The sequence below is a fragment of the Trachypithecus francoisi genome, unplaced genomic scaffold (assembly GCF_009764315.1).
Source record: "Trachypithecus francoisi isolate TF-2019V2 unplaced genomic scaffold, Tfra_2.0 Lachesis_group21, whole genome shotgun sequence".
NCBI lineage: Eukaryota > Metazoa > Chordata > Mammalia > Primates > Cercopithecidae > Trachypithecus > Trachypithecus francoisi.
This window is the reverse complement of record NW_022681467.1, coordinates 58052389-58189047: the sequence shown is the minus strand read 5'-3', so window position 1 is coordinate 58189047 and position 136659 is coordinate 58052389. Positions and strand designations below refer to the sequence as shown.

General features: G+C 56.5%; 4 protein-coding genes and 1 long non-coding RNA gene across 15 annotated transcripts in view; 2 read left to right on the top strand and 3 right to left on the bottom strand.

The window, feature by feature from the left end:
• The window catches only part of LAMA5 (laminin subunit alpha 5), a 59072-nt gene extending 5916 nt beyond the window's left edge, over nucleotides 1–53156 (top strand). Inside the window, exons 3-80 of one of the 3 annotated variants that reach the window (XM_033186989.1) lie at nucleotides 7993–8110; nucleotides 8867–8985; nucleotides 9108–9278; nucleotides 9386–9483; nucleotides 14063–14178; nucleotides 14291–14409; nucleotides 14495–14585; nucleotides 14875–15009; nucleotides 15209–15268; nucleotides 22719–22859; nucleotides 22958–23095; nucleotides 23177–23311; nucleotides 23389–23523; nucleotides 23599–23736; nucleotides 24785–24837; nucleotides 25118–25223; nucleotides 25716–25768; nucleotides 25859–25964; nucleotides 26356–26455; nucleotides 26635–26791; nucleotides 27263–27401; nucleotides 27626–27768; nucleotides 27863–27969; nucleotides 28089–28242; nucleotides 28610–28770; nucleotides 28847–28955; nucleotides 30207–30304; nucleotides 30380–30581; nucleotides 30710–30836; nucleotides 31405–31544; nucleotides 32048–32163; nucleotides 32246–32457; nucleotides 32858–33062; nucleotides 33293–33437; nucleotides 33633–33773; nucleotides 33896–34069; nucleotides 34330–34431; nucleotides 34542–34625; nucleotides 36052–36282; nucleotides 37061–37174; nucleotides 37412–37536; nucleotides 37760–37840; nucleotides 37952–38166; nucleotides 38857–38957; nucleotides 39168–39348; nucleotides 39449–39598; nucleotides 40675–40826; nucleotides 40896–41006; nucleotides 42028–42139; nucleotides 42777–42947; nucleotides 43140–43336; nucleotides 44720–44836; nucleotides 45002–45156; nucleotides 45496–45637; nucleotides 45755–45857; nucleotides 46453–46563; nucleotides 47298–47477; nucleotides 47565–47713; nucleotides 47787–47957; nucleotides 48058–48194; nucleotides 48472–48625; nucleotides 48814–48947; nucleotides 49019–49181; nucleotides 49259–49381; nucleotides 49489–49637; nucleotides 49747–49879; nucleotides 49961–50104; nucleotides 50227–50357; nucleotides 50493–50660; nucleotides 50738–50888; nucleotides 50967–51112; nucleotides 51180–51372; nucleotides 51442–51606; nucleotides 51703–51856; nucleotides 51958–52091; nucleotides 52188–52281; nucleotides 52445–52564; nucleotides 52755–53156. In XM_033186989.1, coding sequence (XP_033042880.1) covers nucleotides 7993–8110; nucleotides 8867–8985; nucleotides 9108–9278; nucleotides 9386–9483; nucleotides 14063–14178; nucleotides 14291–14409; nucleotides 14495–14585; nucleotides 14875–15009; nucleotides 15209–15268; nucleotides 22719–22859; nucleotides 22958–23095; nucleotides 23177–23311; nucleotides 23389–23523; nucleotides 23599–23736; nucleotides 24785–24837; nucleotides 25118–25223; nucleotides 25716–25768; nucleotides 25859–25964; nucleotides 26356–26455; nucleotides 26635–26791; nucleotides 27263–27401; nucleotides 27626–27768; nucleotides 27863–27969; nucleotides 28089–28242; nucleotides 28610–28770; nucleotides 28847–28955; nucleotides 30207–30304; nucleotides 30380–30581; nucleotides 30710–30836; nucleotides 31405–31544; nucleotides 32048–32163; nucleotides 32246–32457; nucleotides 32858–33062; nucleotides 33293–33437; nucleotides 33633–33773; nucleotides 33896–34069; nucleotides 34330–34431; nucleotides 34542–34625; nucleotides 36052–36282; nucleotides 37061–37174; nucleotides 37412–37536; nucleotides 37760–37840; nucleotides 37952–38166; nucleotides 38857–38957; nucleotides 39168–39348; nucleotides 39449–39598; nucleotides 40675–40826; nucleotides 40896–41006; nucleotides 42028–42139; nucleotides 42777–42947; nucleotides 43140–43336; nucleotides 44720–44836; nucleotides 45002–45156; nucleotides 45496–45637; nucleotides 45755–45857; nucleotides 46453–46563; nucleotides 47298–47477; nucleotides 47565–47713; nucleotides 47787–47957; nucleotides 48058–48194; nucleotides 48472–48625; nucleotides 48814–48947; nucleotides 49019–49181; nucleotides 49259–49381; nucleotides 49489–49637; nucleotides 49747–49879; nucleotides 49961–50104; nucleotides 50227–50357; nucleotides 50493–50660; nucleotides 50738–50888; nucleotides 50967–51112; nucleotides 51180–51372; nucleotides 51442–51606; nucleotides 51703–51856; nucleotides 51958–52091; nucleotides 52188–52281; nucleotides 52445–52564; nucleotides 52755–52894 — 10650 coding nt within the window. In that variant the 3' untranslated portion in view covers nucleotides 52895–53156. The remainder of the gene's footprint in view (nucleotides 1–7992; nucleotides 8111–8866; nucleotides 8986–9107; nucleotides 9279–9385; nucleotides 9484–14062; nucleotides 14179–14290; nucleotides 14410–14494; nucleotides 14586–14874; nucleotides 15010–15208; nucleotides 15269–22718; nucleotides 22860–22957; nucleotides 23096–23176; nucleotides 23312–23388; nucleotides 23524–23598; nucleotides 23737–24784; nucleotides 24838–25117; nucleotides 25224–25715; nucleotides 25769–25858; nucleotides 25965–26355; nucleotides 26456–26634; nucleotides 26792–27262; nucleotides 27402–27625; nucleotides 27769–27862; nucleotides 27970–28088; nucleotides 28243–28609; nucleotides 28771–28846; nucleotides 28956–30206; nucleotides 30305–30379; nucleotides 30582–30709; nucleotides 30837–31404; nucleotides 31545–32047; nucleotides 32164–32245; nucleotides 32458–32857; nucleotides 33063–33292; nucleotides 33438–33632; nucleotides 33774–33895; nucleotides 34070–34329; nucleotides 34432–34541; nucleotides 34626–36051; nucleotides 36283–37060; nucleotides 37175–37411; nucleotides 37537–37759; nucleotides 37841–37951; nucleotides 38167–38856; nucleotides 38958–39167; nucleotides 39349–39448; nucleotides 39599–40674; nucleotides 40827–40895; nucleotides 41007–42027; nucleotides 42140–42776; nucleotides 42948–43139; nucleotides 43337–44719; nucleotides 44837–45001; nucleotides 45157–45495; nucleotides 45638–45754; nucleotides 45858–46452; nucleotides 46564–47297; nucleotides 47478–47564; nucleotides 47714–47786; nucleotides 47958–48057; nucleotides 48195–48471; nucleotides 48626–48813; nucleotides 48948–49018; nucleotides 49182–49258; nucleotides 49382–49488; nucleotides 49638–49746; nucleotides 49880–49960; nucleotides 50105–50226; nucleotides 50358–50492; nucleotides 50661–50737; nucleotides 50889–50966; nucleotides 51113–51179; nucleotides 51373–51441; nucleotides 51607–51702; nucleotides 51857–51957; nucleotides 52092–52187; nucleotides 52282–52444; nucleotides 52565–52754) is intronic. The other 2 variants (XM_033186991.1, XM_033186992.1) reach the window with 2 other exon arrangements.
• A 186-nt stretch (nucleotides 53157–53342) lies between these two features.
• ADRM1 (adhesion regulating molecule 1) lies at nucleotides 53343–60046 on the bottom strand. Of its 8 annotated transcripts, none has more exons than XM_033186993.1 (11): nucleotides 59148–60046; nucleotides 58417–58630; nucleotides 57690–57806; nucleotides 57132–57245; nucleotides 55897–56020; nucleotides 55470–55556; nucleotides 54750–54831; nucleotides 54370–54602; nucleotides 54024–54181; nucleotides 53734–53836; nucleotides 53343–53549 (listed from the first exon to the last, which is right to left on the bottom strand). In XM_033186993.1, the coding sequence occupies exons 2-11, from the start codon at nucleotides 58627–58629 to the stop codon at nucleotides 53443–53445; spliced, it is 1338 nt and encodes a 445-aa protein (XP_033042884.1). In that variant the 5' UTR covers nucleotide 58630; nucleotides 59148–60046; the 3' UTR covers nucleotides 53343–53442. The 8 variants fall into 8 exon arrangements, with proteins under 8 accessions (XP_033042884.1, XP_033042885.1, XP_033042886.1 ...); XM_033186994.1 differs by having other exon boundaries at nucleotides 59152–59327; XM_033186995.1 differs by lacking the exon at nucleotides 59148–60046 and adding an exon at nucleotides 58825–58977.
• Nucleotides 60047–66308: 6262 nt separating this feature from the next.
• OSBPL2 (oxysterol binding protein like 2) lies at nucleotides 66309–127207 on the bottom strand. 2 transcript variants are annotated; one of them, XM_033186988.1, is made up of 14 exons: nucleotides 127063–127207; nucleotides 107067–107231; nucleotides 102960–103068; nucleotides 99085–99160; nucleotides 90387–90521; nucleotides 89241–89338; nucleotides 83804–83986; nucleotides 82052–82159; nucleotides 81298–81387; nucleotides 78642–78765; nucleotides 75684–75812; nucleotides 73279–73402; nucleotides 70846–70936; nucleotides 66309–68727 (listed from the first exon to the last, which is right to left on the bottom strand). In XM_033186988.1, exons 2-14 carry the CDS (start codon nucleotides 107101–107103, stop codon nucleotides 68625–68627), a joined length of 1407 nt encoding a protein of 468 aa, XP_033042879.1. In that variant the 5' UTR covers nucleotides 107104–107231; nucleotides 127063–127207; the 3' UTR covers nucleotides 66309–68624. The 2 variants fall into 2 exon arrangements, with proteins under 2 accessions (XP_033042879.1, XP_033042878.1); XM_033186987.1 differs by having other exon boundaries at nucleotides 102960–103104; nucleotides 127063–127206.
• A 915-nt stretch (nucleotides 127208–128122) lies between these two features.
• LOC117069036 lies at nucleotides 128123–130735 on the top strand. Its single transcript, XR_004431357.1, has 3 exons — nucleotides 128123–128256; nucleotides 129382–129554; nucleotides 130417–130735. It is a non-coding gene; the product is annotated as an uncharacterized LOC117069036 (long non-coding RNA).
• Nucleotides 130736–132027: 1292 nt separating this feature from the next.
• On the bottom strand, nucleotides 132028–132782 carry LOC117068326 (putative uncharacterized protein FLJ44790). The gene is given in 2 exon segments (XM_033185384.1): nucleotides 132028–132272; nucleotides 132275–132782. Coding segments are annotated over 2 exon segments (753 nt in total).
• Nucleotides 132783–136659: the final 3877 nt, after the last annotated feature.

Here is a 136659-nt window from a genome sequence, read left to right as displayed (position 1 = left end):
CCTATGGAGAAGGGTGGGGAGCTGGGGAGGGGTTGCCTGTCCTGGGCTCCCTGCCTGCCTGCCAGGCCCCTGGCCCTGACCTGACCTGGGTCTGGGTGTGGCTTTGCCTGTTTACCTTCATCTCACTGGGTTTCCCCGCATCTGGTTCCCCTGTCCCCTGGAGCCTAGGGGTCCCTCATCTCTCTGGCACAGCAGCAGAGGCCCCCGCCTTGGCTGCAGCGGGTGTGAATTCTCAGCTGCTCCGGTGGGAAGCTGGGAACTGGGTACTGGGTTCTTCCCGCCCCTCCTCCTTCGAGGAACTGGCGTGGCTGGGCTGGGGGAGGGGGGGGTGGCCCGGTCTCCACGGCAACCTCAAGGTGGCTGCAGAGCCAGTGGGCACAGTGCCTGATATGCCTGGGTGGGGTCAGGGAAGATGGGACTGACACTCAGACCCACAAGTGTGAGCTCCACCACCCCTTGGCTCTGGGGCTCTCTCTCAGCCTCGGTGCACATCTGTGAACTGGGCTGGGGACTTCAGGCCTGAAGCCAGTTTGCTTTTAGATTGTTTTGGGCCAGAAATCAGGTTCCACCATGTGAGCATCTTGCCTCTCCCAGCCTCAGTTTCACCAACTGTAAAATGATATGGAGGGAAAAGGAACCCTTTCCATTCCACCTGGAAAGCAGTCCCTCCACCCACCCACCCACCTGTCCTATCCCATCCCTCTGCCTGCTCACCCACCCACCCACTGCCTACCCACTCACCCACCCACCTATCCCTCTACCCACCCCCTACCTACCCACCCACCTACCTATCCACCCACCCATCCACCTACCCCCACCTATCTACCCACTCACCCACCTACCCCCCTACCTATTAACCCACCCACCCCCTATCCACCCACCCACCCCCTACACATCCACCCACCCACCCACCCACCCACCCCCTATCCACCCACCCACCCCCTATCCACCCACCCACCCCCTATCCACCCACCCACCCCCTATCCACCCACCCACCCCCTACCTATCCAGCACCCACCCTTTCTTCCTTGCTTCCATCTGTCCATCCCTCTGTCTGCTCTTTCCTCCTCCACACCTGCACCGTCTTCCTTCCTTCTCACCCGCTTTCCTGACCATGTGGATGTGTCTACCAAGGCCCCTGTCTGGGCCAGGGGGCTGCCAGCCTTGGTTGGGGTGGGGGCAGGGACTCCCTGGAGTTGGGTGGAGAAATGTCCTTCCTGGGCTTCAGGGCTGATCCTGGGGCGGGGCTGGGGCTTCCATCAGGAAGCCAGGCTGAGCAGCGGGTGGGTCCGGGCACTCCCCCTGCAGCGGGCTGCCAGCAGCCTTTGTTCTGGGATCTGGAGCGGATGCCCTGGGAGGGGGGTGGGGGTGGCTGGCACTGGGCATCGGGAAGGCTTCCTGCTCCTGGAAGGCTGAGGAGGGCGGGGTGGGCTGCATCACGGTTCGGGTCTCACGCCCCTGCTGTGTGGTGGGGCAGGGGCTGGCACAGGGGAGAGGAGACTAGTCCCTGTGGTGTCCACCCAGGAGTGGCTGAGCCTTGGCCCCAGGAGTGCCAGCTGGGCTCCTGGCCTGGGTCCTGCTGTGCCCAGCCGTGGAGGGGTTCTCTCTCCAAGGGTGGGACTCAGGAAGAGGCTCCAGCACTGGTCACTGGTGACTCAGGGGGCAGTTTCCGAGTTCCAGACGTGACCTTCCCCGGGGGGTCCTTCTAGGGGGTTCTTGCGTATCTCCTTGTGTCCTCCGGAAGCTTCTAGAACTGAGTAGTCACATCACTGGCCTCAGGCTCCCTCTTCCGAGAACCACACCCAGGCCCCAGGCCCAGGGAAGGGTGAGCACGTTCATGACTGCCCAGGCACATGGCCAGCAGGTCCTGGCTTGAGCGCCCCCACCCCCTGGCTCTGCTGCAGGATCCAGGCCCTTGGCCCACTACACCAGCATGCTAGCCCAGCAGGCCCAGGTTGTAAGGAGCTGGGCAGAGTGAGTGGGGCTGGCTCTGGCCTGTGTCCCCTCCCTTTCCATTCGGCCCTTGGGTGGTCTAACCGTGGGGGCAGGGCTCTCCCCAGCAGAAGAGGGCATACCTCCTGTCTCCCTCAGATGAGGAGTGAGGACGCGGGGGCCCCCTTCCTGCAGGGAGACCCCTGCTTTGTCCTCTGCACAGCAGGCCACAGTGCAGGTGCCACGGGTGGGGCAGCGGCTTTGTCCCAGCCCCCGAGGCCCAGAGCTGCAGGGCAAATGGGGAGGCCTAGGTGAGGACCAGGTGGGGGTCAAGGTGTAGGGGAACTGGGGCCGGCAGGGTATGGGGGGGACAGTTGGGCATGAGTCTAGTATTGGTTGGGGGTGAGCAGTGCCAGGTGAGGGCCTGTGCCCCTGGGGATGGCGGAGAGCCGTGGGAGGGCAGAGTGGACTGGGGTAGGGCTGGAGAGGGGAGGCAGTCAGCTGTCCCCTCCAAGTGGGGGTACGAGGAGGCAAAGCTCTGCTGAAGTCATTGGCCACTGGAGTGTGAGTTTACCTAGGCACTTGGGGAAACTGAGGTGGAGTTATGAGAGGGTCAGGGCCAGTGTGGAGTGCCCAAGGTCCCAGTGCTGGGGTCTTGAGGACTGTGGGGTTGGCCATGCTGTATGGAGTCTGGGTTCCCAGGCTGGTTCCTCTTCTGTAAATGGGGTGAGTATGCCTACCGGAGGCCCAGCACGCCCAGACTGCCTTACCCTTCAGGACTGCCTGCCCTCTGGCTGGCTGGCTGGGGCCCTGGGCAGGCCTGCTGGTCCAGGGTGCCGCTGGCTTGGCTCCCTGGGCCTGGTTGGTCATTCAGCCATGTGGCCAGTGCCCCAGGACGGTCAGTGGGTTGTCCAGGGAAGGACAGGAAGTGCAGCGCGGCCAGGCTCTAGGCTCTAGTTACCCAGTTCGGCAGCCGGGACAGGTGCACTGGCTGGGCCGGACGCAGCCACTTGAGTGGGGCTCCCTGGGGGTATGGCGGGAGTCCTGGGAGGCACCACTCCCCTCCCCTGGCACAGGGTAGACAGCAAGACCCTCCCTCTACTTGTCCTGGAAGGAGGACGCGGCCCAAGGGGCTGCCATGCCAAGGTGGGTCTGGGGCTGCTCCTCTCCCCGCACCCCCGCTGCCATGCTTGCCCTTGGTGGCTGCACGGCCAGACCTGGCACTCAGGGCACAGAGATGCCCCCGCATCCACCTAGACCCCAGGCGGCCCCCAAAGGTTTCCTGTTTTCTGTTTCTAAACAAGAGCCACCACATTAGCCTCTGATGATACAGCTCAGTGGAGACTAAACTGTTTGGGTTTTAGGCCGAGGGGTCCCCTTGGGATAATCTCCACTTCCTGTGTCTCCGGCTGACCATCTGACCTGACCTGGACCGGGCTGCAGGGAGGGAGCCCTGAGCTTGGACTGCAGTGGTTGGGGTCACTGAATCCACCCCATGCCCAGCTCTGCTGAGGTGCAGGCAGCCCCCTGGCTGGGACCCCATGCCCTCCCTCCAGCTGGGGAGCTCCTGTCCCCCCACCCACTCCTGGAAGTTTCCCTGTCCTGCTTAGGACATCTGTAGTTGGGCATGGCGACATCCAACCCTGGAGTCCGGGGTTCTGACCTCGGAGTTTTTATTTTTCTTCCCAGTGGTGGGCTTGCTGTGGAAACCCCCGGCTTTTCCACTCCACGTCCCTCTGGGAGAAGTGTCTGTGTGGGACGTGTTTCCGGACCCCTGACGGGTTGTGTGGCCGCTGTGCTTATTCACCCCGCTGGGTGTCGGTGGAGCCGCCCCGCCCCTGCTTTGGGGCTTATCTGTGCATCCAGATGGGGTCTCTTCGACGGCAGGCACACGGCAGGAGCGGGCAAGGGCTGGGCTGGCCCTGGACTCCGGGCATCGAGGGGGCTGGGTGCCCCGGTGCCCTGTCCGAGCGGCGTGGTCAGGGTGCTCACCCGGATGCCTGGGGCTAGGAGGGACTTTTCCTGCCCCGGGAATTGGCACGACGCCCTTCTTCCTGCAGGGCCTGGGCTGAGTCACAGACCTCTGTGATTCAGGCTGCCGGGGAAGGCTGCGCTGGCCCTCACCCGGCACAGTGGGTACCTGGGCCTGGCCCTGGTCTCCCCAACCCAAGATGGGCCAGGGCAGAGCTGGGTTTGGGCACAGGACAGCACCCCCTCCCCTCCTCGGGAGGTTCCAGCCACAGCCCACCCCATGGTGAGGTGGGTGCCTCAGCCGAGGAGGCTGCTGGCCAACAGCCCCACGCCATCCCCAGGGCCCCCAAAAGCCCCCCAGCATTTCTCTGTAGTCCTCACCGTGCTGCCCAGACCCCAGCACCTACCCAGTCCCCTCCGCAGCTCTGCCTTCGGAGCGCCAGCGTGTGGTGCAGCTCTGGTGGGGGCCTCTCGGCATTTCTGCGGAGTGGCTGCTGCCTGCCCTCCAGGAACAGCTGGCATCCTCCCTCCCAGGGCGCTCGAGCCTTCATGCCCTCATGAAAGGCATTTTATCCTGATGCCCCTCTCTGCAGCTCTTCCCACTGCTCTGTGCCCAGGGAGGGGAAGTGTCCCCCCCAGGGCCACACAACCCCTGAAACCTGGAGCCTGCCTGGGCCCCGGGCCCTGTGCTCCTGGGGCTCTCGCCAGCCCCCTGTGAGACAGTGGTCACTGGGCAGAGGCCTCCTCTGGGAGCCACGGCCCTCCCAGGTCAGGTCGGGTATGGGGGGACTGGGGGGTGCAGTGGCTGAGAGGCGGGTCCGGCTGCTGTCCTGGAGACGTGCCTGCCCCAAAATAGCCAGATTTTTAAAAATAACTCAGGCGGCTTTTGTTTGGCTTTTGCTTTAAAAGAATTTTTTTTTCCTTTTGCACAGAACTATGTAGCAGCGGAAAGGTCAGCACTGGCAGCTGAGCTGAGCAGGGCGTGGAGGGGGAAGGGCGGTCCTGCAGCCTGGGGTCTGCGCTCGCTCCGGGTCATGGCGAGGGCGGCCAGTGTGGCCCTGGGAGCTACAACCAGGTCAGAGACAGATGGGAGCCCTGCAGTGGGGGCTGCCCTTCCTGTGAGCATCTGTGCAGCCACCAGGCCCTCGAGGACAGCTGTCCAGGGCCCCCGTCTGACAGACAGATGGTTGGAATGAGGGACAGACAGGAGGCCAGGATCTTCCTGTGCGTCCCACGGGTGGAGAAGGCGAAATTTCTGTGTCCCCCTCGTCCTGCCGATCAGTGTCTTCGAGTCAATATTTGTGCAAGTGCTCTCAGCTGGGAAAAATGCGGCTGGCCTGCTGAAGGGGAGGGGGAGGGACGGATGGGCCCGAGGAGAGCGCAGCCTCCAGGCGCTCAGGGAACAGCGGGGGCGGCTCCCAGGGGGCTCAGTTGGGACCTTTAGTCTCTTGGTGGGAGGGGCTGTGCTGCCAGCTCCCCGAGAACTGCCTGTGTCCGTGCCCCGTCCACCTCGAGCGGACCCTTCCCTGTGCAGGCACAGGGGCCACTGGCCCCCGCCTGGGGCTCTCTGGAATGCTTGTGGTCAGGCCCATAGGGGCTGCGGAGGCCTAGGTGTGGGGCTGGGTATAGGGTCTGACCCTGAGGAGGCTCAGACACCTCCCTGCTGGACAGGGCATGTCTCCCTGCCCCCCACCCACAGGGAGGTAGACGATGACCTCAGAGCCTGGCAGCCGGTGAATAGGCCTGTGCCCCGCCCCCACCCTGGAAGGCTGCGCTTGGCTCCCACAGTCCCCCTCGGAGGACACTCGGAAGCAATGCCAAGCCCTCTGAGAAGGGTGGGATTTGGACCTGGTGTGCCTGGAGTCCTGGAACCTTGCCCCCTACCTGGAGTCTGGGCAGCCAGTGCCCCCAAGGGCTGAAGCGATGAGGACTCTGTGGTCTTTCCAGGGGGGCCTCACAGCCCTCTCAGTCCAGCTCAGTCCGGTGGGGTGACTGTAGGTCTCGTGCAGCTCTGGGGGACCCTACTCTCCCCCTTGGGGCCCTAGGCTCCCAGGCCAACCTGGCCAGCAGCACCCAGCTGTTCCCGGGCGCACCTGCTGTGGCGAGAAACCCTCCAGAGGAGTGGGCACCGGCGGGTCAGGGTCCTGAAGAGGTGCAGTGGGTGGCCCTGGGGTGTGGCGTGACCCTCGGAGGCCTGCTGGCCTTTTCAGGGCCCACCTGGGGGCCCACCTGTGAGCAGAGGAGGGACTGGTTCCCACTGCCGCCCGCAAACAGTTGGGCTGAGTACTGAGGTCTCCCAAGGTCTCCATCGCGGACCCTGTGGGGCTGTCAGGGGAGGTGTGGGCTGAGACAGGCCACCCCTGTGCTGTGGGTCCGTGAGTGGCCTCTCTCCCCAGCACCTGGACCTCTTTGTACAGGCGGGGAAGAGGTTCGTATTTCCTCCGCCTTCCTGCCAGGTCCTTGTGGAGCCTCTGCCTGGGATCCGTGGGAGAACCCTTTCCTCATTGTGTGAGGGGCTGGGGAGGGGCTCACCCTCCCTCGGAGCCTCCAGGCTTGTGACAGGGCCTGGAAACACTTTCCCTCCTTTGCCCCCACGTAGGGGGAGCCTAGGGCTCCCCTCAGAGGCGATGGCGGCGGGGAGCCCTTGGCCACAGCAGGGGCTGAGCCCTGGCTTGCATGAGTGTGAAGGCGGGGTGCTGCCTGGGCACCGCCCCCTCCTGGGTGCCTCTGGAACCCCCGCTCCTGGGTGCAGCCTCTCGCCAATGAGGTCATGGGCTGTTTTAGGGACCAGAGACCTTTTCAGAGGGGGCCTGTGGCCTGGGTCCGTGGAACGGCCACCCCACGGTGTTTCACTGTTGGGCCAGCGGGTGTGTGCACCCCCAGGTGCAGGCATGGAGGCCCGGGGTTATGTTGGGTGGGAGCAGAGATGAGGCTGGGTAGCACTGTCTGCTGGGGGCAGGGGAGGCTCAGGCCTGGAGTCCTGAGGGCAGGGTGGCGGGGGATTGGTAGGGGAGGGAGGGAGGCCCAGGCTGGTCAGAGGCCTGAGGGGAGCCAGCAGGCCTGGCTTGTACGGAGAGACGGGCCTGGGCCTGGGGAGGTGTCCGCAGCTGAGGACTAGGGGGAGGGGCTGCAATCAGGGAAGCCTTCTCTGGGGAGGTGTACAAAGCGCCCTGTGAAGACTGAGCCAGGCTCTTCTCCAACCCTGGGGCGCAGACACATGGGCTGTCCCTGGTGGAGGTCGAGCTGACACACGGGGAGAAAGTGGGCAGAGCCAGGGCGGGGCTGGGGCAGGGTCTTGGGGTTTCGGGGGCCTGGGAAGGAGCAGCTTTCCTCTGCCCTGGTCAGGGCTGCCCTGACAGTCACAGGGCCACAGCAGAGCTACCACCCTAGTGCCTGGGCTGGTGGAGTCTCCGAGGCAGCTCAGCTTCCAGAGGGCCCCCTGCCTGCAAGGCTGAGCCCCACTTGCTCCCTGCAGCCCAGTCCCCGGGGGCTCAGTGGGCCCCTGGCTATGGTCAGCAGGGGAGTGAGTGGAGCCCGGGGGAGGGGTGCCCGGCGTGAGGTGGGGGCAGGGGCCCCATCCTAGGAGCAGCTGACCTGTCAGAGGGACTAGGGGGTTAGACCTTTGGACCTGTCTAGTGGCAGGGACCACTGTCTGGCCACTGGGCCTGGCTGGACATGAGGGCTGTGGGGACACTGAGGTATGTTCCTGCCTCCACCCTGGCCAGTCCCTGCCTGGGCCGTAGGTAGGCCACTCCCTAGCTTGTTCCATCTGCAGCCACAGAGCTTGCAGGACCATGGAGAACCCCAGGCTCCTGTAGCAGGGAAAGGGAGGAGGCAATGCATTGGTCCTGAGCACAGGTGGGGTGCCCTTCCAGGAGGGCTGGTTCCCGGGGGCTCATCTCCCTCCCTGGGGAGCCTCTCCCCTGGGTTCGTCTGCCCCACGCAGGCAAACCCAGAGTTGCCCCCTGTGTGGCGAGGGTGCCACATCCCCTGCTGTGGCCTCACCTGAGGGGCAGAAAATGAGCCAGGCCCCTGACAACATGGGAATCCAGGTGCTCCTGGCTCCCCTGACGCCCTCTCGGCCCGCAGGTCTTCCACGTGGCCTACGTCCTCATCAAGTTTGCCAACTCACCCCGGCCGGACCTCTGGGTGCTGGAGCGGTCCATGGACTTCGGCCGCACCTACCAGCCCTGGCAGTTCTTTGCCTGTGAGTCTCTGCCGCCACAGGGCCTGGGGGGTGAGGCGGGGGGGCGGTCCCGGGGCAGGCCCTCCATGACTAGGCTTCTGAAGGTCTCCGAACGCCCAGCCCTGCCCTCACACCCAGCTGCTGTGGTCATAACTGTCAGACAAGGACTTGAAGGCTCATGGGGATTTATTGGCTTCTGTCCTTGGCATCGGGCACAGCTGGGTCCAAGGGCTATGGCGCCAGGAATCTCTGGTGCCATCTCTTGGCTGCCTCTGGATGACTTCATGGGCTGGCTGCTCCTGGTGGTGACAGAAGGGCCCTGACAGCTCCCACCTCACTTCCTGCCAGCTCAGCCACCTGTGTCGGGAGTACTGGTGTCCGAGCACCCGTACGCTGGCCGTCCTTGGCCCCGTGCCACCCTGACCAGTCATGCTGGTGGGAATGAGTGCTGGCAGGCCTGGTCACGTGTCACCCAAAATTTCCTGGCCTGAGGATCGGGGAGGGGCAGGTCAGTGATGGGCAGTAGGCGTCTGTCCCCAAGGAAGGGAGTGAGGATAGTCACTGGGGGGGGGAGTCACTCGCTCTCAAAGCATGCCAGGGCAGTGCAGTCCAATGGGTCAGGCCCCTCAGCCAGCGAGCTGTGGTCTCTGTCACACGGCCTCTTGGCCCGTGGGAGCCTCGGTGGCGAGGCCCAGAGATGTCAAGGGGCCCGGGTCACTGCGGGGGCCCAGGCTTTCCTGGTGATCCAGCGCCCTCCCCTCCCACCATTCCCCGCAGCCTCCAAGAGGGACTGTCTGGAGCGGTTTGGGCCACAGACTCTGGAACGCATCACACGAGACGACGCGGCCATCTGCACCACCGAGTACTCGCGCATCGTGCCCCTGGAGAACGGAGAGGTAGGCCCGGGAAGGGCAGCGCGGTGTGGGGCTGGAGAAGGGAGAGGTGGGCCCAGCAGGGGTAGCGCGGTGCTGGGGCTGGGGGCTGGGGCCACACCGGCCTCACCGCGTACCACCCACAGATCGTGGTGTCCCTGGTGAATGGGCGCCCAGGCGCCATGAATTTCTCCTACTCGCCGCTGCTGCGTGAGTTCACCAAGGCCACTAACGTCCGCCTGCGCTTCCTGCGCACCAACACGCTGCTGGGCCACCTCATGGGGAAGGCGCTGCGAGACCCCACAGTCACCCGCCGGGTGAGCTGCCCATGGCCCAGGCAGAGGAGGGGGAGTGGCCGGGTGGACCCGGGACTTGGGGTGGGTGAGGCCTGGCTGCCTGGCGCTCACGGGGCCTGCGGGTGCAGTATTATTACAGCATCAAGGACATCAGCATCGGAGGCCGCTGTGTCTGCCATGGCCACGCGGACGCCTGTGATGCCAAAGACCCCACAGACCCGTTCAGGTGAGGCCCCGTTCAGGGGAGGCCCCATTCAGGGGAGGCCCCGTTCAGGTGCAGTTCTCAGCTCCCTGCCTGTCCTTGTCACCCCTGCCGACCCTGAGGGTGGGTGACCTGATTCCATGGTCCATCATGACCCTGTTCTCTGTGTGACCTGAACTGACCACCATTGCGTGGGCCTCAGTTTCCTCATCTGTGTGGTGATGTGGAGGCCAGGGCATGTGCAGCCTCCCCAGGGTGCCCCATCTTGGTTTGGGGGAGCCTTGCCCTCCTGCTGGCAGAGGCAGGGCTCTCTGGACCCCCAGGCCAGCTGGCCTTCCCACAATGGCGGACCCCCAGGGCCCGGTGAGGAGAGTCAGTGATGAGGATGATTGATTCCCGAGTCCACGTCTGAGTGCCGTGGAATGGACAGGTGCCCACTCCCTGCCAAGGCAGCCCTCATTCACTTATAGGGGTGCCCACTCAGCTCCCCCAACCTTTCAGGACACAACAGACAACTTCCCTGCTGCCGCCAGCCCTCACTCACTCCAACCAAGCAGGGACCAAGGCCCAGGATGGGGATGGCGGGGTGGGGGCAGCCAAAACCCTACATCTGCTATGCCCTGTGTGCCTGCTTTCGGGGGCGGCCAAGGGCACTGCAGAGCATCCACCTCCCGGGAGCCCCGCACAGAATGGGCAGCGGCCCTGGTGCTGGCACCTGCACATTCCTGGGCCCCACCCAGAATCCTCAGTAAGGTAGGGCTGGGCTCATTCTCCGGAGAAGCAGCCCCGGGGCACGTCCGTCCTTTCCTCCCTCCCGCCAGCAGCTGTGTGTTGAGCGCCTAACACATGCTGGGCCCTTTTCCTGGAAATGGGAACAGAGGGTGGGACCCAAGTCCAGCCACCGGAGCACCTGTTCTGAGGGAGGCAGCTGGAAACACGCAAACCAGTACTCAGCCTGGAGGGTGTAACACCCGAGGGTGGCAGTGCAGGCATGGGGCTGGACAGAAGCCACTCAGAGTGGTGCAGCTGAGGCTGAGCGTGTGATAAGGCTCCTGGACCCCCGGCAGAGCGCCGGCAGGGCTCATCTGGTTCCTGAAACCATGCAGCCCAACTTCATGTGCTTGGATTTAGGACCTGTCCCCTGCCTTCTGCTGGGGTCTTACTGCTCTGTCCACACTCCAGTTTACAGGGGAGGTGGGTGGAGCTCAGATAGGACAGAGGTTCACTCCCATTCTCATGGCCAGTGCCAAGCAGAGGCGGGAGCCCCAGCTCCTTCGGATGTGGCTGAGGGGAGGAGTGGCAGTGTCCTGACCTGGAGGACTTGGGCTGTTTTCCAGGAGCTGTGGGCCCTGGGGACCCACCCTGGGCACCGGTTGCTGCCAGCACGGCTTCAGGCTGCTGAGCTCCAGCAGAGCTAAGTTGTCCTGGGAAATTAAGTGCCAAGTGGGGACACAGATCGTGACAGCTGGGAGTGGAACCCACCAGGCAGCCAGATGGGCCTCTGAGGAGAGGAAGGTTGCAGGAGCTGGGGCTTGCCTTGGCCTGCAGGGAAGACATTGCCATCCCTTGACTCACCACACCTGGGTGTGGACTGAGCTCAGCTCTCCCTGCAGGTGCAAACAGGGGTGACTGGGCATCTTTCCTGGAACCACAGACTCTGTTACCAGCACCTGGTCACACACCAGTGTCCCAAAACATCAGCCTGCCCGTGTTCTCCCTGCACCCTTTACCCACCACCCCACCTCTCCTCCAGGGAAGGGGACTCCGTGTCTTCAGCCAGCTCCTCTCTGCCTCTTCACCTCCACCATCACCTTACTCCCACCCCAACCACCAGCCCACCCCCAACATCATCACCCCCACCATCATTACCCCAACATCACCATCATCAACATTATCACCGTCACCATCATCACCCCACCATCATCACCCCCACCATCACCATCATCACCCCACCATCACCATCATCACCCCACCATCACCATCATCGCCCCCCCATCACCATCACCCCCACCATCACATCATCGCCCCCACCATCACCGTCATCACCCCCACCATCACCCCATCACTGTCATCGCCCCCACCATCACCATCATCGCTCCCACCATCACTATCACCACCATCACCGTCATCACCGCCACCATCACCATCATCGCCCCCACATCACCGTCATCGCCACCACATCACCGTCATCGCCCCCACCATCACCGTCATCCCCCCACCATCACCGTCATCGCCCCCACCATCACCATCACACCATCACCATCATCACCCCACATCACCATCACCCCATCACTGTCATCGCCCCCACCATCACCGTCATCGCCCCCACCATCACCATCATCACCCCCACCATCACCCCCACCATCACCCCATCACTGTCATCGCCCCCACCATCACCGTCATCGCCCCCCCATCACCGTCATCGCCCCACCATCACCGTCATCGCCCCACCATCACCGTCATCACCCCACCATCACCGTCATCGCCCCATCACCGTCATCACCCCACCATCACCGTCATCGCCCCCACCATCACCGTCATCACCCCACCATCACCGTCATCACCCCACCATCACCGTCATCGCCCCCACCATCACCATCAACACCATCAACACCATCACCATCATCACCCGCACCATCACCATCATCACCCCACCATCACATCATCGCTCTCACCATCACCGTCATCGCCCCCACCATCACCATCATCATCCCCTGGGTTGCTGCTTCCTCCTTCCTGAAATACACCCTGTAATTTTTTTATTCCATGACAGCCTATCCGGAATTGTCTGAAAACGGCTGTTTTGTCCTCCTTCTTGAATGATAGTTGAGCTGACTGTAGAATTCGTGGTTGACAACTGTGTCTCTCAGCACTTTGGAGAAATGATTTGACTGTCTCTTCACCTCTCCAGGTGCTTGGGCGAGTCCGTTGTCCCTGCCGTGGCTAATCCTCTGCGGGTCGTCTTCCTCTCCAGGATGTTTTTATGGTCTTTTTGCCATTGGTGTTCTGCAGATTTGTTGTGATGTGTCAAGGATTCGGATTTTTTTCTTGCTCAGGACTCTTTTTTTTTTTGAGTTGGAGTCTTGCTCTGTCGCCCAGGCTGGACTGCAGTGGCCCCATCTTGGCTCACTGCAAGCTCTGCCTCCTGGGTTCATGCCATTCTCCTGCCTCAGCCTCCCGAGTAGCTGGGATTACAAGTGTCTGCCTCCACGCCTGGCTAGTTTTTTGTATTTTTTTTAGTAGAGACGGGGTTTCACCGTGTTAGCCAGGATGGTCTCCATCTCCTGACCTTGTGATCCGCTCGCCTCAGCCTCCCAAAGTGCTGGGATTACAGGTATAAGCCACCATGCCTGGCCATTTTTTTTGTATTTTTAGTAGAGGCAGGGGTTACACCATGTTAGCCAAGATGGTCTCGATCTCCTGACCTCGTGATCCACCTGCCTCGACCTCCCAAAGTGCTGGGATTACAGGCGTGAGCCACTGCCTGGCCATGTGTTCATTATTAATTCAAGACCATCCTTGGCCATTCTTTCTTTCTGACTGTTGGCTCCCTTTCCTACCTCTTCTTCCCTGGAGTCCCAATTAGATACAGGTTTCCTTCTCATAATTTCTTCTGGTTTCCTTCTGATACTTTCTATTTCCTCTCTCTTTATTTTCGAGTTGTCTTCTAGATGGCTTCTTTAGCTCCTTTTCCACTTCACTAAATTTCTCTTCCACTGTGTCTGGTCTGCTGTTCAGCCCATCCATTGAGTCTTTAATTTTATAGTTTCATTTTTCATATCTAGAAGTTCTGATTGGTTCTTTTTCACATCTGCCTGTTTTCCATAGTGTTATTTTTTATTATGTTTTATATGTCTTTTTATTTTATTTTTTGAGACACAGTATCATGCTGTCGCCCAGAATGGAGTGCAGTGGCACGATCTCGGTCACTGCTCCGTCTCCTGGGTTCACGCCATTCTCCTGCCTCAGCCTCCCGAGTAGCTGGGACTACAGGCGCCTGCCACCATGACCGGCTAATTTTTTGTTTTTTTTTTAAGTAGAGATGGGGTTTCACTTTGTTAGCCAGATGGTCTTGATCTCCTGACCTTGTGATCTGCCCGCCTTGGCCTCCCAAAGTGCTGGGATTACAGGCGTGAGCCACCGCGCCCGGCCTATGTTTTAGATTTCTTTATGACCATTTTTAACGTTTTTCTCTGGATTCTACTAGATTACTCTGTTTTGTGAGGTTCTCAGGGCTCTTTTTGCTGACCTGCCACATTGTTTCTCTGCCAGATCTTTAGCAGGGTTTATCTCTGTGTTTCTGGTGTGCCCTGGGATTGGGCCCTGCACAGCTCCTGCCACCGTGAGACCCAGTCCTCCACCGCCTCTTTCCCTGTGTGCATTATCCGAGCCTGGGAGAGTTGCGCCGGAGCCACTGGCTGGGGGATGCTGAGTCTGGGCGAGCGCTTGCTGCCTGACAGCTGGAGAAACAGAGCAGCGGGGAGCTGTGTCCCTTTGGCAAGCCAAGCCGTCGAGGGGATCCCAGGCCCCTTTGGGGAAGGGATTAAGCACCTGCCACCTGCCTCCAGGATGGGCCTGAGCCCCCCTCCTGTGTACCCCACAGGCTGCAGTGCACCTGCCAGCACAACACCTGCGGGGGCACCTGCGACCGCTGCTGCCCCGGCTTCAACCAGCAGCCGTGGAAGCCTGCGACTGCCAACAGTGCCAATGAGTGCCAGTGTGAGTACCTCCTCCCACACCTGCATGTCCTGCCCACACCCTGACCCATGAGAGCGCCCCGGTGCCTGGGCCCGTGGAGGGCATGCTGACAGCCGCTCTCCCCTCTCTCTAGCCTGTAACTGCCACGGCCACGCCACCGACTGTTACTACGACCCTGAGGTGGACCGGCGCCATGCCAGCCAGAGCCTGGATGGCACCTATCAGGGCGGGGGTGTCTGTATCGACTGCCAGGTGAGCTGGGCTAGAGGGCTGGGGATGGGCTGGCCCTGAGGCGAGGCAGGGACCTCCCTGGACTCAATGGCCCTTGCACCCCCAGCACCACACCACCGGCGTCAACTGTGAGCGCTGCCTGCCAGGCTTCTACCGCTCTCCCGACCACCCGCTTGACTCACCCCACGTCTGCCGCCGTGAGTGGGCTCAGCTGGGCGAGTGTCCTGGGTCTCAGGGTCTGCCCGGAAAGAGGCGTTCTTGGGCCTTTGGGGCTGCTTTGGAGGGGATGTCCTGAGCTTCCAGGCCAGCCCAGGAAGGAGCCTCCCAGGCCACGGGGCGGGTCCCCAGCCCTCATGTCCCCCCAGGGGGCCTGGCTGTAGCCCTCGTCCCCACGGCCCTGGCGGGGAGGTAGAGACTGCCCTACCTTGGAGCCCATTCCTTGGGTCCTGGTAGCTCCAGGCTTACCCGGCTCCTGCCCCTGCCCAGGCTGCAACTGCGAGTCCAACTTCACGGATGGCACCTGCGAGGACCTGACGGGTCGCTGCTACTGCCGGCCCAACTTCTCCGGGGAGCGGTGCGACGTGTGTGCCGAGGGCTTCACGGGCTTCCCAAGTTGCTACCGTGAGCACCTGCCAGGGGCGTCCGAACAGACGCCACTGCCTGCTGGACTCCAGGAGCCCTGCGGAGGGGGCGTTTCCCTGAGATGGACGCTGCTGTCCTGCCTGCATCTCCGATTGTGCTGAGAGGCCAAGGGTGGCAGGGGTGTGGGGTACTGGGGTTCTAAGCGGACGTGGCCAACACGCGTGTCTCTTCCCCTCAGCGACGCCCTCGTCCTCCAATGACACCAGGGAGCAGGTGCTGCCAGCCGGCCAGATTGTGAGTAAGTGTCCTTGAGGCCCCCAGGTCCCTGACCTGCCCTGGAGCCATGGGGCAGCCTCACAGGAAGTTCCTGGAGAAAAGGAAGATTTTCATTTGGTCACTTTAGTTTTGGTTTATTTCTTCTTATGCAAATTATGCATATTCACACTGGAAAACTTTCAGAAATATAGGTAGGCATAAAGCCAAAGAAAAAAGTTAGCCTGGGCAACATGGTGAAACCCTGTCTCTACAGAAAATACAAAAATTAGCTGGGCTTGGTGGTGTCTGTCTGTAGTTTGAGCTACTCTGGAGACTGAGGTGAGAGGATTGCTTGAGCCTGGAAGGCTGAGGCTGCAGTGAGCCACGATCACACCACAGCACTCCAGCCTGGGCAACAGAGTGAGACCTTGTCTCAAAAAAGAAAATTGGGCCGGGCGCGGTGGCTCAAGCCTGTAATCCCAGCACTTTGGGAGGCCGAGACGGGCGGATCACGAGGTCAGGAGATCGAGACCATCCTGGCTAACATGGTGAAACCCCGTCTCTACTAAAAATACAAAAAAAAAAACTAGCCGGGCGACGTGGCGGGCGCCTGTAGTCCCAGCTACTCGGGAGGCTGAGGCAGGAGAATGGCGTGAACCCGGGAGGCGGAGCTTGCAGTGAGCCGAGATCTGGCCACTGCACTCCAGCCTGGGCGGCAGAGTGAGACTCCGTCTCAAAAAAAAAAAAAAAAAAAAAGAAAATTGGTGGCCGGGCGCAGTGGCTCACACCTGTAATCCCAGCACTTTGGGAGGCCAAGGCAGGTAGATCACCTGAGGTCAGGAGTTCAAGGCCAGCCTGGCCAACATGGTGAAACCCTGTCTCTACTAGCTGGGCATGGTGGTGAGCACCTGTAATCCCAGATACTTGGGAGGCTGAGGCAGGAAAATTGCTTGAACCTGGGAGGCGGAGGTTGCAGTGAGCCGAGATCGCACCACTGCACCCCAGCTTGGGCAACAGAGCAAAACTCCATCTCAAAAAAAAAAAAAAAGAGTTATCCACAATTCCACCACCTTTGCATAGCGCCTGAATGCTCTCTGTACACAAGCACTTCTCTTTCACAAGCGTCGTCATGCGCTCTGCACCCTGTCCTATGATTACGTCCCAGCCACAATCCTGTAAACACATTGTTTTATGGTCCGTTTCATAGGGACTAATTAAGTATTTAAACAACCTCTAGTGGCTGGAAATCTAGGTTCTTTTTTAAAAAAATAATGCTGTGATAAAGCATTATTAAGATGAGGTAGAAAACTGACCAGGCACAGTGGCTCACACCTGTAATCCCAGCCCTATGGGACGCCGAGGCGGATGGATCACCTGAGGTCAGGAGTTCAACACCAACCTGACCAACATGGTGAAACCCTGTCTCTACTAAAAATACAAAAATTAGCCAGGCGTGGTGGTGCCTGCCTGTAATCCCAGCTACTTGGGGGGCTGAGGCAGGAGAATCGCTTGAACCTGGTTGCAGTGAGCTGAGATCCACCGTTGCACTACAGCCTGGGTGACAGAGCAAGACTCCATCTCAAAAAATAAATTTTAAAAAAAGGCCGGGCACGGTGGCTCACGCCTGTAATCCCAGCACTTTGGGAGGCCGAGGCGGGCAGATCACGAGGTCAAGAGATCGAGACCATCCTGGCTAACACAGTGAAACCCCGTCTCTACTAAAAATATGAAAAAAAATTAGCTGGGCATGGTGGCGGGCGCCTGTAGTCCCAGCTACTCGTAAGGCTGAGGCAGGAGAATGACGTGAACCCGGGAGACAGAGCTTGCGGTGAGCTGAGATCTCATCACTGCACTCCAGCCTGGGCGACTCTGACTCAAAAACAAACAAAAACAAATCAAAAAAAGTCAGCTGGGTGCAGTGGCTCGTGTAATCCCAGTACTTTTGGAGGCCGAGGCGGGCAGATCATGAAGTCAGGAGTCCGAGACCAGCCTGGCCAACATGGCAAACCATGTCTCTACTAAAAATACAAAAATTAGCCGGGCGTGGTGGCGCATGCCTGCAATCCCAGCTACTCGGGGACTGAGACAGAAGAATCGCTTGAACCTGGAAAGCAGAGGTTGCAGTGAGCTGAGATCGTGCCATTACACTCCAGTTTGGGCAACAAGAGCAAAACTCTGTCTCAAAAAATAAATTTAAAAAAAAGAAGTTTCCCAGCATATAGTCACAGTCACAGAGCAGCACAGCACCTGCTGACCAAACCACTGCCATTACCACAAAGCAGAGTCTATCACTGTCAGCTTGATAGACAAAAAATATTCTCAAGTTAGGGCCACATTCCCTCGCTTTTTAGTGTTTCTGGAATTGGGACCCGTCTTTTGCTTGATGGCATATCACAGTCTAGTTGGTACGGTTTTCCCCTTTCATGACAGGACGTAAAAGCATGGCATCTTTCCCATTGAGTGGGGTCTTAGATTGTATTTGCTATTATGTCTTTTTTTTTTTTTTTTTTTTTTTTTTTTTTTTTGAGACGGAGTTTCGCTCTTTTTGCCTAGGCTGGAATGCAATGGCGTGATCTTGGCTCACTACAACCTCTGCTTCCCAGGTTCAAGCGATTCTTCTGCCTCAGCCTCCCGAGTAGCTGGGGTTACAGGCATGCACCACTACGCCTGGCTAATTTTGTATTTTTAGTAGAGACAGACAGGGTTTCTCCATGTTGGTCAGGCTGGTCTCGAACTCCCGACTTCAGGTTGTCCGCCTGCCTTGGCATCCCAAAGTGCTGGGATTACAGGCATGAGCCACCGTGCCTGGCACGATATTGCGTCGTTTTTAGCTGCACTTTGACTACTCTGTAAGCTTGAATCTTCTTGACTTTTCTATGCTTTTTTTTTTTTTTTTTTTTGATGGAGTTTCGCTCTTGTTGCCCAGGCTGGAGTGCAATGCTGCAATCTCAGCTCACCACAACCTCTGCCCCCCCGAGTTCAAGTGATTCTCCTGCCTCAGCTTCCCAAGTAGCTGGGATTACAGGCATGTGCCACCACGCCTGGCTAATTTTTGTATTTTTAGTGGATACCGGGTTTCTCCATGTTGGTCAGGCTGGTTTGGAACTCCTGATCTCAAGAGATCTGCCCGCCTCGGCCTCCCAAAGTGTTGGGATTACAGGTGTGAGCCTCTGCGCCCGGCCTGTATCACCTATTTCTTATAAGATTTGTGTTTTTCTCCTAATGGGTCGTTTGCTCCTTATTTTTTGGGGAGCTTTTTTCTGTGTTCTGATTTTGTGAATTTTTAGGTGAACCTGTCCATGTAGTTCTACCGACTCTCCAGCTGGGTCGGATTTAGATTTGCTCCCTTACCCAGGAATTCTCTTGTCTGCTGGTTCTGTGATGGTTTTCTTTTTTACGTGAAAATGTTTCGTTTTTCATCATTTGTGTAAATCAGGGGTCAACAAACTGTCTGAAAAGGTCCAGACGGTAAATGTCATAGACTCAGGGCTGTGTGATCCCTGTGGGGAAACTCCTCAGCTCTACCATTGCCAGCTGTAGCTTGCAAGCAGCCATAGGACATGTATTCTCCAGTGGGCTTGGTGGCGTTCCAATAAAACTTTATTTACAAAAGCAAGCGAGGAGTCCACAGACTAGTTTGCTAATCCCTGGTGTAAACTACGGACAATGTATCTTTTCGCTCCTGGGCCATGGTAAGCACGCAGTAATCACCTGTGACTGTACAGTATTCACTTTCATTGTGTTCATTACAATGAACTGTATTGTCTTTCTTAACGGAGACACAGTGTTGAACATAAATATTTTATTTGTCTAAATTCACAAGTGAGATTGTTTTGGTTTGGAAAAATACTTGGGAAATGATCCACACTTTTTTATGTTCCCGATCGGTTTAAAAATCACAGAAATTATCTACTTGTTAAAAGTCTGGTCAAACTTACAAAACCCTCTGGCCCTGATTCCTGTTTTTCAACAGAGATCTTAGACTAAGGTTTTAATGTATTCTGTGGCTATTGTATTCAGTTTTCTACCTCATCTTTTTTTTTTTTTTTTGAGACAGAGTCTCACTCTGTCACCAGGCTGGAGTGCAGTTGCGCAATCTCGGCTCACTGCAACCTCTGCCTCCTGGGTTCAAGTGATTCTCCCACCTCAGCCCCCCGAGTAGCTGGGATTACAGGTGCCCGCCACCACGCCTGGCCAATTTTTTGTATTTTTAGTAGAGACGGGATTTCACCATGTTGGCCAGGCTGGTCTTGAACTCTGACCACAAGTGATCCACCTGCCTCGGCCTCCCAAAGTACTGGCGATACAAGCGTGAGCCACCATGCCCAGCCATTTTTCTACCTCATCTTAAGTCAGGTTTGATTATTTGTATTAGCAAATTGTGTATTTTGTTTTGATTTTTTTTTTTTTTTTTTTTTTTTTTTTTTTGAGACGGAGTCTCGCGCTGTCACCCAGGCTGGAGTGCTGTGGCCGGATCTCAGCTCACTGCAAGCTCCGCCTCCCGGGTTCACGCCATTCTCCTGCCTCAGCCTCCCGAGTAGCTGGGACTACAGGCGCCGCCACCTCGCCCGGCTAGTTTTTTGTAGTTTTTAGTAGAGACGGGGTTTCACCGTGTTAGTCAGGATGGTCTCGATCTCCTGACCTCGTGATCCGCCCGTCTCGGCCTCCCAAAGTGCTAGGATTACAGGCTTGAGCCACTGCGCCCGGCTTGTTTTGATTTTTAAATGTATCGACATAAAGTTACGCACAGTGGCCTGTTGTAAAGTTAAAATTTCTGTTCATTTCTGTTCTCGTCTGTTTTTATTTTTATTTTCTTTGTTTTCTTTTCTCTTTTTTTTTTTTTTTTTTTGATCAAACAGACCTAACAGAGGTTCATTGAGTTCATTGGTCTGTTCGAAGTACAGCTGCAGTTCTCTTGCTAAGACCTGCTGAGGTTTTTCTTTCTTTAGTTGGGAGGAGAGATTTTCCTTTCTAATATTCAGTCTCTTTAATCCACTTTCTTTGATTTATTACTTTTTTTTTTTTTTATAGCTTCTTGAGTTGTTATTTTTAGTCTGTCTTCATTCCCAACAAAAGACTTAAAGCGGTGGTTCTCCGCCAGTGGTGACTTTGATCTACAGGAAGCATTTGATGATGTCTGGAGACATTTTTGGTTGTGATGATTGATGGATGTCACTGATCCAGTGGGTAGAGGCTAGGGATGCTGCGAGCATCCTACAACCCAGGACCACTCCTGCACACAGAACAAAGAGTTATCCAGCCCAGAATGTCCATAGTCCTGAGGCTGGGAAACTTAAGTTTAGAGCTACAAATTTTCCTCAGAGTGTAGCTTTGGCTAGGTTTCTTGTAGTTTGAGATGTGGGGTGTCCTCATAGCTGGTTTTTTTTTTTTTTTTTTTTTTAATAGTCTGTCATTCCCAAATGACTTTTTATTTTCTTTTGCCCTGTCACTGTTGAAGGTGCTGAGGTTTCCCTCCTGTCCTTTGTGTGGCGTTCAGTTCTGGTTTTGCTGCCTCAGGGTTAGACTTGGCACACTGACAGTTTCTGCCTTGTGTCTTTGGAATTTGAGATTTTCTTTGTTTCTAATCCAGAATGTGATGACTTTTTAAAATTTTATTTATTTATTCATTTATTTTGACACAGAGTCTCACTCTGTCGCCTAGGCTGGCGTCCAGTTGCGTGATCTTGGCTCACTGCAACCTCTGCCTCCTAGGTTCAAGCGATTCTCCTGCCTCAGCCTCCTGAGTAGCTGGGATTGATTACAGGCGCCCACCACCACGCCTGGGTAGATTTTGTATTTTTAGTAGAGATGAGGTTTTACCGTGTTGGCCAGGCTGGTCTCGAACTCCTGACCTCAGGTGATCCACCCACCACAGCCTCCCAAAGTGCTGGGATTACAGGCGTGAGTCACTGTGCCTGGCAGTTTCTGCCTTTTGTCTTTGGAATTTGAGATTTTCTTTGTTTCTAATCTAGAGCGTGACCACTTTTCGATTGTTCCAGGAACACTGGACAGGAACGTGTGCTCTCTATGGAGTACCGATTTGGCATGTTAAAGCAGGCTTGTGGCAGGCGCAGTGGCTCACGCCTGTAATCCCAGCACTTTGGGAGGCTGAGGTGGGAAGATCACCTGAGGTCAGGAGTTCCAGACAAGCCTGACCAACATGGAGAAACCCCATCTCTATTAAAAATACAAAATTAGCCATGCATGGTGGCGCATGCCTATAATTCCAGCTACTCAGGAGGCTGAGGCAGGAGAATGGCTTGAACCCGGGAGGTAGAGTTTGAGGTGAGCCAAGATGGCACCATTACACTCTAGCCTGGGCAACAAGAGGAAAACTCCATCTCAAAAAACAAACAAACAAACAAACTAGGCTTGTTCATTATGCTCTTCAAACCCACAGTACCCATGCTTAATTTCTGTCCCTCTGAGCGGTCCCGTTCTAACTGTGTATCTCCATCCAGTCTTTGTCTCTCTCTGACTCGGTTTTGCCAAATTCTCCTTGCCGTTTTATAGTTTTAGCTTCCCTCACCCCCAGGACACGGACACGTTACCTGCTCCTAGAGGTTCGTTTCTGCTGCCCCATTGGGTGGCGTGCCCGAGCTTCCCTCCCTCTCATTACCACCGTGCCTTCCATCCTCACTCACCTCCGTGTCTGCGTCCACCCCAGCTCCCTGCACATAGCTCTCGGTTTACCACCTGAGGCGCTGGTTTAAGGTGCTCTCTTTCAAGAGGCTGTGACTGGAGTTGGCTCTTGGTCACGCTGACGTCTTCGGATTTTATCTTCTGAAGGAGACAGCCCAGCCCCACCGTCCTCCTTGTGGCTGTCAGTTCGGGCTTGCTCTCCTTGCCACTGTCAGTTCGGGCTTGCTCCTCCCCTTTTCTCGTTTCTCCTTTTCTGCTGAAATGTTTCTTTTCCTGACTGTCACAAGTTACAGCAAGAAAATGTGCTTTGATTTTGGTGTGTGTGTTTGTTTTTGCTACTGTTTCCTCTCTGGGGAGAGTTTGCAAGCTCTCTTTCTGTGTTCTGCTCTGACCAATGGTTACTCTTACACTTCTGACAAGTATTGAACCTTTCTTTTTGTATCAGTACAAACACTGAAGCATGTTCACAACTCTCCTTTCATGCCCAAGACATTTGGTACATTCTTTCTACCTTCTTCTCAATGCCCGACATTGTTTCTAAAGAAACTAGAATTTGCTTTGCAGCTTGTTTTGATTTGTTTGTATTTTCTCTTTGTGTTAATGTTTGCAGCTAACTTGGAATCTACATAACAAATAACTAATTAAGCGTTTTGATAGTTGGCCTGACTTGTTGATGCCACTGTTTTCCCAAACACGCCTCTCCCTTGTTGGGATTTTTATTCTTTTATTTTCTAGTTAATGTCGTGTAAAAGTATAAGAAAATGAGTTTGTGGAGAGGGAAGGTTTGCCAGGAGGGGCGTACTGGGGTCTGCAGGACATCTGAGACTCCGTTGCCTGTCCCCACCCTCCAGATTGTGACTGCAGCGCGGCAGGGACCCAGGGCAACGCCTGCCGGAAGGACCCGAGAGTGGGACGCTGCGTGTGCAAACCCAACTTCCAAGGCACCCATTGTGAGCTCTGCGTGCCAGGGTTCTATGGCCCCGGCTGCCAGCGTGAGTCCCCTGTCCCCCGCTCAACCTCCACCTGCTCTCGAGGCGTCACCAGGGGCCTGGTGACTCTGACCAAGCGTGTGGGCCGCCCTTCCCTGCAGCCTGCCAGTGTTCCAGCCCTGGAGTGGCCGATGACCGCTGTGACCCTGACACAGGCCAGTGCAGGTGCCGAGAGGGCTTCGAGGGGGCCACATGTGATCGCTGTGCCCCTGGCTACTTCCACTTCCCTCTTTGCCAGTGTGAGTGGCACCTCTCCATGTGGGCATGGGTAGGGGAGGCCCGTGGGCCTGGCCTACCATGACACCCGCTCCACTCTGCAGTGTGCGGCTGCAGCCCTGCAGGAACCCTGCCCGAGGGCTGCGACGAGGCCGGCCGCTGCCCATGCCAGCCTGGGTTTGCTGGACCTCATTGTGACCAGTGCCACCCTGGCTACCACGGTTTCCCCAACTGCCAACGTGAGCAGAGGGCCAGGGCAGGAAGGGGCTCTGCCACCCACATGGCGCCAGGGCCTGACCTCATTGTTCCCCCACAGCGTGCACCTGCGATCCCCGGGGAGCCCTGGACCAGCTCTGTGGGGCAGGAGGTTTGTGCCGCTGCCGCCCCGGCTACACAGGCACCGCCTGCCAGGAATGTAGCCCCGGCTTCCATGGCTTCCCCAGCTGTGTCCGTGAGTGCCTAGGGAGGAAGCAGGGGGAGGCGGGTGCGGTCTCCACTGCATACCCACAACTATCCTTGTCCGCAGCCTGCCACTGCTCTGCCGAAGGCTCCCTGCATGCAGCCTGCGACCCCCGGAGTGGGCAATGCAGCTGCCGGCCCCGCGTGATGGGGCTGCGGTGTGACACATGTGTGCCAGGTGCCTACAACTTCCCTTACTGCGAAGGTGAGTGGGCAGGTGGCTGTGTGCACCAGGTGCCGGGCCTGTTTGTGGGTCTATGTGCTGTTCACATGCTGCCTGCCTTCCTGTGATGCTGTTCACATGCATCTATGTGCTGTGTGTACTGCGACTACATCCCCATGCTCTGTGTTCGTACCTTGTTCAGATGCTGTGCGGGAGTGTCCGTGTACTGCCCGTGTCTGCGTGCTGTGCATCTCCTCTCGTGTCTTGTGAGTGTGGGTGCGTATGTTGTGCTTTGTAAGTGTGAGTACGTGTGTCATGTGTCACGTAAGGGTGTGCGTGTCACGTGTCTCATAAGTGGGTGTGTGTCGCGTAAGTGGGTGCATGTGTTGTGTGTCGCATAAGTGGGTGCATGTGTCGTGAGGCGCGTAAGTCTGGAAGTGTGTGTCGCTTAAGTGGGTGTACGTGTTGTGTGTCATGTGTGGGTGTGTGTCACATAAGTGGGTGTGTGTCATGTAAGTGTGGGTGCACATGTTGCATGTCGCATAAGTGTGGGTGCATGTGTTGCATAAGTGTGGGTGCGCGTGTCACGTGTTGCCTAAGTGGGCTTGTGTGTCGCATAAGTGGGTGTGCGTGTTGCATGTCACGTAAGTGTGGGTCCGCGTGTCACACGTTGCCTAAGTGGGTTTGTGTGTTGCGTAAGTGGGTATGCGTGTCACGTTTCTCATAAGTGTGGGTGCGCATGTTCATGTCCTTTCACAGGTGTGTGCATGTGTTGGTGCACGTGTAGTAGGCACGTCTTCAGCTGCGTTTGTGTGCTTGTTCAGATGTGTGTCATACACTGCATGTGGACTGTCCACGGGTATCCATGTTTGTGTGCGTGTCCAAGAGCAGGTGCTGTGTGGTGGGGTGGCACGTCTGTTGCTGCAGAGGCAGCAGGGAGGTGTGTGTTTTCAGGCTGTCCATGTGGATGAGGGGCACCTGTGCTGGTCCTCAGCTCCTGTGGGACTGTGGGTTCTGGCTGGGCCTGGGACACCCTTGGCCTTCAGGGTCGGTCACCGGGAATGACCAAGGCATGGTCTTCTCTTCACAGCTGGCTCTTGCCACCCTGCCGGTCTGGCTCTGGTGGATCCTGCCCTTCCTGAGGTGAGCCCAGATCTGCTCATGTGTGGGAGGTGGGTGGGGACACAGGTCAAGCTAAAAGTCCCGAGCCCAGTGAGACCAGGGCTTCCTGCCTGCTGCTCAGTTGCCATGGCAACCCCAGGGCCTGTCTGCTTCTTAGGCTGGTCCTCTGCCCCCACTGCAGGTGACTCCTGTGAGTGGGGCAGGGACAGGTGAGGGCCCTCAGCCCTCCGGGCTCTATGGCTGAAGTTTGTGGGTGGGAGAGCAGGGAGCCACTCTGACCTGCAGTCTTGTCCTCTCCCAGGCACAGACTCCCTGTGTGTGCCGAGCTAACGTGGAGGGGCCGAGCTGTGACCGCTGCAAACCTGGATTCTGGGGACTAAGCCCCAGCAACCCCGAGGGCTGCACCCGTGAGTATGCCCTGGAGGGAGTATTGGGGTGTAGGAGTTCCTTGGGGGACTGTACCCGTGAGTGTATCCTGGAGGGAGTGTTGGGGTGCAGGGGTTCCTGGGGAGGCTAGAGTCCCTGAGTATGCTCTAGAGGCAGTGGTGGGGTATGGGGTTCCTCGGGGGATTGTACCCATGAGTGTGCCCTGAAGGGAATGTGTGTGGGGTTCCTCGGGGGGGGTGCAAGTGTGCCCTGAGGGAGTATTGGGGTTCGGGGGTTCCTTGGGCTAGAGCCTGTGAGTGTGCCCTAAAAGGGAGTATTGGGGTATGGGGGTTCCTCAGGGGATTGCACCCATGAGTGTGCCCTGGAGGGAGTGTTGGGGTATGGGGTTTCTTTGGGGGGCTGGAGCCTGTGAGTGTTCTCTGGAGGGGTGTTAGTGCATGGGGGTTTCTCGGGGGCTGGAGCAAGGCTCTCCTACCCCACCAAGCATCTGAGTCCCGCTCTGCTCTCCCCAGGCTGCAGCTGTGACCCCAGGGGCACACTGGGTGGAGTTGCTGAGTGCCAGCCAGTGAGTCTGAGGACCAAGGTGTGGGGGATTTGGGGGCACGCGGATCAGGACCCTCCCGTGCCCCACTTCACCACCTCCTTTGGCCCCCAGGGCACCGGCCAGTGCTTCTGCAAGCCCCACGTGTGTGGCCAGGCCTGTGCAGCCTGCAGGGATGGCTTCTTTGGACTGGATCAGGCTGACTATTTCGGCTGCCGCAGTGAGTGCCTACTCGCTCGTCCCGGACCACGGCCCTGCCTCCCTCAGTTTATGCTGGGGAACCCGAGGCCCGGAGGGGCAAGTGCAGCCTGGGCAGCATGAGACCCGGGTGATGAATGGCTACCCCTTGGTGCCAGCCTGTGCCAAGGTGCGGGAGAGGGGGCGCAGCTCCCATCCAGATGCGTGGCTTCCTCTCCCCTGTCCTGCACCCGGGCAGACAACACTAACAAATCCCAGCACCCCTGCCCTTGCCCTCGCCCTCGCCCTCGCCCTCGCCCTCTGGACCCTCCATCGTCCGTAGAGCCCCAGGCAGGCTTCTCAGTATGGCTGTGAGGGCCCCTGAGGCTGGGTGGGGGCTGGGCAGCCTCTCACCTCCCACCTTCTCCCCGCAGGCTGCCGGTGTGACGCTGGTGGTGCCCTGGGCCAGAGCTGTGAACCGAGGACAGGCGCCTGCCGGTGCCGCCCCAACACCCAGGGCCCCACCTGCAGCCGGTGGGTACCCCTTCCCCACTGGATGGCGGGGAGCGGGGCAGGCAGCTTGTCCTCCAGGCCCCTCCATGTCCTTCACCATGGGCCCACGCGAGGCCTTGCCCTTCCTGGAGATTCGGGGCCGCTGTGCAGGGCCAGGTGGGATAGCCAGGCTGCACCTGACCAGCCCCTGCTGTGGCCAGGCCTGCGAGGGACCACTACCTCCCGGACCTGCACCACCTGCGCCTGGAGCTGGAGGAGGCCACCACACCCGAGGGTCACGCCGTGCGCTTTGGCTTCAACCCCCTCGAGTTCGAGAACTTCAGCTGGAGGGGCTATGCGCAAATGGCCCCTGTCCAGGTGGGCGCTGTGCTCCCCTCCCAGGCTCAGCATAGATGTGGAGCCAGGAATGGCTGGCTGTGCGCAAATGGCCCCTGTCCAGGTGGGCGCTGTGCTCCGCTCCCAGGCTCAGCATAGATGTGGAGCCAGGAATGGCTGGCTATGCGCAAATGGCCCCTGTCCAGGTGGGCGCTGTGCTCCCCTCCCGGGCTCAGCATAGATGTGGAGCCAGGAATGGCTGACTATGCGCAAATGGCCCCTGTCCAGGTGGGCGCTGTGCTCCCCTCCCGGGCTCAGCATAGATGTGGAGCCAGGAATGGCTGGCTTTGCGCAAATGGCACCTGTCCAAGTGGGCGCTGTGCTCCCCTCCCAGGCTCAGCATAGATGTGGAACCAGGAATGGCTGGCAGGGAGGGTGGGCAGGCCCCTTAAGGCCGGGACCTCAGGCTGGTGGTGGTCAGGGAGAGTGACCTGACACTCCATGCCTACCCAGCCCAGGATCGTGGCCAGGCTGAACCTGACTTCCCCCGACCTTTTCTGGCTTGTCTTCCGATACGTCAACCGGGGGGCCATGAGTGTGAGCGGGCGGGTCTCTGTGAGAGAGGAGGGCAGGTCGGCCGCCTGCGCCAACTGTGAGTGGGGTCCCTGGGCCGCAGCCCCTGCCCCGCCCTTCCCCACCCTGCCCTACCCAGCCCTACCCAGCCCCTGCCTCACCAGCCCAGCCCACTCCCAAGCCCCGCCACCTTCCTCTGGCTCATGTGGGTGGTAGGACCAGCCTATCCCCCACCCTGTAGGGGTGTAGCCTGGGGTGGCCCCAAGGGCTGGGCTCAGGAGTCTCACCCCCTACCTCCCCCAGGCACAGCGCAGAGCCAGCCCGTGGCCTTCCTGCCCAGCACAGAACCTGCCTTCGTCACTGTGCCCCAGAGGGGCTTCGGAGAGCCCTTCGTGCTGAACCCTGGCACCTGGGCCCTGCTTGTGGAGGCTGAAGGGGTGCTCCTGGTGAGGCAGGGGCCGGAGTGAGGGCTGGGGGCAGGGGCAGGGGCAGGGGCAGGGATTGGGTCCCACCACTCTTAGCGCCACCTCTACCCTGCAGGACTACGTGGTTCTGCTGCCTAGCGCGTACTACGAGGCGGCACTCCTGCAGCTGCGGGTGACTGAGGCCTGCACGTACCGCCCCTCTACCCAGCAGTCTGGTGACAAGTGAGGGCCATGCGTACGGTGGGACCGGGGTCGGGGCTGCCTGGACCCCCACTGTGCCTGGCTTCCCCCACTCAGGCTCTCTGGGGACCTGGGGCTGACCACAGCCTGTGTCCCCCCAGCTGCCTCCTCTACACACACCTCCCCCTGGATGGCTTCCCCTCGGCCGCTGGGTTGGAGGCCCTGTGTCGCCAGGACAACAGCCTGCCCCGGCCCTGCCCCACAGAGCAGCTCAGCCCATCGCACCCACCACTGGTCACCTGCATAGGCAATGATGTGAGTGTCCTGGGCCCCCACAGAGCAATGGGTGTTGTAGGACCTTGGCCTGGGGGCTGGGGGTCCTGTGGCGGTGGCAGGTTATAGGAGCAGGGCACTGCCTCAGGCAATGGAGCCCAGCACCCAGGCAGGGCGCCCCTTCCTCCTGCCTCCTGCGTGTGGGGCCTCGGTGCCTGTCTGTACATGGGGTCGGCTGTGGCCTCCACATACAGCCCAGCCCGCACCACTTGCCTGGAGCTGTCCCATCGCCAGGACGGGACTCAGCTGAGGGGCAGGCCCTGAGGTCAGGGAGGTGCTGGAGTAGACGGGGAGGGAGGTGGGAAGGCCGAAGGGTCGTGGGCCTCCCGTCACCCTGCCCTCCCTGCAGGTGGATGTCCAGCTTCAGGTGGCAGTGCCACAGCCGGGCCACTACGCCCTGGTGGTGGAGTATGCCAATGAGGACGCCCGCCAGGAGGTGGGCGTGGCCGTGCACACCCCACAGCGGGCCCCCCAGCAGGGGCTGCTCTCACTGCACCCCTGCCTGTACAGGTGAGTGGGAGCCGGTGGGGCTGGAGTAAGGGCACGTCCGGGGCTGCCCCACCTGCTGACCACCCTCCCCCCACAGCACCCTGTGCCGGGGCACTGCCCGGGATACCCAGGACCGCCTGGCCGTCTTCCACCTGGACTCGGAGGCCAGCGTGAGGCTCACAGCTGAACAGGCACGCTTCTACCTGGTAAGGACCTCTCAGACCCCCGCCCCGAGGGATCAGCTTCTTTCAGAAGATTTGAAACATGCATGAGAGGGGAGAGGACGGTTGGGGTCCCAGGTCCCCATGGCAGCCGCACCCACTCGTGCCCAGCATGTTTCTTCTGGAACCCTCCTGCAAGTGCTTGAAACATGCATGAGAGGGGAGAGGACAGTTGGGGTCCCAGGTCCCCATGGCGGCCGCACCCACTCGTGCCCAGCATGTTTCTTCTGGAAACCCTCCTGCAAGTGCTTGGTGGATTCGGTTCCTTTTGATGTCCTCCCGAGCTGTTCCATGTGCTCAGGAAAGAACCTGCAGTCACAGCTCCCAGGCCCAGAAACAACGTGGCCCCACTCTAGATGCCCCTGGGTCCCAGGGCAGCCACCTCCTGGCACAGACAGTGTTTGTTGGTTGCCTGTTTTGGAACTTTCTTTTTTGTTTTTTGTTTTTTGAAATGGAGTCTTGCTGTGTCGCCCAGGCTGGAGTGCAATGCAAGATCTTGGCTCACTGCAACCTCCGCCTCCTGGGTTGGAGTGATTCTCGTGCCTCAGTCTCCCAAATACCTGGGACTATAGGTGCTCACCACCACACCCGGCTAATTTTTGTGTTTTTAGGAGAGATGGGGTTTCACCATATTGGCCAGGCTGGTCTCGAACTCCCGACCTCAGGTGATCCGCTCACTTGGGCTTCCCAGAATGCTGGGATTACAGTCAGGAGCCACCGCACCTGGCCTGGAACTCTCTATAAATGCCACCTGTGCAGCCGCGTTTCCCACTGTTGTGTCTGTTGTGTCTGCGGATAAGTTGCTGTGTTCCGAGACACCAATCTCGAGTGGTCGCACGGGGAGGGAGCACCCATTCGTGGCTTGTGCCTACTGAGCGCCGGCCTGGGCTGGGTCCTGGGAGAGCTAGGCCTGTCCTGGCCTGGTGGCACCAAGCAGCACTTGAGATAAGGGTGGGGGAACAGTGGTGGATGGGAGGACGAGGGGGAGGAAGAGGGCTATGGGAGGAGCCGCATAGGCCTGTGGGCCCAGGAACTGGCCCACACGCTGGTTCAGGGCTGGGGTTTGCGTAGCCAGAACAGGGGCAAGGGCTTCCTGCAAAGGGCAGGGCTCGGTCGGTCGCCTGGGTTTGCAGTTTCCTGGGTCTGAGTTGTGTGACTGGCCCCTGCGTTGTGCCGCCTGCAGCCCCCATCCTCCCCGCCCCACGGGCATTGCAGCATTCATTCCTCTGCCTGCAGCACGGGGTCACTCTGGTTCCCATGGAGGAGTTCAGCCCGGAGTTCGTGGAGCCCCGGGTCCGCTGCATCAGCAGCCACGGAGCCTTTGGTCCCAGCAGGTAGTGGGGCTGGGAGGGGCACGGCCAAGGGCCCGGTGGCAGGGCTGGCTCTGACTCACCCACTGCTCTCACCAGTGCCGCCTGTCTGCTCTCGCGCTTCCCAAAGCCGCCCCAGCCCATCATCCTCAGGGACTGCCAGGTGCTCCCGCTGCCGCCCGGCCTCCCGCTGACCCACGCACAGGACCTCATGCCAGCCACGTCCCCAACCGGACCCCAACCTCGGCCCCCCACCGCCGTGGACCCTGATGTGGAGCCCACTTTGCTGCGTGATCCCCAGGTGAGGGCCACGGTCTCTAGAGGGACGGGGGTGTCAGGGCAGGACTCTGGGCCCCAACCCAGGGCAGGTGGTCCAGAGGGCAGTGGGGGCTCACAGCTCAGCCTGCTCACTGGGGCCCATCCCTGCAGGCCACCGTGGTCTTCACCAGCCATGTGCCCACTCTGGGCCGCTATGCCTTCCTGCTGCATGGCTACCAGCCAGCCCACCCCACCTTCCCCGTGGAAGTCCTCATCAACGCTGGCCGCGTGTGGCAGGGTGAGTGTCTGGGGTGTGGGCTGGAGGGGCTACCACACACCATGAGGCTGGAACGCCTGCGCCACAGCGTGACCTGTGCTGCCTGCTTTGAGTGACAGGCAACATGACCCTATCCTGCCGTCAGTTCTCAAACTAGCTGCCCTTACAGGCTGCAGCCCCCACCCATCCCCCACATTCCCAGAAAAGCCTGGGTCTTGCCTCTGTCTCGTGCGTTGGGAAGCCCCGTTGTGCTCCATGGCACGTGGCAAATTGTGGACTTGCCCCAGGATGCCGCTGGCAGCACATGCGGCCCTGTGTGTCTGTCTGGTTCCTGGCTTGGCCAAGCCTGGGGTCCCGCACATGGAGTTGACCGGCACCTAGAGGTGTCTTGCATGACGTCTGTAGGTCATGATGCGGCCAACCCCCGACATGAGGGGCCGGCCTTGCAGACCTCTTGGGCACGTCCCATGCCTGTGGCTGTTGGCTAGCGGGCACTCCTTGGCTGCCCTGACTCTGCCATCTTCAACCCTCTGGGTGTCTTGGGGGCACTGGAGATGGGGGCCTGACCCTGTCTTTCTCCCCAACCCAGGCCGTGCCAACGCCAGCTTCTGTCCACATGGCTACGGCTGCCGTACCCTGGTGGTGTGTGAGGGCCAGGCCCTGCTGGACGTGACCCACAGCGAGCTCACTGTGACTGTGCGTGTGCCCGAGGGCCGCTGGCTCTGGCTGGTGAGTCCCAGCTGGTGTCCTGTTCAGGGATCAGCTGTTCTTATACCTGTCATACCACTCTGTTATACTTGGGCTGGGTCCGTCCTGGGCCTGCTGAGGCCCAGCCTTGTGCCCAGCAAAGCAGCTCCTGCCCTTGGGGACCTCCCAATCCACCTCGTGAAGCTCCAGAGGGGCCCTGGACCCTGCACCCTGCAACCTGCTGGTCAGGGTGGCCTTCCTGGAGGAGGTGGGGCCTCCAGGAAGGAGAGGGAGGAGGAAGACGTGACCAGCAGAGATGTGGGAGACACCAGGAGGTCTCATCAATGCTGCTGCCTCCTCACACCCCCAAAGCTGCTGTTTGGCTTGGAGTGGCCTCCCCTGAGCAGCCAGGGCCCAGGACTGGGTTGTGCTGCTGCTGCCAGGACTCTGAGCTGCCTGCAGGACCCTGGTCCTAGCCAGCCTCTAGGGGCCTCCCCGCTGCAGGCTCTGGGCCCATGGGAGAGTGACCAGGCCTCACCCCCTAGGATTATGTCCTCGTGGTCCCTGAGAACGTCTACAGCTTTGGCTACCTCCGGGAGGAGCCCCTGGACAAATCCTATGACTTCATCAGCCACTGCGCAGCCCAGGGCTACCACATCAGGTGGGCCGGGCTCTGGCAGGTCAGGGGTCCAGGGTGGGGGTGGGGGCCGGCAGCCAGCCTCACCGCTTGCCCCTCCACGTAGCCCCAGCAGCTCATCCCTGTTCTGCCAAAACGCCGCTGCCTCCCTCTCCCTCTTCTATAACAACGGAGCCCGGCCATGTGGCTGCCACGAAGTAGGTGCTACAGGCCCCACGTGTGAGCCCTTCGGGGGCCAGTGTCCCTGCCGTGCCCACGTCATTGGCCGTGACTGCTCCCGCTGTGCCACCGGATACTGGGGCTTCCCCAACTGTAGGCGTGAGTACCCAGTCCTTGGGTGCCCAGTGGCAAGGAGTTGGTGCTAGAGCCCAAGGGGGACGGGTCGACCAGAAAGCAAGGCACAGAGGTCGGGAGAATGTTCTAGAGCCTGGCAGGGCAGCACTGCTGCCCCGTCTGCAGGCCTGGGCCCAGGACTCCAGCTTGTGGGCTGTGCAGAAGGTTTCAGGGACTAGCAGGTGGTCCACAGTCCCTGACGACATTGATTCTGAGCAGCTGCCCCCACGTCAGGAGCTGTCCGAGGCTCAGCTCCCAGGGCAGGGGTCCCTGTTCTTGTCCCCCGCCCCCGCCACACCGCCACATCCCCTAGGGCTGCATTCAGAGCCTCTGAGAGGGTTGGAACTGGGAAGAGGGGTCAGCAAACCCTGTGCCCGCCCCACAGCCTGTGACTGCGGCGCCCGCCTCTGTGACGAGCTCACGGGCCAGTGCATCTGCCCACCACGCACCGTCCCGCCCGACTGCCTGCTATGCCAGCCCCAGACCTTTGGCTGCCACCCCCTGGTCGGCTGTGAGGAGTGTAACTGCTCAGGGCCCGGTGTCCAGGAGCTCACAGACCCTACCTGTGACACAGACAGCGGCCAGTGCAAGTGAGAGCCCAGAGCGGGATCACCATGGCCCCTGGCAGCCTTAAAGACAGCATTTCCTTGTGCCAGCAGGTCCTGGCACCCACGCTGCTCCCATTCGTGCTCTCTGGGTGCAACAGTGCCCTCTCCTCCACTTCTGGGAGGATGCTGCCTGGGTGGGGGGTGCCTACAAGGTCTCACTTTGGTGTGAGTGACCTGGGGTGGAGGGGGCTCAGCTCCTGTCCCTGCTGCAGGTGCAGACCCAACGTGACTGGGCGCCGCTGTGACACCTGCTCTCCGGGCTTCCATGGCTACCCCCACTGCCGCCCCTGTGACTGTCACGAGGCGGGCACTGCGCCTGGTGTGTGTGACCCCCTCACAGGGCAGTGCTACTGTAAGGTGAGTGAGGGCTGGGCCCGGATCTGACCTCTCCCTCCGGCCTTGGCTGAAACAGTGTCCTTATGGGCCTTTCTGGGCAGCTGCGGCTTCCTACAAGCTTTTGGGAGAGTCATCCCCACGGGCAAGTGGTTACCAGGAACCTGGGGTCAGGCACCTGGCACCTGCCAACCACCTTCACTGTCCTCTCATCCCTAGGAGAATGTGCAGGGCCCCCGATGTGACCAGTGCAGCCTTGGGACCTTCTCCCTGGATGCTGCCAACCCCAAAGGTTGCACCCGCTGCTTCTGTTTTGGGGCCACGGAGCGCTGCCGGAGCTCGTCCTACACCCGCCAGGAGGTGCGCCTGTAGGACTGAGGGTAGCGCCTTCTCGGGGAGGGCATATGTGGGACTGGACACAAGATGGGGCCCTGTGATGTGTGGGCGTCCACCCGTGTGCACCCACATGTATGTGCCTACAGTTCGTGGACATGGAGGGCTGGGTGCTGCTGAGCACTGACCGGCAGGTGGTGCCCCACGAGCGGCGGCCAGGGACGGAGATGCTCCGTGCAGACCTGCGGCACGTGCCCGAGGCTGTACCTGAGGCCTTCCCCGAGCTGTACTGGCAGGCCCCACCCTCCTACCTGGGGGACCGGGTAAGCAGGTCATCAGGTCTGGGGGAGGCACTTGGAGGATGGCCAGGACATCTGAGAGGGTTGGGAGCCAGGAGTGGGGCTCTGTCCAGGGAGGGGGAGCTCCATGAGGGTCCGTGAGGGTGCCCAGGCCCTGTCCCAGGTAGGACGAGTATCCGGGCCCAGCTCGGGGCCCTGTGCTTGGGGTGCCCAGACCACTGCTGATGGGCTCTGAGCCTGTGGCCAGGGTCTGGCCAGGTCACCTCTGTCTGTCCCGCCTCCAGGTGTCATCCTACGGTGGGACCCTCCGTTATGAACTGCACTCGGAGACCCAGCGGGGAGATGTCTTTGTCCCCACGGAGAGCAGGCCGGATGTGGTGCTGCAGGTGAGGGAGCTGCAGCTCAGCCACGCGGTTGGGTGGGTGTGATGGGAGTGGCCCAGCGGCTCCGTGGTCCAGGCCCGGGCCGACACTCACCTACCCATGTGCCTCCCTAGGGCAACCAGATGAGCATCACATTCCTGGAGCCGGCATACCCCACGCCCGGCCACGTTCACCGTGGGCAGCTGCAGCTGGTGGAGGTGAGGGGAGCTGGCTTGGGCACCTGGGTCCCTCCCAGACCTCAGCACACCCGAGAAGGCCGGAAGGGGTCCCAGTACTGCTGTGCCCATTATCTGTGGTGGAAAACAGCCCAGGAGCAGAAGCGGGCCGGGGCTGGGGGAGTGCACACACCCGTTGTCAGACATCTTCCACGCTGGGGTCACCCTGGGGTGTCATGCTGCCTTCCCACCTGCTTTGCGAGTCCCTGATCCCTGAGGTGTGAGCAGCTGCTCAGTAGCTGTTGGCTTCCTCCTCCGTGCATTGCTTGTTAGCATCTTTTGCCCATTTCTCTTTGACTTGCGGATCTTTTTCCATCCTTTTAGAGGAGTTCTTTGTTATTCTTGGTGCTTACCCTCTGTCAGACTTCAGAGTAACAACCATCTTCTCCCATTTCACAGCTCATCTGGTTTTTCTTTGCTCTTTTTTTTTTTTTTGAGATAGAGTCTGGCTCTGCCGCCCAAGCTGGAGTGCAGTGGTGCAATCTCAGCTCACTGCAGCCTCCACCTCCCAGGTTCAAGTGATTCTTCTGCCTCAGCTTCCCAAGTAGCTGGGACTATAGGCACCCGCCGCCACACCCGGATAATTTTGTATTTTTAGTAGAGACGGGGATTTGCCTTGTTGGCTAGGCTGATCTTGAACTCCTGACTTCAGGTGATCCTCCCACCTCAGCCTCCCAAAGTGCTGGGATTACAGGCGTGAGCCACCATGCCCAGCCTGAGCTGTCTTTTGATGAACAGTCTTATAGTTAATGTACTTGGATTTATCCTTTATTCCTTGGCAGCAAGCGTTTTTGCATCTTGTTTGAGAAAGTATCTATCACTACTTGATCAGAAAGGACCCGCCTGTATTTTCTAGAAGCTTGACTGTTCTCTTTGTGTATTTCAATTCTTTTTTTTTTTTGAAGCAGAGTCTTGCTCTGTCACCCAGGCTGGAGTGCAGTGGCCGGATCTCAGCTCACTGCACGCTCCACCTCCTGGGTTTATGCCATTCTCCTGCCTCAACCTCCCGAGTAGCTGGGACTACAGGCACCTGCCACCTCGCCTGGCTAGTTTTTTGTATTTTTTGGTAGAGACAGGGTTTCACCGTGTTAGCCAGGATGGTCTGCATCTCCTGACCTCGTGATCCGCCCATCTCAGCCTCCCAAAGCTGGGATTACAGGCTTGAGCCACCGAGCCCAGCCGTATTTCAATTCTTAAGGCATCAGGAGCTGGTTTGGTGTGTGGTGTGAGGCAGGGATCTAGGTGCTGGCTGACCATATGGGAGACTGATTTTTCTACCTGTGTGTACCTCCTCCTGCCCCGTGGTCTTTGTGCCCCTCCATCCCCTATAGGGTTGGGGGTCTGTTCTAGGCTTCCTGTTCTGTCCCATTGAGCGTGGCTCCACTGAGGTGCCATCCTGGACCCACAGGGGAACTTCCGGCACACGGAGACTCGCAACACTGTGTCCCGTGAGGAGCTCATGATGGTGCTTGCCAGCCTGGAGCAGCTGCAGATCCGTGCCCTCTTCTCGCAGATCTCCTCGGCTGTCTCCCTGCGCAGGGTGGCACTGGAGGTGGCCAGCCCAGCAGGCCAGGGGACCCTGGCCAGCAATGTGGAGCTGTGCCTGTGCCCTGCCAGCTACCGGGGGGACTCATGCCAGGTGAGGTCAGGACAACACCAGACTGTGAGGCGGCTCACCTGTGTATGCCCTTCCCTCCAGCGTCTTCCCTGTGTTCCCTTCCTTGCTGCCTCTACTTCCTGTCACCCTACTCACCTCTCTTTCTACCCCTTCCCTTTGCAGGCTGCTGGCCGACTCATGGGCCTGCCCGTCCCCTGCTGCCCATCTGCCTGCCCCTCGTCTGCCTGCTGCTCATCCACCTGCCCCTCCATGCACACACCCTCCATCCCCCTTCCCCACCTGCTCCATTCCCCACCCACTGGGTCACCTGTACATCCCCCACTGACCATCCTGGCATCTGCCTGTCATTCACTGCCTGTCATCCTGGCGTCTGCCTGTCATTCTCTCTGTCCCTTGCCCACTGTGCGTCCGTCCAGCTGCTAATCTGTCTGTCTGCTGTAACTTTGCTCCTTCTGTATGAGGAGGTTTTTGGTTGGACACCTCCTGGAAGGAGTGGAAAAAGCAGGCCCTGGTCCACGTGGAGGGAGTGGTCACCAGCCCCAAGGCCTGGTCATTCCTGAGACAGGACATCTGTGTGACTTTGAGAGCTGTGTCCTCAAACAGCTGCCAGGTTCTGGCCTACCTCCAGCCAGCTGAGGCCAGGAGTTCCTGACCAGCGTCTGACCCACCGGTGACCACACTCCATGGGTTCCCAGTGCCTTGTGCCTGCAGGATCCCTGAGGGTCTGACCTGTGAGCCTGCAGGGTGGGGCCCCTCATCCTCTCAATCGCTGATGCCACCTGCCCCCTTATGCCCTCAGGAATGTGCCCCCGGCTTCTATCGGGACGTCAAAGGTCTCTTCCTGGGCCGATGTGTCCCTTGTCAGTGCCACGGACACTCAGACCGCTGCCTTCCTGGCTCTGGCATCTGTGTGGTGAGTGGGGGCTGGCAGGGCCGGTGGGGGGCTCATTCACTGAAGGCACAGTCAGGCATGCCAAGGAAGACTAGGGGCTGCACTTCCAGGTCAACTGAGGTCCGGGGAAGGGTATTGCCCAGCGGAGGACCATCTGGCCTTGGGCACAGAGTCCGAGGCAGGGGTGGTAGGAGCTGCACAGACTCAGCAGTAGGATGTGGGTGTCTACCATAGCACTGACTGTCCACTCTGCCCCAGGACTGCCAGCACAACACCGAAGGAGCCCAATGTGAGCGCTGCCAGGCTGGCTTCGTGAGCAGCAGGGAGGACCCCAGCGCCCCCTGTGTCAGCTGCCCTTGTCCCCTCTCAGTGCCTTCCAACAAGTAAGCCAGCCTCCTCCAGGGATGAGGCCCTGACGGCGCCACGCTCCCTTCACCCAGCAGTGGGATGGGTTCCCACTGCCCTCTGCAGAGGCCTGGACAGCTGGGGGTGTCCGTGAGGTCTGGACCCCAGACGCCTGGCGTGTGTTCCAGCCTGAGCACAGTGTGTTCGCCCGGGCCCGGGCACTGCCAGGGGCCTAGTGACTGACGCTGCTGGTCTTTGCAGCTTCGCCGAGGGCTGTGTCCTGCGAGGTGGCCGCACCCAGTGCCTCTGCAAACCTGGTTATGCAGGCGCCTCCTGTGAGCGGTGAGCTGGGGCCAGGGCAGCAGGGCAGGGCCTGAGTGCTGACCCAGGATACACGAGGGTGGGGGCCACGGGCCACTGACCACCGACGGCCCCTCCCCGCCCTGCTCCCAGGTGCGCGCCCGGCTTCTTCGGGAACCCGCTGGTGCTGGGCAGCTCCTGCCAGCCTTGTGACTGCAGCGGCAATGGTGACCCCAACCTGCTCTTCAGCGACTGCGACCCCCTGACGGGCGCCTGCCGTGGCTGCCTGCGCCACACCACCGGGCCACGCTGTGAGATCTGTGCCCCTGGCTTCTATGGCAACGCCCTGCTGCCCGGCAACTGCACCCGTAGGCATCGGGCTGGGAGGGATGCACCCTGGGGAGGGTTGCGCAAGGAAGAGGGAGGCCTACTGGGTGTACCCCAGAAGTAGGCTGTGTGCCTGATGCTGGGGCCCAGCCAGGACAAGATGGAATCAGCCTTCTATGCTCATGGTCAACCCTTTCTCCCCCGCTATGATCAGGCCCTCCCGCCCCAACGATCAGGCCCCTTTATCATCAGGCCTTCCCCCGACCATCACACCCTTTCTCCCTACCACAGTCAGACCCTCCCCATACCAGGATCACATCCCCCTCCCCGACCCATGGTCAGACTTTACCCCGCTACGATCAGGCCCTCCCGCTTCACCATCAGACCCTCCCCCTAACCCGTGATCAGGCCCCCCCCCACTTCCCGATCACATCCCCTCTCCCCCCACAATCAGGCCCCCTTCACAGACACCACCAGCAATGCCCCGCCACTGGCAGTGGACACCAGCCATCAGAGCACGGCAGGCCGTGGTGGGGGGTCTGCAGGTCCGTCGGGCCCAGCGGAGGCAGCTGGGGAGTGGGGCCAGGCTGGGACAGGAGTGGGCAGCTGGGTGGTCCGGCGGCCTGGAGTTGGCAGAGCAGGAGGCAGTGAAGTGAGGGCTTAGCGGGGTGCCTAGGGGCTACCTAGGGGGTGAGAGGGCCCAGGGCTGCAGTCATGGACCCCTTCTGCAGGATGTGACTGTGCCCCATGTGGGACAGAGGCCTGCAACCCCCACAGCGGGCAATGCCTGTGCAAGGCGGGTGTGACTGGGCGGCGCTGTGACCGCTGTCGGGTAAGGCTGTGCGGTAAGCAGGGCTGGGTGGGTGGGGCCTAGGGACTGGAGTTGGGGCCTGGGGAGAGGCTGATAGGTGGGACTGAGGGGTGGTGGTTGATGGGCGGAGCCTCAGGGGGCAGGGCCAGATGGGCAGGACCCCTGGCCTCCTGGTTGGTCTGGGACAGTCTTGAGGGCTGGGCAGGGTAGTGACTACAGCCTGTGCCACAGGAAGGACATTTTGGCTTCGATGGCTGCGGGGGCTGCCGCCCGTGTGCTTGTGGACCGGCCGCCGAGGGCTCCGAGTGCCACCCCCAGAGCGGACAGTGCCACTGCCGACCAGGGACCATGGGACCCCAATGCCGCGAGTGTGCCCCTGGCTACTGGGGTCTGCCTGAGCAGGGCTGCAGGCGTGAGTGCTGGCAGGTCACAAGAGGGTGGATGGGGACTTCTGAATGGGGGACGCCCTAAGGTCCCAGGCTGGCCATGCTCACCCAAGCCCCCCACCACAGGCTGCCACTGCCCTGGGGGCCGCTGTGACCCTCACACGGGCCGCTGCACCTGCCCCCCAGGGCTCAGTGGGGAGCGCTGTGACACCTGCAGCCAGCAGCATCAGGTGCCTGTTCCAGGTGGGCCTGGGGACCACAGCGTCCACTGTGAAGGTGCGTCCTCAACACCCCACTTCCCCACACCTGGGTGGAGTGGGAATCCAACTCCTACACTGCCTGGTGACCCCTGTCTTAACTTCAACCTCCCAGAGTGGTCCCAGCTGCCTTCCATTTCCCAAGAGACCCATGCCTGTCCAACTCCATCCATGCTGAGGAGCGCTGTGGCTCCAATGCTGGCTGCTCCCCTCTATTGTTCTTAGCCTTTGTGTGTGCCCTGGCCCCGCCCCATCTGCTGGCCCTGCCTCCCCCACTGACCCCACCCCTCCACTGGCCCCGCCTCACCCTCTGGCCCCTCCTCACCCTCTGGCCCCACCTCACCCTCCGGCCCCGCCCCTCCACTGGCCCCACCTCTCACTGCCCTGCCCCTCCACTGGCTGTACCTCCTCCACTGCCCCACCCCTCCACTGGCCCCACCCCCTCACTGCCCCCCTTCCCCGCCTCACTGCCCCCCCCCTCGCCTCACCTCCATTGGTCCCACCTCTTCACTGGCCACGCCTCCTCCACTGGCCCCACCGCCTCCACGGCCCCACCCCTCCACTGGCCCCACCCCTCCACTGCCCCACCGATTTCCCCCCACCCCCTCACCCCCTCACCCCCACCACACTGTATATTCTCACCATCCTTTTGCTGATTCCTGGTACCCACTCAGTTCCCTGCTGACCTAACTCCTGTAATGACCTTTCAGGAAGCCCCATGCTGTCCTTTGACCTCTACTAACCTTGTCATTTTCATCCCAGCCCAGTCTCCTGTGCCAACCCCATGTTGACCTCATGACCCCACCCTGACCCATTCCTCCGGCTTCCCCCATGACCCTGGTGCCGGCCCCAACCCCTTGTGCTGGTCCTACCTTCTCCCTGGGTGACCCCATGCCCTTCACCCCTGTCAGACTCCTACCTGACCCCATGACTCTGCCAGAACCCTGGGACCTCCCCATGGGTCCTGTGTCCCTAAGCTGACCTCATGACCCTCTGGCTGAGCCCTCCCCACCCGGATGACCCCAGGGCCCCAGCTGATCATTCTCCCCAGGCCTGACCCCATGACACTGACCTGTGAATCCACATTGCCTGCAGTGTGTGACCACTGTGTGGTCCTGCTCCTGGACGACCTGGAACGGACCGGCACCCTCCTCCCCGCCATCCGCGAGCAACTGCGTGGCATCAATGCCAGCTCTGTGGCCTGGGCCCGTCTGCACAGGCTGAACGCCTCCATCACTGACCTGCAGGTACTGAGCGTCCCGGCCTTCCCTCCCCCACCCGGGCCAATGTATGCCCTCACCTTCCACTCTCCACAGAGCCAGCTCCGGAGCCCCCTGGGCCCCCGCCACGAGACGGCACAGCAGCTGGAGGTGCTGGAGCAGCAAAGCACAAGCCTCGGGCAGGATGCACAGCAGCTGGGCAGCCAGGCAGGAGCCCCAAGAATCCCCAGGGCCCTGGGAGGCTTTCACCTGTGTTTCCCGTGGTTCACGTGTCCTCATTCAGCAGATGTTACTTCATGCCTTGCACATGTGTCAGTGCAGGGGACAGGAGCTCGAGAATCTTAGGGGTTGACCAGGTCACTGAATTACTATCTAAACTACTTAATACAGTTGTTTACAGTGTATAGTATCACTTAAATGTCTTTTTTTTTTTTTTGAGACGGAGTCTTGCTCTGTCGCCCGGGCTGGAGTGCAGTGGCCGATCTCAGCTCACTGCAAGCTCCGCTCCCGGGTTTACGCCATTCTCCTGCCTCAGCCTCCCGAGTAGCTGGGACTACAGCGCCCCCCCACCTCGCCCGCTAGTTTTTCTTTTTTGTATTTTTTAGTAGAGATGGGGTTTCACCATGTTAGCCAGGATGGTCTCGATCTCCTGACCTCGTGATCTGCCCGTCTCAGCCTCCCAAAGTGCTGGGATGTCTTTTTTTTTTTTAGACAGAGTTTCGCTCTTGTTGCCCAGGCTAGAGTGCAATGGCGCAATCTCAGTCCACCATAACCTCTGCCTCCTGGGTTCAAGCGATTCTCCTGCCTCAGCCTCCTGAGTAGCTGGGATTACAGGCATGCACCACCACACCCAGCTAATTTTGTATTTTTAGTTCAGATGGGGTTTCTCCATTTTGGTCAGGCTGGTCTCGAACTCCCGACCTCAGGTGATCTGCCCATCTCGGCCTCCCAAAGTGCTGGGATTACAGATGTGAGCCACCGTGGCTGGCCTCAAATGTCTTAATGAGTAACTGTTTCATTAAATTGACAGGAAATAATAAATGGCAAGTAATAACCAATTATTTTAAGTAAGTAACAAATGATAAATAACAAGTCATCAGACAGAGAGTTAAATAGATAAGGAGTCCCTCTTCCCTGGGACCCTCAGCGCCCCCAGACCCCAGGCCCTCCCTTCCCACCCTGACCCTCACCTACCAGCGGCATGGGCTAGTGGGCTCTGCCTCCACAGGCCTCGGGGACCCGAGACCAAGCGAGCCGATTGCTGGCTGGCACTGAGGCCACACTGGGCCGGGCGAAGACACTGTTGGCGGCCATCCGGGCTGTGGACCGCACCCTGAGCGGTAGGGGCCAGCCCAGCCAGGTTCAGGGCTCAGAGCCAGGAGGGCTGCCTGGGGCAGGGGCGGGGGTGTCTGGCCAAGCTTGGCCTGGAAGAACAGGCAGGGTCTGTCTGCTTAGATGGGAGACGGCGCCTCGAGTGAACAGTAGGGGCAGGGTCGGGAGGTTGGCGACACAGCCATGTGGCCAAACAGGTGGCCCCAGGAGACATCAGACCCCTCAACAGCCTCCCCAGGAAACGTGCTGGTTAGATGTTCACGCTCACAGATGTCCTGTAGTACACACTGAGACACAGGACTTAGGAGAGACTTGGTTCCCCGAGCCTGCCTAACAGGACCTGCTGGCCCAGCCTGAGGGTCGGCAGGGGGTGCCATTTCAGAGAGAGCTGACCAGGGAGTGGGGTGGGCCAGGCAGAGAGGGGAAGGACGAGAAGGCCTCGGAAGCCAGCTGAGCAGAGTGGTGTCAGGGTGTTGGGGCAGCCGTGGCCTTTGGCCCAGGGGCTCTAGGGGCCACCCAGGTGCACTCAGGTTCTGGGCCGCTGGCCTGCCAAGGGTGGCGGGGCTGGGGTCTTAGGCTTGGAAGCCAGCAGGCAGGTGCACTAGTACGGGCGGCCCCAGGCTCTGACAACCCCCTGCCCCACAGAGCTCATGTCCCAGACCGGCCACCTGGGGCTGGCCAATGCCTCGGCTCTGTCAGGCGAGCAGCTGCGCCGGACGCTGGCCGAGGTGGAGCGGCTGCTCTGGGAGATGCGGGCCCGGGACCTGGGGGCCCCGCGGGCAGCCGCTGAGGCTGAGTTGGCTGCAGCGCAGAGATGTGAGTGGTGTTGGCCCTGGCAGGCGGGGTGGGGAGAGGCAGGGACCTGGGAGCTCCAAGGGGGAGGTCAGCATGGAGTGGCATCAGGTGGGTGTCACGGGGCAGATGGGACTGGTGGTCACCAAGTGGAGACCAGGGGTCACAAAGGAGCCTGGCTTCCAGAGTGACCACCTTCACCCTGGTCTCGGCTAGTGCTGGCCCGAGTGCAGGAGCAGCTGAGCAGCCTCTGGGAGGAGAACCAGGCACTGGCCACACACACCCGCGACCGGCTGGCCCAGCATGAGGCCGGTCTCATGGACCTGCGAGAGGCCTTGAACCGGGCAGTGGACGCCACGCGGGAGGCCCAGGAGCTCAACAGCCACAACCAGGAGCGCCTGGAGGAAGCCCTGGTGAGGGCCCCGGACTTGCCCTTGTTCCTGCTCCTGCTCCTGCTCCTCTTCCTGCCTCCTCCCTGCCATTCTTCTCCCTTCCCGCTCCTCCCATTCCCCTTCCCCCCCCCCTCCCTCACTCCCCTTCCCCTCCCCCCCCCTCCCCCTCCCCCCTCCCCTCCCCCTCCTCCCCTCCCCCTCTTCCCCTCCCCTCCCCCTCCTCCCCTCCTCCTCCCCTCCCCCCCCCTCCTCCCCTCCTCCTCCCCTCCTCCTCCCCTCCCCCCTCCCCCTCCTCCTCCCCTCCCCCCTTTCCCTTTACTCCTCCCCTCCCCCTTCCCCCCTCCTCCTCCCCTCCCCTCCCCTCCCCCTCCTCCCCTCCCCTCCCCCTCCTCCCCTCCCCTCCCCTCCTCCCCCTCCCCTCCCCCTCCTCCCCTCCCCTCCCCCTCCCCCCCCCCTTCCCCTCCCCTCCCCCCTCCCCTCCCCTCCCCCCTAACTCCCCCTCTCCCTCCCCCTCCCCCCTACTCCCCCCTTCCCCCTCCCCATCCCCCCTAATCCCCTCCCTCCCTCCCCTCCCCCTCCTCCCCCCTTCCCCCTCCCCCTCCCCCTCCCCCTCCCCTCCCCTCCCCTCCCCATCCCCCCTAATCCCCTCTTCCTCCCCTCCCCCCTACTCCCCCTTCCCCCTCCCCATCCCCCCTCCCCCTCCCCATCCCCCCTAATCCCCTCTCCCTCCCCTCCCCCCTACTCCCCCTTCCCCTCCCTCCCCCTTCCTCCCCTCCCCCTCCCCCTTCTATCTCCCCCTCCCCCTTCTATCCTCCCCCTCCCTCTTCCCTCTCTCCTCCCCCTTCTGCTCTCTCCTCCCCCTCTCCCCCTTCCCCCCCTCCTCCCCCCTCCTTCCCCCCCTTCCCCACCCCCTCCCCCCTCCTTCCCCGTCTCCACCCCCCCATTCTCTCCCTCCTCCCCCTCCCTATTCTCTCTCCCTCTCCCCCTCCCTATCTCTCCCTCTTCGCTCCTTCCCCTCTCCCCGCTTCTCCCTCCTCCTCCTCGTCTCCTGTCCTCGCCCTCCCCCATCCCCATCCGCTCATCCTCCCCCTTTTGTTTCCTCCTCCCCCTCGCCCTCCTTGTCCCTCCCCTCTTGATCCCTCCCCCCGACCTCCCCTATTCTCTCCTCCCCCTTCCCCTCCTTGTCCCTCCCCACCGCCTCCGCCTCCATCCTTTCCCCCTCCCCTTTTCCCTTCCCCCTCCCCCCTCCTCCTCCTCACTCACTTCCTGCCCCTCCCCCCTCCCCCTCCTCACCCCCATATTCACCCTCTTTTCTTCTGCCTTCCCTGCCCCACTGTCCACCCCATCACACCTTTAATCTTTTTTTACCCTTCATTGTCCCCAACTCCCCTGCATTGCCTTCAGCAAAGGAAGCAGGAGCTGTCCCGGGACAATGCCACCCTGAAGGCCACTCTGCATGCAGCTAGCGACACCCTGGCCAGCGTCTTCAGATTGCTGCACAGCCTGGACCAGGCCAAGGAGGTGAGTGCAGCCCCTGGCCCCTGTCACCACCCCATCCATGGCCACCTCCCTCCCAGGCCCATGGGCAGCTTTGCGTGCGCACTTGTGTGCAGAGCCCACCCTCAGGGTCGTGGATCAGGTGGCTGTGAGCAGGATGAGGGGCTGCTAAGTCCGCTCAACTTCCAGGAGCTGGAGCGCCTCGCCGCCAGCCTGGACGGGGCTCGAAACCCACTGCTGCAGAGGATGCAGACCTTCTCCCCAGCGGGCAGCAAGCTGCGTCTGGTGGAGGCCGCCGAGGCCCACGCACAGCAGCTGGACCAGCTGGCGCTCAACCTGTCCAGGTGCGTGGCCAGGAGAGGCGGGGCCCTGGGCCCACCCTGCGGATGCAGCCTAGGCCTTGGGAGGGCCCAGGGCCTTGGGAATGCTCTTAGGGGCTGAGGCCATTGTCCTCAAAGAAGCCAGGCCTTCTTCAGCTTCATGGCAAGCTGGGGCCCAGAGTGACAGAAGTAGGCAGGAGCAGTACCTCCAGCAGACGACAGGCACGAGCAAAGGCCTAGAGGCGGAACTTGGCAGGCGGGCGTGGGTGCGGCTGACCATGAGCGCAGGAGGCTGGAGAGCCAGGCCGAGGGTGTGTGCCTGCCCGCGCTTACCTGCTCCTTCAACCTTCCCTTCCACTGCAGCATCATCCTGGACATCAACCAGGACCGCCTTACCCAGAGGGCCATTGAGGCCTCCAGCGCTTACAGCCGCATCCTGCAGGCCGTGCAGGCTGCCAGGGACGCTGCTGGCCAGGCCCTGCAGCAGGCAGACCACACCTGGGCGGTGAGGCCCCTACCTTCCTCTCAGCCCCGGCAGGAGCACCCCCACCGCCTGCACCTCCCGCACCTCCCGCAGTCCCGGCCCACGCGTCTGAGCCACCGTCTGTCCTTGCATCCGCAGACAGTGGTGCGGCAGGGCCTGGTGGACCGAGCCCGGCAGCTCCTGGCAAACAGCAGTGCACTGGAGGAGGCCGTGCTCCGGGAGCAGCGGAGGCTGGGCCTCGGTGAGTGCTGGCCTGCGATGGGGGCCCTTGGGCCTGCTGGGCATCTAAGCTCCCAGGGACCCTCGGCCCCCAGCCACATGCATGTATGGGGTGTGGGTCGCCACAGGATGGTTTGGGGTGGGAGGGCTTTGGAGGTGGCTCCCCGGCTGCTTGTGTGTCAGCCCCAGGGAGCCCGGCAGGGGAGCCCAGGGAGGAGCAGCCTCCTGCAAGGCACTGCCTGCCACTGAGGCACCAGCTGAGGCACCGGGCACAGGGCAAGATGGTACGTGGCCTCTGCTCTGCTGACTCAAGGGCCACATGTGTGCCAAGCTGCGCAATGAGAAAAGTGTGAGCTGCCGGAACCAGAGGGCTGTCTCTTCTGAGCCTCTATTGTTTCATCTGTACAATGCGGACAGCTATGCCTGCAGTGGGAACGGAGGCTGCGCTGAGACTCAACACCTCCCCACAGGCCAAGGGACTCCATGTCTGAGTGTCCCTGTCCGTCTGTCTGCCTGTGTGTCAGCCTTGGTCCTCCTGGGGTCAGAAGGGCGGAGGTGGGCTGCACTTGCATATTGGGGGTGAAGCTGTCTGGGAGCTGAAGCTGCCTCCCCCGCAGTGTGGGCTGCCCTCCAGGGTGCCGGGACCCAGCTCCGAGATGTCCAGGCCAAGAAGGACCAACTGGAGGCACACATCCAGGCGGCGCAGGCCATGCTTGCCATGGACACAGGTACGCAGAGCCTGGGCCCCGCTCCCGCAGCCGGCCGACCACGAGGCTCTGTGACACTGGCGTTGGCCACATGTGGCTGCTGACTGCTCGCTGTGCTGCTGAAGAGACCCCCACAGTGGGCAGCTGGGGCCAGACACAGAACGCCTGCCCAGGGAGGTGCCAGGGCTGCAGATAGCACTCAACAGCCCCAGCCGTCGGGAGGCTGGCAGGCTTGGAAGTGCTTTGGGTAGAAGTGGAGGTGTAGGTGGGAGGCTGTAGGCCTAGGGCAGGGGTATTGAGGCGCACCCTGCAGGAAGGGCGCCCAGGAGGGCACAGTGGTCAGCGTGGCTGGAACCAAGGGGCTGGCAAGACCTTGGGCGGTGAGGACCAGGGCTCCCACCCTGCAAGGCTTGGAGCAGAGGATGATGTGGCCTCACCCAGTTTCTGAGGGAACCCTGTAGCTGCTGACTGTTCCCAGCAAGCCCAGGAAAGATGGTGGGGCCAGGCGGTGGGAGGTGACGCAGGGCACATGTCCAGGGACCAGCTATGGCCTGAGAGGCTGGGTGCCTGTCCTGGCATGGACGGGGCATGTGGTGGGATGGGTTTGGATTGCACTGTGCTGCAGGGTGTGAGGGTCTCACACGATCCGTAGGGGGTTGGATGTCCCTGTTACTGGCCCGACAAAAGGACTTGGGGACAGGAAGCCAGAATGGTCCCCGCTGGCCTCTGCTGAGCCTGCCCTCTGCCCACCACAGACGAGACAAGCAAGAAGATTGCACACGCCAAGGCTGTGGCCGCTGAAGCCCAGGACATGGCCGCCCGTGTGCAGTCCCAGCTGCAGGCCATGCAGGAGAGCGTGGAGCGGTGGCAGGGCCAGTACAAGGGCCTGCGGGGCCAGGACCTGGGCCAGGCGGTGCTCGACGCAGGCCGCTCAGGTGTGCCCATGGCCCTCACAGTGCCCCTGAGGGAGGCGGGGCAGGGTGGGGGGCAAAGGTCTCAGGGCCACCCCTCCCTCTGTGCAGTGTCCAGCCTGGAGAAGACGCTGCCCCAGCTGCTGGCCAAGCTGAGCGTCCTGGAGAACCGTGGGGCCCACAACGCCAGCCTGGTCCTGTCCGCCAGCATCGGCCGTGTGCGGCAGCTTATTGCCCAGGCCCGGGGGGCTGCCAGCAAGGTGGGTGAGAGTCCCAGGGGAAGGTGGACATCAGGGAGGGTGGTGGTGGATGCTGATGGATACTGCCCCGCAGGTCAAGGTGCCCATGAAGTTCAACGGGCGCTCAGGGGTGCAGCTGCGCACCCCACGGGATCTTGCCGACCTTGCTGCCTACACTGCCCTCAAGTTCTACCTGCAGGACCCAGAGCCTGAGCCTGGGCAGGATACCGGGGATCACTTTGTGATGTACATGGGCAGCCGCCAGGTACCGGGCTGGCTGGATGGACGGGGCCTGAGCTCAGCATCTGTTTGGAAATGGGTGGTACCTGGTCCCCGTCCTGACTGTGTGTCTGTCACTGCTGCAGGCCACTGGGGACTACATGGGTGTGTCTCTGCGTGACAAGAAGGTGCACTGGGTGTATCGGCTGGGCGAGGCGGGCCCTGCAGTCCTAAGCATCGACGAGGACATTGGGGAGCAGTTTGCAGCTGTCAGCCTGGACAGGTGGGAGGCCCAGGAGAGAGTCCGGATGCCTCCAACTGCAGGGGCCCATGCCCGTTCGCCATCCCTCACCTCTCCCTGCCCACTCACTACCCCTCGCTTCTCCATACACACCTGCCGCCCCTCGCCTTTCCATACGCACCCGCCACCCCTCGCCTCTCCGTGCCCACCCGCCACCCCTCGCCTCTCCGTGCCCACCCGCCACCCCTCGCCTCTCCGTGCCCACCTGCCAACCCTCGCCTCTCCGTGCCCACTCACCAACCCTGGCCTCTGCCCTCAGGACTCTCCAGTTTGGCCACATGTCTGTCACAGTGGAGAGACAGATGATCCAGGAAACCAAGGGTGACACGGTGGCCCCTGGGGCAGAGGGGCTGCTCAACCTGCGGCCAGATGACTTTGTCTTCTATGTCGGGGGTTACCCCAGTACCTTCACGGTGAGCCCGCCCGGCTGGGGGCAGCCTGGGAGGGGCTCCACAGCCCCGAGTCACTTGTGTCCTGGAGAGCCGTGGGTTCTCTTGATATCTCGCCTCAGTCCGTCCTGCTGTAGTCTGAAGTCCCCTTGGTCCGTCCTCGAGGGGAGATGCCTCAGGCCAGGTGCCCTGACCCAGCCCTGTGCCCACAGCCCCCTCCCCTGCTTCGCTTCCCTGGCTACCGGGGCTGCATCGAGATGGACACGCTGAACGAGGAGGTGGTCAGCCTCTACAATTTCGAGAGGACCTTCCAGCTGGACACGGCTGTGGACAGGCCTTGTGCCCGGTGCGTGTGGCCTGCCCTCCCCGTCTCCACCCACCCCACCCTCCGCTGACCCCAGAACCTCTGACCTGCAGCTCCAAGTCGACCGGGGACCCGTGGCTCACGGACGGCTCCTACCTGGATGGCACCGGTTTTGCCCGCATCAGCTTCGATGGTCAGATCAGCACCACCAAGCGCTTCGAACAGGAGCTGCGCCTCGTGTCCTACAGTGGGGTCCTCTTCTTCCTGAAGCAGCAGGTGTGCCGGGCACACCTGTCCCGCCGTCCCCCCTTGCACTGATCCTGCCCCACACTAACCCTGCCCTGTTTCTGCAGAGCCAGTTCCTGTGCTTGGCCGTGCGAGAAGGCAGCCTCGTGCTGCTGTATGACTTTGGCGCCGGCCTGAGAGAGGCTGTCCCACTGCAGACCCCACCGCCCCTGACTTCAGCCAGCAAGGCGGTAGGGCCAGGGTGGGGACCAGGGTGGCAGGGAGAGGAGGTGGGACGATGGGGGCAGGGCATGCCACGGGGACACAGCTGGCCCTGGAGCCCGCACTGGTCCTGCAGATCCAGGTGTTTCTGCTGGGGGGCAGCCGCAAGCGTGTGCTGGTGCGTGTGGAGCGGGCCACGGTGTTCAGCGTGGAGCAGGACAATGCTCTGGAACTGGCCGACGCCTACTACCTGGGGGGCGCACCGCCTGACCAGCTTCCCCCGAGGTGAGCACTGTGCAGCTGGGGCTCCGAGGCCAGGCTGTCGGGGTGGTAGGCTGGGCTTAGAGGCGGCGCCCTGACCCACATCCCCGTGTCCGTCCCCGCGTCCCCGCAGCCTGCGACGGCTCTTCCCCATGGGAGGCTCAGTCCGTGGCTGCGTCAAAGGGATCAAGGCCCTGGGCAAGTATGTGGACCTCAAGCGGCTGAACACGACAGGCGTGAGCGCCGGCTGCACCGCTGACCTGCTGGTGAGCAGCCCTCCCCGCTGGGGGTGGCATCTGTGGACATGCAGGGGTACCTGCGGGCACTCAGGGACGGCCTCCCCGCAGGTGGGGCGCGCCATGACTTTCCACGGCCACGGCTTCCTTCACCTGGCACTCTCGAATGTGGCGCCCCTCACTGGCGACGTCTACTCCGGCTTTGGCTTCCACAGTGCCCAGGACAGTGCCCTGCTCTACTACCGGGCGTCCCCGGTGAGACCTCACACCCGTGCCCACTCCCCAACCCGCAGCGGCCGTCGGGGCAGTCGGGACTGGGGTGGCTGGAATGAATCTGGGTCCCCAGGCTGGCCAGCTGACCTGGCTGCTGTCCCCAGGATGGGCCATGCCAGGTGTCCCTGCGGCAGGGCCATGTGACCCTACAGCTCCTGAGAACTGAAGTGGTAGCTGAGGGGGGCTTCGCCGATGGTGCCCCCCATTACGTCGCCTTCTACAGCAATGCCACAGGGTGAGCCCGGCCGCTGGGCCCTCATTATGAAGGTCTGGAGGGACGCCCGCCTGCACTTGCCTGGACCTCTGTCTCCTCTGAGGTGGGGGTGGGCAGGGTGTGGAAGAACCGAGCCTCCGGCCTCCCGCCCCCCAGGGTCTGGCTCTATGTCGACGACCAGCTCCAGCAGATGAAGCCCCACCGGGGACCCCCCCCAGAGCCCCAGCCGCAGCCTGAGGGGTCCCCGAGTCTCTTCCTGGGAGGCCTGCCTGAGCCTGACACCTTTCACTTCAGTGGCTGCATAAGCAACATCTTTGTGCGGCGGTGAGCCTGGCGGGCACTGGGGGGCAAGGCCCCAGTTGGCCTTCGGCAGCTACTGACCGCCTGCCTGCCCTGCACAGGCTCCTGGGCCCACAGCGTGTATTCGACCTGCAGCAGAACCTGGGCAGCGTCAACGTGAGCACAGGCTGTGCACCCACCCTGCAAGCCCAGACCCTGGACCTGGGGCCTAGAGGATTGCAGACCGCCGCCCGGAAGGTGGGCGCCCCAGGGGTGAGTGGGCAGAGCTGGGGTGGCTGGAAGGGTGGCCCCTGTGCGGGCAGCCCCTGCATTCACCATCCATGCCCCCAGGCCTCCCGCCGCAGTCGTCAGCCCACCCAGGATCCCGCCTGCATGCTGCCCCCACACCTCAGGACCACCCGAGACACCTACCAGTTTGGGGGTTCCCTGTCCAGTCACCTGGAGTTTGTGGGCATCCTGGCCCCACATAGGAACTGGTAAGGCCAGACACAGCTGGGGTGGGCTGAGAGGGGCCGCGCAGGCTGACGCCAGCTCCGCTTCCAGGCCCAGCCTCTCCATGCACGTCCTCCCGCGAAGCCCCCGTGGCCTCCTGCTCTTCGCTGCGAGCCTGAGGCCCAGCAGCCCCTCCCTGGCACTCTTCCTGAGCAATGGACACTTCGTCGCACAGATGGAAGGCCTTGGGACTCGGCTCCGCGCCCAGAGCCGCCAGCGCTCCCGGCCTGGCCACTGGCACAAGGTATGGGCCGAGAAGAAGGAAGGTGGGCAGGGCCTGGTGGCCCTACCCTGACCCGCCTCCTGCCCCCAGGTCTCCGTGCGCTGGGAGAAGAACCAGATCCTGCTGGTGACGGACGGGGCCCGGGCCTGGAGCCAGGAGGGGCCACGCCGGCAGCACCAGGGGGCAGAGCACCCCCAGCCCCACACCCTCTTTGTGGGGGGCCTCCCGGCCAGCAGCCACAGCTCCAAACTTCCGGTGAGAACCATCTTGCCCCGGCCCTCACTCCCCACCCACTGTTCACCCCTTTCAGCTGCCCTGGGCCCTGATCCCTGCCCCGTCTGCTCCCCATAGGTGACCGTCGGGTTCAGTGGCTGTGTGAAGAGACTGAGGCTGCACGGGAAGCCCCTGGGGGCCCCCACACGGATGGCAGGGGTCACACCCTGCATCTCGGGCCCCCTGGAGGCGGGCCTGTTCTTCCCAGGCAGCGGGGGAGTTATCACTTTAGGTCTGTGGGTGCTGCCATCCCAGGCCCCAGCAGGGCAGGGGGCTCCGGGAGGTTCTGGGGAGGGGCCCCCCTTCCTTCTCTATCACAACCTCTCCCTGCAGACCTCCCAGGAGCTACACTGCCTGACGTGGGCCTGGAACTGGAGGTGCGGCCCCTGGCAGTCACCGGCCTGATCTTCCACTTGGGCCAGGCCCAGACACCCCCCTATTTGCAGCTGCAGGTGACTGAGAAGCAAGTAAGTCTGGCAGGGGTGGCACACCAGGGCGGGGTTTGCCTCTCCATTCTGGTGACCTTGGGGGCATGCCCTGACCCTCCCTTCCTACCCCGTCAGGTCCTGCTGCGGGCGGACGATGGAGCAGGGGAGTTCTCCACGTCAGTGGCCGTCCCCTCGGTGCTGTGTGACGGCCAGTGGCACCGGCTGGCAGGTGAGGCCCCTCCTGTGGCCAGGGTGCTCTGCCAGCCCCACCCCCACCCCCACCCTTCTGCAGCGTGGGAGTCACGCGGGACTCGGGGTGGGACAGCTGCTTTCAGGGCTGGAGAGGCCTGGCTGGCGACTCCCTGGCCTCAGGAGTCCACCTTCTCCCACAGTGATGAAAGGCGGGAACGTGCTCCGGCTGGAGGTGGACGCACAGAGCAACCACACGGTGGGCCCCTCGCTGGCGGCTGCGGCTGCTGCCCCAGCCCCTCTGCACCTCGGGGGCCTGCCTGGTGAGTGCAGCCTCGATCAAGCATGGGGAAGCTGCCCCTCAGGACTAGAGGCTGGGTAACCTACCCCCCTCCCACCCTCCTGTGGTGTGGAACAAGACAGAGGCTGGGTGGGGGACGTATGTCTGGGAAGGCCCTGTGGGTCCCAAGCTGCCCTCCAACCAGCCTTCTTCCATCTTCCTTGTGCCCCCAGAGCCCATGGCCATGCAGCCCTGGCCCCCCGCCTACCGTGGCTGCATGAGGAGGCTGGCAGTGAACCGGTCACCCGTCACCATGACTCACTCTGCAGAGGTCCACGGGGCAGTGGGGGCCAGTGGTTGCCCAGCCGTCTAGGGCACTGCCAACCCCGGCCTCTGGTCAGGCCCCTGCAGGTGACTCCTCTCACTGCCCTTTGTGCTCACCTCATAGGTGTTTATTGGGATTCTAGGCTCTATGGGTGACAGATCTTGTTTCTGGAGATGGTTTAAGTTATATCTTTTTAAATGAAAGAATACTGCAAAATGTTTTTATACTTGGCCCTTCCACCTATTTTTAATTGTGAGACATTTGTAATCACTGGTTCCTCCTTAAAAATTAAAAAGTAACTTCTGTGTAACTGAATGTTGACTTAAATATGGAGTCTCGAGACAGGTCTGGAATTGGCCTGGACGGAGGCACCAGACTCTCCCTGGGGTGACTGTTTTCCATCGTTAGGTCAAATAAGTTTCTCTGGGATCCTACAGCAGCTCCTCACGCTAGCATCTGTCCAGCCAAAACTCCTTTGGGCAAAAGAAAGGAGACGTTGGCGGGTAAAAGAAAAGACTTTATTCTCAGTGGGTGGGAGGTGAGGCTGTGCAACGCGCTGCAAGTGCGAGTCAGGCCCTCGGGGGACGGCGCGTGGCTCAGTCCAGGCTCATATCCTCCTCTTCGTCCTTCTTGTCCTTCGTGTCGCCCTCTTTCTGCTCGGGCTTGGCGTTGTTCTGCATGGCTTTGGCAAACGCTTCCACATCTAGAACACATTCAAGACACAAGGTAGTGTCGAACCCTTGCCCAGAACTGGGGATCAAGGCGATGGGATCAAGGGCAGAAGGGCTGTGACCTTTGCCCCCTCAGCCCCACTTCTGCCAATCCAGGGGAACAGGAATGGACCCTGCCTCTGCCTCTGGCCCGGAGGTGCAGGCACAGCCACTTACCGCCCTTGTTGGCGGCCTCCACGGCCTCCGCAGGCAGACCGAACTGGCACATGAGGGGGCCCAGCTGCCCCGAGGCCAAGGCTGCGCTGAACATGCCCAGGGCCTGCAAGGAAGAGCCAGGCGAGGGCTGAGCTCCACCCTGGGCTGCGCCCCAGGGCCGCACTGCTGAGCTGCCAGCTCTGTGGGTCAGGCACACGAGGCACGGCCACGGTGAAGGTGGGGCAGGGCCTCTTCCTCCCTCCTGCCCACTCCGAGCACACAGCGGAGGGCACCCTGGGCCTGGCCTCTACCTGCTGGAACTGGGGCGAGGTCAGGGTGTTCTGGATCTCTTCCGCGGTCTGCGGCAGTGACTCCCCAGATGGCAGGTAGGGAAGCAGGCGCTCCTGGACGTCCGCGTTGGCGAGGATGGGAGCCATGATCTCTGGCGTCAGCACACTGGCCAGGTCCACTGGGACACAAGAACACAGCCATCAGCTCGATGCCAGCCTAAGTGCCCACATGGAGGGTATGCAAGCAGGGGCTCAGCCCACGGCCCCAGCACCCCAGGCGCGCACAAGAGGCAGACGCCTTGGAAGGTCAGCTTGCCAGGGTCAGCAGGCCCCGTGCCCCCCAGCTCCGGGCGACAGCACGCGTTACCTTGCTGGCCACCCGCTGGCCCAGCCGGTACATTCATCGTGGCCAGGATGCTCTGGAGGTCGCTCAGCTGGATGGGCTGGGTCGGGCTGGCTGCCGTGCTGGCTCCGTTCCCGGAACTGGGCGCAGGGCTCGGGCTAGTTGCTGAGGCAGCTGCTGGAGCAGAAGGAGCTGGGGTGGCACGGGTGGAAGAGGTGGTGGAGGACGGGGTGACCGCTGCCGACTGGCTCCGGGAGCTGCAGAGAGAGGGCACCGCTGGAGCGGACATGCCCCCACACAGCAGGGCCTACTCACAGGGTCCAAGGTGCCAGGCCAGGATTCCCCGCTGTCCCTCCCGTAACACCGTGGCACCTGCATGGCGGGGCTGGAGCGATGAGGCTCACCTGGAGGAGGAGCTGCTCCCTGGAGGCCCGCTGCTCCCCAGTAAGCTGGCCAGGCCGGGTCCAGTCAGGGCCCCCAGCCCACCTGCGTGGGACAAGGAAACGCGAGCTCTTATGCCCTCTAGCCCACCGGGAAGAGCCTGCCCCTCCCCAAGCCAGAGGAGGAGGAATTCCCAACACTAAAGCCAAGAGCAAGCCGGGCGGTGGGGACCACAGGCCTGGAGGAGCTGCGGGTGGCGGGGGCGGGCGGACACTTGCAGCTGTGTTCTGGAAGCAAGGTCACTTCTGTTCCATCCCATTACACAATTCATGTGCTTAGATTAAAAGCAGATTCAGTCCAGATCCCACCCAAAGGGACAAGTATTTCTGAAGGACCAAGCACACGGGTCTGTACTCGATGAACTAGCAGCAGGCAGGCAGTCATGTGGGGCCAAGGGACCCAGGGCAGGAACCCCAGCTCCCTCCAGTCCTTCAGCCCCACTGCTCAGCCAGCCATCCTCCTCTGAAGTACCCAGCTGGGGTCCTTACCAGGGGCCCAGAAGCCCACGCCTACCCAGCTCTAGCCACAGGCAAACAAGCACATTCCCAAAGGGAAACCAGCTTGCAGACACACAGGCTCTGCGACACTACGCAGACAGCTAGCCAAAGTTTAAAGGAAACAGAGACAGGGCCTCAAAGCAATCCCAGTGGAAGCTGCCTGAGCGCCCGGGTGGCGCACGTTACCCAGTCCTCCGAGGCCGGCTGGTCCGATGAGCTGCATGAGCTGACTGTGGCTCATGTTCCCCAGCAGGCTCTGCAGGCCGCCCTCACCTGGAAAACACTGCAGCTCAGATCCACGCCGGCCCCACAGCACCGCCCCGGCCAGCCCCACTCTGGCCCCACAGTGCTGCCTGGGCCTCTGCTGAGCACCCCACTCGGCTGCCTCTGAACTCTCCAGGCGGCACCACTTGAAGTGAGGCCACAGTGGGACACAGACCCGTCCTACCCCATGAAGATGGGACCGGGGAGTGACCCAGGGAGCTAACAGGGTCTCTCATTTAGAATCTTCTATTTCCACTTCCAAACAACCTGTGCTGAGGGAGCGAGTCATCCACAGTAGACTCCGGCCTCCCAGGAAACCCTGAGCTCATGTGACAGAGCTGACAATTACCGCCTAGCGCAGAGAGCTCGTGGCCGCTGCTCCCGCTCGCCCCCAGCGCCCCAGGCATTGGGGGGTTGTTCAGATACTCGTTGACTTTCCGGCAGTGCTCCTCATCCTGGTCTGTCTTGGGTTCCTGCAGAGAAAGGGCACGTAAGGGCAGGAGCCGGTGCCAGCTCACTCTGAGGGCCACCACAGCCATCCTCTGAGCTGGCTTACAGGTGAGGGACCTGAGAGGCACAGGCGCATGTGCCTGGCTACGTAGTGCTGAGGAGACAGGACTCAGCCCAGCAGGTGAGGGGACGGCAGTGGTGCCTTCTGAGCATGATGCTCCGTGCCCTGTCCCAGTCTGCCGCAATCCTGGGTGTGCCCTGTCCCCCTCCGCCCATTTCACAGATGGGGAGCCTAGGGCTCCGAAGGCACTTAGCTGCTGCCAAGCCAAGCCAAGCCAAGCCCTCTCACCCTCTCGCCCTCTGGGGTGTGGTTCTTTATACACCCGTCTCCTTCCTTCAACCAGTGGAAGGCAGCGAACTGGCCCGCTCAGCACACCACAGCCCAGAGCCACGGCAGGCCCTCACAATCGAGCACACGTGTGCGTGCTCACACGTGCACAGACCAGGGCCAGAAGCATCGACCTGCGAGCACACAGAGCTGGAGCAGAGCACCCACGCACACCCCGAACAGCTATGGAGGCTGCAGGGCGCCAGGGACACTGGGAGTCCCTGCCCTCACGGGCACACCCCAAACGGCTATGGAGGTGGCAGGGCGCCAGGGACACCGGGAGTCCCTGCCCTCATGGCAAAGCGGTGACAGGGGACTTAAAAGTCATCAACAGGAAAATTGGGAAAAAAAGGGGAGAGGGTGGTAACAATTGGACACTATTTCTTGGCAAAATCGTGGAAAAACACGTTCTACACCAGCAGCTGGCAAACTGTGCTCCCCATCTGTGTTTGCAAATAAAGTTTAATTGGAACTCGGCTATGCCGTTCACTTCCCAGGCCACGTGCACAGCACCTGCAGAGGTGAGCGGCAACACGGACCATCTGCCCCACAGAGGCCTCTCAGACAGGGCCACCCTTGCTCTCGGAAGGGCCAAGGTTGGGGGTGGGGACAGCAGCTCCACCTCTGGCAGACAGCATGGCATTCTCTCTCCACACTGCAAACGCAGGCACAGGCTTTCTGACCACAGGGCCGCCACCAGTTTTCACCTACAGATTATACTGGCTTATGGAAAAAAATCTGTGTCCCAGGCAATTCTCTGCAACACTGCCTGTAACAGCACAAAAACGGCAACAAGCTCCATGGTCCCTGACAGATGGCAGAATGAGCAACGGCCTCTGGACCCAACAGACGCTCTGCAGCTGTGGGTAAGAGAAACGCTGGGCACTGACACCCCTGGCCTCCAGGACACACTGCCAGGGAAGGGGCAGGGCTGTGGAGAGTGAGAGGAGAACGCTTCGTTTCTGTGAGCCACACAGGAGCCCCTGCCTCTGCGGCGGGGGCCTCAGCGACCCACGGCAAGGGGCAGAGAGAGGGCACTGGGCATCGCTGGAACCAGGGTCAGCATGTCTGTCTGCCTGGAAATTCCACACCGCAATTGGGTACCCGCAGCCCAGCCTGGAGCCTCTACACTCTGGGAGAGGACCTCGGCCCCAGGGAACATGCACCACAGTCCTGAGGTGGCATTTCAGGCCGTGTGGCCGGTGCCCGCTGGTTTGTAACAGCCAATCGCACCACACTGCAAGCAAGTTCCTAACTGAATCACAGGGCAACAAAAAGGCAAAACCCCAAGACCTGCCCTGTACCTGCATCCAGAAGAAAAGCCGCTTGGACCCTGCCTTGAACTTCAGCACGTAGACCCTCCCGCTGGGGCACTGCGGCACCCGCTTGAACTCACAGTCGTCAGGGAAGATGATCAAGTCCTGGCAAGCCAGAGGAAGAGAGAGTCAGCGGTGCAGATGGCATCACTGTGCCCAGTCTCAGGAGAGCATGGAGGGCCCTGGGTCCAACGGGGTGGGGTGCACAAGAGGCAGCTAAGCCGCCAGATCCCTCGCTGGCAGGGTCTCCACCAGGTGGAGAAGCCAGGGTCAGAGACAGCCCACGAAAGGCAAGGCGCGGGGGAGACAACAGGGAAATGGGCCTTTCAGATAGCAACAGAGTTTCTGAGACGTGTTGGGAACATTCCTAGAGTAGTTAGAAGGTCAACTCTGAACTGCTCTCAAATGTAACAAAGAACAACTTAAAGTCTGAAGAACAAAGAAGAAGACTGAGTGAAGCGGCCAGGCAGAGAGCTCCAGGCTCTCCAGGGCCACACCTCCAACCCCAGGCACCGCACACGGAAAGTTCAAGATACACAGTGGCCGAGACGCCCCTGTCATCGCGGAAACCAGGACGACCCAACAGCAGGGCAGCCGATGACGGCCTCACGAGCGGTCCCCAGATGCGGCCAAGTCCCCACCGCGAACTCCAAAGCGAGGACTCCGAGGGCCCGAGAAGTCGCCTGTCCCGCTGTTGCGGCTCTGGGACACTCACGTCTTCCACGTTCCCGGACGTCCTGTCCTTCCAGCAGAAGTGAATAAGCGAGTCGTCCGTCTGCTGAATGTACACCAGCCCTTTCCGCTTATCCGGGGTCACGGTGGTCCCCTTCAGGGACATCTTTCCCGCCCGAAACTCCACCAGGTACTTGTTGGAGGCGCCCCGAGAGCCTGGCACCAGGCTTGGGAAGAGCGCGCCTGAGGTCGTCATCCTGAAAGCGCGAAGACGACGCTGAGACGCGGCGGCCACGGTGGCCACGGTCGCCTGCGGTCCGGCAAGCTCCCGCCCCCCGGGGTGTTTGGGAGCAGGGGGCCGGCGCCCAGAGCTGCCTAAGGCCGCGCAGGCCCCGTCCACACTGACACGCCGGGCTGCTTTCCGCGTTTCCCCCGCGCCCGCCCAACGCACCGCCCGCAGTCGGCGCTGGGCCGGGGCAGCCCCGCCGAGCCCAATGGGGCCGGCCCTAGGCGTGACGCCGTCTCCGCGGGGAACCAGCCTCAACGCGCCGCCCCGGCGACCCGCTCCGCGGGGCAGACCCGCCCGAGCTCCCGCCGAGCCCCACGCTCAGGGCCGCAGGCGGAACCGGGGCGGCGCCCGAACCCCAGAGCCCCCACCTGGCCCGGCCCCCGCAGGCCCCGCCCGCCGCGCCGGCCACCTTCTCGTCCTGGCTGACCCCGCCCCATCCCCGGACCAGCAGACCCCGGCCGCCCCAGGACCTGCGACCCCCGCACCTGCCTCGCGCCCACACTCGTACGAGAGGCGCCGTCCGGGCTCTTCCTCCTCGGCGCCTGCCGGGCCCCGCCGGAAGCCCGCGTTCGGCCCGCCCCGCCTGCCGCTCTCGCCACCGATTGGGCCCCGTAGGCCGCGCCGCCGGCCCTAACCTGCCACCGATTGGCGAGGGCGACCGTCCATCGCACTCGCTCCTCCCCGGTCCGCCCCCGCGCCGGCGCCTCTTTTCCGGCGGAAGCGCGGGCCGCGAGGCGCGTGGGCCAGAGCGGCCCCTATTGTTGCTGTGTCATAGGGGAGCGGCGGCGGCCCCTAGAGGCGGCGCCAAGGACCGCAGGCGGGTTTCAGAAGCGCGCTGCGGACCTGCTCAGGTCGGGCCAAGCCCACCCCTCGGCGTCGCCAGCCCGGGCGGGCAGAGCTGTCACTCGTGTGACTGTGCCAGGGGATAGGCGGAAGCCGAGGAGTGCGGTCCGGCTCTGGCCGGCGGGCACCAGGGCTATGCACTTAAGTGCTTCGGGCGCCCGGGCAGGAGCCGGAGTCCACGCGTCCAGGAGAGCAAGGGTCCGGGAAGGGAGAGCAGGGGTGAGAACCGTGACATGGTCTCAGCTGCATACATCTAGTCCCGCAGGGGTCCAAGAGGGCAGGGGTCAGGGAGGGGTGGGTCCCGGAGGAGAGGGGTCCCGGGAAGGGAGGGGGTCTCCGAGGGGAGGGATCTGGGAGGGGTGAGTCCGGGACGGGAGGAGTCAGGGAAGGCCTGAGTCCCAGAGGGGTGGGGTCCTGGAAGGGAGGGTCCAGGAGGGCAGGGGTCCCGGAGGGCAGGGGCTCATCCTCTAAGCGCCTGGATGGGAAAGGCCACAGGGTAAAAAGGCTGCAGTCGCCCTCCAGTGTTGTGTAACTTTGAGTCACTTTTGACACAAACTAAAGCGAAGACAACAGACAGTGCTTGTGGCGCCCCAGCCGGCTGCTGAAGAGGGACACGTTCTTTGGGATTTGCCTACAGCGACGCCAGGCGGAGGCTCTTAGAGGGGTCGGGCACGGTGGCTCACGCTTGTAATTCCAGCACTTTGGGAGGCCGAGGTGGGCGGATCACTTGAGGTCAAGAGTTCAAGACCAGCCTGGGCAACATGGTGAAACCCCGACTCTACTAAGAATGCAAAAATTAGCAAAGTGTGCTGCACATGCCTGTAATTCCAGCTACTCAGGAGGCTGAGGCACGAGAATCGCCTGAACCCGGGAGGTGGAGGTTGCAGTGAGCTGAGATTGTGCCACTGCACTCCAGCCTGGGCAACAAAGGGAGACTCCTCAACAACAACAACAACAAAAATAATAATAGTAATAAAAATAGGTCAGGAGCTTCGTGAGAACCCCGAGGTGCAGTGGCCTCGGCACCCTGGTTAAGCAGGACTAGATGTCTGCAGCTGAGACCGTGCCAGGGTCCTCGGGTTCTCCTTTGCCCACCGCTCACTTCCTTCTTTCCTTCAGATACTCTGCTCACTTGGGGCGCTCCCCGGGGTCACCGTGTGCTTGGTGGCTCCCCCTCCGAGTGGATGCACAGCTCTCTGAGGTCTGTAGGTGTGTTTTCATTCACCCTTGTTGGGAGATGCATTGGTGTTTGATGCTGGCAGCTGCAGTCCTTTCATTCTGCAGGGAGCCTACTGCTCAGCCCTCCATTGTCTCGGTGGCAGAGCTTGTGCCAGTTATGTTTAATTGCCAGCTTTTGACTGTCGTAATGCTCCCATTCACGTTGTTTTGGAAAATGTAGCTATTTTTCTTTTTTTTTTTTGAGACGGAGTCTCGCTCTGTCACCCAGGCTGGAGTGCAGTGGCTGGATCTCAGCTCACTGAAGCTCCGCCTCCCGGGTTCATGCCATTCTCCTACCTCAGCCTCCCAAGTGGCTGGGACTACAGGCGTCCGCCACCTCGCCCAGCTAGTTTTTTTGTATTTTTTAGTAGAGACGGGGTTTCACCGTGTTAGCCAGGATGGTCTCGATCTCCTGACCTCGTGATCTGCCCGTCTCGGCCTCCCAAAGTGCTGGGATTACAGGCTTGAGCCACCGCACCCAGCCTATTTTTCATTTTAAAATGTGTGTTAACAGGAGTGAGTTTGTTATTTAAATAGTTAAATAATTTTAAATGTCCTCTTAATTCCTAGTATGGTAAATGTCAATAAAGCTCACATAAACAAAAGCTCTTTGGGGTCCTGCATAATTGTGAAGAATTTAAGGGGTCCAGAGGCTAAAGGGCTTAAGAGGGGCTAACACAAAGCGCTGGGGCCCACTGGTGATAGGTGCGTCACTGACACTGCAGCTCCGTCCTCGTGCCCTCGTGTAAAACAGGGAAAAGGTGGAAATGAGAAAACCCAACCCGGCTTTCCCGGCAAGAGGGCGGCAGGCAAGTGTCACTTGTTTACCTCACAGACAGTGAAGCAGCAGCCCCAGGGTCCACCAGGGCCAAGTGTGCAGAGGCCAACGAAGTGGCCAAGAGGGCCCTGGATTTACCATTTCCTCCAGTTCCTGGTGGCCCTGTGGCCTGGGACGGCTCAGAACAAACAAACAAAAAACCCCAGAACTCTACCTACACTTCAAGTGAAATTCCCACATTCCTATGAGCACGCCGCAGTGAGGAAACAAGCCGCAGCCAGACAGGCATTGCAGAGGCCACTGTGGGTGCCCGCTGCCAGCGCACGGGCTCTATGCGTGTGTGGGGTGTGGCACCTGGAGCACCCAGCAGCCCAGGAATCCAGCTGTGGCCACGGGGTGGGGGGGGGGGGGCACACGCTGCTTTGTGTCAGGAATCTCGGACTTGAAGCACGCAGAAGGTTGGAAGGGCCGTGTGACAGGCGCAGCTGTCGCTATCTAATTGGTCGTTGATGGCAGTTGGTAGGATGTCTGCAAAATGCCTGCAGCGTCTAGAGGAGCAGCCTCACTGGGACAGGCGCATTCAACTCAAGGATTTGGATTAAGAGATCCCCTAAAGGAGATTTCTATTCATCCCGTTTAGCAAAAAAAAAAAAAACAAGCCCCGGACTTGCACGATGGCTCACACCTGTAATCCCAGCACTCTGGGAGGCCCAGGTGAGAGGGCCCCTCGAAGCCCAGGAGTTCAAGACCAGCTTACCCAAGACAGTGAGACCCCGCCTTTACAAAAAGACAAATGAAAAAAGAGCCAGGCGTGGCGGTGCACGCCTGTAGTCTCAGCTACTTGGGAGGCTGAGGTGAAGGTCAAGGCTGCAGTGAGCCGTGATGGCACCACTGCACTCCAGCCTGGGTGACAGAGCGAGACCCTGTCTCAAGAAAGCCCCAACTGTGAAGAAAGCACACCCTGACGCTCTCCACGTGCTGCAGGCTCCTCGGGTGAAAGCCCGGGCCACGCCTCCACGTGGGCAGAAGACACCTCCGGATGTTTCACCAAAGAGGTCACAGGCGGCAAAGGCACCGTGGCAAGCTGCTCAACACCATTATTCGTGAGAGAAATGCCAATGAAATACACCTGCTGGGGCTAAAAGCAAACAGCAGAAGGTGCCAGGCAAAGTTGGGAACCCCAATGGCACGGCTACTTGGGAAAAGCGTTAGGCAGGGGTAGGGTTTTTTTAAACTTTTTTTTTTTTTTTTGAGATGGAGTCTTACTCTATCCCCTAGGCTGGAGTGCAGTGGCTTGATCTCAGCTCACTGCAGCCCCCGCCTCCCGGGTTCAAGCAGTTCTCCTACCTCAGCCTCCTGAGTAGCTGGGATTACACGTGCGTGCCACCAGGCCCAGCTAATTTTTGTATTTTTATTAGAGATGGGGTTTCACCATGCTGGCCAAGCTGGTCTCGAACTCCTGAGCTTGAGCGATCCACCCACCTCGACCTCCCAAAGTGCTGGAATTGTAAGTGTGAGCGAGCCACCACGCCTTGCTTTTTTTTTTTTTTTGAGACGGAGTCTTGCTCTGTCGCCCAGGCTGGAGTGCAGTGGCTGGATCTCAGCTCACTGCAAGCTCCGCCTCCCGGGTTCACGCCATTCTCCTGCCTCAGCCTCCGGAGTAGTTGGGACTACAGGCGCCCGCCACCTCGCCCGGCTAGTTTTTTGTATTTTTAGTAGAGACGGGGTTTCACCGGGTTAGCCAGGATGGTCTCGATCTCCTGACCTCATGACCCGCCCGTCTCGGCCTCCCCAAGTGCTGGGATTACAGGCTTGAGCCACCGTGCCCGGCTTTTTTTTTTTTTTTTTTTTAACATTTTAAAAATAGACAAGTCACAACTGAGCGGAGGGCGAACAGTTCTGGTTCCCCTGGGTGTTCGGTGAGCTGCGCCAACACCAGGTCAGCACCCAGAGTCCGCCATTTGCATCGAGGTCCACCATCGGTCCACCAGTGCTGCCATACCACCACCACTGACCAGGCAGTTTACAAAGAACAGAAACTTACTTTCTCACAGTTCTGCAGGTTAGGAAGTCAGCGTCAGTGGGGCGGCAGGCTTGGTTGTCTGGTGAGAGCTGCTCTCCTCATCTGACATGGCGCTGATGCTCTGTGGGGCAGACCAGGCAGTGTGGGATGAGCCTCTGGCTCCAGGTTCAGGCAATGATGGTGAAGCCCCACAGCCACACACCTGGAGCATTCCGAGAGCATGGATGTCTCATGGACTGTGTGTCCCTCTGCCCCAGCCACAGTGACCACTGGGATGACCGTCTCTGCTCAGCTCACACTCCTGAAAAGCACAGAGGTGCTGGGGCAACTTACGGCAGAAGGCAGGCAGCTGAAACCTGTAGCACCGAGCACTTCGCTGCTTCTACCAGTAGCCTCCCCCTGCCAGTGGAGGGGAGTCCATCAGAGCCTCCTGCTGCTTGGAGAACCTGGGCGCTCCACCCATTGCATGTGCCACCCAACAGGTCTCACGAGTGTCCCCCAGTCTCCTCTCCACAGGGCAGTTTTTGGAAATGAGCATTTGCTTGGCCAATCCTCAGGAACACACGGTCCAAACATCTGATAACTGGGCATGAGGACTCATCCATAGCAGATCTGTAGCCCTTTTCAAAATGGCCAGAGCGGTGAGATGGTGAAAAATTGCTCAATGTAAAACAAAGGTCACCTGCTGCCCGTCTTCAGAGAATCTTCATTCAAAACTTAGAGGCTAACATTTATTTTCACAGATGTGTACACAGCCCTCTGAAAAATCTGAGGATGATTGTGTTCATGCAGATTGGCACTGAGTTATTAAATATTATAAAATAAGCGCGTTCTGCTGGCATCTTTTCTCAGCTGCCGTGTCCATGCTGCCTGCTGGGATGAATGGCGCTGGAGGAGCAGCTGGGCGCAGGCATGGTGAGGGGTGAGGGCCTGGGAGGCATGGGCGACAGGAGCACCCGGCTGCATGCCATCGCCCTCTGCAGAGCCACCATCGCGCTCTAAACATCTGGCCACAGCAGCCTGGCTCCCAAAGCTCACCAAGCGAAGGACAGACTAAAAGTGAACTTCGTACCCAGAATTGGCAAACATGACTTTCGCCTCCCAGAAATTTTACATCAGCCTGTAGAGGACGGTGAGGAACCATCTTTTGAGGGGTCCTGAGGGAGACCCAGCTCCCGTGCTGCCTGGCGAGCAGCAGGAGCCACAGCCGAGTTCTCGGCCACGGCAGGGCCCCGTCTTTTGTGCCCACTTTACACACAGGCAAGTCCAGACGTGCCCATCAGAGGAAACTGGGACCATCACGGCTTCCTTCGGACGGATCGGACTCTCCTCTGGTCCAGCCGTGCCCCTCGTCCACGCCCTGTGAACTCTGCCGCCCAGCACAATGGGAAGCTCATCGGAACTCGTAACTGTCTTCGCTTTGTTTTCCTTCACAGAAATGACAAGGACCTTTAAAACTTGTAAATCCCCATTGCTGCTGGGGAGAAATTTTCCCCAAACAGGAGGACACCTTGTGAGGAGGCCTCCAGGAATTTCTCTTGTTCTGTTCTAACCTTCTGACCTTGTGTTTGGATGTGTCTGGCAAACCGTGGCAGGTCCTTGGTGTTGAAGGCCAGTGCCCCGGATGGACAGCTCCATGCTCAGACACGTGGACAGTGGGGTGCCTGGAGGCCACCAGGGTGGCATGTGGTGCTTCCACTGCTGAGCCCTGCTGGGTCTGACATTTGCGTCCCCTGCAGCAGACTGCTTGTCGGGCAGAGTTGTAGCCCTGACCCTCCAACCAGCACAGATGTCGTGAGCTCTGGAGATGGTGTCTGGGAGCGGTGGTGGTGACCGGGAGCACCTGCAGGCACCGCTCTTCTGTGCCAGCTTTCCCACTTGCCAACAGAGGCTGGGAAACACACGGCGCACGCAGGCGCCTCCCCACGATCAAGGCCTCTGGGACGCTGGCTCAATCTCCTCCCAGACAGTAGTCTCTGGAGGGTCTGGCCTCAGGGCAGCCTGCATCAGCAAAATGCTGGATGCCCATCAGGGCCCAGGACCAGAGCCAGCTGTCCCCACTTCCCACAACCCCAGGCTCGCCCGGTGAGAAGGCTACAGGTGCTGGTGACGCCTGACCCTTCACCAGACTCGGACACTAGGGCAGGGCAGACGTCGCATGTGGCTGGCGACTCAGATCCACACCATCATCCCGGGTGAGCCTGTGAGCAGCGATGCAACACGTGCTTCACATACAGCTCTCCGGGAGGCACGCCTGCTCACCATGCTGTCTCCAGCAGCTCACAATACATATATCCCCAACCAATGACCATGGAACTGAATTCTAATTTCAATTAGCAATAGAATCTAATCAAAGTATTAGGTTCTGTTGGGGAATAAACTTGCTAGGTTTTTCATTCTGTAAGGACATCCTACATGACAAGATTAATTTTAAAAGAACCAAGGGCCCAGCACAGTAGCTCACACCTGTAATCCTAGCACTTTGGGAGGCTGAGGCAGGAAGACTGCTTGAGCCCAGGAGTTCAAGGCCAGCTTGAGCAACACAGTGAGATCCTGTCTCTACAAAAATTTTTTTTTTAAAATAGCTGGGTTTGGTGGCATGCGACTATGGTCCTAGCTACTTGGGAGGCTGAGGCTGGAGGACTGCTTGAGCCCAGGAAGTCGAGGCTGCAGTGAGCTATGATTGCACCACTGCACTCAAGCCTGGGCAACTGACCCTATCTGTAAAAGTGAATCAAGCACCAAGACCCTTGGTCAAGGCCATACTCACACCCAAACACGTGGCCCACAAGAAGGCCATCACTTTCCACACATTAAGTGCTGGCCATCTTTATTAAATAGAGATGTTTAACATTCAATAGATATCAAAGGTGACAAAAGTTAGGTCATAGTTTACGTGTTAGCATCTGCAGAAACAATAACAACAAATAATAAAAAGTTAAAATAACCTTTGACACACAGCTGCCTTTGCAATCAGCCTTCCTACCGTTCTTCCTCCACCTCTGGTTTGGTGTCTGTGCTCAAGCACAGCAGAAGAGGGGCTGTCTATGCAGCCAACGAGCCCCTGAAATACCAGGAGCCTGGTCCTGGGAGAGGACTTGGAAACAAACCTGTTGGCAAATTATCTTAACCAGTAAGAACTGGAACGATCAGTAAGAAGTCGTTCAACTTCCCTAAATGCAGTCACTTTCAATGTGTCTGAGTCTCACCTTTGGATGTTCTCAGCTTTTAATCTTTCTTGGAGAATGAGCTGGTTCACAGCCGCAGTGTGGAAAAGCAGGTAACCCTCCACCAGAGGCACATGGGCTCCACCTTCCAGCCATTGGGGATTTCCAAGTCTCCTCTTTGAAAAATGCCACAGTCCTAAATCCTCAGACCCAGCTACAAGCCACCAAGTGGTTCTGTTCAGACACTTCTGAGTGGCTGGTACGGAGCTCGCAGGTCCCAAGGCTGACACAGGACTCAGCACCGAACACCATCGCTTCCAGCTTCCAAAGCTACAAAATCAAGCTTTCAAAATGCATGTTCACTTCTAGAAGTGCTTCCGTCACAGGTGTGGTGTGGACACCAAGACACGCAGGTGGCACCTGTCATTCAGAAGTGCTGGCCTTAGTAACCTGGACTCCATGCAGCTGTGCGTTGAGTGTGTGTGTGTGCATGCACACAACCAACAGTCTTTCATTCAAAGTGCTCCACTGTGATCTCTCGTGTTGACAATTCTACATAAAGAAAATCAGTCATGGCCAGGCGCAGTGGCTCACGCCTATAATCCTAGCACTTTGGGAGGTTGAGGCAGGCAGATTACTCGAGGTCGGGAGTTTGAGACCAGCCTGACTAACATGGTGAAACCCCATGGCTACTAAAAATACAAAATTAGCCAGGCGTGGTGGCGCACGCCTGTAATCCCAGCTACTCGGGAGGCTGAGGCAGGAGAATCGCTTGAACCCGGGAGGTGGAGGTGGCGGTGAGCCGAGATCGTGCCATTGCACTCCAGCCTGGGCAACGAGCGAAACTCCATCTCAAAAAAAAAAAAAAAAAAGAAAGAAAGAAAAGAATCAGTCACTTGATAAAGGTGAATGCTGAGATGGACACATACCTATTTTGGTTAAATAACTTTAATTACACCACTGTAAGTAGATTCTGCCTCTGACCCTCCCACAGCACACAACCGGATGTGATTCTTGTCACTTCTATTTTAAACATGCATACTGGGAAAAACAAAAACACAAGAGTGCTATGGGTACACGCGACGTGTAAGAAGAAATGAACCCCTTGAAGACATGGACATGGTGTGCGGTGACAGCCAGGCCTCACTGATGACAGGGCACGCAAGTCGGAGCCGGGACGCCTCTGAGGCGGGAGCAGTCTTGGGATTTCTTGTCATGCTCTCGATGCTTCTGCCACTCTGGGTTGTCACGGTGATGCTTCATTTTGGACAGTATAAAACTGGTGATTAATGCATATCTTGCTCTTCAGCAAAATACTATTCAAGTAGTTTTACCTTAAATATTTTAAAAGTAATCTTTACATTATTGAAGATTGTTAAAAAATACAGAATCTGACAACTGTTCACTCAATCTGATGCTCTGAAACTCTTCACTTCTGTATTACCATAATTTAGAAGGCAATCCCTGGCCTTTATCAAGCTCTCTGCAGGATTATTTTCAAGATCCATCTTTCCCCCACTGGTTCGAGTTTAAAAGACTTTCAGAACCTTTTGCCACTGCATTACAAGGAGAACATGAACCCCTTCCCATTACTTCCTTTAGCTACACATTCTATGACTGAGAGTGTGCTGGAAGCTAAACAAGCCCCAGCTGATTTCTGCCACATAAAAGGGCACTGTGAAGAATTTCCCTGTTGAAACCTTAATGAAGACGATGATCCCAAGTGAAGCTTTATGAAGAGACGGCACAGCAGAGTGAAATGTTTGGCAATCAACAGTTAATTAGAATTACATCCTTGATCAGGGACGGTGCTGTCGCTGCGAACACAGTCGTTAGAAAAGTTGGTTTCTGCTGTGACAAGGCTCAGAGTGGCCACTCGAGGAAGTCCAGCCTCGTCAGCCTCCGGTCCTGGGCCCCAGGCCCCTCCAGGCCCTCAGTAGATATCTGGGCAGTCGGAGAAATTCCGCTCAAAGTAATCCCCTGCATACAACCAGTCGGGGGTCCCAGTGTAGGGGTTATTGCCTGGGTAGAACCACCTGCCGGACACAAGGGAGGGGTCAGAAGATGCTCAGCCCAAAAGGAAAACGCAGCCCTGCTCTGGGTGCAGGAATGTGTTCCCCCAACTCAGCACCATCACAGTACCATGGGTTTTAAAATGCAGCCCAGGGTAACAACCTCAATGGAGGATTACTGATCCTGTGGTCACGTGAATGCTGGAACCTAAAGATATGCAGCCATCCATGTCCGTTTCACTTCCCAACAAAATCTGGAGGGTTTAACTCAACACAAAATCCTCACACTGGGCGCTTATCAGAGAAGTTACTGGAGCCTAAATAATGCCTCTCCCTTTTCAAGGCAAAAGCAGTTACACTGTTCATATTTGCTTTCACTTGAAGCAAACCAAGTATTTGATTTTTTAATTGAGGACAAAGGAAGACATTATAGGCAAAGAGAAGGTAGCACAGGGCCCGGGTGTTGGGGCTGGCTCAGCCGCCATCCGCAGCGCCCAGTTGGCACTCAGGGCCCAAGGGGAGTCCTTGGGGCTGGTTCAGCTGCCATCCACAGCGCCCGACTGGCGCTCAGGGCCCAAGGGGTGTCCTTAGTGTTGGGGGTGGGGGGGGGCGGCACTCACAAAGGAGAAGACATTTTCTTCAAAGGACAAAAGATCATTATTTTCACAGTATATTTTTAACACTTTAAAAAAACAATGAAGAGGCTGGGCACAGTGGCTCACGCCTGTAATCCCAGCACTTTGGGAGGCCGAGGTGGGCGGATCATGAGGTCAGGAGATCGAGACCACAGTGAAACCCCGTCTCTACTAAAAATACAAAAAATTAGCTGGGCGTGGTGGCTCATGCCTGTAATCCCAGCTATTCGGGAGGCTGAGGCAGGAGAAAGGCATGAACCCAGGAGGCGGAGCTTGCAGTGAGCCAAGACTGCGCCACTGCACTCCAACTTGGGCGACAGAGCGAGACTCTGTCTCAAAAACAAAAGAAAACAAAACAAAACAATGAGGAAAGGTTAACTATTTTAAAGCTGATTTTTCTCTGGATTAAGGGCAAATTCCAAATATCAAACCATTCAAAGCCTAGTATTAAATTAAATTGGAAGCCCAAACAGTGAGAATTGGTTTCAAAATGCCAGCCACAAGTAAATCACTGGATACCATTGTTATTGGGCCTTGAAAATGAATCTTACCAAGTAGGTGGCCTAACAGAATTAAGATGCTTCACAGATACCCAAAGATTGTTCTAACAAACTAAAACCTTTTACTTATAAATACATTTAAAAATTATACTTATTACAGTACATTACTGATTGAATCCTTATTCATTGGTTCTTTTCTCTTATGACTATTATAGAATAAACTACAGCCAGCTTAGGACAGTTACAGAAACAGGAATCATGTCCTGGCAGCTGATGCTTCTGTAAGACCCACGCGGTCCCACGCCATCGTCCCAGCCTCCGTGTGCACAGATGCCACGGCACAGCACACGGGATTTAATTTTCACAAAACCTTTCCAGGTCACAGTGTGAAGATCAGCCTGAGTGGCACTGATGGAAAGATGTGGTATTGGTGTGACAGGTGTGGCCTCCACATGGTGCCACCTCCCGACCCACAGGGGCTGTGGCTCTGGGGGACCTCACCCATACACTCACCAGCTGTGTTTTCCTAAAGGGAGCAGCCACATTCAGGCAACATTTTCTCTTTAACTTTGCCACAGTTGAGAAGAAAGCTTTGGGCCAACACACCATGAGGCCCTGATTCAAGGATTCAAGCAGTAGACCCAGGTCTGAGGTGACAGGCGCTCTGCACAGGCCACCCCCAGCCGGATGGTCTCGGCAAAGTGTGCACTAAGTTGGGATGGGCTCTCACCTGGGCAGTGGGAACTGTATGGGTCAGGGGCAAGCACTGGTGTCACTACCTTAATGGAGCCATGGAACAGCAACTGTCCAGCCACAGGGGTGTGGGGGTGAGAGAAAGTGCTCCCCACCATCCCCAGGTGTGTGTGGGGCCTCTTGGCTCTCCCTAGGTGTGTGGGGGGCCTCTTGGCTGTCCCCAGGTGTGTGGGGGACCTCTTGGCTGTTCCCAGGTGTGTGTGGGGCCTCCTCGCTCCTCGCTGCCCCAGCCTGCGTGGCTACCACCTACTCACCTCGTCTGCCACTCTGCCTCCTCCCTGGCCCGCTCCCTCCGCGCTTCTCTCTGTTTCTCCTCCAGCCGCTCCTTCTCCTGGCTGGCCAGATCTAGGATAGGAACAAACAGTTTCGGTCAGACAGAGACCTCAGAACCATACCCTGCCACCCCCCATGCACCTAGATTTCTAGATGGCATGTCTCACTGTGGCTGGAATGCCACAGACAACAGGTTTTGTGATTGGGAAACCAAACACAATCACAACTGCCGAGGCCAGCTGCCAGTGCGCCAACGGGGCCCTTCCCAAATGGAGCTGAGCAGAGTGTGGGGGCTGTGTGTGCTGCACGTTCTACGACAGCACGACTCAAAGTCTGCGGGTGCAGGATCTGAAGGACAGGCAGGGCCCGAGCACCACCTGATGCCCTAGTGTGCGAGCAGGCGCTCAGGACAGGAAGCCAGCCCCACGATGGGCTGTGCAAATCAGAGCCCATCTTTCAACCAAAGACGAGCTCCATTTAGCCTTAATCTTCCAGGGTAACTGCTATGTGGCTTCTGTGAAGGACTGGGCATATATTCTGAATACAAAGCATGAGAAGTTACATCCATTCCCAAGTCACACTCCTCGTGAGCTGGGTTTCTCTCCGAAAACATCACTAATTCAAGCTGGGTGTGGTGGCTCATGCCTGCATCCCAGTACTTACAAGGGCTGAGGTAGGCGGATCGCTCGAACCCAAGAGCTGGAGACCAGCCTGGGCAACATGGCAAAACCCCATCTCTATAAAAAATACAAAAATTAGGCCAAGTACAGTGTAATCCCAGCACCTTGGGAGGCCAAGGCGGGTAGATCACCTGAGGTCAGGAGTTTGAAACCAGGCTGGCCAACATGGTGAAACCCTGTCTCTACTAAAAATACAAAAATTAGCCAGGCGTAGTGGCAGGTACCTGTAAACCCAGCTACTCGGGAGGCTGAGGCAGAATCTCTTGAACCTGTGAGGCGGAGGTTGCAGTGAGCCGAGATCACACCATTGCACTCCAGCCTGGGCAATAAGTGTGAAACTCCATCTCAAAGGAGAAAAAAAAAAAAAAAAACCCTGGCCGGGTGAAGTGGCTCACATCTGTAATCCCAGCACGCTGGGAGGCCGAGGCGGGTGGATCGTGAGGTCAGGAGATCGAGACCATCCTGGCTAACACGGTGAAACCCCATCTCTATTAAAATATACAAAAAATTAGTCAGGCGTGGTGGCGGGCGCCTGTAGTCCCAGCTACTCGGGAGGCTGAGGCAGGAGAATGGCCTGAACCCAGAAGGTGGAGCTTGCAGTGAGCCAAAATCGCGCCACTGCGCTCCAGCACAGGGGACGGAGCGAGACTCTGTCTAAAAAATAACCTGCAAAAGTTAGCCAGGTGTGGTGGCATGCACTTGTAGTCCCAGCTACTTGGGAGGCTGAGGCAGGAGGATCGCTTGAACCTGGGAGGTTAAGGCTGCAGTGAGCCGAGATCGCACCACCGTACTCCAGCCTTGGCGACAGAGTGAGAGCCCAACTCTAAAAACAAATAAATGAAACATCACTAACTCAAAACCCAGGACACTTTAGATATGTCTCCTCAGCCAGGAGTTTCCCTGCGAATTCCATTGAGATGAGTGAGTGAGAGAGACAGTTGTTCATCAGGCATGTTACAGATGAAGGCTGCATGCAGAGCCCACCAGGAGAGTGTGAGGCTGCAGGACACGCCACACACGGGCCAGTTTCTGCACTGAGGGCTACACGGATCCTCACGGGGGAACACCTGCAGTTTTCAAAATGTAATCTTAACTTTTGTTTAATAATAAAAAATGAGGAACTTGCACTTTGTTTTTACTGTGTTTTTTGTTGTTGTTTATGAGACAGGGTCTCGCTCTGTCGCCCTGGCTGGAGCGCAGTGGCACAATCTCGGCTCACTGTCACCTCCACCTCCTGGGTTCAAGTGATTCTTGTGCCTCAGCCTCCCGAGAAGCTGGGATTACAGTTGGGCACCACCATGCCTGCCTAATTTTTTGTATTTTTAGTAGAGATGGGGTTTCGCCATGTTGGCCAGGCTGGTTTCAAACTCCTGACCTCAGGTGATCCACCTGCCTTGGCCTCCCAAAGTGCTGGGATTACAGGCGTGAGCCACCGCGCCCGGCCTAGGACTTGTACTTTGTATGTATTCTTTTTCATTTCATTTTCTAATAATGTAATTTTAATTTATTTACAAAAGGTTTGGTCTGAGGCAGGCAAGAGATCTTTAAAGCTCATCACCGCAGATGGTCTGAGAAGCCTAGCTGGAAGGTCTGCAGCCTGCCTGTTTGTTTAGGAGAGGGACCAGGTTCCCCTTATAGGGGAGAGCCTGGCTTCTGCCAGCGAGTGCTTTGTGCTCTCCCACCCTAGCCAGGGCGGCCCTGGCCCCGCTCCCTCCTCTGACTGCAGGGACGCACCCATGTTGCCATTCTCCATGCCGCGGATGTCGGGGCGCAGGCGGCAGTCCGTGGGCGGCAGGGTCTTCTCCATGCCTGTCTCCAGCTCGTTGAGGCTCACAGTGAAACTGGTGAAATTATACATCTGTGGAGCAGGCACAGAGATGCGACCTCAGCAGGGCCTCTGAACCATGGACGATGCTCCAAGACGCCCAGTGGGCCCCTGAAACCCCACAGGTGCTACCTGACTGCCACTATGGGAACCTACTTCCACTCATGTCTTCCACCCGCAAATTCCATGCCTCTGCCATCTTCACTAAGCGTGTGTCATGCACTGTGGCTGTAACGTTTGCATTTTGAGGTGTAACAGCAAAACTCACACACATTTCTTTTTCTGTCTTCACAATTTCATTGACAGATTTGTCACCAGCTTGCTGGAAACACTTCAGCCACGCTACCTGTCTCCCACTATTAAACCCTCAGCTTGTACCTGCTCCTTCCCTGCCCTCAGCCACACCTGCCCACAGATTCCTCCTCTTTACCCCTGCAGCTGCCAAAGCCTCAGCCCTGGGAGCAAGTTCATCTGTCACTTTAAAAACCAGAATGCTTAGGGTATGACAGTCCCCCCATGCCTAGGACAACCAGAGCCTTGCTCTGCCTGACTTCTGGCTTGCAGCTGTCTGCTCAGTGTCTCGTGGATAGCACACCCGAGCAGGCCTGTGGCAGCACCCTGCACCCACAGCCTCCCGGCCTCTGCACCCACAGCCTCCTGGCCTCTGCACCACAGCCTCCTCGCCTCTGCAGCCCTCAGGGCCCCAGCTCCACTCAGGTCCTCCTGCCACAGCCAGGCCCTCCAGCCACCACCTGTGTCCTCCCTCTTCTGTTGCTGCCCTCACAGCATATCAATAAGCAGCCAGAAAGGCCACAGGAAACATCAACCGCATCCGTCATCCCCTGCTCAAATGATTCATGGTGCCCCATGTCACTCATAGCAGATACTAAAGTCATCTGGAGACCCCTGCACTCCCCCCACCCTCATCCCCATGGCCCCCTGGGCCTTCTAGCCCTCACACACTAGTCTACTCCAGGGGGCTCTGCCCTGGCTGTCCCCTCCGCCCAAATGCAATCCCTAGACACCCCCACCCCTACCCCATGACTGAAGCCACAGCACTCAGATGCCCTCCCTAGCACCCAAGGCACCACCTGGCTCTTAGGTGTGAATCAACTACCTGCCCCACCTCCCTGCTGGGACCTCATCTGCCTGGTCCCAGAGCCCAGGCAGGCAGGAGGACTCAACACATACGCTGAGCCAAAGGCTAGAAGCACAAGTTATCTTTAAAGAGACTTCCCTGAAAAAATACATAAGCAATTTTCCTAATAATAAATTTAAAATACCAATAGTATCGTTGGCAGGCCACAGTGTCTCATGCCTGTGGTCCCAGCAACTCAGGAGGCCAAGGCAGGAAGATTGCTTGAGGCCAGGAGTTTGAGACCAGCCTGGGCAACATAGCAAGACCTCCTCTCTACAAAAAGTAGAAAATTAGTCTGGCATGGTGGCACACGCCTGTGGTCCTTGTTACTTGGGAGGCTGAGGTGGGAGGATCACTTGAGCCCAGAAGTTGGAGACTGCAGTGAGCCAAGATCACACCACTGCACTGCAGCCTGGGTGACAGAGCGAGACTCTGCCTCTATGAAAAAGAAAACAGCATTGTTCAAGCAGTTCATGCTCTAATCAAATGATAACAGCGACTGTTGAGATAATGTGTTTAGAGGGAAGGTTTTGCTTCCTTTTCTGTATTTTACACGTTCTGCTCTGTTTATGGGACATACAAAATTGCATAAGTTGCATATATTTTATATATAAATAAGAATTTATAAAAGATACTAAAATATTACATGTGATATTTATCATATAACCATATATTACATTTTGTCATAAGACATGTAGTTTATCATATATTTAATAAAAATTATAAGTGCAATTTTCAAAAATAAATGTCACAATGCATTTAAGCATCTAAATTGAGAAGTTAGAAAAGCAATCTCCCGAACAGGTCTGGAAGACTCTGTTGATAAGATGCACTTGGTATGGGCCTTGGCCGGCAATGGCTGCATCTGTCTGATGTTCCCAGGGGAAGCACAAACGTGTGCTCGGAGCAGCGGTGCCCGGCCCCAACAGCGGGCCCCAAGGCAGGCAAGCACAGGGCCGGGACACAGCTCCAGGGACAACAGAAGCCAATTCAACACACGCAGAGGCCCCTCCGTCTGCTCTGGGACAACAGGCTGAGGCAAGGTGGCAGGCAAGGGCCCAAGGACAGGGAAGAGCCAAGGTGCTGGGCTCAGGGGGTGCAGAGGCGGGTCTGATGTGGGCAGGTAGTAAGGCCTGGCCTCACAGCGGGGGTGTCAGGCCACGGAGGGACACAGACCTGGGCAGAGTTGGGGGGCCGGGTGTTGATCCTCCAGAGCAGCTTGCTGCCGGGAATGACCTGCACGGTCTCCTGGGTCACAGGTACGTCGTCAGCCACGTCGCTGTCAGCCTTCCCGGAGCTGTCATCCTGAAACACAGAACCCTGCTGGGTGGCTGCCCACGGCCAGGCTGCTCTTGGCCAGGAGGACAGCTATTCTCAGAGCACCTTTCAGACCAGTCACCATGCCTGAGCAGAGCCGGGTGGCTTTTTTTTTTTTTTTTTTTTTGAGACGGAGTCTCGCTCTGTTGCCCAGGCTGGAGTGTAGTGGTGCAATCTCGGCTCACTGCAACCTCCACCTCCTGAGTTCAAGAGATTCTCCTGCCTCAGCCTCTTGAGTAGCTGGGATTACAGACACCCACTACCATGCCCAGCTAATTTTTTGTACTTTTAGTACAGACTGGATTTCACTATGTTGGCCAGGCTGGTCTCGAACTCCTAACCTCAGGCAATCCACCTGCCTCGGCCTCCCAAAGTACTGAGATTACAGGCATGAGCCACCATGCCCGGCCTTTTTTTTTCTTAAACTAAGGACAAAATCGAATTTCCTCTCCAGTCTATGACACTGTCTGTCCACCACTGTATGGAGAGGAGCTGGACCCCAGTCCCTAAAGCAGATCACACTCCCTTCGTGGGGCTGTGCTGTGTGTTCTAACTGACACCAAAAGCAGAGACAACAGGAGGTCAGTGGCCAGGCGTGTTTCCCTTCGGGAGACGCGGTACACGTGAAACGGCACTTCACGGAGTCAGCACAACTATGCGGCGGTGCCTTCCAAGCAGTATGTTCATTCTCACGCACGGCACCTCTCCAGAAGGCAGGTTCTGGGACTGAGAGCTTTCTAGATGGCGCAGTTTTGCCCTCCATCAAGAAATGGCTGCTGTGTGGGGATTTCAGACTCTCTACATCCTGATGAAAAGACAAAACCTGCCACATTGCTTCTCAAAATCAATGGGTCCGGCCGGGCGCGGTGGCTCAAGCCTGTAATCCCAGCACTTTGGGAGGCCGAGACGGGTGAATCACGAGGTCAGGAGATCGAGACCATCCTGGCTAACACGGTGAAACCCCGTCTCTACTAAAAAATACAAAAAACTAGCTGGGCGAGGTGGCGGGCGCCTGTAGTCCCAGCTACTTGGGAGGCTGAGGCAGGAGAATGGCGTGAACCCGGGAGGCGGAGCTTGCAGTGAGCTGAAGTGAGCTGAGATCCGGCCACTGCACTCCAGCCCGGGCGGCAGAGCGAGACTCCATCTCAAAAAAAAAAAAAAAAAAAAAATGGGTCCTAGAAAAGGGAGAGAATGATTCCAGATGCAGCTGTGCAAGGAGATGACCGAAAACAAGCGAGTCAAAGCCCAGGGCTTCCTGCACAAGCAGGGCTGTATCCACACTGGCTGTAGGCCCCGTGGCCCGAGGCTGGGCGAGGGAGAGCCGCGGCTCAAGGACAAGCCTTCACAGAAAACTCTCCTGTTTCTAGGTCACCTCAAGGAGTAGGAAAGCATCAAAAAACATCACTAAATGGATTTACCCTTCTAGGTCTGTCTAGTGCATAAGCAGAATTTTCCTTCTTAAATAAAAGCAGGTGATTAGAAAAGGTGTCTAACAGTACACATGAATACTACAACACAAAAAACACTTGGGATCCGGAGGAGGCTAACGTTTCCATTAAATAAATATTGAACATTTCAGGCTTGGTACATTCCAATTCATTATGTAGAAAATATGACACCTCTTTTGAACTATCACTTTTATTTTTAAGTTCAAGAACAACTAGTTTTAAGGTAATAAGTATTCCAAAGCTCTAGGGGGGAAAAAGCCTTGCCAATACTTTCTGGCTGTTGAATATATTATCTAGTACTCACAAGTAAAAACAAAAAAAATTGAAATTCACTTGATTTTTAAAAATATGTCTAGGCTAACTCAAAGAACGTGAGAAGATTTATTAAGAAGAACCCAGGCCGGGCGCGGTGGCTCAAGCCTGTAATCCCAGCACTTTGGGAGGCCGAGACGGGCGGATCACGAGGTCAGGAGATCGAGACCATCCTGGCTAATATGGTGAAACCCCGTCTCTACTAAAAAATACAAAAAACTAGCCGGGCGACGAGGCGGGCGCCTGTAGTCCCAGCTACTCGGGAGGCTGAGACAGGAGAATGGCGTGAACCCGGGAGGCGGAGCTTGCAGTGAGCTGAGAGCCGGCCACTGCACTCCAGCCTGGGCGGCAGAGCAAGACTCCGTCTCAAAAAAAAAAAAAAAAAAAAAAGAAGAACCCAGAACCTGGAGTTTCCAGAAAAGAAATGGCCTTGCCTGAGGTTCCCTCAGATACTTCCAGCCATGGGGGCCAGTGACTATATATGACTCTAGGGCACTGGGGCCCACAGTTTATAGCAGCAGCCTCTGTGCAACCGAAATACAGATAAATTGGCTGGGTGTTGTGGTTCATGCCTATTAGTAATCCCAGCACTTCGGGAGGCCGAGGTGCAAGGACTGCTTGAGCCCAGGAGTTCAAGACCAGCCTGGGCAACATAGCAAGACCCCATCTCTACAAAAAAATAAAAATTAGTCAGGCATGGTGGTGCATGCCTATAGTCCTAGCCACATGGGAGGCTAAGGAGGGAGGACTGCTTGAGCCTGGTAACTGGAGGCTGCAGTGAGCTATGACTGCACCACTGCACTCTAACCTGGGTGACAGAGGAAGACCCTCCTTTGGATAAAAAAAAAAACAAAAAATGGAAAGAAATACAGATAACCCCCTCACTGATACTGGACGCCACAACACACGGTTCATCTGGACAAATTCTGCATATTCATCTCTCCTGCTGGGGTCCAAAGGCTCCCTGCGCCCCTGGCAGGTGAGTTAAAGGCAGCAGCGGCCTGACAGCCCTCAGCGCCCAGGGCTCAGCTCTGCCCGGGGATGCCCCGGCCCTTACCAGCTTGGCCTTTCTCAGGTGGTCGCCTCTCCTCTCCTGCTTCTTGAAGGATTCATACGAAACGGGATCTATGCCCCACAAACATTCTGTCCATTTGCCATAGATCACAAAGAGCTTCTTTTTGCTGTAATTAAATGGGATTTTTAAAGCCAAGTTTTAGTCATTACAAACCATTTGTCTAAACACGTAGCACCTTAATTTTGACCCTGGAATAAATCCCCCTCAGGCATGCTTTCTTACGCATTTTGGGACATCTCTGGACATAAATGCAAAGATGAAAATTTGCATTCTGGGACCATTCTGAGCATGGAAAGGAAAATGAAGGGCTGGGAACCTAAAGGACGGACAGCCCACGGGGCTGCAGGAGAGGGGAAGGGATGGAAACCCAAAGGACAGCCGGCCCTCGGGGCTACAGGAGAGAGGAAGGGGCAAAAAAAGAGCGAGCGTTTTAAAATGTGAAGCTGCAGGCGCCCACTCATCATTTCCAACACGCTGAACGTGCTGTGTGTGTCCACTCATCATTTCCAACACGCTGAGCGTGCTGTGTGTCCACTCATCATTTCCAACACGCTGAGCGTGCTGTGTATCCACTCATCATTTCCAACACGCTGAGCATGCTGTGTGTGTCCTCCAGCCCTTTTCTATCCATTGGTGCAGTCAATGCTGCTTGATCTTTGGTTCCCCACCTGCTTGTTTCATCAATAACAACCCAGAGACCTTTGCAGAGTGGCCACAGAGCTCTCGATTCCAAAAGGGATGAAGCCAAATAGTGCAGGCTCCATTTTCTTTCTCTTTTCGCCTCTTGCTGGGAAGAGTCAACCGCGACCACGGACCCCCTGGAAGTGCAGCTCTGACAGGCTCGGGACCCAGGAGGGGAGGGTGTCTCTCAGCCCTTGCAGAGCCAGCACATAGACACGGGTAACTGGGCCAGGCCTCACCTAGCAGACAACCTGGGGACAACAACTCTCTGTCTCCAAGGACAGAGCACCCTTAAATTTAGGGTGGAAAACCAGAAAACCAAAACACATTTACATGCACTCACTGAAGGTCAGCGGGTCTGGCCTCAGGGCCCCCGCCCAGTTCTGGAAAACCACGCTGTACATGTGCTCACTGAGGGTCAGCGAGTAGTGGCCTCGGCGTGCCCACCCATTTCTGGAAACAGCCAGCTGCTCTCTGGGCTGTGTTCCAAGGGGGAGAGATGTCAGGCACTGTTCGACTGCTGTCCCTTCTAGGTCCACACGTTGATCCTCACATGTTTTATGGGAGAAACGGTCAGTCATAAGCCTGGCCATTTTATTTTATAGGCTGTTGAAACAGGTGCATTTCTGGTATATACTAGAGGGTAGACGGAGCAGAAACACCAACTGTCTTATTTTTTTTTGAGACAGCCTCTTGCTCTGCTGCCCAGGCTGGAGTGCACTTGCGTGATTTTGGCTCACTACAACCTCCACCTCCTGGGCTCAAGCGATTCTTGTGCCTCAGCCTCCCGAGTAGCTGGGATTACAGATGTGCGCCATCACACCCGGCTAATTTTCGTATTTTTAGGAGAGATGGGTTTTAGTAGAGACGTTATTTTTAGTAGAGACAGCCATGTTGGCCAGGCTGGTCTCGAACTCCTGACCTCAGGTGATCTGCCCACCATGGCTTCCCAAAGTGATGAGATTATAAGCGTGAGCCACTGCACCTGGCCCTGACTGTTTTACATTGGGGGCTAGTTTCTAATGGGAAATATCTAAATTTTAGGAACTAGAAGGAACTTCATGACATTCTATGGCTCAAATTCCTTACTGGAAAAAAAAAATTTGAGACCCAGATTACAAAGTAATCAATCCAAATGGAGAGAAAAAAAACTGAAAAATTTGTTTTTTTTTTTTGAGGCGGAGTCTCGCTCTGTCTCCCGGACTGGAGTGCAGTGGCCGGATCTCAGCTCACTGCAAGCTCCGCCTCCCGGGTTTACGCCATTCTCCTGCCTCAGCCTCCCGAGTAGCTGGGACTACAGGCGCCCGCCACCTCGCCCAGCTAGTTTTTGTATTTTTAGTAGAGACGGGGTTTCACCGTGTTAGCCAGGATGGTCTCGATCTCCTGACCTCGTGATCCACCCGTCTCGGCCTCCCAAAGTGCTGGGATTACAGGCTTGAGCCACCGCGCCCGGCGTGAAAACAGTACTGACCATTTCTCTACTCACAAAAACTTGTGAAAGTCCCTGATTCAGACTGGAGTGAACTGGTCACGTGACACGGACACCCCACCAGCTAACACATTTGAGTCTCGCCTGACAGTGTGCATGGGGTGCCTGCCGGGGTAGGGAAAGCGCAAAGCCACACCTCCCACCTCAGCTCTGCCACAAAACGCAGTCTCGTCTCATCTCCCAGTGAAAACGGCTGACTTCTCAAGACAATTTTATCAAAAGAAGATGGCCCCAGTAACAAGCCACCTAGAAACTACATTCAAAAATACCCTTTATTTCCTTGTATGCTCAATAACAAAATGTCTTTCCAAAACAAAAAGGAGTCATACTTCTGGACCACGCACAGATGACACTGGTGTACCCGCGTCTCGTGCACGTTGGCACATGCAGGCCCAGGAGCACCTGAGCCCTCTAACGTGAACACACAGGCTGCAGTGGTGCCCCATGAACCACCTGGCAAGGACCTACTTTTTGTCTTGAATGTGTCCTTCCACCTTGTGAAGTTCTTTTCCGAATAATCCACACGGTTTAAAGTGAAGCACGCACTTATGTCCGCTTCTGTGGGAAAAACAAACACAGGTTTCTGCTGCAAGACAGCAAACAGCCAGAAAGGGCAACTCTGCAATGGGAGCAGTGCAGTGGAGGACCTGGCGCAGGCAGGGGCTGACTGCGAATGGGTGCGGTGGGCCTCTGGGGCGATGGAAGTGTTCGAAACTGGAAATGTTGGAAATTGGAGCGATGGAAGTGTTTGAAACGGGCTGTGGGGATAGCGCCATGATTCGGTCAATTTATCAAAAATCACTTAAGTGTCCACTCAGAACAGGCGAATCATATGATGCATCGATTATACCTCACTAAAGTGGTGGAAAGGCAAAGCCCACCAGTCATAAGCTTCCAGGAACAGGGCATTCGAGCTTGGACAGTGGCCAAAAGCTGCGGACGGCCACCGCGCTGCACTTGGCAATGACACAGCTCTTCGGCATAGCTCAAAGCCTCCAAGTAACGACCATGACTAAAAATGAGGCCGTGAACGAGGAGCACCCATGGCCAACACCAGTCAGAGTCAAATCCTGGCAGCTGCTATGCCTGGGCTGGCAGGGACACGGCAGGAGCTCGTTGAGGCTGAGCTAAAACCCACCAGGAGCACGGACACTCACGCTCCCTGGCTCACCCATCCCCACCCGGAGCCTCGCACTCTCACCCAACAGTGGGGTGCTGTCACCTGTGGTTTAAAATCTCCACTGTCCCATACTGCTCTATCCACAGCTTCCCGATGATGACGTTGTGGACACAGCAGGTGGGGTTGGTCCAGGTGTAGGCTTCGTTATGTCTGCGAAGACACCGGAAAACAAGCGGTCAGAGAGCAGAAAAGCCAAGACACGACGTGACCTAAGACGCAACGACCAGGCAGTGCTGGGTCACAGCAGCTGGCACCCGCAGGACAGCAGCATGCTGCTTTGAAGCCCCTGCGACGGAGGCTGTGTATTTAGCATGCGTTTGAAATGCACGTCTTTCCTTTGTAGCATCTACAAAGCTTTCTACTTAAATGTCAAGACATGTTAATAAGCAATCAAAGAAGACTGAACAAATAGAAATGGCTTTCCTGTGAAGTCGTCAAAAGAAAAGCCACCTCCCCAAACACATATGGCAGTAATGCAGGGTCCCGGGCATGCGGCCCTGGCTATCTGGGGAGCCAGCATGTGGCTGTGGAGGGGTGCAGGGTTTTCACCGCACTCTACATACTTGTTTCTTTTATTCCTCATCCTCCCAAATGGCCCTGCCCAAGAAGAAAACACCCCACAAATGTGAGGCAGCAGATCAGCAGCCCCATGTTTTAAGGGGCTATGTGGAGGAGCCACAGTGAAGGCAGAAATCCACTCAGAGCAGGGTAGTTTGCAACACGTGTGGAATTCTCTGAACTTCCTGGGGGTGGAACCCAAATGCGTTCATCAGCAAGGTGTGCAACTTTATCAGCAAGGTGTGCAAATTTTCATTTCTGTACGCCTCTTCCTAAGAAAGCAAGGCCACTGCACAATAGGCACAAGGCTGCACCAGCCCGGGGACACATTCTCAGGGGCTTCTCCAGGTCCTTGTGGAACCTTCTAGCCACCATCCAGGCAGGGCCAATGTGAAGCAAAACCCACATCAAATGCTTCATCAGGCAAGGTGTTGTTTATTACTTATTTCTGTATGTATTGTTAGGACCTGGTGCCTACAACAAGACTGTAGGCAGCGGCTTGGCAAGACTCGCATCTCAGGACTGGTGGCCCAGGAGGACACCAGCATCTGGTCTGTGTCTGCCAGGTCTTAGCGGCCGGGGTTTGTTGGAGACTTGTGTTTTGCTCTGAGGTGTCTTTGGTGGACACTGGCTTGGGGAGCATTCAGGCTGAGAGTGAAGAGGGGCAGTGAGCGGCTTCTCAGAGGGCCCCTCCAACGCTGTTTCAAATTCCAACCCTAAGTCACCCCTGCCACATGAGCACAGGATGGGGGAGTGTGCAAAGGGCCACTTCCCTGGCTTCCTTCTCAGCTCTCTCCCCCATGGGAGGCAGGACCCTGCAGCAAGCAGCCCTGAAGGGGCCCTGCCAGCAGCCAAGAAGGGGAGCCGGGACACAGGCACCATGGGTAACCCAACCCTCATCCCTACCGCAACCTCACGGTCCCCAGCCCTCAGAAATCCTGCCAGACTGGTGTGGAAGCTGCTACATTTGGGGCTGTTAGGCAGTAAAAGACAAGGAATACAATGAATGATGACTGAAAGGGGTGAGAATTCCAACTGCAGAGGTGAGGGCGCCCCCCCAGCAACACGGAACCCTGGTCAGGAAGCTCATCTGAAGACGTTTCTGCTGTGGGGAGGTCACCATCTCAGGAGAAAAATCACAGGGTTTCCTCCTAAAGGAAGGTTTCCCTCCACATCACCAGCACCCATTTCAGTTTCTGCAGGAAGCGGTTCTCAGCAGGACGCACCAATACTCACTTGAGCAGCTCCAGTGTGATGGTGCCTCGGGGCTCTGCCTCCACGCTTTTGCCCCAGAACTTGAGCTTGGGGTAGATGGAGCCATGGAACAGGAAGTCATGGTTGAGGCCTTCCGAATGGAACGCACTGATGGGGGGATGGTGACTGACCTGTTCCGATATAAATCTGAATCCTAAATCTTCCCTAGGTCCAAGAAAAAAAAAAGAGAAACAGACACGTTAATGGCAGCAAAATAAAAGAAAGGGCAGCTCAGACATCATGCAGAGCCCCTCACGGGATGCTGGGAAGCAGGGGCCCTCCATGCCACACGATGTGGCACAAACACCCAACACTGTCTCTCCAACATCACACTCGGCCTAACGGTGGCAACAGACACACACATAAACATGGCTTCCAGAGCACACCTGACCCACCCAGAGAGGGCAATGGTGCGGGGGGGGCCTCCACCCCAATGCCCCGCTCACTCTCCATGGGACCACCCGAGCCACAGCGCTGTCTCGCCAGAGGAGCCCAGAGATGTGGATAAGTGACTCTTACAGACCCCTGACTCCAAACCCTCAACCCCGAGGGACCCCCACTGCCCAGGAACTCAGGACCCTAAACCCTTTCTGAAGAGGGTGCCCCTTCCTCACCTTTCTAACAGGCACCTGAAATTTCCGAGATGGAATGGCTTATACCCCAAAATATTCCTGTCCAGGAAACAGGATTTTTAGTATACTCTCTTTTTCAATCAAAATGTCAGTTTTTAATTGTTCCGGAACTATGAATACACCTACAGGTGTAGTCATTAAAAATTAGAAAAGCTAAACCACATAATTACCAACTTAACTGGAATCAGAATTTCCAGTCATTACAGAGAAAGGAAAGTTGAAAAATTAGATTTTAAAAGGTTGACTACCAAGGTATGTAATTTACAAAATGAATACTTGTCTAAGAAAGGAATGTGTATTTTTAGCTATAACAAGGAATCTGTAGGGATCCAGGGTATTGGGAAAGGACTTGGTTCACGTCCATGGCCCCTAACCTGACAGACTGCCAAGGTCTCACAGACGCACAGCACATGGCAGACACTGGCAAGGACGATCTGGAAGTGCATGCGTGACAGACGACGTGTGTCGGCGTTAAGAAGGTGCGTAGCTTGCTTCCAGCTGTGCAGCAGGAGCTCTGGCCCCGGGTGCAGCCCCTGGGGAAGACTGCTGGTGGCACGTCCCACTCCACCCAGCCCAGGCGGCTTGCATTTCTTTCACTCACAAGGCTTCTTCTCTATCATCTAGAACTTCTTTCCTATTCTGATTTATCTTTTTCTTTTTTTTGAGATGGAATCTCAAAATCTCTGCCGCCCAGGCTGGAATGCAGTGGCGTGATCTCGGCTCACGGCAACCTCTGCCTCCAGGTTCAAGCGATTCTCCAGCCTCAGCCTCCTGAGTAGCTGGGACAGGCACATGCCACCATGCCCGGCTAATTTTTTGTATTTTTTAGTAGAGATAGGGTTTCACCATGTTGGCCAGGCTAGTCTCGAACTCCTGACCTCAGGCGATCTGCCCACCTCAGCCTCTCAAAGTGCTGGGATTACAGGCGTGAGCCACCGCGCCCGGCCTGATTGCCTGATTTATCTTCTTCAAGACATTTTAATCGTTTTCTAAGAGCCAATCTCGTGAACGCCTCCGACGGTGGCACAGCACGCTGACCAGAGGACGGGAAGGCTGGCAGCAGCAACGGACTCGAGAAATATCGAGAAAAGGAAGCACACTCTGCATGAATTCAGAACAGAAGACTCCCTCACAAGTGATTCTCGTGGCCAGTCTTCCCCTGGTCTAGGCCTCAGTCTCCCCTTTCCCAGAAGCAGAAGCAGGGCTGCTCCCTGCAGCGTGTGCCAAGACCCACAGTCGCCTGCTGGACCCTGCTGTCACCACGCCACACTCTGTCCAAACTAGTCCTGCTTGCTCAAAGGCAATGACATCTAGAGAACAGGTGCTCGGCTGCCCAGTGCCAGCCAACTTCTAAATCAGACGAAAAACAAAAAGTTGGCATTCACGCATGGGCAGCGTGTGGGTAAGGACCAGCAGCTGACCCAGCCAGGATGAGCCAGAAACACTAGAATTTGAAGCTGTGACATTTATGTTGCTTCTCCAAACTGCAGAGTGATTTATATACAGAAGTGCAGGAAAGCCTGTACTACTAACAACAGCTCCTCCCCAAATGACCTGACAGCCAGTGCTGACACTCACACCTTCTAGGACAAACATGGGCACACACTTTAAAACTCTTTTTTTTTTGAGACAGAGTCTTGCTCTGTCGCCCAGGCTGGAGTGCAGTGGCCGGATCTCAGCTCACTGCAAGCTCCGCCTCCCGGGTTTACGCCATTCTCCTGCCTCAGCCTCCCAAGTAGCTGGGACTACAGCTGCCCACCTCCACGCCTGGCTAATTTTTTGTATTTTTAGTAGAGACGGGGTTTCACCGTGTTAGCCAGGATGGTCTCGATCTCCTGACCTCGTGATCCGCCCGTCTCGGCCTCCCAAAGTGCTAGGATTACAGGCTTGAGCCACCGCGCCTGGCCACACTTTTAAACTCTTTACACACCGGAAGAAAGCCCATTTGAAGCAAACCAAATCCCACAACCACTTACTCACTATTGATAAAAATCTCAACCATGGCTGCGCGTGGTGGCTCACGCCTGTAATCCCAGCACTTCCAGAGGCCAAGGTGGGCAAATCACCCGAGGTTGGGAGTTCAACACCAGGCTGACCAACAAGGTGAAATCCTGTCTCTATTGAAAACACGAAAATTAGCTGGGCATGGTGGCATGCGCCTGTAATCCCAAATACTCAGGAAGCTGAGGCGGAGAACAGGGAGAGTTGCTTGAACCCGGAGGCGGAGGCTGCAGCGAGCCGAGATCATGCCACTGCCTTCCAGCCTGGGCAACCGATGGAGACTCCGTCTCAAAAAAAAAAAAAAAAAAAGTCTCAATCATTAATAACACATAAAATACAATAAAGGGCCCCAAAACAGTGACTGAAGTTTCAAAGGAACTGCACTTCTTTGAACCAAAGATGCCATTAATTGCACTGCACACCATTAGTTTATGAAAGAAAGAAAAAAATGCTGCAAATGAAACTATGACTTGGGCTGGGTGCAGAGGCTCACACCTGTAACCCTAGCACTTTGGGAGGTGGAGGTAGGTAGATCACTTGAGCTCAGGAGTTCGAGACCAGCCTGGGCAACATAGCAAAACACTGTCTCTATTGAAAATACCAAAATTACCTGGGCATGGTGGCGCATGCCTGTAGTTCCAGCTACTTGGGAGGCTGAGGTGGGCAGATAACTTTAGCCCAGGAAGTTGAGGCTACAGTGAGCTGTGATCATGTCACTGCACTTCAAGCCTGGGGAACAGAGCAAGACCCCATCTCAAAAAAAAAAAAGGAGTACGAAACTGACATGTTGAAGTGCTGCAACATGAAAAATGTGTCTTAGAATCCATGAAACACTATAATTTAGAAAAAGTTTTTAATATCACAGGAAAATTATGACATACTGTTAAATAAAAAGGGATACAAATTAACATATTTTGAAACATACACAAAAGAAAGTCTAACAAAATGCTGACAGCTATCTTTATTTTTTTAAAGAGACAGGGTCTGGCTCTGTAGTCCAGCTCAGAGTGCCCTGGCACAATCACTGTAACTTTGAACTACTGGGCTCCAGTGATGCTCCTGCCTCGGCCTCCCAGGTTGCTGGGATTATAGGCGTGAGCCCAGTCAGTTATTGTCTTTTATGGGATTATGCCTGATTTATCTTTTCTACCTTTCTCAATGTTACACATTTACTATAAAGAGCACATTCTTATAATTAAAAAAACAAACAGACTTCATAATAAAACAACCCAACAGAATATCAACTAACCCAGAATCCAAATAAGAGGCTAATTGTTTTGGCTCAACTCCCTTTTTCATAGAAAAATAATAAAACAAGATGATAAAGGAGGCTGCCTTCCCTCCCGTCTGCACTCTGTTCCTGGGCAGGGAGGCGTGCAGCCCAGCAGCCTGTAGCAAACAGCTTGCATTCTGCACAGCAGGCTTGTCTAGATAACCACCCACGCCCCTCCAGCAAGCTCCTTCTCCCCAGGCAGGCGGAGCCAGCTCTGTGTGCTGGGCTACCTCGACAGTGAGAGGAGTGAAGAGCATCCCACCAGCAAGCTCCTTCTCCCCAGGCAGGCGGAGCGAGCTCTGTGTGCTGGGCTACCTCGACAGTCAGAGGAGTGAAGGGTGCAGTTGAGAGTGCCCTGCCCCTCCCTCCTTCAGTACCATAGCTTAGCCCTGTCACAGAGACAGGGGCTCAACTGTGCTCCGCTGACTCTCCCTACACATCTGCCCGTGGGCACCTGCATGCATCTACAAGAGAATGAGGGGGTCCACGGGCAGTGGAATAAAAATCATTTCAGACATCACCAAACGGCCCTGAAGGAAGCCACACACATCTACTCTCTCATCCACAGCCACCCGGAGCCCCAGCCAGGCTGCTTGATGGCTGAGGAATTACCACACGGCCACACTCATGCTGTGGTCTGGCCTGCTTCTGACTTCCTTTGTTGGTTTGGGTGGGCACTGCCACCAGGGCAGAATCCCAGGATGATTCTGTGAATAACCACAGCAGTCCCCGGGGCAACCAGGTGGGTGAAGAGAACCCCAACCAGTCCTTCCAGAGGCCCAGCCACAGACAACGTGATATGGGGCCTGGCTGGACCTCTAGGGTCAGAGTTCTGGGACTTGCAGTCAGTCTCAGGTCTGTAAGCTGAGGGCCACCAGAGACAGGCGGGAAGCTGGAGGGACTCTAGGAAGGGACAGCAACGCTGTCTAGAAGAAAGTTCCATAGGAAGAAGTTTCAGGGATGTCTGGAGATGAGGCGTGGTCTAGTTACCTCTCCCTTGGCCAGGGCCGTCTGACCCTTGCTAAAACTCTGGGGAGGCTGTGTGGTGGCAAACGTGGCCTTGGGAGTGAAACTCCTCTTTGCAATCATTCCTGTCTCTGGATTTACCTGCTTTTTCAATAGCATTCACTGAATACTTTGGTAAAACAGCCTCGTTTTGCTCATTAGTACCTACTTCCATTTTCGGTGAAGCTCACGACAATCCTACACATTTCACAGACGTTGCACACACACACGGAAGCGTCTACGGTACACGCTGTCTCCACGCTTGACTCGAACACACTAAAATAGCTCATTGCCAATGCTTTACACTCACTCAGACATGGTGGCACTGTTAGCACAACACCCCATGTGTGTGAAACATCTCGCCTACAGCATGCAAACGCTTTAGTGAGCTCTTAATTCAAACAGTTTATTCTCAGAGCAGAGGAATCGACGCTAGTGAAAGAATCAAACTCATCTGTCATCCAAGGATTCCATTTACACGGTATTTATGATGGGCCTTTTCCCTTACCTGATTAATTCATACGTTTCTCCCAAGAGTGGATTAAATGGTTTGCCGGTCCTCTCCCACTGGGAAGCCACGGCCGAGACAGCAAAAGCAGCCACAGACTGTAAACAATCCACAGGACGGGCAAGAACAGCTTCAGTTAGGAAACGCGCCAGAGAAGACGGCCTCTTGTGGAGGGCGGTGGGCACCTGGTTTCTGTCACTAGTTGTTCCGTGTGATTTTTCAATTTTCTCCGAGCAGTGTGTCTGAGATGATAGGACTTCCAGGGAACGCCCTTCATCACCCACCACTCCCTCGACAGCACAGAAAGGAGGAACTGGGTGCTGCCTTCCTCCCCCGGGGCCGGGCCCTTCCTGGCAGACGCTGCAGCAATGTCAGTCACTGTCTCACATGCACACACAAGGCCACACACTCAACACGCACACCCCGAGCACGCATTCACAGAGGCATGCACACACACACACACAGGGACACACACTATGTGCGCCCACAGTCACACACTTGTATTTTGTTATTTTTTAGACACAGGGTCTCACGCCATCACCCAGGCTGGAGTGCAGTGGCGTCATCGTAGCTCACTGTAGCCTCTAGCTCCTGGGCACAGTGATCCTCTCTCATCAGCCTCCCAGGTAGCTGGCATTGCAGGCATGCACCACTGCACCTGCCTAAGTTTAAAAAAAATTTTGTAGAGATGTGGTCTCACTATGTTGCCTAGGCTGGTCTCAACCTCCGGGAGCGATTCATCCGCTCAGCCTCCCAAAGTGTTGGGATTACAGGCGTGAGCCACCGTGTGTTCCCAGCCCACAGTTACACACATACACACACACGGGGCGCGGTGGTACAACAGGACCCCAGAGGAGCCCGAGGGCAGAGCCCGCCACCACCTTCAGTTCCAAGAGGCGGAGACTCCCGGCAGGAGGCGGCGGCAGGGAGCTCTTGGGGCCACTGAGAGCTCAATGGCTTTTCCTGCAAGTTCTGTCATCACATACCTGGACAAATGCCACGGCTGCCAGGCAGGATGGCACTGAACACTGGGGGGAGCTGTGTGAGCCCTTCTCACAGATGCCCGGGGCCCCAAGACTGTGTGGCCAGACATGCAAGGGGTGTCACTTTCGTGACAAACTCCCGCCTGGCACTCCTAAGGCCCACCTGCATCCTCTCCAGGGGCTGGGGCTGGCAAGAGGCCCTGTGGATGAGGTACACGTGCTCCATGTACTCTGTGATCCGCTGCAGGAAGCTCAGAGGCTCGTTGAAGGCGATTGGCATCGTGATCTTGGACAGCTCCTGAAAAGATGGGGAAGACCCGCTGGTTACTGCTGCCTTCCTGATACTGCGGGGCTGCTCCATGCCCCTGCTCTGAGCATCCCTTTATGGAGCCGCAGACTCTGGGGTTGAACCAGATCTTCAAATCCCCCATGGGTGAGCCACTCCCTGCCCCATCAGCCCTGCCCTGTGAGCCGCGCTGCCATCAGACCTAACTCGCAATCTGTGCTGAGCCTGCAGAGGTCTCTGGCGTGACACCCCTGAATCCTCCCTGCTTCTCCAGCCCACTGCCCCATTCCAGACACACAGACTGTCACAGGGGCTCCTGGGCCCACCCACGCCCCCTCCCCACCCCACATCTTCTCCACCTCACTTCCAGAGTAATGGCCCAGGCTGGGTACGGTGGCTCAGGCCTATAATATGAGCATCCTGGGAGGCCGAGGCGGACAGATCCCTTGAGGTCAGGAGTTCAACACCAGCCTGGCCAACATGGTGAAACCCCGTCTATACTAAAATTACAAAAATTAGCCATGCATGATGGCGTACACCTGTAATCCCAGCTACTCGGGAGGCTGAGGCAGGAAAATCGCTTGAACCCAGGAGGTGAAGGTTGCAGTGAGCCGAGATTGTGCTATCGCACTCCAGCCTGGGAGACAGAGCCAGACTGTGTCTCAAAAACAAACAGACAAAAAACAAAGTAGTGGTCCCAAAGTAGAGCCCGCGCCATTAAAAATCATCCCTGGCTTCCCATCCCCTGCAGGGTGCCACAGACATGCCTGAACCTGGCAAATGAGGTCTCCCGTAACATGGCTCCATGTGGCTTTCCCCTAAGGCCTTCCAAGTTGGCAAAGGTGCCTCAGGTGTCTGCTCCCAAGCCCTGGGCAGCACAGAGCAGGTGCATGGCTTAGTGGTGGAAGCTGGGAAGGTGCCAAGGGGACAAGTGTCCACAGGGGCCACTCTTCCTGCTGGGCTTCTAGGAAAGGGATCCCAACAGCTGGGTATTCCAGGAAAGCATAGCTGTGTACCTCAGGGCAGGCTCTTCAGGAAGGAGCAGGGTCTGGGGTGGCCAAAGCAGAGGCAGAAGGAGAGGGATAAGGAGAGGACCCAGGTTGCCAAAACTCAGCGTCCGTGCTGGGAGGGGGGCTCTGCTCAGACGCTGGGTCAAAGATGAGTGCAGGGACCGAGGCTGAGAGTACAGGGCAGACGCACAGAGCCTGCGGCTCAGGCTGCTGCAGGGGCGAGCAGGCCCCAGATGGCACCGGACACACAGGGACTGTGGGCTTAGGAGGGGCTAGAACTGGATTCCAACTGAGGCAGCCCCAGCACGTGGGTGTGGCCAAGACTGCACAAGGGAATGTGGCTGCTGAGGAAAGCAGGAAGAGACGTGACCCTCATGATCAGAGCTCAGCACTGCAGGAGCATGTGGGAGAGAAAGAAAGACGCCCCGAAAGAATGAGCAGAAAAGCAGACAGATGGAGGAGCATTTGCAATTTACATTCCAGACCAGGGTCAACAGCCCTCCCATGCTCTAAACACCTGGTAAACTAGAAGAAGCCACAGTCCACAGCGGCCAGAGATGGGGCCAGGGAGGCCAGGAAGGAAGTGCGGCCGGCGGCCCTGAGCACTGGGGAGACACTGCCTTGCTCAGGTCAGGAGAGATGGTATCGCAACTGCATGCAGCTCCCACCTGGAGAAAGCCCCCCGGCTGCTGTGGAAATGCACAGTGATACAGCCCCACAGAGAGGACTGGGCCACTTCCAGCAAACTCTACGGGTATCTGCCTCTGACTGAGCAGCCCCACTTCTAGGAACTTACACGCACGGCTCTTTACCCCCCAGAGCCTCGGCCAAACACACACGCAGGGCTCTCTGATGCAGCATGACTGGATCCATGAAAGACCAAAAATGACCCATATGTCCAACAACAGGGCATCAGTCCAGTGAGCTAGAGGGCAGCCGTGTGAGGGAGCGCCATGCCGTTAAAACACTGAGAAGTCAGCTAGGCGAGATGGCTCACGCCTGCAATCCCAACACTTTTGGAGGCCAAGGCGGGGAGGACCACTTGAGGCCAGGAGTTTAAGACCAGCCTGGGCAACAAAGTGAGACCCGGTCTCTACAAAAAAAAAAAAAATTTTTTTTTGAGTTGGAGTCTCGCACTGTCACCTGGGCAGCAGTGCAATGGCGCGATCTCAGTTCACTGCAACCTCTCTGCCTCCTGGGTTCAAGAGATTCTCCTGCCTCAGCCTCCCGAGTAGCTGGGATTACAAGCATGCAGTGCTATACCCAGCTAATTTTTTGCATTTTTAGTAATGATGGGGTTTTACTATGTTGGCCAGGCTGGTCTCGAACTCCTGACTTCATGATCCGCCTGCCTCGGCCTCCCAAAGTGCTGGGATTACAGGTGTGAGCCACTGCCAAAAAGTTTTTTAAAAGTAGCTGGGCATAGTGTTGGGAGCCTGTAGTCCCAGCTACTCCAGAGGCTCATGTAGGAGGTTCACTTAAGCCCAGGAGATTGAAGTTACAGTGAGCCATGATCCTCCCACTGCACTCCAGCCTGGGTGACAAAGCAAGACTCAGTCTCTAAAAAGAAATAATAAATTAATTAATTAATTAATTAAGAAGTCACTGCATATTGCTATAGATATACTACTGAATTTTAAAAGGTGGAGAAAGTCTCTCATTTATATAAAGAAATGGCGAGAAGATACATACAGAATCAGCTGTGTGATGCGTGAAAGATGTGCCCTAAACTTGGCTCCTGATCCCCTGTGGGGAAAGCAGAGAGCACCAGGAGGGTACAGGGACAGGAACCTGACACTCCTGGAATACACCTTATGTGATAAATTTGACGCAGGACCCATAATTTAAAAATAAAATTAAATTTTAAAAAGACATCTCTCAGGCTGGCGTGGTGGCTCATGCCTGTAATCCCAGCACTTTGGGAGGCCGAGGTGGGCGGATCACAAGGTCAGAAGTTCGAGACCATCCTGGCTAACAGGGTGAAACCCCGACTCTACCAAAAATATAAAAATTAGCCGGGCGCGGTGGCGGCACCTGTAGTCCCAGCTACTTGGGAGGCTGAGGCAGGAGAATGGCATGAACCCGGGAGGCAGAGCTTGCAGTGAGCCGAAATTGTGCCACTGCATTCCAGCCTGGGCAACATAGCAAGACATCGTCTCAAAAAAAAACAAAGTCATCTCTCAATATCAAAAATGAAACGAATGAACTTACATCATTCCCTTGGTGGCACAATCACCCAGAGAAGAAGCACCCAGGTGGTCTGGAAATGCAGGCATTTGACCGGGCGCAGTTGGCTCACGCTTGTAATCCCAACACTTTGGGAGACCAAGGTGGGTGGATCACAAGGTCAGGAGTTCGAGACCAGCCTGGCCAATAAGGTGAAACCCCGTCTCTACTAAAAATATATATAAAAAAAAAATTAGCCGGGCGTGGTGGTGGGCACCTGTAGTCCCAGCTACTCGGGAGGCTGAGGCAGGAGAATCGCTTGAACCCGGGAGGCAGAGGTTGCAGTGAGCTGAGATCGCACCACTGCACTCCAGCCTGGGCGACAGAGTGAGACTCCTTCTCAAAAAAAAAAAAAAAGCAGGCATTTCAGATATGCCCTGAGGACAAAGAAAACTGGCAACTGCAGGAGCCACAGACATGAGCTATCTCAGCAAAGACACTGTCAGCAGCAGAGCTGGTCCCGCAGGTATGTGGGGCAAAGTGAGTGAGTCACAACTACGTGCCGGTCTAAATCTATCCTCGCCAGGGCTGCCGAAAACCGGGACTGTCAGTGAGGGAGAAAAGAGATGCAGACACGAGGCCGCAGAGGGTAGGTGGAGCCTGCTGGCCCACATTGGAAGCATCACCGAAACAAACAAAAACACAGTTCCTAGCTGTAGGAACAGCCCTCGAAATAAGACCACCCCAGTGGCCTCCTCAGAGCCTGGCTGTGGTCCTGAATTCTCCTTCTTTCCCTGGACAAGTAGCTGATTCCACACCCCAGATGGTAAATGCACAGGAGAGGCCTGAAGCTCCTTTTGTAAAGGATTCCAGGCCACCTTGAATAGACTCTCACTGACCAAAGATGGAACAATTTGTGGACTGGAAGACATCAATAAGTTAAATGCTAGGAGGTAAACAAAAGACAAACTAGCTGGTTACATGAGTCACACTGGAAGATGCCAGTGAAAGAACACATTAGGTGAAAACTTCAATAAAGAGGAAGAATTGCTCACTGGTCCTGACTTTCCTAAACTGCATTTACAGCAAAGGAAGGGGAACCTCTCACCACAGAAATATCCCTGGTAATCAATAAAGGGTGATCATGTTGGCACAGCTCCAACTAGCATCTCCTCCTGAGTTAATGGACCCAGGCTCTGAGTGCCCACAGCTTGCTTTGTTTGTTAGAGGCAGGGTCTCGCTCTGTCATCCAGGCTGGGGCGCAGCAATGTGATCACTGGTCACTGCAGCCTCAACCTCTCAGGCTCAAGCGATCCTCCTGTATCAGCCACCCGAGTAGCTGGGAGCCTGGGCATGCACCATCACGCCCGGCTAATTATTTTTTGTAGAGATGGGATCTCACTTTGTTGCCCGGGCTGGTTCTGAACCCCCGGCCTGGAGCGATCCTCTTGCCTCAGCCTCTGACAGGGATTATAGGCATGCGCCGCCGCACGCCTGACCTGCCCCCAGCTTTTAAATTCAGAGAAAGAGCAACAAAACGGCTTCCTGGCAGAGGGACACAAACAAGGTCCACACAGGACTGCAAACACCAGACAGCAACACGTGAGACCACTGGACATTTGAACACAGAGCGAGTATCTGATGATATTAAAACACTTTCTTTTTTTTTTTTTTTTTTTTTTTCCTGAGACGGAGTCTTGCTCTATCGCCCGGGCTGGAGTGCAGTGGCCGGATCTCAGCTCACTGCAAGCTCTGCCTCCCGGGTTCCCGCCATTCTCCTGCCTCAGCCTCCCGAGTAGCTGGGACTACAGGCGCCCGCCACCTCGCCCGGCTAGTTTTTTGTATTTTTTAGTAGAGACGGGGTTTCACCGTGTTAGCCAGGATGGTCTCGATCTCCTGACCTCGTGATCCACCCGTCTCAGCCTCCCAAAGTGCTGGGATTACAGGCTTGAGCCACTGCGCCCGGCTAAAAAACTTTCTAAAGTTATTTTCTAAAGTATAATAATATCAGAGTCACATTAAAAGGAATCTTTATCCTTTAAATATATGTAAGAAATACTTACAAACAAAAAGATGTCTGGAATTCGCTTCAAAATATGAGGGAGGAGAGAAGCAGGGACGGGTGTGGACCAAACAGCATGAGCCACAGCCAATAACTGTGGATCCAGAACGAGCCACAGCCAATCACTGCGGATCCAGAATGAGCCACAGCCAATCAGTACAGATCCAGAAAGAGCCACAGCCAATCACTGTGGTTCCAGCTATGGGGACATGGGCTCGCCACTGTCTGTCCACCTCTGTCTGTGTTGGGACTGTCCATGTTGCCAAGTGTGCTTGTGTTTTTTCAATATAAGCTGAGAAGTAGTAAAAAGAGAGGAGTGTCACCAAAACCTCCAGAGGGGGGTGTTTCGAAGTGAAGTGTGAGGGGTGGAGCCGCCCCGCAAGACCCCTCCCAGCACCTTTCCACTACGCCTGCCAGTCCTACATGCTCACATGCAACTTTCACCTCAATCCCTCCACAACCCTCACCTAGGGAATGCAATTTACATCATTTCATGTTGTTGAAAAGATGCTTTTGGTCCTAGAATCTTTATTTTTTTTCAAGAGATAAGGTTTCCCTCTGTCATGTAGGCTGGAGTACAGTGGTGAAATCACGGTTCATTGCAGCCTCAAACTCCCAGACTCAAGCCATCCTCCTGTCTCAGCCTCCCGAGTAACTGGGACTACAGACATTGCCAACACACCTGGCTAATTTAAAAAATTTTTTTTTAGAGATGGGGTCTCACTGTGTTGCCCAGGCTCTGGTCTCAAACTCCTGGCCTCAGGCGATTCTCTTCCCTCAGCTTTCCAAAGCACTGGGATTACAGGCATGAGCTACTACCACACCCAGCCTGTCTTAGAATTTAAAAGAGTCAAAATTAGGTGGTTTGTCAGTTTCACAAAAAGACTTTCATCATCTATACCAAGACAGATATTTTTGTCAAGACCTGAATTAGCCACATAGTCAAAAATGTACCAAAAACACTGCTGAAAGAGAAAAAAAATCTCAAATGGTTTATTTTAAAAGAAACATACAGATATATACAGAAATACAGATGTGTATGTATGAGCATTAGCACACTCGTATTTTCCAGCGCCATCTGCTGAGAGGGCCTGCAGGCAATGATACCTCAGCAGCAATGAGCTCACCCAGCACCGGGTCGTGGTTTCTAAACACCATTACCCAGTGAATGCGCTCCCTGGGGAAGTGGTTGATTCCAGGGTTAAGGCAGGGAAAATATAAGCTGAACTGGAGTATCCTTTAGTGCCTGAAATAAGTGTTCAGAAAAGGATGGGGGTTCAGCAGAAGGGGGAAAACCAACCTGGAAGAACTCTCAATGCCAAAGGTAGAACAATTTGAGCAATTATGTAAATAAGGACTATACTGGAATTCAACGCACAGAAAATACATGCTCATGAGTCCATACTAATACAAATAAATAACTGAATAAATATATAATTAGGGGAGAAGGGACAGCTCTCCTTTACAGAACAATTCCAATTAATAAAGGTAGAAGACAGAACGAGAATAGAAAATCCCCATTAGAATGATTTCAATAAAACCCACCAATGGATGCTACAATTAGCAAGCGGAATCCAAGTGTCTCCCCCAAAACATTGATTACAAAGAGAAACGCAGCAACTCTGCAGTGGAGACACTTGATCAGGTTAACCAAGTGATCAGGTTAACAGTCCCCCTAACAAGACACGTGGATATCACAGAGCCCCTCAGACCAGGCCCTGGCAAGGGTACCTCACTTCTGTGTGTGCCCAAAACACAGAAACTCATTCTAAGAAGAAAACATCAGACAAACTCAAATTAAGGAAAAGTCCACTAAGTAACAGACCAGAGCAGCTGTCACTAAGTGGAGGAGCCCAAATGCCATGAGGGTCCTGGGACAGGAAAGGACATCGGGGACACTGAGGAAATACAAGTGACATGTGGAGCTAAGACGCATTTCTTTTTTTTTTTTTTTTTTTTTTGAGACGGAGTCTCGCTCTGTCGCCCAGGCTGGAGTGCAGTGGCCGGATCTCAGCTCACTGCAAGCTCCACCTCCCGGGTTTACGCCATTCTCCTGCCTCAGCCTCCCGAGCAGCTGGGACTACGGGCGCCCGCCACCTCGCCCGGCTCGTTTTTTGTATTTTTTTTTTAGTAGAGACGGGGTTTCACCGTGTTAGCCAGGATGGTCTCGATCTCCTGACCTCGTGATCCGCCCATCTCAGCCTCCCAAAGTGCTGGGATTACAGGCTTGAGCCACCGCGCCCTGCCTAAGATGCATTTCTTGCTTCGGTCACTGACCTATGGTTACTCCGAGAGATGCCAGCATCAGGGGAGCTGGGTGGTGGGTTTACAGGAATGCTCTGTGCTATTTTGTGATTTTCCGTAAGTCTAAAATTATTTCAAAATAAAAAGTTGAGAAAAAATGAAGTTCCCTCTGGAAAAAAAAAAACTAAAACATAAGGGCAAAAAATCACTGGCACTAGAAGACATGGTCTGAGCAACAGTGACGTCGTGTCCCCCCAGGCCATTTGAGTTTTCAGTCATTGAGCGCTGGCCCAGGAACCAGTGTGGTACAGAAGGCGCGGGACACTCCCCGCCCCTGTGCGGCACAGCTTGTTCTCACAGTCAGGAAAGATCATGAAAGGGAAAGTCTGTAACTTCTGGGCCCTCATTACCCAGCTAGTTTTTCTGTCCCAAACCCTGAGCCCCTGACGAAGGCTGACGCCCCTCCTGCAGCTCAGCATGTGGCCGGGGAGGGTGCCACGGAAGCCCCACCCACCTCACGCAGGACACAGGGCTGGACGGGTACCTGCAGGATGGTTCTTATGTCCCTACAGAACACCTCTTCACCTACAGAACACCTCTTCCCCTGACATGCTTGTTCTTTGCCTGTTTTACTGTCTTAATCTCATGCTGTTTATAAACATAAGAGTGCATTTTTTCTTTCTTTTTCTTTTTTTTGAGACGGAATCTCACTCTTGTCAGCCAGCCTGGAGTACAATGGCGCAATCTCGGCTCACTGTAACCTCCGCCTCTCAGGTTCAAGCAATTCTCCTGCCTCAGGCCCCCGAGTAAATGGGATTACAAGCATGCGCCACCGTGCCCGGCTAATTTTTGGTAGAGACGGGGTTTTTTTTTTGTATTTTTGTATTTTTGGTAGAGACGGGGTTTCTCCACGTTGGCCAGGCCAGTCTTAAACTCCCGACCTCAGGTGATCCGCCCACCTCAGCTTCCCAAAGTGCTGGGATTACAGGCATGTGCCCGGCAAGAGCGCATTTTCTTAAATCACTAGCACTGCAATACCTTCCCAGGAGTCAGTGGTGCAGCCCCACGCGTGAGCATGGGTCCCCGGACTCACCAGGCCGACACACTTCTTTAGAATGGTCCACACGCTGAAGTCGTTTCTGCTGAACATGGGAGCCGGCAGCGATGTCCTGCGGGGCACGAAAGGGGTGCGTGTGGGTGAATTCAACACAGGACTCCGACCACTCAAGGTGGCTGCACTCAATGACCATTTCTCTTTAATTCTGACACTTAAACATTGGCATTTCTGCATTCTGGCATGCCTAGGGACACACGGACACAGCTGCCGCGAGAAGCCTTCCACACCCATGTTCCCAGGGCCTCCCAGGAATGGTCATGACAACAGAGACGGCCAGCTCTGCAGTCTTGGCCCCGCACTGGCCGTGCTGTTGTTTCCTCCTAGAGCTGGGGGACAGGGCAACAGCAGGGAGTCCCTCTGCCTGCACAGTTCACAGCCTTCTGGGGGCTCCTGGTGGGTCCTTGGGGCAGCAGCCAGACCACAGGCAGAGGTCAGGCCACAAGGGCACCAAGAGTGACCCGAACTAAAAGCTTTTCAGCCCTTTAGATATGTGTTTGCCTTCCTGAGGAGCATTTCTTTCTAGGTAATCTTCCAGTCGGCTGCAAGGGGGAGCCCACGCCGTCACGCTTGCACCAGGAGGCCCTCACCCCCACCACTGCTCACCGCTGATCGACCTGGGGACCACTGACCCGGGGCCCTGGACTCCCCGCCAGGAACGTGGAGCTGGAATGAGACACTGTCTCCATCTAGGAGGGGAGTGCCTGAATGGAGACAGAAACTTCGATTTGGGGAGAGGCATGCCAAACCCACACAGGACACCATAGAGCGAGGCGCACAGAAGGTGCTGCAGAGTGGGGGCCCAGGGCTCCCTGCTGCTCACAGCCCTCCAGGGACACCCCAGGGCTCTCCTGCTGAACTCCCATTTCATGGAAGCTGCTTTGAGGGGTGTTTTGCCTCGCACCCAGCAGAACCTTTTTTTTTTTTTTGAGACGGAGTCTCGCTCTGTCGCCCAGGCTGGAGTGCAGTGGCCGGATCTCAGCTCACTGCAAGCTCCTCCTCCCGGGTTTACGCCATTCTCCTGCCTCAGCCCCCCAAGTAGCTGGGACTACAGGCACCAGCCACCTCGCCCGGCTAGCTTTTTGTATTTTTTAGTAGAGACGGGGTTTCACCGTGTTAGCCAGGATGGTCTCGAACTCCTGACCTCGTGATCCGCCCGTCTCGGCCTCCCAAAGTGCTGGGATTACAGGCTTGAGCCACCACGCCCGGCCTCCCAGCAGAACCTTGACACCGACACTCTGACCTCTGGAGTGATGAAAGCACATGCTCTTGCCTGCTCTGCTCCTGAGCTATGCCCTGGGAATGCCACATCAGGGCAGCTGGGTCAGGGCACACTACTGGTATCAGGGGGCAGGAGGGAGAGGACACAGCAGCTGTGAGGCGGGGTGGAAAATAAAATGAACATCTGCTGAGTGCCAGGCCCGGGCTGCCGGAAGCCAGCACCCAGCTCTGCTCTGTCGTCGTCCGTGCACTCAATTCAGGGAATACTCTGTGATTCGGGGGTGCCACCAGGAGGGGAATGTGGCTCTGCAGAGGGTCAGGTCACATCCCCCAAGGATATAACCCTGCATGGAGATGGGATGCATAGGAACTACATGGAGATGGGATGCATAGGAACTGCATGGAGATGAGATGCATAGGAACTACAGCCATGAAGGAGGAGAAGAGAGGCCCCAGGCCAAGGGAGCAGAGGGAGCTGATGCACCAGAGGACCTGAAAGAGGCCCCTGCAGCTCGGGCGGGAGGCAACAGGGCTCAGGCCTGGGCCCGAGGGCCCAGGTGAGGGTGCTGGCCTTCATCCTAAGAGGTGAGTGACCACATGGTGCGCTGTCCAAGCTAGGTCATTTCTTCCAGTAGAACAGGGCACCATTCACAGCTCTGTAGGACCAGGAGTGTGAGGTCGGCCATGTGGCCATCCTGCCTGAGTTTTAGGCAGAGGGTGATGGAGTGGGGGGTTCAGATCTGTCTTTTGAAAAATGCCTCTGGGCTGGGCATGGTGGCTCCCACCTGTAATCACAACACTTTGGGAGGCCAAGGCAGGTGGATCACTGGAGGAGCTCGAGACCAGCCTGGCCAACATGGCAAAACGCTGTCTCTACTAAAAATACAAAAATTAGCCAGGCATGGTGGCGGATGCCTGTAATCCCAGCAACCTGAGAGGCTGAGGCAAGAGAATCACCTGAATCTGGGAGGCAGAGGTTGTAGTGAGCCGAGGTCGCACCACTGGAGCTGCTCCAGCCTGGTTGACAGAGTGAGACTCCGTCTCAAAAACAATAAATACATATATACACAAATGCCTCTGCACAACAGCTGGAATAAAAGGCAGGGATGCAGAGGTCACTCTGAAAACGGGTGGCTGGGTAGACAGGCATGTGGCAGAGGAGAAAGAAGAACTGAAGGACCCAACAGCATTGAAAATGGCCACAGAGTCAGGGCTAGAAAACAGGGATGCAGAAGGAGCAGGGATGGGGGCTCCCACATCTGTGGGGTGAGAGAACGAACAAACAACAGGTGAGATGCACACGTGGGCGCCCGAGTGGACCCACCAAGCAGGGGTGTGGGCCTGTAGCTCGAAGGAGAGCCTGAGGCCAGACTGGAACAGCTCCCTGGAGCTGACACACACATCAGCAGCTGTGGCTGGAGCCCGCAACGCAATGCCACCAGCTCCAGGGCCACTGCCTGCCCCACCTGACACTTGTCCTGCCTTCGTGTTTTTTTTTTTTTTTTTTTGAGATGGAGTCTCGCTCTGTCACCTAGGCTGGAGTGCAGTGGCGTGATCTCAGCTCACTGCAACCTCCGCCTCCCGGGTTCAAGTGATTCCCCTGCCTCAGCCTCCCGAGTAGCCAGGACTACAGATGTGCACAACTACGCCTGGCTAATTTTTTGTATTTTAGTAGAGACAGGGTTTCTCTATGTTAGCCAGGATGGTCTCGATCTCCTGACCTCATGATCCGGCCGCCTCGGCCTCCCAAATGGTTGGGATTACAGGCATGAGCCACCGCGCCCGGCTCGTGCTTCTATCAACAAAGACTGAAGACTTCTTCCTGTTTTGTTTTGTTTTTTTTTGAGACAGGGTCTTGCTCTGTTGCCCACACTAGAGTGCAGTGGCGCCATCACAACTCACCATAGCCTCAAACTCCTGGGCTCAAGGGATCCTCCTGACTCAGCCTCCCAAGTAGCTGGGACCACAGGCGTGCACCACCATGCCCAGCTAATTATTTTAATTTTTTTGTAGTGGTGGGGTCTTGCCATGTTGCCCAGGCTGGTCAACTCCTGGGCTCAAGTGATCCACCTGTCTCAGCCTCCCAAAGTGCTGGGATTACAGGCATGAGCCACCACGCCCAGGCAAGGACTGAAGACTTCTCATGATGGCCACTGTCATCGGACTCTACCTACATGAAAACGAACGTGGTGGAGGAGGAAAGGGAATGGGGTCTTGCTACATCAAGCAAATGAAACCCTTCTCGTCCTGTAGGGGTCAGAGCTGAACACACCGCAATAGAACTCCGATGAGACAGAGGAGGAACTTGGCTGCCCATGGAAGAACAGGAGGATCTGTAGGAAATCAGCAAGGGGTCTGATGATCAAAACGCCATGCACTGTTTGTGGCATTTCTTAGATGGGGAAAGGCACTACTCATAAAATTGCCATCTGCTGATTCCAGGAGCCGAGAGAGGCATGGAGTCTCTCAGAACCCTTGCTGGCCGGACACAGAAGGCTGTCCGGACAGGAAGGCCAGGCAGCCGTGGGGGTGCTGCTCCAGCTCAATGCTCGTGAGGGCTGAGGGTACCCTGAAGAGTATTTTTGGGGTGATTACAGACACATTGTAGAAACAATAGATGTGAGAGAACATACCTGTGTTTCTGAATTCCATTCTCTTGAGAGGGCCTCTCCCCAATTTTCCCAATCCTATTATTTTTGCTGGTGTCCAAGTCAATCATTCCCGTGACTTTCTGATGTGCCTCTGAAAACTCCCCAGAAGAGTTATCAGAATCAAAGCCTGTGCGAGACAAGAAAATGGTAATTTTCGCTGGACCTGGAAGATTTTTTAAAAGCCTACCTCCAAGAATTCTGACTCTTCAAGCAGATGACTAAAGCTCTAAGTTGTTTGAATGGACACATTTGGAAGCATTAACTCTGGTTCCCCAGAAGTAGACAGGGTGCAGAGAGAGCAGGAGCACACCAGGGAGCTTCCCTCCTAAAGGCCACTCCCAGCGAGCCCAGGCTCCTCCCGCACTTATGACTTGAAGTCCAGTTCCAGGCCACGAGTTTCATCTCCCACAGGAACCCTTCATCATTTTTATCTGTGACTTGCATGCTCTGGGTGGGCCACTTCTATCGGATTCAAACCCTCCCCAAGGCCGCAACGTGCCCATGGTGGCTCAGGGCTTGTGACCAAGCTCTGTACCTTGGTCTGAAACACGCCTGCTGACAATGTCTCAAGGGAGAGCACCGTGGCATGCAAAGGCACCACTAACCTGTACCCAGCTAGGGAACAGTCACGGAAGCGCCACACATGTGGCTGGACTCGGAGTAGACTCTGGATGAAGGGGGACTCTGCAGAAGGAGCTCTTTAGAATCTGAGTGAGATCCAGCCATGCACGCGCTCCTGGAGCAAAAGTCCCGGAGAAGAATGGCCGGCCGCTGCCCTGGCGGGGTGGGTCCTTCCCCAGGACAGAATGGGCGACTAGGGAACAGGAACATACGTCTCCCTTCAACTCCTGTCAGTCTGAGTCGCTGGAAGGGCCAAGTTCTGCACCAGAGCCGAGTGGAGTGGGGGCTGGGGCCCCGCGATGAGTCAATTCCGTGGGGACTCTGGGCCTGCAGGAGCCGGCGACCACCCAATGCTTCCAGGGGCTGAGGGCTCCACGTAAGGGGCACAGGCCCAGGAGGGTCAGGCAGACAACTGCGGTGGGACCCCACATGCAGACAAGCCTGCTACAGGCTCCACGAGAACAAAGCAAAGCTGCTGCATCCTATCCCTCCACACGGCAGAGTTCATCCATAAAGGCAGTGCTGGGGTGGATGACATCGTGATTTTGAGAGAATGGGTTAAAAAGGAATCCTGAAATGGCCCACGGTTTCTGAAATAGCCTGCCACCTCTCATGTTTTGTGCTCTGTCCCAAAAGCAACATCTCTAACTCCTCACTCTGAAGTTATCTTGAAAACATTCTCTACTTAAGGGAATTCCGGGGGGCGGGACCTGCCCCTGTCCAGAAGAATAAAGCAGCACATCCCTGGCAGCCACTGCAGCCTCTGACTCAGCCAACACGACACGGATGGCCTAATAACATTCTAAGACACCGCATGCATTTATTGTAGAAAAACAGAGAATACAGACGAGCAAAGGAGGAAGCTGAGGTCTCCTATCGTCGGCTCCCTCGGAAGCCCCGCTTTTCTTAGCCCCTCTGCGTTCATAGCCCTTAATCCCATACACACTGTTCATGTCCTCCAAACCTTTCCTTTGAATGGCACCGATTCTTAAGACAAATTAAATGCCTAATGAGACCATTCATTTAATAACTGCTTAGTTTACATACTTTTGAAATCAGAGTTACAAAGTCAGATGGATATTATAGGCGGTGAAGGAGTCAAGAGTCTGCCTCTAACACAGGTATTTCATTGCATTAAGAGATGGGCCGGGCGCGGTGGCTCAAACCTGTAATCCCAGCACTTTGGGAGGCCGAGACGGGCGGATCACGAGGTCAGGAGATCGAGACCATCCTGGCTAAAATGGTGAAACCCCGTCTCTACTAAAAAAATACAAAAAAAAACTAGCCGGGCGAGGTGGCGGGCGCCTGTAGTCCCAGCTACTCCGGAGGCTGAGGCAGGACAATGGTGTGAACCCGGGAGGCGGAGCTTGCAGCGAGCTGAGATCCGGCCACTGCACTCCAGCCTGGGCGACAGAGCGAGTCTCCGTCTCAAAAAAAAAAAAAAAAAAAAAAAAGAGATGAAGTGGTTTTTTCCTTCCATTATTTATTTTGAAGCCCAAGAATTGAGGGGAGAAATTCTTGTCACCTAGATATCTGTCCCTTCCATCTCACGCTTGGGGACATATGGAGAGGCCCTGCCGTGCAGGAGCAGCGCCCCACAGCCCCGTACACCCTGTGGCTCCTAGAACAGTGGAGTCCATCCGAGCACCATATCACACACTGCTGGGGCCTCTGGGAAGTCACAGCAAACTGACTCAAAAAGCTCAGAGGTGACCGGGAACAGTGGCTAATGCCTGTAATCCTAGCACTTTGGGAGGCCAAGGTGGGCGGATCACCTGAGGTCAGGAGTTCAAGACCAGCCTGGTCAACGTGGTGAAACTCTGTCTCTACTAAAAATACAAAAATTAGCTGGGCGTGGTGGTGGGCGCCTGCAATCCCAGCTACTCGGGAGGCTGAGGCAGGAGAACTGCTTGAACTCGTGAGGAGGAGGTTGCAGTGAGCTGAGATCATGCCACTGTACTCCAGCCTGGGCGACAGAGCGAGACTCTGGCTCAAAAAAAAAAACAGTCCAGAGGTGTTTGGGAAAGTATCACTCACACCAAGACCCCAGACAAAAAGGACATCCTATGAGACTCCCAGGAGAGGAGGGACCTCAAAGCTGCGCTCTCAGTGACAGACGTGGCGTCCCACTCAACGGCAACCTGAGGATGTGAGTGCCTGACAACCCCTCCACGGTGTGGGGTTCAGCAGAGAACACAGAACGACCACGGATGAGGTGCAAGCTCCACAGACCCTCCTCTGAGAGTGCATCTGAGGAAAACACGCTGCAGATAATCCGGCTACGAAATCATGGAAAATGACTTAGAAATTGAGACTTTGAAGCTGGTAAGGAGTGCAGCATCCCCTTCTCCTGGGGTTTTGGATAAGAGTAAGTCAACCATCTTGGGCTGCCAGCGCAGGTATGGGAGCAGCACCGCCTCGGAACACTCAGCCCGCTCCAGCAGGGCCCCAGACCGGAGGTGCCACCAGAGCCATCCACGTGTCCTCGGGGCATGGCCACGGAGACCCTCCTGACACACCCACTCCAGCAGGGCCACAGACCGGAGATGCCAACGGAGCCATCGACGTGTCCCCGGGGCATGGCCACAGAGACCCTGACAGATCCTTGCGCGGCAGTAACTGCAGAAGTGCTTCTAAAGATGGTCACTAATTCCCGGCCTGTGGCCGCATTTCCAAAGCCACTCCTTTCTGATCCTGACACCGAAGGACAAGGGAACACCCAAGAGAATCTCCTGATGCACCTGCCCGCCAGCAATGGTCCTTTCCAGAAAAAACAAACGGAATTCCAGATGCCGACTCTGAGGCACAGAAGAGTGGAGAATGAACGTGAGAACCTGACAGACACGAGCTCAAAGGGTTTCAGGCTCTTCCCTGTGCCAGGAGAAGGGGCGGCTCTGGGAGGCCAAGCTGCCAGCCCTGCCCGCCCTTCCCTCTAGCCGGCCCGTCACATGCCCATGAGAGTGACTGGACGCCAAAACACATTCTTTTCAATCAAGCCACAGGATTTCATTCAGACCACAGGCTGCAGGCCGCAACTTTAAACCATCGTGCGAAAGAGAACAATAACTGTGCTCTGCGGCTGTCAGTGTGGCCAGCGAGCCAGGGGTCTGCTGTCTGACGGGAGCGTCAAGCAGTGCCGGGCAAGACAAGGCCGGCATGTCCAGAACGTTCTCATCGTGATGCAGGAATAAGGGAAAAGACGGCCATCTCAGGAAACCAGTGAAACGATCTGCACCCCAGGACACTCTTGGGAAGACTTAAACCCTGTAAACCCTGTCAGCCGAAGGCAAGGCTTTGTCCACCTCTGGGATGGACGTTAGATTTTGTTGAAGAGTCCGCGTTTGGGATCCTGAATGCTCCACGCACTGCTTTACTGAGCATCTTAAACCCCAAATGCCAGGCCCAACATCTGAACCCAGGGACGCTCACCCTTCCAGTACGTCCCTAGTTGGTTCTCTTTCAACTCACCTGTGACGGCATCAAAGAATTCTTCCTCTCCGTTCATCCTTCAGCAGCCAGCCTCCACTGCCCCTGACATGTGCTCTTCTACTGAATCATCGTAACTGATCCACATCTACAGTGTAAGGAATTCCACGAACTTTCTCTTGGAAAAATCCAACAGACACTGAAGATCTAAAGGCAACAAAATTTGGGCATACTTAGCTTCCAGAAGTTTCGTGGTTTAAAAACATTTTAAAAATACCCATTCACCATCCTAAACTCAATCTAAATTACATGCAAGCAAATTAGTAAAATAAATGATCACATCACAAACATGATTTCAAAAAGTAAATGAAAGGAAGCATTTATAACATAAGATCAATCAACGAATAAAAGACCAGTAAGTCACCCCTATAAGAAGAGTTGTTTCTAAAAAGCATTATCGGGCCGGGCGCGGTGGCTCAGCCTGTAATCGCAGCACTTTGGGAGGCCGAGACGGGCGGATCACGAGGTCCGGAGATCGAGACCATCCTGGCTAACACGGTGAAACCCCGTCTCTACTAAAAAATACAAAAAAAAACTAGCCGGGCGACGTGGCGGGCGCCTGTAGTCCCAGCTACTCGGGAGGCTGAGGCAGGAGAATAGCGGGAACCCGGGAGGCGGAGCTTATAGTGAGCTGAGATCCGGCCACTGCACTCCAGCCTGGGCGACAGAGCAAGACTCCGTCTCAAAAAAAAAAAAAAAGAAAAAAAAAGCATTATCAGCCAGGCACGGTGGCTCACGCCTGTACTCCCAGCACTCTGGGAGGCCTAGGTGGGCAGATCACTTGAAGCCAGGAGCTTGGGACCAGCCTGGCCAACATGGTGAAACCCTGTCTCTACTAAAAATATAAAAATTATCCAGGCATGGCGGCGTACGCCTGTAGTCCCAGCTACTTGGGAGTGTGAGGCAGGTGACTCTCTTGAACTCAGGAGGTGGAGATTGCAGTGAGCTGAGACTGTGCCACTGCACTCCAGCCTGGGTGACAAAGTGAGACTTTGCCTCGAAATAAACAAATAAATAATTAAAATAAATAAAATTAAAATAATATTAAAAGCATTATCTACAGTTATGTAAGAAAACAATAAAACATTAATTTGGGAAAAGTCATGGGAGCAGGCAGGGTGTGGTGGCTCATGCCTGTAATCCCAGCATTTTGGGAGGCCAAAGCAGACGGATCACTTGAGGCCAAGGGTTCAGAGACCAGCCTGGACAACATGGTGAAACCTCGTCTCTACTATAAATACAAAAATCAGCCAGGCATGGTGGCAGGCACCTGTAATCCCAGCTACTCGGGAGGCTGAGGCAGAAGAATCGCTTGAACCCAGGAGGCGGAGCTTGCAGTGAGCCAAGATCACGCCACTGCACTCCAGCCTGGGCAACAGAGCGAGATTCCATCTCAAAAAAAAAAAAAAAAAAGTCATGGGGGCAGTCGGAGAGAGCAGTTAGCTTCAGTGAGGTGTTCGGCATCTGAGGTTCAAACACAGCTCAGGAAGTTTTGCTGAAACTCATTGCAAACATTCACCAGAGGCTGGAACAAATGGCTGTATAAGTAAATGGAAAATTATGTCGAAAATTTCACATCTACCTGAAACCAACATCAATTCTAGAGAATTGAGACTGCTATGTAAGTTAGGGCTACCAGGATAAACTGAAGTAAACTTACATTTTCTCACAACTACCTTAGCTCAATATTACAGAACTCATGCCTATTAGCGTCTCCCATCGGGAAAAGCAGCGTTGGATGAACGACAAGAGAAGGAAGCCAAAATCAGCATCCTTACTTGTGTCAGAAATACAAAAACCAGCCCAGAGCTCTTTGCACAGTTCTGAGGGTGAGGGTGCCAGGGGCGAGAACGGCCCCCAGTGCTCGGCGACCCCCCAAGCGGCTCATCCTGCAGCCCTGCCATAGCCGCACGGGACAGCATCAGCTGCTTCTCTCCAGACAACAGGACAGCCACCACCTCCCCTGAGAGACTCTCCGGTGTCTCCCAGTTCCTCCCCCCTTCCCAGCCAGCCTGAGGCAGCCCCTGAAGGCCGGCGTAGACAGCCCTGCTCACGGCCAAGGTGTGCTTGCCCTTGCAGACAGGAGAAGTCGCTGTCACTTACTCAGGTCCCCCTCACAACTGCAGCGATGTGCTTCCCTCTTCAGAGCCACTGAGGAGCCAGGGCTCCCTGAGGAGACGTGGCTGAATCCAGGACTGGGCTCCTCTTGCCATGGTAGCAAGGAAGCTGCCCAGGAAGACTGGGGTGTAGAGTTGGAATGTGCATCGCTGCAAACACACGCTGAAATCTGACTGCCATGTGACAAGGTTAGGAAGTGGGGCCTTTGAGAGGTGGTGGGACTGTGAGGGCTCTGCCCTCAGGAATGGCTTAATGCTGTTTTATAAAAGGGTCTGTTATAAAAGGGTGAGTCAGCTGTGCGTGGTGGCTCACGCCTGTAATCCTAGCACTTCAGGAGGCCAAGGTGAGCGGATCACCCGAGATCAAGAGTTCTAGATCAGCCTGGCCAATACGATGAAACCCCATCTCTACTAAAAAAAATACAAAAAAATTAGCCGGGCATGGTGGCAAGCACCTGTAATCCCAGTTACTCGGGAGGCTGAGGCAGATGAATCGCTTGAACCCAGGAGGCAGAGGTTGCAGTGAGCCGAGATCACACCACTGCACTCCAGCCTGGGCAACAAGAGCGAAACTCCATCTCAAAAAAAAAAAAAAAGAATAAATAAAAATAAATAAAAGGGTGAGTTTGGCCCCCTTTTGTGTGCTCTCTCCTCCCTCCCTCTGCCTCCCCCTCCTTCTCTCTCCCTTTCCCTCTCTTCTCTCTCTCCTTCCCTCCCTCTCTTCCCTCCTCTCTTGCCCTTCCACCTTCTGCCATGGGATGACAGCAAGAAAGCCTTCAGCAGACACCAGCACCTTGAACTGGACTTTCAGACTCCAGAACGAGGAGCCTGCACAATGCTGCTCATTCTAAACTGCCCAGCCTGTGGCATTGCTGTAGCAGCACAACACAGCCTATGCAAGCGGCTCTCGTTGAATGACGCAGGATGAACCTACGGAAGCTCCCACAAGAAAGAGGAGACAATCTGAGCACCAGTATACGGGAAGAGGCTGAAACACAGTGAATACATTCAAGTCCAGAGTTCCTAAGATACTAAAAAGGAGATTAACTGGTCATGTTGGACGATGCCAGTAAGTCCACAAGTTATTTTGAAACTGGCAAATAAGGGGACAGCATCCTGCCTTCCCTACACACACTGCTGTGCCACTGTCGCCAGGTAACAGGTGAGGAAATTGCACTTCATGGAAGCATCCCAGCAAACAGATGAACAAGGCACATAGGTTCGTGACCATCATCATTAGATGACACTGGGGAATTCATGTATCCAGGCACTGACCCCCAAGAGACGGCTTTGGGTGCCTCCCGGGGAAGAGATCACATTGTCACTGCTGAAACAGTCTTGCCAGGAACACGGAGCCCAGGTTTGCCCAGTTTCTAGCTTTATCTACTAACGTGGTCTGGATGTGTTCCCACCACCAAACCTCCAGTTGAGATGTGATCCTGGTGCTGGACGTGGACCTGACAGGAGTGTTTGGGTCACGGGAGTGGATCCCTCACGGCTTGGTGCCGTCCTCCCGGTCCTGGGCAAGGATGAGTTCCCATGAGATCTGCTTGTTTAAAGACGTCTGGCACTTCCCACACCCTCTCTCACTCCTCCTCGCGCCACGTGAGGTGCCTGCACCCACTTCGCCTTCCACCATGAGTAAAAGCTCCCTGAGGCCTCCCCAGAAGCTGAGCAGATGCCAGAGCCATGTTTCCCGTATGGCAGAACCGTGACCTAATTAAACTACTTTTCCTTATCAATTACCCAGTCTCAGGTATTTCTTTATAGCAACACAGGAACAGCCTAACACACCTCCCAACTTAGGGAAGCACAGAGACGCAGGAAATCAACCACACTGAAAAAGCAGGCGCCCAGGAGGAGAAAGGAAACCTCATGACCTCGACCGAGTGGCTATTTCGTGGGCGTGGGCACACCACGTTCGACTACATGCCAACGTGGGGGTGCAATCAGCAAAACCCACGCACGACCAAGCCCAGAGTCTCCAACAAATCAATTACAAAGACAAGAGAGAGAGGGAGAGGGAAGGCTTCTCACCATCTTGATTATGGTGATGTTTCCATGGGTGCACATGCGTATCAAAACCTATCGTACATGTTACATGTGTGCAATTTATCATATGCCAATTATACCTCAAAAAAGCTATCTTTAAAGAAAAGACATACCAGCCAGGTGCAGTGGTTCCCGCTCGTAATCTCAGCACTTTGGGAGGCTTAGGCAGGTGGCGGGCTTGAGCCCAGAGGTCGGGTATCAGCCTGAGCAACATGGCAAAACCCCATCTCCACAAAACATACAAAAATTAGTCGGGTGTGCTGGTGCGCCCACCTACGGTCCCAGCTACATGGGAGGCTGAAGTGGAAGGATCACTTGAGCCTGGGACATCAAGGTTGCAGTGAGCCATGGTCACACCACTGCACTCTAGCCTGAGCGACAGAGTGAGACCCTGTCTCCAAAAAAAAGACATACCAGTTAAAATGATGCTTGAAGCAGGATTCAAACAAGGCCTACACACAGGCAGACAGGATTTGATGGAGACATTTATAAGACAGTGGAAATCTGAACAGAGTGAGTATCTGATGGTAGAAGGATTCCTGCTCACTTTTAAGACGTCACGATAGGCCGGGCATGGTGGCTCACGCCTGTAATCCCAGCACTTTGGGAGGCCGAGGCAGGCGGATCACCTGACCAGCCTGACTAACATGAAGAAACCCCGTCTCTACTAAAAATATAAAACTAGCCAGGCGTGGTGGCACATTCCTGTAATCCCAGCTACTCGGGAGGCTGAGGCAGGAGAATTGCTCGAACCCGGGAGGAGGAGGTTGCAGTGAGCCGAGACTGCACCACTGCACTCCAGCCTGGGCAACAAGAGTGAAAATCTGTCTTTAAAAAAAAAAAAAAAAAAAAAAAGGCACGATAGTATGAATATCTTTTTGAGAGAACCCTAAAAAAAAATCCACTGCTCTGCACTATGTGAAAAGCCTCCAGAATAGAAAGCAAGTTAGAATTAGAAACCATTTTATTCTCCCTTTTGCTTGCTTTTTTTTTTTTTTTTTTTGAGACAGGGTCTTGCTCTGTCATCTAGGCTGGCGTGCAGTGGCGCAATCACAGCTCACTGCAGCCGTGACCTCCAGGGCCCAAGCCATCCTTCCACCCCCGCCTCCCGAGTAGCTGGGACCACAGGCACACAGGACACGCACCATCACACCCGGCTAATTGTTTAAAAAACTGCTTGTAGGGACAGGGTCTTTCTATTTCGCCCAGACTAGTGCTGAACTCCTGGACTCAAGCAATCCTCCCAAATCAGCCTCCCAAGGTGCTTGGACTCCAGGTGTAAGACACTGTACCTGGGCCGCACGCGGTGGCTCAAGCCTGTAATCCCAGCACTTTGGGAGGCCGAGACGGGCGGATCACGAGGTCAGGAGATCGAGACCATCCTGGGTAACACGGTGAAACCTCGTCTCTACTAAAAAAATACAAAAAACGAGCCGGGTGAGGTGGCGGGCGCCTGTAGTCCCAAGCTACTCGGGAGGCTGAGGCAGGAGAATGGCGTAAACCCGGAGGGCGGAGCTTGCAGTGAGCTGAGATCCGGCCACTGCAATCCAGCCCGGGCGACAGAGTGAGACTCCAGCTCAAAAAAAAAAAAAAAAAAAAAGGCCGGCGCGGTGGCTCACGCCTGTAATCCCAGCACTTTGGGAGGCCGAGGCGGGCGGATCACAAGGTCAGGAGATCGAGACCATGGTGAAACCCCGTCTCTACTAAAAATACAAAAAAAATTAGCCGGGCGCGGTGGCGGGCGCCTGTAGTCCCAGCTACTCAGGAGGCTGAGGCAGGAGAATGGCGTGAACCCGGGAGGCGGAGCTTGCAGTGAGCCGAGATCGCGCCACTGCACTCCAGCCTGGGCGACAGAGCGAGACTCTGCCTCAAAAAAAAAAAAAAAAAAAAAAAAAACACTGTACCTGGCCCACTTGCCTTTTTCGAAATGCTTCCCTGCCTATAACAAAAGTCCTAATGTCAAAGGTAAATCAATTACAGCTTACGGAAAATCTTTAAAATGAGGATCAAGACGTCAGACACACGCTTGGCTGGACAACTGAAACACCAACATCGCCTGTTTCTGTGTGTTTGTGCTGTGTGGCCCAACCAAGACGGAAGACCCACTTGGGGAGGCCTTTTCTGTCAACCACCGAAGGAGCACCCAGAGGTCACAGTGCCCTCGACCCCCACATCTGCACGTGCGACAATGAATTCCAACACAGCCTCCAGGTCACTCTTGAAGGAGTTGCGGGAACAGGCACCATGCCCTGCATCTCCTTCTGTATTTACCAAGGCCCAGAAAAATGAAGAGGCCTTATCCAGAGCCCATACAACCACCCAACTATAGAGGCGATCAGTGCAGGACAACGATGATCCCCTTCATTCATTCAACACACATTCACAGAGAGCCGACCTGGCGCCAGGCCTTGAAGTGGAAACTGTGGTGGTCCTGCCCTCATGAAGCCAGTCACGAAGGTGTTCCCAGGAGAGCTCTTCCTGGGCAAGTCTCTAAGGGGGCAACCCTGGGGCTGAGCTCAGAGTGAGCCTTGGGGGCGGGGAGAAAAGACAGGAGGACCAGGGTGTGCTGGAAAGCACAGATGGCCCCATGGGGTCAAGGAGTGCCTGCCCCAGCCAGGACCTCAGTCCTTCCTCCTATCTGTCCACCCCTGGACTTCTCAGAGGCCTGGGTAGGGCCAGGCGCAGTGGTTCAGGCCTGTAATCCCAGCACTTTGGGAGGCCGAGGCGGGCGGATTGCCTGAGGTTGGGAGTTCAGACCAGCCCGATCAACATGGAGAAACCCCTTCGCTACTAAAAATACAAAATTAGCCGGACGTGGTGGCCCATGCCCGTAATCCCAGCTACTTGGGAGGCTGAGGCAAGAGAATTGCTTGAACCCGGGAGGCAGAGGTTGCAGTGAACTGAGATCGCTCCACTGAACTCCAGCCTGGGCAACAGAGGCTGTTTATTTTATTAATAAATAAATAAAATTTTAAAAAGTAAAATAAAATAATTCTAAAAAGCAAAAGTTAGGCTTCATAATTGAGTACTCTATAAAAGTTGAGGAATATACAGAAAGTTAAACGTTTAGGAGCTGGGCACGGTGGCTCAAGCCTGTAATCCCAGCACTTTGGGAGGCTGAGGCAGGCGGATCACGAGGTCAGGAGATCGAGATCATCCTGGCTAACACGGTGAAACCCCGTCTCTACTAAAAATACAAAAAATCAGCCAGGCATGGCGGCGGGTGGCTGTAGTCCCAGCTACTCAGGAGGCTGAGGCAGGAGAATGCCGCGAACCCGGGAGGTGGAGCTTGCAGTGAGCCGAGATCGCACCACTGCACTCCAGCCTGGGCGACAGAGCGAGACTCTGTCTCTAAAACAAAACAAAACAAACAAAGCGTTAGGAAGGCAGAGTTTATTTCCTGAATATGTTCTTCCACGCGCAGATCTCACTTCGTACTCAGAAAACAATCCCCAGAGACAGTATTTCGTTTTGTTTTTTTTTTTTTTTTTTTTTTTGAGACGGAGTCTCGCTCTGTCGCCCAGGCTGGAATGCAGTGGCCGGATCTCAGCTCACTGCAAGCTCCACCTCCTGGGTTCACGCCATTCTCCTGCCTCAGCCTCCCCAGTAGCTGGGACTACAGGCGCCCGCCACCTCGCCTGGCTAGTTTTTTGTATTTTTTAGTAGAGACGGGGTTTCACCATGTTAGCCAGGATGGTCTCGATCTCCTGACCTTGTGATCCACCCGTCTCGGCCTCCCAAAGTGCTGGGATTACAGGCTTGAGCCACCGCGCCCGGCCCAGAGACAGTATTTCAAAAACAAACTTTGCTGGGGTTTTGTCTGTTTCAATGGGCTCTTTTCTGGTCAACTTCTCCCTTTTCTACTTCTAGAGAAACACCTCGGGGCCTGAGTCTATGCTGAGCATCTTTGCTGGCCTCTTGCCCTTTCTCCTTCTCCAGAAAGAATTTTTTTTTGCGGGGGGAGAGGGCACTTCCTCGGCCTCAAGGGCGCCACCCCTGCAGGCTCCAGCGAGTCTCAGTTCCCCTAACCCAGGGAACCCACCAGTCCCTTGAAAAGGACCCCAGCACACTTTCTTTAAGGTGCTGTCGCCATCCCACCAGGATCTCAAAATGTCCTAACACTGGTATGAAGACTTGGACTCAAGTCTTACAAACCCATCGTTACGTTTTTCTCAGATCTGGGCTCTGCGTGGTGGCTCACATCTATAATCCCAACACCTTGGGAAGCCGAGGTGGCAGATGGCTTGAGCCCAGGAGTTTGAGACCAGCCTGAGCAACACAGTGAGATACTATCTGTACAAAAAACAAAATAAAATAAATCAGCTGGGCACAGTGGCACGTGCCTGTAGTTCTAGCTACTTGGGAGACTAAGGCAGAAGGACTACTTGACCCCAGGTGTTGGAGGCTGCAGTGAGCTATGATTGCACCACTGCACTCCAGGCAGGGCAACAGAACAAGACCCTGTCTCTTAAAAAATAAATAAAGCAGATCTGAAGGTTCAGGAAGTCGGTGAATGAGACTGGGGATCCGGTGTTGACCACCACGGGCGACCTGCTGAAAGTTCAATTACATGTTGTTACTCTGCCCATCAGAAATAGGCAGGGCACCCCGGATATGCTGGACACAGAGAGTGCACTGATCACATGAAGATTCTAAAATCACTTCTGAGGTTAAATATCAACTCTAAGTTTAAATTATTGAAAATAATATAAGTTCTGCCTGGGCACGATGGCTCACGCCTATAATCTCAGCAGTTTGGGAGGCCAAGGTGGGCAGATCACCTGAAGTCAGGAGTTCGAGATCAGCCTGGCCAACATGGTGAAACCCTGTCTCTACCAAAAAATACAAAAAGTAGTCAGGCATGGTGGCACACGTTTTAATCTCAGCTACCCAGGAGGCTGAGGCGGGAGAATCGCTTGCACAGGGGAGGCAGAGGTTGCAATGAGCCAAGATTTAGCCACTGCACTCCAGCTTGGGCAACAGAGCAAGACCCTGTCTCAAAAAAAAAAAAAAAGAAAGAAAGAAAAAAAGAAAATATAAGTTTTATTGAATAATTTAAAAATACATCAGCAAGCAGAGCTAACAAACAACTGTGCACAGAGCCTTATGTGGCATTTTGCTGAAAGGGAAAACGTTCCCACTATTAACAAGGATAGGGTTCTGTCTTAGAAAGGACCCTAAGGGGCCGGGCACGGTGGCTCACACCTGTAATCCCAGCACTTTGGGAGGCCAAGGTGGACTGATCACAAGGTCAGGAGTTCGAGAACAGCCTGGCCAATATGGTGAAACCCCGTCTCTACTAAAAATACAAAAATTAGCCGGGTGTGATAGCAGGTGCCTGTAGTCCCAGCTACTCGGGAGGCTGAGGCAGGAGAACAGCTTGAACCTGGGAGGAGGAAGTTGCAGTGAGCCGAGATCACGCCACTGCACTCCAGCCTGGGCGACAGAGTGAGACTCTAGCTCAAGAAAGAAAGGAAAGAAAGGAAGAAAGAAAAAGAAAGAAAAGAAAAGAAAGAAAAGAAAGGACCCTAAGGAAACCATCCAACCTTCCACTTCAAAGAATGCTCCTCCTCCTGACAGTTCAAAGCCACATGTCAGAAACTTTCAAACTCATTCCCGTGGGGATCACACTGTGGTCAGGCACGGCCAGGGAGCTATGCCCCTCGGTCCCCATGGCCCCGCTGAGCTTCGCAGGGAGGCAGCTGGGGCGTGGGGGCAGCAATCATAAGCCAAGGTGCCAGGGCAGCCCCAGGGAATGGGTTCCACAGGCCCGGTTCTGCCCCACAAGAGGTCACATCCAGCACAGCCACAGAGCAAGCGACCCCAGAGGACCCACAGGAAGATCTCAGCCAAGAGGTAAGCCTGGCCACCCTGACACTGGCTCAAGCCGACGTGCACATCAAACCAGCTTCCAGGGCCAAGCAAAGTTCCTGGTGCGGCATCGCGTACTGAAGAGCTCCTGCCACCCGCTCAAGGTCAAGGCTAACACGTGAGCCCAACTACAGTGCAGAGCAGAACTAGGTCAGGCTGGGACCGGCCAAGGAGCAAACCAAAGCCACTGTCACATCCCTGCAGGACTTCTCCTCCCCCAGAGCAGTCGGCGACCTGGCAGGGCCTCACCTGGCCACTCAAACGCTTGGAAAGATGCTCCCACAACGCTGCGAGGTTGCCAGAGCACCAGGAAGGGAAGCAAGTGTCACCTACGAGCATCAGACTCACCAAGTTTAACGTAACGGACAGAATTAGCTCTCTGTGGAAATTACAGAACAGAAGGTCTCCCAGATCAAGGCTGGAGGATGGGAACACGAAATCACGGAGAGCAAGACAGCCTGCTGTGACATGAACACACCCAGGGAGAAGCTGGTGTGAGACACCTGCGCCTCCGTGTGGCACTGAAGAGGAGGGGCAGGGGCGGAGGGGCAGGGGCTAAGGGGCAGGGGCGCAGCTCTCTTCACCCAGCACCTTCTGAGCCCTGGGGCAGGAGCGACCAATCAGGGCCTCTCTGACACCTCATCCCTCCCTGAGTGTCCAAGCCTTGCGTGGGCAACGCTTCTCAGCTAGTATTTCAGCCTTGACACATCCACTTTGCAAACACAGCCCACGTATCACCCGAATGCCTAGAGGCCCTCGCCCCACTGACACCCAGCTGGCCACCAGGCCACAGTCTCATTTCTTTTGCAAAAAAACAAAACTTAACTAAAACAAAGACTCAACATCTCACAGCTTCAGAGCTGAGTTGTAGACTCTCCTATGGCACTGGAAATGTCATCTGTCTAGTGTAGTCCCCGCAGGCCACACGTGGCTACAAACACTTGAAATGTGGCGGGTGTGAGGGAGAAGTGAATGCTCGATGCTTATCAGCTAAATTGACTTCACTTCAACAGCCACCCACGGCAGTGGCATCCATCCTGGACACAGCATCTCGGGGCCCCATGGGGCTGAGCCATCACGGGACCCTGCCCTGCCTGTGCCCAGCCCCACCAGAGGGTGGAGGAAGATGGAGGTGGCGGCCGCAGCAAGAGCAGGGGGCTTTGCCAGTCCCAGGCGCAGGTCCAGGCCTCTGTGAGGAGATGCGGGAATGACAGCCGGCCCCGTGCCACAGCTACTTCTCAAACACCAACTCCACAACGGTGGAGTGCCGTCAAGGATGCCGCCAGGCCAGGCCCCACTCCCCCTTCCCAGGCCTCCCTGGATCGCTCCGTCCGTGCCCACTGAAACACGCGTTGCCAATCGTTGAGAAAAAATCAAGTCTTAATATTCCTGTCATTGTAAAAGCTTAATGGTTATTTTTACAGATTTTGTATAAATTTAGAATCAAATAAACAAGTCATATGCCATTCACAACAATAACCTTTCTTAAAAAGGGAGACATGCATGGCTGTCTGTCCTTGTCACCATCTGCAGCCCGTCACGAGTGAGGCACGTACGACTGGCCGCTCGGGCCTTTGCCCTTAAATGCACTGTGTTTTGGTGGCAATGGGATGGAATCAAGAGTGACCTTTATTGAACACTGGTTCTTGATTCTTTAGTCAAATAAGGTTAAGTCCAACTGCATCCGAAGCTCCAGGAGACAGCCGTTCTGAGTGCAGACCAGCTGCCTTTAGGTCTGCGCTGTTTAACCTGAACAACCTCTCCGCTTTCTTCAGGTCTGTATGGTTTTTCTTAGTGTCAGGCTATATGTGGCTCATCACAAAATCAGCTACCTAACACCACACAGAATGTAACATCTCTTAGCTGAAGAATAGGTTTCAGGCTGGGGGCAATGGGTCATGTCTGTAATCCCAGCACTTTGGGAAGCCAAGGCAGGTGGATCACTTGAGGTCAGGAGTTTGAGACCAGCTGGGCAACATGGCGAAACCCTGTCTCTACTAAAAATACAAAAAAATTACAGGTGGTACACACCTGTAGTCCCAGCAGTTTGGGAGGCCGTGGTGGGCGGTTCACTTGAGGTCAGGAGTTCAAGACCAGCCTGGGCAACACGGCGAAACCCCATCTCTACTAAAAATACAAAAAAGGCCGGGCGCGGTGGCTCAAGCCTGTAATCCCAGCACTTTGGGAGGCCGAGACGGGCGGATCACGAGGTCAGGAGATCGAGACCATCCTGGCTAACACGGTGAAACCCCGTCTCTACTAAAAAAAAAATACAAAAAACTAGCCGGGCGACGTGGCGGGCGCCTGTAGTCCCAGCTACTCGGGAGGCTGAGGCAGGAGAATGGCGTAAACCCGGGAGGCGGAGCTTGCAGTGAGCTGAGATCTGGCCACTGCACTCCAGCCTGGGCGGCAGAGCGAGACTCCGTCTCAAAAAAAAAAAAAAAAAAAAAAAAAAAAAAATTACAGGTGGCACACGCCTGTAGTCCCAGCTACTCGGGGAGGCTGAGGCACAAGAGTCACTTGAACCCAGGAGGCGGAAGTTGCAGTGAGCCGAGATCGCGCCACTGCACTCCAGCCTGGGTGAAAGAGCAAGACACCGTCAAAAAAAAAAAAGAACCGGTTTCAGCCCTTTATCCTAAGACACCAGTGTGGACACACAAATGGCCCAACGCTGACTCAGGAAGGCCCTGTGCTGAGCGTGCCAGCCAGGCAAACTTGCCAGGCGCACCTGAGGGCTCTGAATCGGTCTGCAATTCATGCAGGAACAGTTTCTACACTGGGGAAAGGTAGGTGAACCTCTCACACTGTGCAGACAGCAGCACCCCCATTGTTTACCATTCTCCATGCCAAGAGGGCTACCTTGAGAGGCAGGCAAAGGTGAGCCCGGCTTGGTCCTAAAAAGCAGCGGTGGGGAGTGGCAATTCTTCCCACTGGGCCTCATGGCCAATGTGGCCCGACATCCCGGAAGTGGAGCCTAGCACCCCACTCACCACAGTGAACTCCCTCAAGTCTTGTCGCTGACTTAACTGCTTCCTGTGGAATATCAATAGAAGAAAATACATCACGCACCTCGAGGAACATTACCTTGTAATGTAGTACAATGTATTTCCAAACACACAAGATGAATGCAAGCTCTTCTGTACAAAAACATTTGTTTTAATCAACCTCCTCCTTATGCAACACAATAAAAAACTGTTCCAATGTGGCCCCGAGACTGGAAGGCAGTGGACAGGGCGCACGCCCCACAGCTCACAGGCACCCTGCTCTCAGAAAGCCACGCTGGAGGGCAGAGCGGGCACTCCGAGGGCAGCAGCAGCGCCGGTCAGCCCTCCACCTGCCGCCACTGTGTATCTCTGATGATCAAAACCAACGGCCCTGAGAGCAGCCCAGCCTGCGGCCGCGGCTAGAGGAGAAGGAGATGCCTTGTACCCACATCTCACATCCCAGCAGAGGCCACAGCAGGCAGCGGCCTCGGTGAGGGAGCAGGAGGAAAATTAAGACAGCAGAGGGAAGGGAGTGTGCTGGGTGAGAGGATGCTGTCCTGCAGGGCTCCTGGCCATCCCCAGAGCACCTGCCCAGCCAAGGAGTGGCTGGTTGGCTGGAGTGCCTCCTTGCCCTCTGGCCACCTCCTTCTCTGTGGCCTCTGTTCCAGGCCCTCCTCACCATCGTGCCCATCTTCATCCTGCACAGCCCTAATGGGTCCCACTGTGCTGAGAAAACTGTCACCCTAACATCAGACCTGCCCAGTGGCTGCCAACTGTACTTCCTGAGCACCTACAGGCTGGGCTTCAAATCAAGGTCAGGGAAAACCATGAATCTCTAATCCCCCTAACCTCTGCAAAAATAAAAAATTTTTTAAAAATTAAAAAATAAAAAAACAAGAAAAAAATTTGTGTTCATTTTTTTTCCCCAGAACAATGACCCAGATTATTCATATTCATGAAGTTCTCAAAGGGGTCCTTGATCTAAAAAAGGGTCCTGACCTCGCAGTGGGCCTCCAGCACTTGGACTCCTTGTGGAGGACCCACCCCAGACCCCCTGAGCTTGTTAAACACGTGTCTTCCTGGGCCCCTTCGGGGAAACCCAAGCTCAGTGAAGCTGGGGATGGGCCTTGAACCTGCACTTTTTTTTTTTTTTTTTTGAGACGGAGTCTCATTCTGTCGCCCAGGCTGGAGTGCAGTGGCCGGATCTCAGCTCACTGCAAGCTCCGCCTCCTGGGTTTACGCCATTCTCTCGCCTCAGTCTCCCGAGTAGCTGGGACTACAGGCGCCCGCCACCTCGCCCGGCTAATTTTTTGTATTTTTTTAGTAGAGACGGGATTTCACCGTGTTAGCCAGGATGGTCTCGATCTCCTGACCTCGTGATCCACCCGTCTCGGCCTCCCAAAGTGCTGGGATTACAGGCTTGAGCCACCGTGCCCAGTCGAACCTGCACTTTTAAAAAGTTCCCCCAACTTTTCTGATGAGAAGCAGGGGTGAAAACTCCATGGTGTTAACCCAGGAGCCTTCTCCCCTGACAACTGAACCAGTGCAGAGGCGGAGCTGCCGGACAGGAGCTGTGGGGCAGGTGCTGGGGCTCCTCAGCTGCCTCTGCACTGGGACCCCTCCCCCGGCCACAGCTCAGGCACCACCTGGCTCTGCTTCCACTCAGGTGTTCCAGCATTTCTCACAGGTGAGACTTACTTGGAAGACAGGTGATGATTACAGCGAGACTCCTGGCTCTGCCACATCATCAAGAGAGGCCAAGCCAGAGCCAGGGCACTCGCAGGAGCTCACCACCACAAATCCCATGTCCTCTTTCACAAGAAGAGGGTGGCCCCACGCCGCACACGCACCTGACACCTGGCATCATTATCGGAGTCATTGAAATGTCACTGAATCAGTCACCCTAGTTTTAAGGCAATAATGGAAGCCGCTCTCCGGCCCAGCACAGTGGCATGAGGTCCCAGGTTACAGCGGGCTGTTTCTCACCATCAGCCTTGGATCAGCCTTAGGTTTATTCAGTACAAGGCACAGGCGCTCACCTCCACACCACAGTCCTCCTTCCTCTACAGTTGCCTCCATCTTTTTTGGAACCAGAACTCCACACAACTCCCTACACACTGCAGTCCTCCCTGCCTGGTGCTTGCCCAAGAACTCCTCGTCTCAACCCACAACAGGCGCTCTCTGGGCACCCCAAAGGCTACAGTCCCAGCCCCTTTGATAAACAAATGTGCTCATGTCTGCTCAGCCAAGAGCCCCTCAGACCCTTTTCCCACCCGACTTGCCTCAGCGTCGGGGCCACAGCGCCCAGGCCCTCAGTGCGCAGGTGAGAGGCACACACCTTACACCCAGGAGAGAGGCCCGACGGCCGCCACAAACCCTGAGGTGCGGGACCCTCTTCAGGCCCCAAACGATAGAGCCAGCCACTAGCTCAACAGGACTGATCCCGGAGTCTGTTTCTCAAAATAAATCAAGCAAGTGTTGCACTGAAAAAAGAAGGCAAGCAAAGAGAAACAGCCACATGCATCAGGCACAAGTCTCAGATCCAGTCCCTCACAAAAGCTCACTTCCATCGCTCAGTTCGCCTCAGAGGTCACGGGATTTGCACCCACAGAAGCTCCAGCTCAAAGAACGTGGATGCTGTGAAATTCTGCTAAAGGATCCCAAGTTCTTTTCTGAATCTGGAAGGAAAAGGAAAGAAGCGCCAAAAAGTTCCCGGAAACAGTGCCGTGAACCATTTAACAGATGTTTCTTATCAAGAGCTGCAGGGGTGGGCCTGGACACTGCCACACTTCCACAGTGGGACCCTAGCCCAAACCAGCCGCCGGAGAGGCCGTGACACCACGCCTGAAACTTACTAGCAAGAACACTCTGAAAAAGCAAAAGTGACAGCAGAGATACAAATCAACTAGCATATGTGGAAAGTACATTTAAACTATCAAACCAGAACCTACCATATTAACTTAGGACTTAAGTCCTTTTTAATAATCAGTCATGTTCAAATACTGACTTCCTTTCAGTGTAGATAAGGTTATAAATCAACTTGAAAATGTGCTACATTTTGGAATTAAACCTTGTACTTGACAATCAGTGCTAAACACTAAACGAAATGTCAACACCCAAACAGGAAGTATGACAATGATTAGGAGAAAATCAGCCCACGCCCAGCCGCACTGCCCACAGAGGCCCCGACGCCAGTGACACCACACACACAGGTGCTCCTCAGCACCAAAGCCGAGAAAACCCTTGCCTGACAGAGCTGTGTTCTGTTTGCAACAAGTCACTCTTGAAGAAGTGACCATTCAAGCGGGGGGCAGACTTATAAAAAGACCCTGGGACACCTGAGCCTGCACTGCTGAGCGGCTCCAGGTTCAGCAGGTGGTGGAACCAAGGGTGTCCCAAGCAGCCACGACACATCAGACACTTGATGCTACATTTTCACACAGATTCCACACAAGAATCCGTCTTGCAGGCAAAGACACTGAAGGCAGAAGCCAGTGGGAACCCACACAGGACCCAAGAGCCCTGCTCTGGCGCACACCCTTCGCAAAGATGCTGTGACTCAGGAAGGCACGGCGCCAGCTGTGCCTGCACGGCCAGACAAGACACAGCTTGTACCGGGCCACTAAAGAAATCACCTGGAGGCGGCAGGTTCCCTGTGTGAAGACAGCATAAGAACCTAAAATGTGTCAACAATTCTCTTACACAAAATGTCACTTTTGTAATTGGTTGAATGTACTAAAACTCCATTAAAAGTCGAGCAAGTTTTTTTTTTTTTTTTTTTTGAGACGGAGTCTCGCTCTGTCACCCGGGCTGGAGTGCAGTGGCGCGATCTCGGCTCACTGCAAGCTCCACCTCCCGGGCCCATGCCATTCTCCTGCCTCAGCCTCCCGAGTAGCTGGGACCACAGGCGCCCGCCACCGTGCCCGGCTAATTTTTTGTATTTTTAGTAGAGACGGGGTTTCACCATGTTAGCCAGGATGGTCTCGATCTCCTGACCTTGTGATCCACCCGCCTTGGCCTCCCAAAGTGCTGGGATTACAGGCGTGAGCCACCGCGCCCGGCCGGGCAAATGTTAAGGACAAATCCAAGACCCATCTGCTGGTACCTCCTGGAGGGCAGAGAGGAGAGACATTGGGATGGAAGTCAATAAGTGGCATTTTTTCACATTCAAACAGCACCCCTCATTAACATGTGGAACACAGCAGAGTCTGACCCTCTCAATGCACTGGAGGCAGGGAAGAAAAATGTCCTATGTGTGTACTCTAAGGCCGTACGTGAAGTCCACTGGAACTGAACTCAGAACGGAGACCCCAGACTCTGGACTGCACACCTGTCAGCACCCATGCCTCCCAATCCTCCCTCTTCACACAGAGACCACCACTGAATCTGCCAGTAACAAAGGAGGTGGGTGGCAGGGAAGGTATTCTGGCAAAATCCTGAATAGCCAAACAGTAAATTACCATATTTCAGAAGAAATGAAATGGCTTTGTAAACACTCACGCTCACAAAAAAGGAAAGTGTATTAGTTCTATATGTAGCAAAAAAGCAAAATTCTGACACACAGTAATGCAGCATGATTAGAATATTCTAAACAAAAATGTTAAATGAAAATCTTGATATTAAAAGGCAGTACAGAGTAGTGTTTAAGAGTGTGAACCCTGGGCCAGGCTTGGTGGCTCAAGCCTGTAATCCCAGCACTTTGGGAAGCCGAGATGGACGGATCACGAGGTCAGGAGATTGAGACCATCCTGGCTAACATGGTGAAACCCCGTCTCTACTAAAAAAATACAAAAAACTAGCCGGGCGAGGTGGCAGGCGCCTGTGGTCCCAGCTACTCCGGAGGCTGAGGCAGGAGAATGGCGTAAACCCGGGCGGTGGAGCTTGCAGTGAGCTGAGATCTGGCCACTGCACTCCAGCCCAGGCGACAGAGCGTGTGAACCCTGGAGCCTGGGTTCAAACTTGTATTTCATAATTTACTGCTGTGTGGTTTGGGTAAGTTACTTAACCTCTCTGTTCCTTAGCTTCCTCATGAATGAACTAACAATAATGTCAGTACCTGTCGAGTGGGCTGTTCACACTCGAGTGGGAAGCTCACCTGTCGAGTGGGAAGATCACACGAAGAAAGAGAATACAACATGCTCATAACAGTACTGGAACAATCAGTATTAAATATTACCGTCTGCTCAGTTAAAAGCCGTCATTAATAGATGGACATACGAAGAAAACAAGGTAAAGTCTATGAGGGAGACTCAGTCACTCCCTCACTCTTCGCCACATTCTAAAAGACAACACTGTGGCAGGCACTGGGCTGGGCAGGGAGGAAGTGCCACCGACGAAGTTCCTGTCCTCAACAAGGGGAAGGGAACTGGTATTCTGGGGCATGTACTAGGTGTCAGACTGAGGTAGAAAATGATTTCGTGGCAGGGCGCGGAGGCTCACACCTGGAATCCCAGCACTCTGGGAGGCTGAGGCAGGTGGATCCCTTGAGATCAGGAGTTCGAGACAGCCTGGCCAACATGGTGAAACCCCATCTCTACTAAAAATAAAAAAATTAGGCAGGCGTGGTGGCCGGTGCCTGTGGTCCCAGCTACTCAGGAGGCTAAGGCAGGAGAATGGCTTCAAGCCGGGAGACGGAGGTTGCAGCGAGTCAAGATCGCACCACTGCACACCACCCTGGGTGACAGAGCGAGACTCCATCTGAAAACACAAAACAAGAAAATGATCTCGTCTGCTCCTCTTATCAGCAAAGTGCTACCTGTCCGATGAAGGAGCTGAAGCTGACAGCCGGAAAAGGGGCCCTGGGCACCAGTTAGGAAGGGCAGCAGGGACGGCCGTGGCTACCCAGCATGTGGCCCCTGCGCCAGTTTCGGGCTCCTCAACTCTCTGCTGTCCTCGCCACAAATCCAGCGGGTGGGAAGGCCGCACAGTACCCAGCCAGGCCCGCAGCAGGCATTCGAGAAACGTCTGTCCAACCAAACCGAACGGGACCCCTTCTCCAGGTGTCCCGGGCAATCATCCCAAAGCTGCCGGAGCCAGGCCAGGGCCTGTCCTAGAGGACGGTTCAGATAAAAACGCCCCTGGGAGGTGACCCTCACCCCAGGAGAGCCTGCAACACCCCAACACCCACCACCTCGCCGCCGGTCCCCCGATGAAGCGGCGAGGCTGAGGTGCTGTGACGACCTAACAGTCTTGGCCTGGGCTTATAAACTTGGGAAGTCTAAAGACGTATTCTCCTGAGTACCAAAATATAACTGACCAAAAAAGGAACCTCTTAAAATTACATTACCAAAGATAGGTGCTAGGTAGCAAGTTCTCAACCGTGTGTAGTCTGCTAAGATTTATAAATTAAAAACAAAAACAGAGCCCAGGGGAATGGACAAGGGCCCGCGGGCCCCCTCCCTGGGAAGACACAGGCCTGCGGGACAAGAAGGCCAGGGTCGGAGTGGGGCTGCGCCTCCCTGCCCTTCCTCCCGGCGGAACTCGCCCTCCTCACCTACAGGATCGCCCTAAATGCGTACGAAATCCTTCCCTGTTCCCGGTGAGCTGGTGAGAGAGGGCGAGTCCACCAGCAGGTGCGTCCGTCCCCACTTCCTGCTCGGCGGGGCAGCAGCGGGGCCGGGGGCCTCGGGGAGCCGGGTCGGGGGTCCCGGGACCGCAGTTGCCCGGCGACCGCAGGGGGAGGGGTGCGGAGGCCGCGGGACCCAGGCCCAGGCCCCAGGCCCGGTCGCAACTTTCCTCCCAAAGTTTTCCCGGGGCGCCAGGCTGCGGCCTAGGCCGGGCGCGCCTCCCTGTGAGGGTCGAGGCCGGGGCCAGGGCTGGAGACGGCCTGTGGACCCGGGTCCTGTCCGGCCCGCCCTCCCCTCCCCACCCTGGCCCCAGCCCCAGCCCGCGGCCCAGGTCCCGCAGCTCGCCGGGGTCCCGGGCCTTCGCGCGGCGGCGGCGGGGGCCCCTCACCTGGACGCGGGTCCCTCGGTTGCCGGCCGAGCTCGTTGCCGCCCCGCCCCCGCCCCGCAGGCCCGCGACCCACTGACACCGAGGCGGAAGTGCGGCCCGCCGCCTCGCCGACTGACAGCCCGCGCCTGCCACTAGCTGCGCCCGGCGTCGCCGCGTCGGCCGCCGCCCACCCAATCAGCGCCCGGCCCGAGGCTCGCGCCGGGGGGCGGGACTATGCTAATCCCTTCGCTGAGGGGCCGCTACCTGTGCCCCGCCCACGCAGCGGAGTGACGGCGAGGACAGCCAGTCACAGCAGGAGAGAGGCGGGGTTATGCAGCCCCTGAGCCAAAAGGGGAGGGAGGGAAGGAGGAAAGGGCGTGGCTGCGGAGAGCAGAGTTGACAAACAGTGAGTCAGGTGGCCCGGGGCGTGGGCGCTCCGCCCGCAGGTGCACTGCGTCCTGGCGGCGGTGCGCGCCTGCGAGGCCCACCTCTCAGCTACCCAAAGCCCGGGGGGCCTTTTCCCACAAATGCTGGGGACCTTGCGATAACTGGGGCGTAGCTGCTCCCACTGTCCTACCAAATCCTGAATATCCGCCTCCTTTGCATGCCATTCGCCGCCAACCAAAATCCAGCGCCAATTTACCCCTGCAGCTGCATCCCTGATCTTTTCACTACCATACTTAAAGCCTTTTAGACTCCCACTGACCTACAGTGGCTCCATGGTTAAGCCCAGAAGTTCTGGAATCAGACCTGGAGCTTGCATTCTTTACCAGCTGTGTGGATTTGGACAAATTAATTAACCTCTCTGAGTCTGTGTGCACCCGGAGTTTCATTTGCAAACCAGGGTTCCCCTGTCATCATCTCATTTAAGTCATGGGTCTGGTTTGAGGTGAGTGGAGTGGCATGAACCAGGCTGGCTACATAGAGTCCCAGCAGTTGGTTTAGGGGTCAGCCTGTGACCCAGTTCTAGCCAAAGAGGCTCAGTCCTGGGACTTTTGCTGTAGGGTCAGAGTTCAGACCAGAGGGGAGGCTGAAGTCAAATGACTCTCCCATCTGCCCACAGACCTCTCCAGAGCTGGGTTAGGTGAGACGGCGAAGGGGCCACTCTTCCACATCCCACCACCCGAGAACAGGGCTGCGCGAGAATGAAGCCAACCCAGAGGAAAGCCGAAGCAACCACGGCCAGGTCATGTGGACCCTGCTGCACCTCAGCAGGTGCGTTCCTTGACTTTTCAGTTATGTGAACCACATGCTCGTTTATGCTTCAGCCCGTTTGAGGTAGAGCCAAGAGTCCTGGGCTCCCTGTGGCCTTGAGAGCCCTGGCGAATGATCCATGACCCCACAGCGCGTTCTGCAGCAGACCCAGCCCCCGTTGGGCCTCTGTACCCCCTTGTCTCCCCACTTCCAGGCTGCCCCTAGCAGGACCGTGGGGGCAGGGACAGGCCTTTGCCCCACCTGTGGCCCCGTGGCAGACGCGGGTACTCTCTATCAATGTCAGGGCATGAGTGAGCCAATGAACGCGGCCTCTGTGGCAGGGGCGGGGTCCAGACCACATCTCTGGGCCCAGCAGGGCCATTCTCCCCCACCCCAGGGACTGGCCCCACTCACTGGTGGGCCACTGTCAGCCGGCGCCACTAGAGACGTGCCAGGACTAGGAAGGAGCTGGATGAGCCTCTCCTGAAGAGAAAACGGGGAGGAGGGCGGGCAGGCCTCAGAAACAAAGGGGTTGCCATGGTTACCTCTGAAGAAAGCGACTCCAGCCGGTGAAAGGGAAGGGAAGGCATTCGGCCCCCAAGCCAGGACAAGGACGATGAGGCCAGTTGCCACGGAGATGACCGCACTGCACAGTGTCCCCTGTGGGCCTGGCCAGGGCCAGCGCAGGGTCCCAGAAGCCCACCACTCTCCATGCCCCTCACCCTAAGTCTATAAGACTCTAACCCCTGTGCCCTTGAGGGACTCCAACCTGCCTGCCCACCCCTTGACCACGAGCTCTGCAGTGAGGGCAGCCTCAGAGGCTCGGGTAGAAGGACCCTCTCATCTGCCCAGGGCCCACCCCAGGGCCCAAGCAGGGAGATCCACCCTGGCCTTGGCAGTGGGGGTATGATCTCAGATGGCCTCTGGGCTGGAACAGAGGTTTCACCCCTCTTCACAGATGCAGTAACTGAGTTCCAAGGGTAGTCTGCCATCAGCCAGCGCTGCTGGAGATGTTCCACGACTGCGAAGGGCACTTCCTCCCTGGGGCCAGCTGCTGGGACTAGGCGAGAATCCTCCCTCGGTTGGTGGGTTATAAGGAGGGTGCCTTGAGACCAACTTAGGCATCTTCATCATGATATTTGCTAGGTCATGAGACCAATTGGAGAGGCACAGTTCTGCAAGGATGAAAGATGGGAGTGGAGAAGACAGCAAAGATGGACGAGCTGGGGCCATGATGATGAAGACGATGATGATGATGGCGGCCGAGTGCCCTGTGATTTACAGGCCCATCTGGTTTCATGTTTGCAACAGCCAATCAAGTGGGTACCAGGTGCTATCATTCCCACTTTACAGATGAGCAGACTGAGCCCCAGACAGGTTAAGGGACTCCCCCAGCCCTGCAATGAGGAAGGGCCCAGCACAGCTCCAGGCACAAGGAGGCACACCAGGCATGGGGAGGTCTGGTGGACCAGGCCTGGCCGGGAGCTTGTCCGAAAGGCAGAGCTCCACCCAGGCTCCCGGACTGGGATCCACACATGAACAACAGGCCCAGGAGTTCCCATGGCTGTGGCTGCTGGGCCTCCACACATGCTCTCCAGAGCCTGAGAAATGCTTATCCTGCAGGTGATTTGGGGGTGTCTGCTCCCCCTGCACTGCTCTCAGATCAAATCTCTGCTTCCTGACAGAATTTCTAGGATCCTCCCTCTGTCCTCTTGCCGAGGAGGGGAGAAGCTCTCTCCCTCCCTCACCACAGGGCAGGTCACCAGTGGGAGGATTTCATGACCCACATGCCTCCCAGGGCTGGCGTACAGGGTCCAGCAGTCCCAGCCACATCTATGTCATCCCACTTCCTTTCCCCTCACTGCGGAGGAGGCGGAAGAGAAGTTGTTGCTCCCACCTTTTGGATGGGGAAACTGAGGCTTAGAGAACAGATGCAGCTTGCCCAGGGCCTGGCAGCACCAGTCCCGCCCACGACCCACCGCCCTTTCCCCCGCTCCAGTCTTACCTCCTCCCCCAGGTTTCTGGGTCTGGGTTTATCTCTTTATCTAGGTCTGCACCCACAGCTGCCCCATTAGATCAAACAGGGGTTGGCTTCCAGGAACGCCGGGTGCCTTGGCATTGCTGGCCTGGCTGGCAGCTGCTGGCTGGTAAGCCCCGAGTAAGGCTGTCTCCTCTCCCCAGGCACTCCCCAGGCCTTTAGAGAGGACATTCTCCCACTCTCTTTTGTGGAAAGCCATGGAATCTTCTGTGTGGATGCAGCCTGGGCAGCCAGAGAGGGGCTGGCCACTGAGGCCTGGCCCTGGCCCTCACGTGGCCGCAGCTGACCCCTCCCCACCGCAGCTCTCCAGTCTCCTCTGCAACGTGACAGCCCTGGCTTCTCTACCGTTGGGAGGAGAGTATTTTTAGTTTTGAACCCACCACGTGAAGCGAGACAAGTTATCAATAGCAGCAGCAAAGGGCTTTTTCTTTCTCTTTTTTTTTTCCCCATATCTTTGGGACCTGAACAATCTGCACCCATTAAATTCTGCCAAAAGAAAAAAATAGTGTTCCTCTTATAAACTTTTTACCCCACAGCTTCCTTGCTGCTGCAGCTTTGCAAACCCACTCTTCCTGGGGTGACCCCACCTGTCTCCGCAGCCCCCCTCTCCACTCCTGGGCACTGAGACCTGCCCAGGAACAGGTGCATCTGAGCAGAGGGCCAGGGTGGGGCTCAGGCCACAGCTCCAAAGCAGTTGGAATGAGGAACTGGGGAGAGGGGAGAAGGCCCCCCAGTTTCCCGCTCACAGAGCTGGCAGCAGCCACAGCCTCTCCTGAGTGCTTGCTGCATGCCCAGGGCCAAGCCCAGCTCCTCTGAGTGCAGCAGCTCAGGGACACGCCCCACCCCACAGCGGAGGCGGAGCAGGTGGCCTTCCCAGAGGTCGTTCCGGCTGGAGTTCCTTGTTTCTGGAGGAAGGGGTTCCTCAGTCAAGTGGGTTTGAGAAAACTAAACAAAGTGAACAGGGGCCCTCCCCAGCCTTAGGCTTCCCAGCGCCCGCCCCACTCAGGGGCACTTAGAGGCTCCAGGGCCCAGGAACCAGAGCCCGCCCCACTCAGGGGCACATGGAGGCTCCAGGGCCCAGGAAGGGCCTGATGCAGACTCCCGGCATATGAGGATGGAAGCCCTTTTTCTATGAAGTTTCTTGCAGGACACTGGAGTGGCTTCCTGCCTTGCTGGGGGAAACATTGGAGCCAACATGGCTGCCTGCCCTTTAGGACTGGTTAGAGCTGCATTCCTGAGAAAGCTCAGAATAACAGAGGCTTCGACAGGGTAGAAATGTACTTTTCTCTCAGGTGACACAAGCCTAGGCTGTCTGGCTGGCAGGGTACCATGCATCCTCAGGGACACAGCTCCTACCTCACTGTATCACTCTCCTAGTGCTGGCTTCCAGCCTCAGTGTCACCTCATGGCCCAAAACAGCTGCTGGTGCTCTAGCCATCACAAGCACAGCTGACCAGAAAGGAGGAAGGGAAAGAGGAAGAGCAAAAGTGCTGCTCCCTAGATGAGTCAGCTCCCTTTGAGGATCTGTCCCTGAAGACACACCCAGCACTTATGGGTGTGTCACATCTCACTGGCCAGAACTCCATCCTATGCCACCTTTGGTAGGATGGCAGCATTTTAGCTAAGTGCATTGCCAGCCTAAACAAAACATGGGGCTACAGGGAGCAGGTTACAGATGGCCCCACAGCCAGGCCTAGACCGTCCCAGGCCCAGAAATGTGGACATCTCCAGAAGTGACCCATAACTGTCCTGCCTCAGAAGAACCGACAGTCCCAGATGCAAGACAGAGCGCCTGGTACACATTCCCTGGCATACCTGTGGCACGAGGGCTGTGCTCCAACTCCATGCCCCAGCGTGGTGCTGCAGTGGCCACTCCAGTGTTGGCCCTGGAGTTTCCTTCTTCCTGGCTGCGCCCTGACTGATGGGAAGTGGGTTCCTGCTCCTTCTGGAAATACCTGTTGAAATCCTGCTGCACTCTGCTGGCCCCACCCTGGGTGCTGGGTACCTCCAGATGCAGGGCACTCACCCCAGAGGCTGCTAGGCAAAGGGCTTTCCTAGTGTGGGAAAGCGGGGGACCCTAGGGAACCTCTGCACCCTTCCTGAGGGCCTGTGTAGGGTGGGCAGGGTGTGGGCACATCCCTGCAGGGAATCGGAGGGGCAGGTGGGAGCCGGAGGAGAGACAGCTGGGCTGGGTTAGATTTAACTTGCTGCGGGAGCCAAGTGCGTTGGCTGGAGCCACTGGCTGGGCCTCAGTGCCAGGGGATCCGCCAGGCACGGGGGTGGGAGGGGCAAAGTTTAAATATGCCTGGGGAGCCAAGATGGGGGGCAGAGATGGGGCCCAGGTTGAGGAGCTGCCGGGGGCCTGAGGGTGGCACCATGGGCTTTTCCTCGGAAACAGCCCAGCAGCACGCTTGCCCCTCAGCTGGAGCTGGGGATGGGAGTTGGGTAAGAGACAGCCAGCCAGAGATTTGGGGTTCTTCTGGGGATGGGTGTACTCCCCCAGTTGCATCCCTGGGAGAGGAGGTCAGGGAGTGGGTGGAGGAGATGGCTAGCGGTCTGTGTGTCAGGGATCACAGCAGGGCACTGCATGCCCAGCCCAGTCCTCATGGTCATGGTAGAGAGGGGTGACCCATGAGACGGAGCTATACCCACCAGGAGCTTCATGCAGGGCTCACAGCACCCAACCTGTGCTGTCCCATGGCACCTGAGGTTAATTTACCACTCTACCATTCCCGTCTTGAAATTCTTCATCATCTTGGGGCAAGGAGCTCACATTTTCACTGTGCGGAGGACCTGGTGAGCCCTGCAGCCATCCTGGGCGAAGAGGGTGTGGCCCAGGAAGCAGGGTCCGCAGGGTACCTGGTAAATTCTGCAGCTGTCCTGGGCAAGGAGGGTGCGGCACTGGAAGCAGGACCCATGGGGTTTCAGCAGTTGCATGCAGTCAGCCAGGAGATGCCATCCCTGCCAGGCCTGGTGACAGGCCGGGTGAGCAGGCTGGACCTGTTCTGGGGAAGAGATGGAGGAGCTGATAAGATGCCCTGTGCCTGGTGCCAGCCTGCACAAGCTGGGGGAAGGCAGTCTGCCCAGGAGTCCCCCATGCCCCAGGGCTGGGAGATCCCTGGGGCCAGGGAGGACCGTGCTGGCTGGTGCTCCCACCCTCTGGCTGGCTTCAGGAAATAGGGGTTCAGTAACGCCCAGGGCATATGCAGGAGGTGGGCATGGGTCGGTCTGGGCAGATGGCTGGGAGTTGGGGTGGAACCTGGAGCCCACAGGGGTCTATACCCGGCCTTTGCTGATGGAGGTCCTAGGTGCTGATGGAGGTCCTAAGTGGGCCACAGAGGCACTCTGAGCCTCAACTGCCTGGGGGCTTGGTGAGGCTCAGAGGAGGCAGAGCAAGGGAAAGCTGTTTGGAGGGCATGCGAGCATTGCCAGGGCTCTGCCCAGCATCCACCATATCTCCTAGGAACAGCCCTGAATCCTCCTTTGGGAACTACCCATAGGTTGGTACTAAGCTGAGCCCATCTCTTGCCCCAGATAGGGCATGTCACTGGGACCTGGGCAACACTCATTGCCTGGGTATCACTCATCCCCTAGCCATAATCAGTCAGATCATACTCGGGCCCTTCATGGACCCCAGGTCTGAGCTGGGATGTCAGCCTGGAGGTGCCATGCCAAGGGTAAGTGCTGCCTGAGAGGACGGCAGGCTGAGCCCAGGGTGGGGACACCAGTTCTGCTGGTAGCCATCAGGCTCCTGGATCCAGCCATGCCTGAAGGAGATAGCACCACCAGTGTACTCTCAGATGCAGGCAAGGTTTCCATCCTGGTAAATGAAGCATCCTGAGCTATCTGCCCACCTCGCCACACAGGGAAAGGACGGCCACCTGTCCCAACCGGTCTCTGACTCCCTCCTCTCCTCATCAGGGCATTCCGGGCTGGGGTCACCCTTCAGAAGAGCACACAGCTGGGCACTCAAGATGCACACCAAGGAGCCCCAGATGTTTCCACCAGGGTCTTTGTGCCACTGGCTCATCCAGTGCTGCACAGGTGGGACACAGAGCCCAGGGGACGGAGGAGTTGCCCAGTGACCTCACCGCACATCCCTTGGGCACTCCCATCTCTGCTTGGATCAGTTAAGCAACTTCAGAAAAAGTAAAAGGATGATGGGACACCAGGAAGAGGCAGATCTAGGTGAGGCTGGCCAGTGTAGGGCAGGGGGCAGGGGGACGCACCAGGGTAACAAGCACCCCGGGGATGTGGACAACCCTTCCTCCAGGGCCATGGGGAGAGCCCAGCTGGCCCCACCATGTCCTGCAAAGGCAGCCTCTGGCCTGGGTCTAGGAGCTGTGCCTCCATCGTCCTCCATCAAGGCCCGGGTCTGGCCCCAGCTGCCCCCTGCTCATGCCTTTGGTCTGGCCCGGGCATCCAGCTGCCCCCTGCTCATGCCCTTGGTCTGGCTCGGGACCTCGGATTCCCAGCTGCAGCCGGGACGCACCCCCTGCCACACTGGTGGGTTCCAAGGAAAGCTACATGAGGCCCTACAAAGCTTTTTGGTCCCAGGCACTCTCCCCTGCTCCCCAGGGGACAGCCCAGGCGGGACAGCTTGTTCCCTTGTTTTCTGGTTTTGTGTGTGTGTGAGTGGAAGTGTGTATGGCACAGTGTGTGTGGGTGAGAATGTGCATGTGAATGTGTCGTGTGTGTGGAATTGTGGGAGTGTGTGTGGAAGTGTGAATGAATGTGTGTGTGAATGGAAGAGTGTGGAATTGGCAGTGTGTGTGAGTGAGTGTGGAAGTGTTCGTGTGTGTGAGTGGAAATGAGTGTGAGTGTGTGAGTGGAAGAGTGTGTGGAATTGGGAGTGTGTGTGCGTATGGGTGTGAGAGTGTGGGTGTAGAAGTGAGTTTGTATGTGTGAGTGTGTGAGTGGAAGACTGTGTGGAATTGAGGGAGAAGTGTGTGTGCGAGTGAGTGTATGTGTGGAATGGGGAAGTGTGTACGTGTTTTGAGTGTGAGTGTGTATGTGTTTGTGGAATTGGGGAAGTGTGTGTGGAATGGGGAAGTGTGTACGTGTTTGTGAGTGTGTGAGTGTGGAATGGGGGAAGTTTTGTGTGTGGAATTGAGGGTGTGTGTGTGAGAGTGTGTGTGTGGAATGGGGAAGTGTGTATGTGTGTGGAACTGAGGAGAATGTGTGTGTCTGTGGAATGGGGGAAGTGTCTACGTGTTTGAGTGTGTGTGTCGAATTGAAGGGAAGTGTGTATGTGTTTGAGTGTGTGCGTGTGTGTGGAATGGAGGGAAGCATGTTTGAATGTGAGTGCGAGTCTCTGAGTGTGTGTGTTTGTGGGATGAGTGTGTGTGGGATGGGTGTGTGGTGTGTTGAGTGTGTGAGTGTGTGGGATGAGTATGTGTGTATGGGATGAATGTGTGAGTGTTGAGTCTGTGTGGGATGAGTGTGTGTTTGGAGGATGAGTGTGTGGGTGGGATGAGTGTGTGGGTGGGATGAGTGTGTGAGTATTGAGTGTGTGGGATGAGTGTGTGAGTGTGTGTGGGATGAGTGTTGAGTGTGTGAGTGTGTGTGGGATGAGTGTGTGTGTGGGATGAGTGTGTGAGTGTGTGTGGGATGAGTGTTGAGTGTGTGAGTGTGTGTGGGATGAGTGTTGAGTGTATGAGTGTGTGTGGGATGAGTGTGTGTGTGGAATGAGGGTGTGAGTGTGTGTGGGATGAGTGTGTGAGTTTGTGGGGGATGAGCGTGTGTTTGTGTGTGATGAGTGTGTGTGTGAGTGTTGAGTGTGAGTGTGTGTTTGGGCTGAGTGTGTGTGTGATGAGTGTGTGTGTGCATAGGATGAGTGTGTATGTGAGTGTTGAGTGTGTGTGTTTGGGCTGAGTGTGTGTGGGATGAGTGTGTGAGTGTTGAGTGCGTGGGATGAGTGTGTGTGTGTGTGGGATGAGCGTGTATTTGAGTGGGATGAGTGTGTATTTGAGTGTTTGGGATGAATGTGGGAGTGTGTGTGGGATGTGTTGAGTGTGTGTGTGGGGGGGATGTGTGTGTGTGTGGAATGACTGTTGAATGTGTGTGTGAGTGCGAGTGTGGGTGTGTGAGTGAGTGTGTATGAAAGGCGTGCGGGCAGCAAGTGACAGTGATTCGTGCCCAGACCCAGGGGAAGGGGGTCTGCCTGTAGAGCAATTCTCGACCCCTGCCCTGGCTCAGGGCTTTGTGGAGGGAGGGACTGTTTCTCCCACCCTGACCTGTCCCTTGCAGGGCGGAAGAGGACAGTGTCGGTTTCCTCCTAACACCTCTCTCACAACTCGCACCAAACACCCTCAGACACAGCCACAGACCCACAGACGCATGTGCACACACACATAGCCCAGAGAGACACGCACAGACATACCCGG

Coding starts and splice junctions, on each gene's coding strand:
- ADRM1 (XM_033186993.1), bottom strand. CDS start 58,629: ATGACGACCTCAGGCGCGCTCTTCCCAAGCCTGGTGCCAGGCTCTCGG. Junction 57,807..58,416: donor CGTCCGGGAACGTGGAAGAC/GTGAGTGTCCCA, acceptor CTGGCTTGCCAG/GACTTGATCATCTTCCCTGA. Junction 53,550..53,733: donor GGAGGCCGCCAACAAGGGCG/GTAAGTGGCTGT, acceptor AATGTGTTCTAG/ATGTGGAAGCGTTTGCCAAA.
- OSBPL2 (XM_033186987.1), bottom strand. CDS start 107,103: ATGAACGGAGAGGAAGAATTCTTTGATGCCGTCACAG. Junction 103,105..107,066: donor ATTCTTTGATGCCGTCACAG/GTGAGTTGAAAG, acceptor TGTCTCGCACAG/GCTTTGATTCTGATAACTCT. Junction 90,522..99,084: donor TAAAGAAGTGTGTCGGCCTG/GTGAGTCCGGGG, acceptor CCATCTTTTCAG/GAGCTGTCCAAGATCACGAT.